Below are 144,179 nucleotides of genomic sequence, written 5' to 3' on the forward strand. Positions count from 1 at the left end.
CAACTTAATTAATTGTGTTGTTTTGGATTATTTTTATGCATTAGGAAATATAAAGAGTAAATGGAAACGATTAATGGTCAATTTATAATTTCCCCATTTTTTCAGCAGTTTTTAACTGAAACCACTAAGTGGGCATTCTTCCCAATGTTGATATGTCAGTATTTTCAGATGTTAAAAGAAATGCAAAAAAGATTCCTAAACCATAGGTTTGGAACTGTGTTGTATAAGTATACAAATCTATTTGTTTATTTTTTAAATTATCAAGGTGCATGTGCATGCTTTCATGTCACATGGACAAGGCACTGTAATTTATCCGGATAGCCTACAGCAATTAAAAAAAAACAAGACAATTTCAACCAAGAAAAAGTTAAAATTACAATTTATTTTATTTTTATTTTATTTTATTTTATTTGCCACCCAGCTTGTTTCAAAGCGGCTTTGGGTGGCTTATAGCATAAAAACATCAACATTATCAAAAATAAATAAAATGACCTAATAAAATGACAATAAAACCAAGTAAAATCATGATCACAAGATATATTTCAAATTTCTAGACCACTCAATCCAATGACTCTGGAGGTTTAGAAATATAGGACTAGATGACTTCCAAGGTCCCTTCCAACTCAGTTACTGTTTACTGTTTTCATATTATTGACATCCATTAAATAAACAATAAAAGGTTTGATAGAAATACACCCTCAATTCTCATACATAAATATAAACAAGGTGACACATCTCAAGTGCCCCTCAAAAGTATACACACAGCCCCATGGAGTCACCCAACTAGCATTAACTTCTCATCCCAGACCATTTCTTTTAATCCCAGAAGGAAAATGATGCAATCTGTGCATCATTTTGCATTTTCCAATGAAGCAACAAAGGCTTCATTGGGTAACATCTTTTACAGTTATAATCCTTCAAAGAGTAAGCTAGCAGCAGCTGTTATCTTTACACCTCCTTTTCCCAAATGTGCGGGTGTGGTTTGGCACAGGATACATTTGTTTTACACCCAGGGAGATGGTGACGCAATGTCTATATACTGTACAGAAATTGCACCCAGGCATGTTTTAGGCTGTCTTGATGTTGCAAAGACAGCTGATTCTGGAGGCAACTACTACCTTTGCAACTGTTCTCCCAATGTCTGCTGATGTGATTTGGGGTGAACAAAGCATTCTCGTGCTTATTTTAACTAGGGCTGTACTGAACTGAGAAGAAAGATTTTTCATCTTTTTCACTCTCCTGAAAAGTATTGCAAAAACATTTTTAAAGAGAAAATTGGAGAAGCTGCACTATGTCTTTCCCCTATAGCAGCGATGGCGAACCTTTTTTGGCTCGCGTGCCACAAGTGGGGAGAGAGCAGGGGGGTCGTGTGCGGGCATGCCGCACCCATAATGCAATGCGCGATCCCCCAGTGCGCATGCACGCACAACAGGCGCGACCCCCTTTTTTTACATGCTTTTTTCGCCCTCCCCTGGCTCCAGAGGTTTTATTGGAGCCTGGGGAGCGCGAAAAGAGCCTCCCCTGTCCCCCCGGAGGCCCTCCGGAGGCTTCAGGGATCGTCCAGAGGCTTCCCTGAAGCCTTCGGAATGCTTAAAACGACCCTCCGAGCAAACCGGAAGTCATTTGGTATCTTAATATCAGAAATACTAAGGAATTATTTTTATTAGAATCAGGTTTCTTTGCCCAAACGCAAAAATTTGTTTAAAAGCACTCTAATCATTCAAAAAGAGCTGCTTGCCACAAGAGGGAATAAAACATTAACCAGCATTTGGGGTTAAACATGAAAGATATTGAGAGCATCAATTAACAGGTTGACAAAACCTCTCAAAGAGTTGAGAATGTTTCAGGTAGGACAGAAATAGGACAGTATGGCTGATATAGCAACAGGAATATAAGGAATATTTATTGAATCCTTCAATGCTCAACAACCTTAATTATCTTACATTGGAAACATATTGCAGGAATTTGAAGTGTATAGGTTTGAAATCAAAGACGGAAGTTGCCTCATTTAAATCTCTGAAATGACCTCATATTAAACTTGCTATGTGATCAAATGAGATTATTGATCTCCGTGCATCTGGATTTGAAATTAAGGTGCCCTCAAGTGTAGTCAGATGTCATAACCGCCACCTTATCTAATTCTTATAACTTCTCTTTATAGAGATTACAAGAGTAGAATTTGTGAAGACAAAATTATCCAGGGGTTTATTCCTAAATCAGATAGCAGGTAAATTTCCCTTGCATGGACAGTCTTCGGATTGCTCCTGGTTGAAAATGATAATATATTTTTGATTCTTTTCCTGTACTGTATGGAATACATAATAATGGTTAGGGGGATTTTAGGCCTTTTATTTGTCCTTGTATTCCCCCTCTCTGTATTTTTGTCAGATCTTCACATTTTGCTATTTCCAGTTAGACAAATATTTTGAATCAGTTCTGTGGAATGAAACAGACTTACTACTTATCAGGTATGAGTAAACATTTATTGTTTTGTTCTCATTGAGCTAAAATGTTTCTTTTTTCTGGCCTATTCTGATTATAAATTTACCTTATTCATTTTAACTCTAACTTTCCAGTAACTGCTGCTGTCATCATTTTTAATAAAATGATTTAACAAACAGTAATATAATATGAATATAATTACTAATTAGTTAATCACTAAATAGTTACGCATAATTGAGTATTTCGTTCTTGTTACATTTTCTGATATGTGAAGTTAGAAATTAAATTAAGTGAGTCAGAGAATTATTCTCACTAGCTTAGACTGATTTTTATACCAAGTGTTCAGATGTACTTAATTTCCAATTTTGAACCTTTCTAGAAAAGGGCTGTGTTACTTCAGTAAACAAAGATACATGTGCCATTCCTACATTTTGTTACATACCGACAGCCAAATGGTAGTACTCCAAGACGATTGGCCGAGTGGTCTGACAGCTCCTTATAAAAGGATTAGCTGTCAGACAGGCTGTGCTGGATTTGTAAAAAGTTGACTAATGAAGAGCTGTTATTTGTCACTGAAGCTTGAGTCTGTCTCATCCAGTCACCCGATCTAACACATTTATTTAACAAATCAACAGAAAATAACTTTATAAGACACATATTGACTTTATTTTGAAGTGGGAGACAGTTGTTCATGTGCAGAATTAAAGTCAATGAGAGGTCGTAAAATGGTTTCAAAACTCTTCAATAATTAGGTTTACACAAGTGTAGAATTCCAATCTGTTTAATTCATAATGATTGGAACAAGATCAAAAAAGGGATTAATTCTGCCCAGACCCTGTTGCAGATAAAAATATCTTGTTTATATATTAACAAAATGTAATAATTAATTAATAATCCTTAAATTAATAATTTACTTTGAAATAATTAAATATTTAATTTAATAATTATCTTAATATTTATGAAAGTACAGTTTTAATTAACAACCAACAATGAAATGAAAATATTAAATACATTCATGTGTATTATTATTTTACTATTCATTTTATTTTTATTATTTTATTATGTTAGTGTTTTATTATTAGTGTTTTATTATTTACATGATTACTCCAACCGATCAGAGCATCTGTCTTCTAGTCATTGATCAGAATAGCATACAGTTTTGTAATATGGTTTATAGAACTCAGATGGCAATGCAAAAAGAAATTATTAAATTGGGAAAAATAAAGCAGTAATAAAGTACAAGTGCTAGATTGCTGCAACATGAAATGCCTAAGATTGAATCATTAGGCTATAAAATTACATTGCCAAGATATAAGAGGAAAACATACTCAGTAGAAAAATATAAAATAACTTTAGTATAAAATAATATCAAAATTTGGCTATAATTACATCATTTGTTTCTAGCCAGTCTGTTTCATTATCTGTGAATGTGAAAACATCTGTGAAATAAAATCTAGCAGTTTAAAGATCACATAATGATTGTCTGAGAGAAGAAATAAACTGCAAATGTAGGATTTATCTCTCCAACCGGGAACTTACTTAGAAATGGAGTTGGAATACTGTAGGTGAAGAATTTCGTTATAAAATTGGTAGTGGGCTGACATTAGATCCACAGTTTCAACAAAGCCTCTCTGTGAAATGAAATAAATATAGGCCTCTTCCTTCCAATAAGGATGAAGATAGTGTGCTAAAATATGTTAGGATAAAAGCCCAGTGAGAAAATAAAATAGTAATAATAAATCCTTTGTAGCAATAGCAATAGCACTTAGACTTATATACCAATTTACAGTGATTCACAGTCTTCTCTAAGCACTTTTCACAGTCAGCATATTGCCTCCAACAATCTGGAAGGATGGAAGGCTGAGTCAACTTTGAGCCGGTGAGATTTGAACTGTCAAATTGCAGATAGCTGGCAGGCAGCAGAAGTAGCCTGCAGTATTGCACTTGTAGGAAGTTAGCACCAACCCCTCATTAGAAAAATGATATATTCTAGGAAATATTAAAAAGGCAAAATATTATACCTCCCTGGATGAGAAAGGAGAAACATGCCTTGGAAAGCAGCTCCCAATAGCTCTAGAAAGACTGGTGCCAACGTCTCTACAAAACAAAAGACTGGGCTATCTTACCTACAAAAGACCTTCAGCTCCAGGGTGATAGGATTAGCTCTCACTCAAGATCCAAACCAGGACAAAGCCATTAAGCCATAATAGGAATTGCCCAAAGCCCTTTCATTACATCACCCAGCAAGATTCAACCAAGCCTGGGACTCAAGACAACCTTCAAAGTTACCCATGCATGGCCCCATGGGAGTCTGACAACCAATCAGACTACATTTCTTACACAAGAACAGGAAGCTCCAAGGCGGGGTCCAAGAGAGGGTATAAATCTCCCTCTCTCTCTCTCTCCCCCTCCCTCTCTCTCTCCCTCCCTCCCGCACCTATGTGTTCAATTGCCCAGGACCTCAAATCATGTGATCCTGTCCACCATTAAACCATCTTTCCAAACAGCCTCCATGTTTCCAGTGTCTTTCTCTCCACTTGGAACTGAACCCAGATGGACATTTCTTCCAACACACTCTAACCACTGCTCCACCCTGGCTCTATAATTATTCTATTTATAATTGTCACTCTCACAGATACATACCACCACCAATAACAATACATACAATATTTTGTCACTAGTTTTCCATGAAACATCAGTACTGTGCAAAACACCCAACATTTGGGTCACTTCGAACATATGGATTCTTTCTCTCATCAAGGCATCATATTCCCTGGGAAGTTTTGGTCACCACGATGTAGAAAAGATGTGGAGACTGGAGAGAGTGCAGAGAAGAGCAACAAAGATGATTAGGGGACTGGAGACTAAAACATATGAAGAACGGTTGCAGGAACTGGGTATGTTTAGCTTAAGAGAAAGAAGGACTAGGGGAGACATGATAGCAGTGTTCCAATATCTCAGGAGTTGCCACAAAGAAGAGGGACTCAAACTATTCTCCAAGGCACCTGAGGGTAGAACAAGAAGCAATGGGTGGAAACTAATCAAAGAGAAAAACAACTTAGAACTGAGGAGAAATTTCCTGACAGTTAGAACAATTAATCAGTGGAACAGCTTGCCACCAGAAGTTGTGAATGCCCCAACACTGGAAGTCTTTAAGAAGATGTTGGATAGCCATTTGTCTGGAACGGTATAGGGTTTCCTGCCTAGGCAGGGGGTTGGACTAGAAGACCTCCAAGGTCCCTTCCAACTCTGCTATTGTATTGTATTAAGTTGAGGCTGTTATGGGAAACAACAATGACTTAAGGCAATGTGTCTCAACCTGGACAGCTTGAAAATGCATGGATCTTAACCAGGGGTAGGATGGGGGAGGTTCTTACCTTCCCCAGGTTTTCGCCTCTGGGAGGGCGAAAACTGCTTCCCCCAGGCTCCACGGGCCCTCCGGAGGCCAGAAATGGCCTTGTTTCTGGCATTCCGGAACTTCCAGAAGGCCCATTTTTCCTCCTCTGTGAGGGCCCTGCACTTACCTCACATCCAAAATGGGCTGCATGAAGACTCTTTGGAGGGGAGGGAGGGGTAGGTGGGGAGGGGCAGGCCAGGCAGGGGCAACCAGGGCTGGGATTTGGAGCTTCTCTGAACCGGCCATAACGTTAGCTATAGATTCTCCCAAACCTGGGCAAACCCGTAGCAGCCCACCCTTGATCTTAACTACTAGAATTCCATAGCCAGCATGCTGGTAGGGAAAGTCCACACATCTTCAAGTAGCCAAGATTTAGAAATAAATTCTATGTGATCTTAAGTTTTTGATATTCCAGTGCAACATGGAAGCCTTATTGAGATAACTCATTTTTCAATTATACTCTGGATATGGATCTATTGCATTAACATAAAGTTGTCATTCTCACACATGGAAAGTAACAGTAGCCTGTGAGAGCAACTTGGGGATATCTGACTAAAAAGTCTGAGCTTTAATGCTAAATGTTTATGCAGTCATTTATCTTGACATGAAAGAAAGACAAACAAGGCCTTGCCGGATTCCTAGAATATTTCTTCCTGGGTTTCTATCCATTTCAGCTTCTAATTAACCTCCTGATCATAAACATGAATCAAGGATTGAAAGCCATTAGCAGGTTCTTATTTTAAGATAATAGCTTACTTATAAAGCCTTGATGGATGCAATTTGTAGGAAAAAGGGCTAAAAACTACATTTGCTTTGATGAATGTCTTTATTAAAAAGCCATGTAACACACAACATCTTTGGGCTACCATTCCCTCCTAGATCAGGGGTGTGTCAAATCTTTCTTGTCTACATTTTTCACTTCGGCTAATTTAAATGGAACAAAATGACTGTTGTTAATTCAAATTTTGGCATGTATACATTACTACTATTTGCAAGGCAATGGGTCAGTATTCTGCAATGTAGACATTGCAACACAAGGTTGATAACATATTTTAAAATTTGTTAATTTGGTTAGGGGGGAAGAATCTGAGCAGCTCAACATTTGATCTTGGCCTTGTGATGATTACAAGCATTTTATACTTGATTTTGCAGGAATTTTTTTTCCAAAGCAAAAAAAAAAAGTGATTCCATAAAAGAAATCAATAAAACATTGTCTTTCATTCTGAAAAACAATTATCACTATTTCTCTCTATCCAAACTAAGTGTTGTATCACACCCAGAGTTAAAATAGAAATAGAACATTAAAAATGGAATACAATTAATGAAAATCACCAATAAAAAGATAGAACACCACAGGGATCCCAAGTTAAACTAATTTAAAGCAGTCCACACCACTAGGAGAACAGTGTTCCATTATATGTGGTCAGTGATATCACGGGTGTCAAACTTGTGATGTCATGTCATCACATGATGTATTGTGACTTTCCCATCCTTTTCCAAACTGGGGGTAGGTGTGGCCAGCACGTGACACACCTGGCCCATGGGCCGTGAGTTTGACAACCCTGTGTTATATAAAGTTTGCAGTAGCAATCACATCCAGAAAGCACACACAGGTAACTGATTCACCAGGATTCATTAACTTCTCTTTATATATAATACAACACATGAAGTAAGTATACAATACCAAAAGCAGGTTTTTCAATGTGGTAGTAAATGCAAGCAAACACAGGCAGAGGAGAGAACAGTTTCAGTTTTAGTTCAGAGCAGTAGACCAATTTAGCGCTCAGCACAGATGCAGAACTAAGCCACGCCCAAGCTCCTTGCTGTCTCCTTGTTGCTCACATAGCAAATACTGTTTCAGTTTCCAAATAGTCCCCTTGGCTGATCTATTGCCCATTCCACTTTTTGAATATTCATACTCTGACAATCCGTGCTCCATGAATCTTGGGAGAAGGATGGACTAATAAGTGTCTTTTAAATGACTCGTGTACCTTTCTAATGTACAAGCAGATTTAATGCATTGTTTTAAAAAGAATAGCCAGCATATTGAACCAGAAGCCTTTTAGCAATTAAGAAACAACTTCAAAATAACTGTGATGATCATCTGCTAGGGATGGTCCATCAGAAGTCCAGCTATTGTATTTCATACTGCCTGTAATTTCTAAGTTGCCTAAGGCTGCCCCACATAAATTTATTGCAGTAGTTCAGATGTTCAAGGCATCTTTGTCCAAATGGCATTGGAATTGTTAATATCAGTGAAACCTGGACAAAAGTTCCTCTGGCCTTGGCTTCCACCAAATGCTTAAGCAGGAGCCACAAATTCAAGTGAACATGAAAGTTATAAACCTTTTGTGGAGCACAACCTTACCCAGAATAACTATCAGAGCAGATGTCACCAAATGCCTGTTGCCTACCAATGACAAAGTGCTGTGTCTTGATGGTATTAATCATTTTTGCAAGGAAAGTCATCAAAAACAACTTGATCCAGGAAGACCTCTTCAGAAGTTGATGCACTACTGTGTCTTTTAAGTGAGTGTCATTAAGCCTTCCTTCAAATAAATATTGACTACCTTGTGTAGCCAGCTACTCACAAATTGAATCCAAACCAGAGTGAATATGAGCAGCCGCCAAGGGTAACATTCATGGTATTACCATCAAGCTCTGGTGGTTAGAATGCAGTATTGCATGCTAACTCTGCCCACAGCCTGGAGTTCAATCTTGGCCGGCTCCATCCTTCCAAGGCCAGTAAAATGAGGACTCAGATTGTTAGGGGAAATATGCTGACATTGTAAACTGCCCAGTGAGTACTGTAAAGCACTATGGGGCAGTATATAAATGTAATTGCTATTACTAATGCTATCACTATTCTGCCCAACTTTCCCTAGGAAGCTGTGGGCCATTCTGTACAGGCAATTGGCTACTACACTTCCTTTTCCAAACATGATCCTCCCACTTTTTTGCCATAATTGCATTTAAACATTTGTAAAACAGATGTACAACTATATAAAAGCTCATTTCAAATTGATGTTCTATAGCTTAAATAATTGATAGAATATAATATTATTGGCAGGACCCTTGTCCTTCTGCTAATAATAAAAAAGCAGTTGGAAGACTAATTCATAAGCAACATTTTAATGTCTGAGCTCAAGCAGTCCAACGGTGGCAATTTCAAAATATTAAAATAAATGTTTTTTTTATTTTTTTAAAATAAACTTTGCTGTAAACAAAAAAGAAAAGTAAAAAAAAACAGAAAAAGGCAGAAAAAAGAACTACCCTCTTAACAGGGAGTGGGGGGAGGAAACAAGAGAAAAAAGAAAAGTATTCTGTTACATCCAAAGAATATAATTCTGCCTAATTTGGAAACGCTTCATGAAACACTGATTGCACTGAATAATATTGACCTGCCTTTCCATTTCACTGATAGGAAATGAGCTTATAAAAATAAAAAATGCACACGCAGTTGATCTTCCAGGATTGTGTATCCGGAGTTACACTGCCTTTCCAACAATGAATAGCTGAGGATTCTCGGGGATAACCCATTGTTTGATCCCACACTCCCACCTCCCAAATTTACTGCTGATTTTCTTTTAACAGTGGAGTGTGGAGGGGAAATTATTTTGTTGTTGCTTATTACTAGTAACAATCTGGTAATCAGAAAACCTTGCTTGTCTGCTGCAAATTAACCAGAGATGTTTCAAGAGATTCAATTTACTCTCTTCCTCCCTCACACAACATCCCTCTGCTCATCCCTCTTCGATATTATGCGGAGTACTAGCCTCTGTAGCTAGTGTAGATCAGTAGCTTTTCGTAAACTGATCACAGAACTGAAATCTGACTGATCCTAGTGTACGATTTTATTCTGACACAGAGCTAAGATTAATAAATGGTTCCACATCCAGCATTCCTTTTTCTCTCCAAACCACAAAGCAGAGAAGATTTCTACCATGTAAGAACAAAGGTTTGTCATCAACTGTAGAGATGAGCAGAAAGTGTTTTGACAGCTGTAGGATTAATTTCCATTGACACCTTAACATAGGGGGAGGGGCAGACCTAGGAAAAAATAGGTACTTGGTGAAGGGAGGCAGTTTTTAATTCAAGCATTTGTGCACTGGGGGAAAAAATAGCTTCCATGGCTTTGAATCTAACGCAAACTTGCTGTCAGGATTTTAAAAAGGCAACTGAATGAACTCTTAATAACCATATATCTCTCCCAGAAAACATTTTATTATAGTACCATCGATGTCTTCTTACTGGTGAGCTATTTAAAATAAAATGAACAGAAAATGTGTTGTGTGTTTAAAACATAATGTCATGTAATTTTTTCCAGTATATATTCTACAAGACAATTCACATGTTTAAAAATCAGAAAATGCTACATAATCTGTGACTTGTTGGGTCATCATTTTAGATATAGTTCCTTACCTAAACAGGGAATCAGAATTATGATGATGGGCAAAAAAGTAGTAGGAACAGGAGCGATGTGTGACTTCCTGTTGGTTTCCACATTGAGTTTCCTTGTAGAAAACTGGCAGGAAGAATCAGAAATCCTCCCTCCCTCCTTTCTTCTCTCCCACTCTTCCTGAACTGCTGCCAGCTTCCCCATTTACTTTGCTTGTAGGAAGCTTGAGGTGAAAGTCAATGGTGAAGCCAGCAGGAAATTGCAAGTTCAAGACCAGTAGGCAAGTAAATGGCTTTGGCTGTGTGAGGGAGGGAGGGAGCAAGGGATTGAGAGACTGGCTGGGAAACTGTTACAGAATATTGAAAATTAAGATCATATGACCTCAGCAGTAGCACAGCAGCAGCCCAGAGCCTGAAGCAGCCACAACACCCCCCCCCCCCCCCAAATTCATTCCCTCTGGATCCTAGACCCGTACTAGAGGTCATGGGTCTTAGATTTTGGACATATTCTGTAAGATAATATATTAAGGTACTTTGGTTCAAAAATTACTGCTCTATGATGGACCATTTTGTCCAGTTAAATATCCTGAGGATGAGACTTTAGTAGTATATACTGTAGATATTAGATTAGAAAGGTGAAAAATGTCCTGGAATAATTTAGGGTCTTGAGTACCAGGCTACACTTGCTGTAGCAAAATCTAATACCACCACTTAGCCTATCTGCAAACTTGTCATATTCTTAAAAGGGGCCCGGAGGAGGAGTATCACAGGGCACATACTGTACCTTCTTAAGTAAGTAGCTGACTTTCTTGGTATCATAGGATGCAAAATCATTTCAACAGTCTCTACTTTCATTTTCTCTTTATATCAGAAAAGCATTAGAAAATAAAGGAACTCAAGTGTCCTAAGATGTTTCCATTATTTTGCCATTAGACATGTCTGTAATTTATATTATATAGTAATAACAGTATAAAAGTACAAATATGTCCTTCTCACCTCCATTGGATAGTCTGAGTCTCCCTTGATTTGTGTCTTCCTCAATCTCAGGTCTTCTACCAGTTTGGATATCAGGCCTGCAGCCATCTTTTCTACTGAATCTTTGGCCTGCCACACTTTCTATTATTCTACTATGCATTTTCTATTGTGGGAAAATGGGAGGGGGGATTGTACAGAGTTAGACGCTATGTAGCCATAACAAAATTCTTTCTAGAAAGCCAAGGTCATCCTTTGTCTTTTCACCTTGCACCTGACCGGAATTGGATGGGTGGAACTGCCAGCATGGCAGTGGAAAATTGAACCATGTGATTGACTTGTGGGTGTTTTCAACTAGGTGGGGAAAACTGGGAAGCTTTTGGATTCAGATTTTCCAAAATGTGCCAACATGGCTCTCTTAATAAATTGGAACCTTGAGCAATACTTTGCCTTGGACTCTGGTTTACTTTTGGATGCTATTTGGAAGCCTGAAATTGGTAGTTTGAGGATTCTGCCCAGGATCTAAACTGTTCATTGTCCTGCATTTCTCTGGACCCAGAACTGTGATGTCATTCCTGGGATCTGCTGAAGCCCGTCGCCCAGCTTATGAGTCACAGCCCTGAATGCTCTACCACTACTGGGACCACTTTGGCCTTTACTTACTCCTTCTTCCTGACGTAACTGTCACTTGGCCTCGCTGCATCTATCGCCGTTCCTATCTCCTTTGTCTATGTCTCTGAGGCTGAAAGCAGAAATTCACTGTTACCAGATCACTCCTAGCATTTGAGGAAAAAGAAGCAATGGTTGTGCATGTTTTTGTGCCTTCAAATCAGTCTTGATTCCTGGCAAGTGCACGGACCAATCATCTTATTCCGTTTTCTTGGCCTAAAACAGGTCTAAGATTCAAAGTGTTTCAGTTTCTAGCTTGGTGCCTTGGTGCCTTTAATCACTATACTAAACTGAATCTCAAGTAATGATCGCATCCTACCACACACGTCCCTACGACCAATCCGCTCACACAGGGAGGGACTCCTCCTGGTGCCGTCCGCTAGGCAATGCCAGAGGGCGACACCTAGGAGTAGGTCCTTCTCTGTGATGGGTCCAACCCTCTGGAATGACCTCCCCCCTGACATCAGAACCACCACCGACCTCCGCTCCTTCCGTCAAAAATTAAAGACTCACCTGTTTCAATTAGCTGGCCTGGCACTCTCTTAGTTTTGCCTCCCGGGGATATATTTTAACTGGGTTTGGGTATTTTAATTGGGGATGTTTTTTAGGGTTTCCATAGCATATTTATTTCTTGTACAGTCTCATCTCCTCCACCTAAATGTTTAGCATTCAATTGTTTTATATTATTTATATTGTTATTCTTGTATTTTATCTGCATTTTATCTGACTGTACACCCCCCCGAGTCCCTTTTTGGGAGAGGGGGCGGTTTAGAAATCTAAAGAAATAAATAATAAATAAATAATAATGATTCATTTTAGATTTTTGGGGGGAATTAAAACTCAGATTATAACTCATTAGAAAATGGTTAAGACACCAGGCTAGAAACCCCACACCAATTCCAACATGATTCAAATGAACAACACAGCTCTTATTCTGTTGCAGAAAATAACGGGACTTGGACGTTTCAGGATTAAGGAGAAGTAGTTTTATTTGGTAGCCAAAGGTTCAGAATAATTTAGCCAAGATAACCATTTGAAAATCTGAACAGTGTTCTGAAGGAAACACGCATTCTTATACTTTGTCAAAAGCAGCACAATACGGAAATACTTAACCCATTTCTGATTGGTTATCTTGAGGAAAGAAGCCTTATAAGCAGATACTGTCTTGCTTCCCCTTTTGCCTGGGCCACAGGTCATAATGGCTACGTGGCTTTGTAAGAACTTTAGCTGAACTCTACGGTTTTGGCATTCACACTTCCTGTTCTTCCGCAAGCTTCAAACTCCATCTTTTACTTTATAATAACAAGATGAAAGGGGCCCCGAGAGGCTATCCAGCCTGACCCCATATGTTCACTCTTAATTTCCAAATTTCACTTTACGTACTACTTTATTCCCCCCCTTCTAGACTCTATTTTCAGCTACAATTGAGTCTAGCCTATTACAGAGCTTTAAATCAACAATGCAAGCATATAATCTTTGGCATAACATACTTAATGCAAAATAATTATATATAGCAGCGAGAAAGGAAAAAGACAAGTAATACATATGAAATAACTCTCAGGGCTTATCCTCTAAAGGCACTCTCTCTAGTCCCCAGGGCGCAAGTTGTACATATGTGCCTGGGTCTGAAATCTCATCCTTATCATAGGGATGTGGGGCAATCTTACGGTCAATAAGGGTTTCCATCAAACTAATTCCTTTTCAACCCATATTTCCTTTACTGACCCCATAACTCAGTGGTTCTCAACCTGTGGGTCGGGACCCCTTTCACAGGGGTCGCCTAAGACCACAGGAAAACACATATTTTCAAAAAGCATATAATAATTTTATGGTTGGGGGTCACCACAACATGAGGAACTGTATTAAAGGGTTGTGGCATTAAGAAGGTTGAGACCCACTGCCATAACTAGTTGTCTGAGTAGGGGTATTATGCAAGAAAGAAAGGCTAGGCTTGCAATCCTGCATAACAGTAGAAATAGCATTTGTTTAATCCCACCAGTCCCAGGTAACCAAGAGAACCATGCGTCTGCCCCTTGCAGCATCTGTTCAATCTTGGATGTCTGGTCCCACAAATCTTTGGCTATTTCTCAGACCACACCTGATTTATTTATATAGAAACAGCAGTCTTCTCCCAGGAATACACACAGCCCACCTTTCTCAGCAGTTAAGAGATATATGGCATGCTGGTTTTGTAAAACCACTGCTGCCAAGGAGTCTATTTGATCTTGGACTCAACGAAGGCACCAGCAATTTGGTTTAGGCTTTCTTGGAATTCCTCAGACAGCTGCCTAAACTGTATGATGGAGTGTGTTATTCCACCCACACCTGTTCCAACTGCTGTCCCTATTCCCAGGATTACTAACAGTGGGATTAAGAGCGGCAGCCTTTTCTGAACATGTCTCATGAGGGGGACATGGATAGTGTGTTCCCCACTGACCACACCCATTTTGGGAAAAAGGTGTACCAAGGTGCATATTCCAGTCCAATTGCTAGGCAAGCATAGATACACATCTTTCCCACATAAGAAGAAGACTCCATGTTCTCTCTCTCTCTCTCTCTCTCTCACACACACACACACACACACACACCTATGTTCATGGAGAAGACATGTGCTCGGCGGTTCTTTTCATTAGTCCAGGCCTGTAAGGTTCCTGCCAGGAACATACCAGTTAGTGGTTGTAATGGAGCTTCTTGGTTAGGGTCCTCTTGCTTATCCCTGAGGATTGGACCTTCAAAAAGATAGCGGGAACTGTTGTTTCCAGGGGGAAAATGAACACAAAATCCTGTGGTGGATTGAATCGAGAGCCAAATTGGGAATTGGGGTGGCTGAAATAGCCTTGGGCATCTTCCAGTAGTCAAGTTCCTCTCCCAGTGGTTAAAAATGAGGGTGGAAGCGAGAAGGTGACCTTCTGTTGGAAGAGGTTGTGGGTAGATGGAGACATACTGCGGGTTAATTTTACATCCACAAGTGTCTTTCTAGGGGCAAGGTACATTTCGGATGGACATTGTTCTTCTGACAGTGACCCCTCTGGAATGCCAGGTTCCTGATAACGTTTAATGATGAAGGGCCAGCATATAAACACAACCAGAATTTTTGACCTAGGGCAGGGTCAGACTGATTAATTAGGCTTTGACCCAACTCCAGTATTCTTAACGTATAGTTCCATTTTCTCAATTGTTGCAGGGGCCTGTTCTCCCTTTGTTCTACCCCACTTCTTACCAGGATTATCAGATGGTTGACCTTAGGTCTTGGGGTTGGCCTACGATTCTGTCCCCATGCACAGATAATGTGCCATTGGCGGGAGCGGACCTGTTCCAAAGTGTCCACACTCTGTGACCTGATTCTGCCCTGTTTTTTGGCGTTCTCAACGTCCCCGGATCCTCCCTCAAGGGCAAGGGGAGGGGTCACTCAGGCATTCTCACAACATTGGGAACTACTGTTCAGGATGTTATCACTCAGTAGGCCCTTTGCCAATAACAGCCAAAGCCACAAAAAGCTCATAATTGTACCTTACACAGAACCTTTCCAAACACAATTCTTTTAACCTACAGAATCACCACGTCAGGGAGAAGGCGGGGGTTATATATGATTTGAGGAAGGGCAATATCAGTCTTAGGTGTCCCACAGAACCAACCCTTATTTGTTAAATACAATGTCCACAGTCCCAGGATGAGTACTGCGCTACAGAGAGCCTACTCCCAGGTTTCCTCAAACATAAGTGTCCCCAGAAGATTCACACTGACCATTGTCTCAGTCAATGTTTTTAGGCACAGCACCTGTCTTCCTGGGATGGGGGTGATTCCAGAAGAATAAATATCCAATACAGCAAATCACAATGAGGGTGAGCAACCTCACTAAGGCAACACAAAGTGCAGTTATGGCTATGTATGCTCGACTTTCCATCCCCTGAGAGGTGCCCAGCTTTACACCTAACAAATGTCTTCCTCCTTCAAATCTTCAGCCATACGTAGAGGAGTCAGCTTCCAGGGGTGACTCCCAGTAAGGCCTCTTCTGCCCCATATGTAGATTACCCATTGCCATTAAGACAGTTATAGGGGGCGCTTCTTCAAGCGTACCACTAAAGGACGGGCTTCATCCTGGTCTGCCTCCCAATACTCATCAGTAGCTGGCTTAACTCGAGTTCAGTGAATCCAAAACTTGGATTCCAACACTCTTACTGCAGGTGGAGAACACATGACCACAGTATATGGGCTCTTCCACCTGGGTTTCAAGTTCTTTCCTTTCCAGTATTTTACCCATACTCCCCCACCTGAATATTATGACTAGAGATGTTCACAAATGATGGACTGAGGGACACACAGTATTTTTGGATTTCTTGTATTTGCTTATTTAATTCTCCCACCATTTGATTCACCCATGAGGTCCCCAGCTATCCTAGGTCCCCTATGTGATTTTTCAAGTTAGTGCTTATAACCGGTTTGCACGTTCAGCATGACCCCCACTTTGGGGGTGCAGGGAACAATGAAGTCTCCAGTGGGTCCCTAAGGATTTTGCTAGCCTTTGAATTACTTGGTGCACAAACTCAGGCCCATTGTCTGATGATATGAATGAGGGAACTCCATATCGGGGCACAATGTCTTTAAGTAGGATTCTAGATACTTCACATGCCTGCTTTGTCTTGGTGGGAAAACATTCAGGCCATCCAGTATAATTACACACTATGACTAGCATTGCCTTATAGAGTCCACACTTGGGCATGTCTGTGAAATCAACAACTAGTGAATCCATAGAATAATATCCTTTGGGCTGATTCCTGGAGGGCGTCTAGGTCCTTGCCTTGAGTTAACTTGAGCACATGTGTTACATCTCTCACTTGCGTGGGCACATAGTGAGTGGAGGCGGTCGATGTAAGATATGTGCTGAAGTGCTTCGGCTAAAGCAGTCTTACCCATATGTATTGTTGAATGAGAGTCTTTTACTACTGGCCAGGCTAAGTTGGCTGGTACAAAAATTCTTCTGTCTGGGAGTACATACAACTCTCCTTGTTGATGTCCCTTCAAATCTGCAGTTGCCTGGAGTTCCTCTGCTTTGGAATATCTGGAACTCAGTCCCTTTGGCATCTCCAATGCCACATAAGTGGAAAGTGGCTGGATTTAGGGCCACTGGATTTGTTTGTTTCAAGGTCACTTGTGGATTCTGAGTGAGGAGAGCCTGATATTTGTAAATTCTGGGATTTGTTAACCATAAACGGCCCTTTGTCTCTGAGACTCCTTGAATTGCGTGGCTGGTGTATATGGTGGTTCGCTGCTCGAAGGTTAATTTATTAGCTTCCTCCATCAAAAGAGCAGTTGCTGCCAGGATTTTAAGGCAATGTGGGCAGCCCTTTGCCACACCATCCAGCTGTTGGGAGAGATAAGCCACGGGCTGCTGCCAACTTCCCTTTTCTTGTGTCAAGGTTGGGAAGTCCCTTAACATGAGCTTGCGACAATACTTACTTTAAAATCTCAAATGCCTGTTTTGTGCATAGCAGAAACAGGCTGGAGCAACCTGATTAACAATGGCATATGTGCCTTTTGCCAGCATGTATCGAGTGACCAAATCAGTGAATATTTTCTTTCCAAATAGCCCCATGAACATGTAAAACTCTAACCCTATTTTTAAAGATCAAGGTGTATAGAGTAACATGTATTGAAGAGGCGTTCGAGGAACACTTCCTTCACCACCCATGTTCTATTTCTAAGACACTTGCCACTGACCTGCGATCCCGGAGACTCACGGTCACTGACAGGAACTGCAGTGGCTTAACCACCCACACAATTCTAGAGCCTCATTAGGATATGCCGGTTCCGTTAGGAAGGGCTCAGGGGGGTGATCAGGCCCCCTCTTCCACTCTCAACCGAGTGGGTCTACAATTCCCACAATACTTGCCTGCAGGCGTCTTCTTCTTCTCAGCCGGCGTAATTTATTGACTTGTTCTGATCCCAGTCTGGTTCTTGGATCGGTGGTGTCCACCGGATACCCGATAGGGGCTGTCTGCCTCCTCCCAGAGAAACTCTCTGTTGGCGCCTGAAGGTTAGGCGAGACTGCCTCGATTGGGCACCGGTCGCTCCGTACCATCCTCAACGAAATATCGCTCCAAGTCCACCTGGGATGCCACAAATGTTGCAGAAAATAACGGGACTTGGACGTTTCAGGATCAAGGAGAAGTAGTTTTATTTGGCAGCCAAAGGTTCAGAATAATTTAGCCAAGATAGGCATTTGAAAATCTGAACAGTGTTCTGAAGGAAACATGCATTCTTATACTTTGTCAAAAGCAGCACAATACGGAAATACTTAACCCATTTCTGATTGGTTACCTTGAGGAAAGAAGCCTTATAAGCAGATACTGTCTTGCTTCCCCTTTTGCCTGGGCCACAGGTCATAATGGCTACGTGGCTTTGTAAGAACTTTAGCTGAACTCTACGGTTTTGGCATTCACACTTCCTGTTCTTCCGCAAGCTTCAAACTCCATCTTTTACTTTATAATAACAAGATGAAAGGGGTCCCGAGAGGCTATCCAGCCTGACCCCGTATGTTCACTCTTAATTTCCAAATTTCACTTTACGCCCTACTTTAATTCCTACCTGTTCTTCCCCCCTTGGCACTTCCTGGAGTACTCCCTGAAGCCTTCCAGCATCTGCCCCCACCCATGATTCACATCTCCTCCCACAACACGTACTGAATAGAAAGGGGGGTGCCAACCTCTCCCCTCCCCATTTTCTCACTGAGGAGGGATAATCTCTTTTACAATTCACTGGCTCAGTGTTTGCGCAGACCTGATGCTTTTAATGCCTCCATATTTGGGCAGCCCCAGTATTTTGGTTAATGTAATGCATTGTTTGAGTTGATTCTGATAGTGAAAGCCAGCCTGTAAGCTGGTCTGGACAGTTTTCAGTGACCTCTTTTTGCTCAGTAAACTTATGGAAGGACAAAAATGATATTCTGGTCGACCAGTTCTGGTCACCACGATGTAAAAAAGATGTGGAGACTCTAGAAAGAGTGCAGAGAAGAGCAACAAAGATGATTAGGGGACTGAAGACTAAAACATATGAAGAACGGTTGCAGGAACTGGGTATGTCTAGTTTAATGAAAAGAAGGACTTAGGGGAGACATGATAGCAGTGTTCCAATATCTCAGGGGTTGCCACAAAGAAGAGGGAGTCACACTATTCTCCAAAGCACCTGAGGGTAGAACAAGAAGCAATGGGTGGAAACTAATCAAGGAGAGAAGCAACTTAGAATTGAGGAGCAATTTCTTGACAGTTAGAACAATTAATCAGTGGAACAGCTTGCCTCCAGAAGTTGTGAATGCCCCAACACTGGAAGTCTTTAAGAAGATGTTGGATAGCCATCTGTCTGAAATGGTATAGGGTTTCCTGCGTAGGCAGGGGGTTGGACTAGAAGGCCTCCAAGGTCCCTTCCAACTCTACTATTGTATTGATATTGAAAGGAACCTAACTCTACCCTTTTCAAACCCAGTGGTCTTTTTGCGAAATCATTTTTAGGGAATGACAGAAAGGAGTTTTGACAATTCTATTAAACTCTATCCATTTATTTGCTAGTCTTTATTCCAACAGAAAAGCCATTATACAAACCAGACACTGACCTTTTATTGTTAATAATCTTCATTGTTTCAGTGTTATAGTAATCTTTCCCTAACCTTTCCTCTTTTTCTGTTTTTAAAACCATTTCTTTTTTTACACAACAGAGACTTATGCGTTAAGAATTAGGAGTTGAAACACCATTAATTGAACCAGTGTGATCAGATTACTAATTAATAATATTTTAGGGAAATAGAAATTCTTACCCAGTCCTTTTTATGAAAAAATACTTGTTGGCTGGAGCTTCACAGCTTAGCTTTTTATATTATATTTGGCCCTTTTTGTTGTAATATTGGGAGGGCAAGGGAATTAGGAGGTGGTGTTGGATGCAATTATGTGTTGCCTATGGAAAGAAAATCTCCAACTTGGTAAAGGCATAGGAGGAGCCCTTTTGTATTAAAACCCAGGCATGGTAAGTCCTAGACAACATATTGATCTGCTGGAGATGAACATTGTTAATACTTTCAAACTGCTGTTAGCATTTGTAAAACTAAAGACATAGCTTAAAGGAAGGAATCATAATATGTTCAACATAAGATCTGTCCTAATTGGAATCTATATATGAGCCAGAAAGGAAGGATTAGTCATAATAACGTACACAAAGACATAACTTCTACGCTTACTTTATTTTTTTAATCCAGAATATGAAAGGGTTAATTTTAGAGACAAGAATAATCTGTAATATCATTTATTTATTTATTTATTTATTTATTTCTTAGATTTTTAGACCGCCCCTCTCCCAAAAAGGGACTCGGGGCGGTGTACAGTCAATACAATAAAACCAGTCATAAAATTAAATACATTTAAGCTACATTTAAGATACATTTGGAGGGGAGATAGGCTGTACTAAGAAATAAATAATTCTAATCCTAAAAACATCACAATTAAAACCCCAAACCCTAAAATAGATAAATCCCTGGGAGGTAAAACTAAGAAAGTGCCAGGCCAGCTGATTGAAACAGGTGAGTCTTTAACTTTTGCCGGAAGGAACGGAGGTCGGTGGTAGTTCGAATGTCTGGGGGGAGGTCATTCCAGAGGGTTGGGCCCATCACAGAGAAGGATCTACTCCTAGGTGTCGCCCGCTGGCATTGCCTAGCAGACGGCACCAGGAGGAGCCCCTCCCTGTGTGAGCGGATAGGTCGCAGGGACGTATGTGGAAGGATGCGATCCTGCAGATAACTAGGTCCTCTGCCATGGAGCGCTTTAAAGATGGTGATCAATACCTTGAAACGCACCCGAAAGGCCACAGGTAGCCAGTGCAGCTCGCGCAGGAGAGGTGTTACGTGGGAGTAACGTGTACTTCCCATAATAACCCGCGCGGCTGCGTTCTGAACTAGCTGCAGTCTCCGGATGCGTCCCAAGGGAAGCCCCATGTAGAGGGCATCAATATTCCAAGTTGATCAGGTCCTGCCAAAAGGAAGTGTTGGAAGAAATGTCCTTCTGGGTTCAGTTCCAAGTGGGGAAAAAGACACTAGAAACATGGTGGCTGATTTGAAAGATGGTTTAATAGTGAACAGGACCACATGGCTTGAGAGAGAGAGAGGGAGGGAGGGAGGGAGGGAGGGAGGGAGAGAGAGAGAGAGATACCCTCTGTTGGGATTTGAATTTGAGTTTGTATTCTGATTGAGCCTTGCTGGGTGATGATGTAATGAAAGGGCTTTGGGATTCCTATTATGGCTCTGCCTGAAGGAGGTAGATCTTTGTTATGTAGAATAAACTGACCCAGGCCTTAATGACCCATTGACAAAGTGTGTGTGTGTGTGTGTGTGTGTGTGTGTGTGCTGACTTTCTGATTCCCTTTTAAGGGAAATATTCTGTCCTTTTAATATTTCCTAAAATATTTCATTTTTCTAGGAGAGGCGGTGGGTGCTAACTTCCTACAGAAGCTTTTCAGTGAGGATAATAATTGATAGATCCAGTTTATTGGTTTCCATTTGGTTAAAGAGTAGCCTTATTCTTCCTCATTCCTGACAGGAAAAGTTGTTCCTGAAAGCATGAAGTCAAGACTTGGCGTTGTTTTCTTTTTCTTTATTTTCTTTCTTCTTTTTACTGTATCTCCCTGAGGAGATATAAAAAATGTTCTTCAGTCATTCAGCAAGAGAAGGAGAGGTGCAGATTCACCTGAACAAATCCTCTTCTCCTTGTTTCCCCGCAAAGACGAACAAACATCCTTTCTACTTCCTCCCCCTTCTTTCTCTCATTTGTTTTCATTCAGGAAAAGAAAATGTATTCCTATAATCTTGCCCCCTCTCCCCTCTTTTTCTTTTCATCTAAAGCAGAGTAGAACTCCTGCTCAAATGAGCAATTTTCATTTCTCCTCACTTCTCCCCCCCCTCTTTTTTATCAAAAAGAAGTTAAACCAGCTTCTATCTCTATCTATTTCTACCTCTGTCCAAAGCTAGCAAGCAAGAATAAATAACTCCTGGTTGTTTTTCCTAAACAAATTGATCTAGAAATAAAGTAATTTTTCTCTGAGGAACCTTTGCTTCACTTTTCTCCACCAATTCAACTTCTGCAAAATCTCCTCCCTTTTCTTTTTCTTATGCTAACATTATTTACTTGATTCTCTCCTTTTCTGCAGCCAGTCGTTTCAGCTTAACGTTTCTCTGTTAAACTTTAATATTTAATATTTCTGTGTTATCTGTTAACTGCTCATTCGCTGAATTTCCCTTGCTAATCAGTCAAGGCATCTGTTTTAGCTTTGGGGCTCTTAAATGAATGTTGATGCCACTAGTCTCAAATATTCTTTAATAAATGGTATTGTTTGGTTATCACATTTCAATTTCTGGACCCCTGGAATGCTTAAGCTTATTTAAGAGCCTATGATGTTCATGTCCTGTCAGAATTGGCCTTGTGGGAGATCCAGGTTACTACAATAAAGAAATCAATGAGAAACAAGAAACGAATTCTTATTCTTTCTGAGAAAATAGGAAGATCCCATGTTCAAGTTGGCTTTTTCTGTAGGATAGTCATCTGAACAAACCCCCTGTGCTTGCTTGGTAGCTTTGAGTCAATGTTTCTCAACCTTGGCAACTTTAAGATCAGTGGCTTTCTTGAAATTCCCCATTCTGGCTGGGCGGTTCTGGGAACCAAGGTCCACATGTCATGGAGTTGTCAAAATTGAAAAACATTGCTCTAAATCAGGGATGTCAAACTCAAGGCCTGCGGGCTGTATCCGGCCCACAGGGTACTTGGATCTGGCCTGTGGGATCACTCTAGAAACAGCAAAGGATCAGCCCTTGGTGCTTCTGCCTGCGAAAATAGAAATCTGGAGGGCCACAAGCAGCCCTCCCGGGCTCCATTTTTAGCTGTGACGACCTCCTGCCACCCTCTGCCAATGAAAATGGAGCTTGGAGGGCCACCCCCGAGCTCTATTTTCCCCTGCAGAGGGCGGCAGGAGGCTGTTGCAGCTGAAAATAGAGCTCTGGAGCCTGTTTTCGCTGGCAGAGTACTTTGGCCACCACAGGCACTCCCGACACGAGTGACGTCAAGTTGGCCATGCCACCTTGCCCACGCCCACCCCTGATGTGGCTCTCAGTGAATTCGCGTTTGACACCCCTGCTCTAAATTATAACATGCCAGCAATTCATTTTTTTATTTTTAGAAGATAACATTAGATTCCGCCGAGTATCTCCTCTTCTTTTTCATTAATGTTTTATAGTATTTTTATTTGCTTTTTTGTTAAGTATTCAGAACAGAGCACCAATTAACGTACCTTCTCAGCCTGTAGCTTTTCATTAAATTATTTCTGGGTTCTGTATATATTCCTGGTTATATTAGAGCTTTGACTGAATTATTTCCCCAAAGATGGCTTGCACCTTCTAGATTACTTTATGTTATATTTTTAAAGCTGATTCAAAATAAATCCCACAGGACAAGAGGTAGTGGTTAGAAATGGAGTTAGCATCCCACCCTATAGTTGACCAGTGCCAATTGTTTCCAGTTAAAAGGCCGCATGACAGCACTATGATACAACAACCATGAGCATATCTCTACTCAAATCCCTCATTCAAAAAGAGACATTTAACGTGCTCCCATACTATTATTAATGTTTATGTAATGATGCAAAGCCTTATCAAGAGGTGTTTCATTCCCTGAAGTTGTAAGACAGGCCCTCAGTTGCTCTCCCTTGTGTGGATGACACCTGTGTGCCAGGGGTGGGTTGCTGCTGGCGTTGCATGTGCGCAGTTGACTATAAATTGTTCTACACATATGCAGAACTTGAAAAAATTAGTAAAAAACATGCCAGCAATGCGAGGTGACCAGGGAACCAGTTTGGGGGCATGGTCAGCCTGAGTCACTGCTGGTTCTGCGACCCAGGCCAAAATACCGCTATGAACCAGTGCAAACCAGTAGCAACCCACCTCTGTTCTGTGCTATCTAACTCTAAAGAGACTGAGAAGAGACCTTCCTAGATATGGGTGGCAAAGGATTACCTAATAACAAGTAATAACAATGAGTTAGTCAAGTCCTTTAACCATCTAGAGCAGAAGTGTCAAACTTGCGGCGTCACGGCAGTGTTCATGTGATGCATCGGGACTTTTCCCCCCTTTGCTAAACCAGGCAGGGGCGGGGCCAGCACGTAACACATCTGGCCCGCGGGCCGCAAGTTTGACAGCCCTGGTCTTGAGATTGTCTTGTATAACTAGCATAAACAAGTTAAATGGGCGGCAAAGAATACCCAAATGCATTACAGTCATTCAAAATGTGCCCGACACGCTTGGGTGGGAATTACATACAACTATTCTTCAAGTTTTTAAAATTATGGTCACTTTGCCAAAATATTACACGGGTCACAAATTTCTGTTTGCAAAAATTATTGACCTTTGAGAATTATTTAATCACAGTCATATTTTTTTTAGGCAGCTTGGTGTATTTGTAACTTTTCCATGTGATTGGAAGTCCAGATTATCCCTGTTGAGACTTGTGCATGGATTTATTACCCCAATTACGGGCTGAAATATAATATTTATATTTGGATCCCTCATGGATATGATTATGTTGGACAATATAAATCACCTTGAAAGAAAGAAATAGAAGACCAACTTCATTAATGTAGCGTTTCTACTAAATAGCTGATTTCTCTGTGGCTAGAGGGGATCATGGCTGCAGTGAGAAGTATGTATCAGTGAATTTTGGAAAGAACTGAGTGTGGCAACTCCTGCCTGAGCTTGAGGAGAGCTTGGAAAGGAAATAGTCCATCCAATTATTTGTTTAATAATTTATTGTACAAATTTAGGAAAATATTTCCATTGACATAGTTCAATGTTTTTACTTTACTTACTTTTACTTTCCAAGGTCCCTTCCAGCTCTATTCTGATTGGTTGGTTGGTTGGTTGATTGATTGATTGACTTTTGGTGTCAATCAATTGAAAGAAATTCAGCCTTACTCCTAATTCTGAGTATATTTGTCGGTTCAAAGTTGCAGGGTCCTTCTTGTAAGGATTTTTGAGAAATTTGCATAACATTTGAGATTATGGGTAGGACAGAGGAAAATTATTTTTCTTATCCTTTATTTAATCAATGCACAGATTTACAGAAAATATTAAGTTTGTCCTGCTATTGTGATATAAAACAGTTGTTTCACCTTATTAGGAGCACTGACTGAGAATGAAATATGTGATATAGAGGTGTAAGCCCTTATTTGTATTCTGGTTTCTGACATTGGTGAACTTTATTATAAAATTACCTGACCATCTAATGTTATTTGAAATCAAATACGCCTTATCATACATTACTGCAACCTCCTCTAATTTTTTATATGTGGTGGAACTGTTGCAGCCAGAGTTTTACGCTTATTGGTCAGGCTACCAAAACTTCTAGAAAATGTAAGTCAAACATTCCCATAAAGGTAAGAATAAATGTTCCCCTCGCACATATGTGCTAGTTGTTCCCCACTCTAGGGGACAGTGCTCATCTCTGTTACAAAGCTGAAGAGCCAGCGCTCTCTAAATACGTGTCTGTGGTCATGTGGCTGGCATGACCAAATGCTTAAGGCGCATGGAACGCTGTTAACTTCCCACCAAAGTGGTCCCTATTTTTCTACTTGCATTTTTACATGCTTTCAAACTGTTAGGCTGGCAGAAGCTGGGACAAGTATCGGGAGCTCACTCCGTTACGCGGCGCTAGGGATTCGAACTGCTGAACTGCTGACCTTTCTGATCGACAAGCTCAGTGTCTTAGCCACTGAGCCACCGCGTCCCTTAGCATTCCCATACAATACTGTATTAAAGATAATCCTAGCACTACATTTCTACATTTCTAGCTCTGTAAACAATTTGCCTTTATCAGCTCCATAAATCCCCACACAAAGGTAACATTGGAAATAGAGTAAAAGTTGTCAAAAGCTTGATCCAAGGAGGCATTCTTCAGGAAGGAAATGCCACCACCTCCTTTAAGGCAGGCAGCTTTTTGCCATTCTCTACTCCACCACTATCCCTCCATTTGTGTCTTTAATTGCTCATTATCCCCAGCTGCTTATTAAGCGGGTTGTGCACCAGTTATGTCCTTTCCCAGACCAACAATCCCTACTTATGGTCACTCATGCCCTACTCACCTCCCACCTTGACTATTGCAATGTGCTCTATATGGGCTGCCTTGAGAGGCATCCAGAAGCTCCAGTTGGTCCAGAATTCAGTGGTCCACATGGTTTTGTGCAGACCTCAGTGTGCACATGTGTTACCTCTTCTGTGGGAACTGCATAGATTGATGATTTGCTTCCGGATGCAATTCGTGGTGCAATTCATTGTTACCTTTAAAGCCCTTCATGGCTTTGGACCAGGTTTTCTGAGGGACATCTCTTGCCAGTCTAATGCACCTGACCCACTAGAGCGGGGAGCAGCGGTGGGTTTCAAATTTTTTTTATTACTGGTTCTGTGGGCATGGTGTGGCTTGGTGGGTGTGGCAGGGCAAGGATATTGTAAAATCTTCGTTTCCACCCCACTCCAGGGCAAGAATATTGTAAAATCTCCATTTCCTCCCCACCTCACTAACCTGCTTTCCAGCTCCTTTAGACCCAGCCAATCAGCTGGGACTCGGTAGGCTGTGAATAGATGGGACGGAGCCAGCTGGAGTTTGTATTTTCTGGTTCTCCGAAATATTCAAAATTTCCGCTACTGGTTTGCCAGAACCAGTCAGAACTGGCTGAATACCACCTCTGGCAGGGAAGCAAGGAATGTCCCATCTCTTAAGGTAGTACATCTGTCAGGAGCCAGAAGAAGGGCCTTCTCCATGGTGGCTCCCTCCCTCAGAAAAACATCCCTCAGGAAATTAGACTTGCCCCTAATCTGACACTGTTTTGGAAGGCCCTGAAGACGTGGTTCTGCCAGTGGGCCTGAGGAAACCAGAGCAGGATGAAGCCCATTAAATGGCTGGTATGTTATTGAGGGGGCAGGGCTTATTATTTTATTGTTTATTTCTTTTCTATTGTGTTTTTATTTACTGTAAGCTGCCTTGAGTCACCATGAGCAAGTAGGTGGCAATATACATTTTGCAAATAAACAAAGGAGATATTTGGAATCAGTCTCATCTGAAATTCTGGTTGTTTCCATATTTCAGTGGTCAGCCAGATATGTTACACAAAATGAGGCAGAATTGCTTGCCAAATTGTCTGAACATTCCCCAAATGCCTTCTGGAAAGTCAGTACATCCATTAGATACAGCACATGAATTGACCAATCTAAAAGGTCCACCATCATGACAGAGATTAATGACCACAGGTTCTGCATCTTGACAAACAAAATATACATTAAATTAGGAACAAATGGGGGTAGGTGGGAATTTCTCCTCTTTTTTTTTTTGCAAATTAACATTCTTTTTCAGCTCTATCTGAACTCCTAGGACATGCCCAGATTGATCTCTGTCCTGCTCAAATAGCTAGCAGCAACTGTTCTGCAAAGAGTGGCTAAGTTTAAACCACAGCAATTTAACCACAATTCCTTTTGTCTTGCTCTCTAATTGCTGGCTGCTTCCAGAACTGGCTGATTTGCCTAAATCAGCTATGATTATAATATTCCCATCTGCCAACAACACAGCATCCAAGAATCCAACATCTAGCATCCAAAAATATATAGCTTCATAAATAAGGGTCTGATAAATGAAATTTGAATTAGGAGGAAGAGGGGTGGCAAAAGTCTTAGAAGGAACCCTCCCTAGTCTTTAGGAGTATAAAAGCAAGGAATGGCAGGGGTACTTTCAAACTACAATATTCTTTTAATTCCCCCCTTCTTTTCAATCATTTCTAAGTTGAATCTTTTCTTGATCAGTTTCCATCCATTATTCCTTGACTGGCCTTCAGGTGCCTTACAAAATGGCTTGACCCCTTCTTCTCTGTGGCAGCCTCTCAAATATTAGAACAATGCTATCATGTCTCCCCTGGTCCTTCTCTTCACTAGACTAGCCATGCCTAGTTCATGTAACCGTTCTTATGTTTTAGTCTCCAGTCCCTAATCATCTTGGTTGCTCTTCTCCGTACTCTTTCTAGAGTCTGAACATCTTTTTATAGTATGGTGACCAAAACTGGATGTAGTAATCTAAGTGTGGTCTTACTAAGGATTTACTTACTTACTTTCTTACTTACTTACTTACTTACTTACGTACGTACTTACTTACTTACTTACTTACTTACTTACTTACTTACTTACTTACAACAATTCTTGGAGCCTGTCTGGACAAGTCCTTGCAGTTTTCTTGGTGAGGTTTTCCAGAAGTAGTTTGCCATTGCCTCCTTCCTAGGGTTGAAAGAAAGTGACTGGCTCAAGATCACAGCTGGCTTTCTGCCTAAAACAGAACCCATAGTCTCCCCATTTCTAGCTTGATGTCTTAACCACTATGCTAAACTCATTCTCTCTTCTAATGTAACCTTGAAATAAATATAGAGCTGGTACTCGTAGTTGTTCTTCTAGTTTGTACTCCCTCACAAGGCTGACATGTTGCAAGTCTGAAAGTATTATTCTCATAGTAATAGCACTTAGACTTATATACCGCTTCATAGTGTTTAATGGTACTCTCTAAGCAGTTTATATAGTCAGCATATTTCTTCCAACAATCTGTGTCTTTGGAATGATGGAAGGCTAAGTCAACCTTGAGCTGATCAGGATCATACTCCAGGCTGTGGGCAGAATTTGCCCGCAATACTTCATTCTAACTACTATACCATCTTTTACTAGGAATTGAAAACTAGGGAGGGTTCCTTCTGAGAGTCTTTCACCACTTCCTTCTTTGGACTAATATTTCATTTATGAGGCTCTTGTCCATGCTGTGGTTCTTCCTCGGATCTCCCAAAGTCATTCCCACATTCTCATTATACTTACCTACAGAAACACTTCTATGCCTTTGTTTTTCTTTCTCCATTTCTCTGTTGGTTGGTCCCTAGCAGGAGTGAGCTGCTAAGGGTTTACCCAGGTTCGGGAAAAGCCATAGCTAAGGTTATGGCCAGTTTGGAGAACCTCCAAATCCCAGCCCTGGCTGGCTTCTCCCACCCTCCCCTCCCTCCCACCCTGCCCCCTCCCCTCCCAGGAGTCTCCATGAGGCCCGTTTTGGATGCTAGGTAAGTGCAGAGACTCAGAGAGGGGGGAAAATGGGTCTCCTGGAAGTTCCAGAAGGAGGGCCTCCGGAGCCCAGAGGAGGCAGTTTTTGCCCTCCCAAGGACTCAAGGAAAGCCTCTGAAGCTTGGGAAAGGTGACACACACACACACACACACACACACACACACACACACACACAAACCGTGGTGCAAAAGGCTGACTAGGCCATGCCCATCATGGCCACACCCATCCAGCAACCAGGCTGTTAGATATTTGCATAAACTGCTGTAGTCTCCACTCAGGTCCGCCACCAGGGTGGGAACAAGGGGTTGTTCTGATTGGACGGGAGGTCTGCCAGCTCCCCATAAAAGGGGAGCTGCACGACCCAGTATTCAGCTGGATCACTACTACCTAACTAATAAAGAGCTGTTGTCACAATCGTCTGGAGTCTGTCCTCTCGTTGCCCGAATCTAACACTGGCGACGAAGGTGGGATCGAGAGGCAGATAAGACGAAGATCTACTAGCAAGAATCTACGGAATCGATCTAGCCCCGGGATTCGGCAGAAATCCCGGCAGCCATCTCAGTGCGGCAAATTCAAACGCAGGACAAGATGGCGATGCACGCTCCACCAACCCCGTACGACGACCCAGTAGCCGAACATTGGGAATCCTACATGTTGAGATTCGAATGCTTCCTCGAGGCAAACGATCTCATGGGAGTACCGGACTCCCGGAAAAAGAATATGTTCCTGGGCTACTGTGGTCGAGAGGTCTTCGAGACGGCCAGGGATCTATCGGAGCCAACTCCCATCCAGGCGGTAACATGGACGGCGCTACAACAGATGCTACAGACGCACTACGCGCCAAAACCTTCCCGCCACGTTCGCCACCACGAATTCCACATGCGGAACCAGAAAGCGGACGAATCCATCAACCAATACGTTGCAGCGCTTCGAAAGGCAGCAACGTATTGCGAATTCAGGAATCTGGATGAGCACATCCTAGAATGCCTCATATGCGGAGTGCGGGACATTTCTTTGCAGAAACGGTTGTTGGCCAAACCCAACTTAACTCTGCAAATCGCACTTGATGAGGCAAGAGCATCGGAATCGGCGGACAGATCAACAGAGACGCTGCAACACCAGTACAGCGCACCCCAATCCGGAACCAGACAGACCCGGGTGCATCACAAGGCCACCGACCAGGAGACCGAGGACAGCGAGTGCGAAGACAGCCATCGCATGCGCAGTAGCCACACAAAACCGGCGCAAAAATTCAAATCCCGCTTGCCGCCCTGCGCAAGCTGCGGAGGGAAACATCCCCGATCTACCTGCCGGTTTAGAGACGTTGTTTGCCAACGCTGCGACAAAGTTGGACACATTGCAAAAGTGTGTCGGAGCGAAGTCCCTGCCACAACATGGCAACCGCCATCTTACCGCCAACAGAAGCCCACCCCAGGGGCTTGACGAAAAAACAAAGGGCGCCCAGAGAGAGAACCAAGGGAGTCAGCCGAGAGAGAGTATTCCCAGAGAGAACCACTAAGAACCTATCTCACAACGATAGGACAGGTCCGCACAAAGCGACCTAAAAAGCTGAAACTCACAGTCCTCCTTGAGGACTCCCCATGCGAGCTCGAAGTCGACACGGGATCATCGTTGACGATCATCTCGTGGTCAGCGATGAAGAAGGCAATCCCCAACCTGAAGAAGCACCAACTGCGGAAACCAGACATCCTGCTTCGCGATTACCAGGGGAACAGGGTCCCCATCGTGGGTCAAGGCACGTTCCACGTCCAGTTCAAAGACATCACGGCCCAACTGCCTGTGGCCGTAGCCAGCGCGTCACTGCAAAGCCTCCTGGGATTGGACTGGTTCGAAGCCCTGGGGCTGGAAGTCACAGGCATCAACGCCGTGGGTAACAGCAGCGCCGAAGGAATTTTTAAGGAGTTCGAGGATGTGTTCAGCCCCGGCCTTGGTAAGTATGTGGGGACACCAATCTCATTCAATTTGGATCCAAATGTGGCGCCTATCAGACTCAAACCCAGGCGAGTGCCTTTTGCGCTCCGACCCAAAATTGATAAGGAAATTGATAAGCTGGTCGAGCAAGGAATCCTCGAACCAGTGGACCACGCTCGCTGGGAAACCCCAATTGTGACCCCGGTTAAGCCAGATGGGTCAGTCCGCATCTGCGCGGACTATAAATGCACAATTAATGTCGCTCTCCAACAGAGCGCATATCCTGTGCCCGTAGTACAGCACCTATTGCACTCGTTGGGGCCAGGAAAAATCTTTGCAAAATTAGACATGGCACAAGCTTATCAGCAGCTGCCAGTGGATAGCGCCACGGCGGAGGCCCAAACTATAGTGACGCACAGGGGTGCTTTTAAATGCAACCGTTTACAATTCGGCGTAAGCATTGCTCCGGGATTGTTCCAAAGCGTCATGGAATGGCTGTTGCAGGGCATACCAGGAGTCGTCCCTTATTTCGACAACATCTTAGTATCGGCTGCAAATGAGGAGCAACTATTAAAACGTGTTAGGACTGTTTTGGCCAGAATTCGAGAAAAGGGTCTCCGCCTGAAAAAGGAAAAATGCCAAATTAATGTGCCCAGCGTAGAATTCCTGGGCTACAGGATCGATGGACTGGGAATACACCCGACATCGAAAAAAATTAAGGCCATTCAGGATGCCCCCACACCACGAAATCAGACCGAGTTGCAGGCCTTCCTCGGACTTCTTAACTTCTACAGCATCTTTCTCAGACAGAAAGCTACCGTTGCTGAACCGTTGCACCGACTTCTAGCGAAGAACGCAAAATGGACCTGGGGACGTCCCGAGGCGACCGCTTTCGCCGGAATCAAGCGCTTGCTGACGGCTGACTCTCTGCTAATCCAGTACAGCCAAATCTTACCTCTGGTGTTAACTTGCGATGCCTCACCTTTCGGCGTCGGCGCAGTACTCAGCCACAGAATGCCAAAAGGAAACGAAGCCCCCATCGCGTTCTACTCAAGGACATTGTCATCGGCGGAACACAACTACAGCCAACTGGACAGGGAGGCGTTGGCCGCTGTGGCGGGAGTCAAGCGTTTTCACGAATATCTCTACGGCCGCGATTTCGAACTTGTGACGGACCACAAACCATTGCTGGGTCTACTGGCGGGAAACTGACCCACACGCATGACCTCTCCCCGCGCATGACCAGGTGGACTGTTTTCCTGGCTGCGTACTCCTACAAACTGGTACACCGACCGGGTTCTACGTTGGGACACGCAGACGCGCTCAGCCGCTGCCCGTTACCGGAACTGTTGGCCGACCCCACTCCGGAAATACCGGTCCTTTTGATTGACTGTTTGGACACAGGACCGGTATCTTCTGTGGACGTTGCTAGGTTTTCTGCTAAGGACAACGTAATCAGACAAGTGCAAACTTGGGTATGGAGGGGGTGGCCCAAAGGGATTGTGGGACCCGAATTCAAACTGTTTTGGTCTAAGCGGGATGAACTGTTGGTCTTGAAAGGTTGTTTATTGTGGGGAGATCGAGTTGTTGTACCGCACAAACTGCGGAAGAATGTATTAGAAGCTTTGCATGTGGGGCATCCAGGGATCGTAAGGATGAAAGCATTAGCCTAACATGGACAAGGAGATAGAGGAATGGGTGGCCACTTGCAATCCGTGCCAAGAATCCAGACCAGCTCCCCCTGAAGCGCCGTTATGGAGTGGGACAAACCGCAGGCACCCTGGTCGCGAATACATATAATTTGAATTTGAATTTATTGAATTTATAGACCGCCCCCTCTCCCTGAAGGGACTCAGGGCGGTGTACAGACAGCAGCTAAAAACCATGTACAAAATAAATAATCTTAAATACCCCTAAAAACAGATTAAATGTTAGGCTGTACAATAATAAAAATTAAAAAGCAACCTAAAAAGCCTACCCCTAAAAATTTTAAATACATGCTAGAAAGATTAAATATTAAAGCTACGGTTAGGCCAGTCCAGCTAAGTTGAACAGGTGGTTTCTTGCGGAAGGAGCGGAGATCGATGGTTATTCTGATGTCGGGGGGGGAGGTCATTCCAGAGGGTCGGGCCCATCACAGAGAAGGCCCTACTCCTGGGCGTAGCCCGCTGGCACTGCCTAGTGGATGGCACCCGGAGGAGTCCCTCTCTGTCAGAGCGAATCGGCCGCAGGGATGTATGGGGTAGGATGCGATCCCGCAAATACCTAGGTCCTGTGCCATGGAGCGCTTTAAAGATGATAGTCAACACCTTGAAACGCACCCGAAAAGCCACAGGTAGCCAGTGCAGCCCGCGCAGGAGAGGTGTTACATGGGAGTACCTAGTACCTCCCATGATTGCCCGTGTGGCCGCATTCTGGACCAACTGCAGCCTTCGGGTGCATCTCAAGGGAAGCCCCATGTAGAGAGCATTGCAACAGTCCAGTCGGGACGTCACTAGCGCATGGGTGACTGTGTGAAGGGCGTCCCGGTCCAATAGGGGACGCAATTGGCGCACCAGGCGAACCTGGTGGAACGCCCCCCTTGCCACGGCTGTCTAGACTTCGCAGGACCAGTTCAGGGCCAGACGTTTTTAATAGTTGTGGATGAATACTCCAAATGGTTAGAGGTAGTCCTGATGACCTCGATCACGGCAGAGGCGGTCATCAAGATACTATGGAGACTTTTCTCCACGCACGGCCTGCCCGATGTTCTAGTCTCCGACAACAGGCCCCAGTTCACGGCCATGCAATTTGAATCCTACTTAGCGAGTCAGGGAATTTGGCATGCCCTCGTCGCGCCAGTCCATCTGGCATCAAATGGTCAGGCGGAGAGAATGGTGCGAGCTGCAAAAGAGGCCCTCGCTAGGATGGGCCCGGGTGATTGGCAAACACGGGTTGACCATTATCTCCTAATTCAACACATTACCCCTAGCGCCACGACGGGAAGGAGCCCTGCTGAACTCCTCATGGGTCACCAACTAAGGTCTCACCTAGACCGGCTACACCCAAATTACTCTGCCACATCGCCCCCAGACTCCATGAGCAAAATTCAGAATTTTAGCATAGGGGATTCAGTATACGCCCACAACTATGCAGGGGGGATGCTGTGGATTCCGGCAAAGGTAATAGGCATCACCGGGCCTCGTTCTTACTTGTTAGAATTGGAGGACGGTAGGAACTGGAAAAGACACATCGACCAAGTCCGAGGTCTCCTAACTCATTCCAGTCTGAGGTCACCTAACGAAGAGCTCATACGATCGGAAGGATTGCCAACACAACAACCCTGCACACCCATCACAGATGACTACAGCACGGCGGAGCCAACGGTGGAACCAGAGGCCGGCGTAAGAACGGAGCATGTCCCGAGTGAGCGGAATCAACAATCCCCAACCAGATCGGAGGAACAAAAAGAACACTCCGATCAAGCACCAGTTCAGGCGCAACCCAAATTACGCAGCTCCACCAGAGCAAGGCAGAAACCCGCTTACCTACAGGACTTTGTAACAAACAGGAACACTCCATCTAAGAGGGGAGGGGTGTTAGATATTTGCATAAACTGCTGTAGTCTCCACTCAGGTCCGCCACCAGGGCGGGAACAAGGGGTTGTTCTGATTGGACGGGAGGTCTGCCAGCTCCCCATAAAAGGGGAGCTGCACGACCCCGTATTCAGCTGGATCACTACTACCTAACTAATAAAGAGCTGTTGTCACAATCGTCTGGAGTCTGTCCTCTCGTTGCCCGAATCTAACACAGGCAGACAACCCATTGCTGAAATTTTTGAAGTCTAGCCCTGGTCCCTAGCAATATAAATACTGTAATTCTTCTACTGCAAGTTGCTCCTCAGCTGCCAGTTTTGACAGGGCTGTCATTTTGGTTTTCATTCCTCAACAGCATGGCTGAAGAAGCAAATCAATCTACTATCTTTGTAAATGCATGCCTGTCATCTCTTCCAGCCTCTGAGAACGTAATCCATTTCCTTTCCCACTTACAGATCTATGGCACAGAAGGAGTGCACACTGTCTTAGTGGTGTCAACTGCCAATCCTGCTCAAATGGAATGATATAAAGATACAGATAAGGTTAAATACAATACAATAGCAGAGTTGGAAGGGACCTTGGAGGCCTTCTAGTCCAACCCCCTGCCTAGGCAGGAAACCCTATACCGTTTCAGACAAATGGCTATCCAACATCTTCTTAAAGACTTCCAGTGTTGGGGCATTCACAACTTCTGGAGGCAAGCTGTTCCACTGATTAATTGTTCTAACTGTTAGGAAATTTCTCCTCAGTTCTAAGTTGCTTATCTCCTTGATTAATTTCCACCCATTGCTTCTTGTTCTACCCTTATGTTTTCCCTAGTCCTTCTTTCTATTAAACTAGACATACCCAGTTCCTGCAACCGTTCTTCATAAGTTTTAGTCTCCAGTCGCCTAATCATCTTTGTTGCTCTTCTCTGCATTCTTTCTAGAGTCTCCACATCTTTTCTACATCGTGGCGACCAAAACTGAATGCAGTATTCCAAATGTGGCCTTACCAAGGCATTATAAAGTGGTATTAACACTTCACGTGAACTTGATTCTATCCCTCTATTTATGCAGCCTAGAACTGTGTTGGCTTTTTTGGCAGCTGCTGCACACTGCTGGCTCATATTTAAATGGTTGTCCACTAGGACTCCAAGAACCCTCTCACAGTTACTACTATTGAGTAAGGTACCACCTATACTGTACCTGTGCATTTCGTTTTTGTTGCCTAAATGTAGAACCTTACTCTTTTCATCATTGAATTTCATTTTATTAGATAGTGCCCATTGTTCAAGTTTGTCAAGATCCTTCTGTATCTTAAGCCTGTCTTCTGGAGTGTTGGCTATTCCTGCCAGCTTGGTGTCATCTGCAAATTTGATGAGTTCCCCATTTATTCCCTCATCCAAATCATTGATGAAGATGTTGAAGAGTACTGGGCCTAAAACAGAGCCCTGGGGTACTCCACTGCATACTTCCCTCCATGAAGATGCAGTTCCATTGAGGACTACACGTTGAATGCAGTTGGTTAGCCAGTTACGAATCCATCAGGTGGTGATGCTGTCTAACCCACATTCTTCTACTTTATCTAGTAGTAGGTTATGGTCTACCTTATCAATTGCCTTACTGAAGTCCAAGTAAACTATATCGACAGCATTCCTCTGGTCCACTAATTTTGTCACTTTGTCAAAGAATGCAATAAGATTAGTCTGGCATGATCTGTTTTTGACAAACCCATGTTGGCTTCTGGCTATTACTTTGTTTGCTTCTAGGTGTTTGCTAATCGTTACTTTATCTTTTCCAGAATCTTTCCTGGTATTGAGGTCAGGCTGATAGGTCTGTAGTTTCTTGGATCTGTTTTTTCCCTTTTTTGAAGATGGGAACCACATCAGCTCTTTTCCAGTCCTCTGGTAGTTCCCCGGTGGTCCAGGATCTCTGAAAGATATAGTTCAGTGGTTCTGAGATCTCATCTGCCAGCTCCTTCAGAACCCTGAGGTGTAATCCATCCGGTCCTGGTGATTTGAACTCATCTAGGGTAGACAGGTGCTCACTTACCATTTTCTTCCCTATTTCAACTTGTGTCCCTAATCTGATTTTTGTGGTGCTGTTTTTGATAGGTTGGACTGTTTTATCCCTTTGTGTAAAGACAGATGCAAAAAATGAGTTAAATCGTTCTGCTTTCTCCCTGTTGCTTGTCACCTTCTTTCCACTTTCTCCCAGCAGTGGACCAATTGTTTCCTTAACTTTTCTCTTGTTTTTAACTTGTTGGAAGAAGCTTTTTTGTTATTTTTTACTTTTGTGTTTTTCATTGTGAGCCTTAGCTTTCCCCATTTCATCTTTACATGCTCAGGCTATTTGCTGATATTCTGCCTTAGTTATGTCCTCCCCTTTCCACTTTTTATACTTATCTTTTTTGTCTTTCAATTTGTCAGAGAAATCTTTATGCAGCCATGCTGGTTTCTTTGGGAGCTGTTATTTTTCTTCTTCATTGGTATTGTGCTAGACTGGGCTTTTGTAATCTCATTTTTCAAAATTTCCCAAGCTTCTTGAGTTGTTTTCCCCTTGAGGATTCTCATCCATGGGATTTTTCCCAAGCTCTCTCTAAGTTTATTGAAATTAGCTCTCTTAAAGTCCAAGACTCTAGTTTCACTTTGTTCTACTACTTGTGTTTGCATAATGTTGAATTCCAATATTGCATGGTCACTTGCCCCCCCTCCCCCGGGTTCTTGTGACTTCAACACCTTCTATCATTTCCTCTCTGTTAGTGAGAATTAAGTCCAATATGGCTGATCCCCTTGTTCCCTTCTCTACTTTTTGGGAAACAAAGTTGTCTGCTAGGTTCATTAGGAACCTGTTGGAACTTCCACTTGGTGCAGAGTTTGTTTCCCAGTTGATGTCGGGGTAGTTAAAATCCCCATTACTATCGTGGTGTGCTTCCTACAAACCTTAGTTAGCTGACTAGCAAAAAGTTCATCTACTTTCTCTGCTTGGTTGGGTGGCCTGTAGTATAGACCTATGGCAATGTCATTTCCCCCCCCCCAACCTTTAATATTGACCCAAATGCATTCAAGATAGTTCTCATCATTGGTGTGCTCTATTTCTGTAGAGAGGTAATTATTTCTTATATATAGTGCAACTCCACCTCCTCTTTTATTTGGTCTGTTTCTTCTAAATAATTTTAATCATTCTAGCTGTATGTTCCATTTGTCTGTTTCATCCCACCAAGTTTCTGTAATGGCAACAATATTGTATCTGCCCTCTTTTACTTGAATTTCTAATTCGCCCTGTTTATTCCTCATACTCTGTGCATTGGTGTATTTGAGTCCATTTTGATTGACCCTGTGTTTACTGTCTACATAATCTGTGTTATGCCTGACTGCCCCTATTTTCTTGCCACTTGTATGATTTATGCACATGGTATGGCACTCACTACTAAATGCTTGGTTTTGCTTGACAGCGAGAGTGATAATCTTACCTGCACAAACATCTGTGTTATATGCACTGATAACCCTATGAATTTTAGATTGCTGGGGACAGAAATGTTCTGTATCAATTAATTCTCTGTCCCCTCTGTTCAGTTTAAATGTTTATCTAGAAAATCTGTGAATTTAATGCCAAGTAACTCAGTCCCTTTCTTGGATGGGTGCAAACCATCTCTTTTGTACAGTTTTTCATTGGACCAGCTGCAGACATCATGACTAATAAAACCAAAGCCTTCCCTTTTACACCACTCCTTTAGCCACACATTAAACTCTGCTATACACTGGCCCTTCCCTTTTTGTTCCTTATATACGGGTAAAACCTCTGAAAAGATAAGCCTACAACCTATACTATTAAGTTCATACCCCAAGCTCTGGAAATCATTCTTCACAGAAAGTACATCTTTTTGGGACAGATCATTTGTGCCAAGATGTATAATATTATCAACATCACGGTCCTTACTTACATTCTTGACTATCTTAAGAAGTACTTTTATCTAGTTGTCAGATGTTGAAGGAAACTCAATAGCCAAGAAAACAGATGTTGCTTGTCAACAATTGTTTATGATATTGGCCAAAAAGTGTGCATACAATTAAAATATGGTTTCAGAGGATTATAAAGAGCATGAGGGGGAAGAAGTATGGTTGAATAACAAATGTTTAATTCATTAAAAAGCCACAAATCTTCAAATGTTTCCAAGGAAAAAAGAGATGCAGAGACCTCAGTGAGATTTCCAAACAGAAACATATAAATTTTTGCTATACAGTATTTGGTGTAAAATTTAAGTTACAAACTGTATTTGTATTGCATTGCTTATTGTAAGTGACATTCCCAGCCTTTCCATCTCCCAGCCTTTCTGAAGTCAATTTGACTTCTGACAGTTCCATTTGGGAGCGGAGGCGGCGGGCGCAGTGCGAGATGCCGCAGAGCCCAGGCACTTTTGGGACCTTCACAGGGCCGGGAACCAGCTGGAAAACAAGCCCCCCACCACTTCCAAGTGGCGCATCTTTGCTCTGCAAGCGGCAGAAGCTCCTGTTGCAAGGCCGTCCCATGCTCCAGCCTGGCCGGCGAAGACAGGTGCCCTTCACGCCCATCAAGCCTCCTGAAGACGTGTTGCCTTGGTTGCGCCAGCCAGTGGTCAGGCCAGGGCAACCCTCTGCTTGCCCGCCCTCCCATTGAGCGGTGGCTGGGTGGGTGCCGGGTGAGCCTTGCTGCCCTGGCCAAGTGGCACCTGTGCCTGCTGCTCACCTTGAAGGCAACATCATGGAACTCGCCACTGCTGCTGAGGGAGGGGTGGCTGGGCAGCACCCCCCATTGGATGCCCCCTTCTGGACCATGCCCGCACCCCTGCCCGGCCCACCCACTGAAGAGGAGGAGGCGGCACATTGCTGGGCAGTGGGCAGAGTGGAGGAGGGCGCGCTTGCCCTTGAGGCTCTTCTCGCGGGACATACTGGCTGGTGCTGCTTCAGGGCGCCCCGGCCGCTAGCTCCTCCATGCACAGCCCGGCTCCCAGTGCCACCGGCATCTCGTCCAGTGCCCATACTCGGCAGCACAGTACATTCACACACCTCAAAAAAAGACCGTCCGTCCGTCTCTCCAGATCTTGCGGCTTTTTCGGGGTTTTCTTTGAAAAAATGCCTCTCCAGACAATCTTGAAAACCTGTGAGTTTGCTTTGGGAGGGGGCACCTAGGCAGCATTTCCCCCCTGGGTGCCTGCAGCCTCAGAGCCTGCAGCAACTTGCACAGTAAAGGCAATTAAGAACTTATCACACTCACAAGAAGATTTTCTTTGCTATACAAAGGCTTGCTTTAAGGCTGCAGGTGCCCAGGGATGGGGGGGGAATGCTGCCCATCTGCCCCCTCCCAAAGCAACCTCACAGGTTTTTAAGATCACCTAGAGAGGTGTTTTTTCAAAAGGAAACCCTGAAATAGCAGCAAGATCTGGAGAGACAGTCGGTTGGTCTTTTTTGGGGGGGAATCCCCAGAACCAGGTTGCCCAGCACCCTGAAGAGGTCCACATAGGGCTCCAGTGGCTGCAAAGCATGGCACAAGGAGCAGAAGCCAGAACTCTGCCTTTGCTTAGGCTCTACGCTGGGTTCGGGGGCTTCTGCCCCTCGTGCCATACTTTGCAAGCATGGTGTGGACAGGAGGGGTGAGAGAGATCGAGATCGAGTGGTGACCGGGTGGGTGGGTGGGGGCGGGGTGGGGTGGGGCAGGGCAGGGCAGGGAGCGTTCTGGTATGGAGCCTCCAGAACAATGGATACGGGAAGGCACACTAAATTTTACCATCCGGTATGGCCGTACCAGTCTGGCTGAAATTGACCCCTGGCCCCAACCCTCCCAAATGGCTCTGCCAGTTGGCTTTGGGCCCCAGCAGGGGAACAGCACAATGGAAAGGGCTGTGAGTAATAACATATCCCTCCGCCCCCCTTCTGCACCTGCCTTCCTCATCTGTCCTTGGTTTTAATGACTGATTTTAACTTTTTTATGATTAAACTGTATATGTAACTGAAAAACGTCCAGAGTTACCCTACAGTAAGGTGGCAGCAGGGGTGAAATTCAGCAGATTCCGACACGTTCTGGAAAACCGGTAGCGGAAATTTTGAGTAGTTTGGAGAACCAGCCAATACCACCTCTGGCTGGCCCCAGAGTGGGGAGGGAATGGAAATTTTGCAGTATCCTTCCCCTGCCAAGTCCACCAAGCCATGCCCACATCAACCGGTAATAAAAAAAATTGAACTTCACCACTGGGTGGTGGCCAATAAATTTTATAAACAAACAATCATAAAATGCCTCTCACAATAAGATGATGCTTAAAACCTATGAGATGTGCCCATTTCTGAAGTAGTATTTGCTGATTTGAAACAGCATTTGAAATAGCGTTTCCTCATTCCCAAGTATACTGGGGTATGGGTATAGTAGAACTATTCATAGCTGCTGGCCCTCTGTATAATGGCATGTCTTCAGAAGAACACTCAGTACATCTGATTATCAGGTGTGAAGCTTCATCTGGAAGACCAAAGCATTAAGATCTGCATACTAATTTATAGGAAAGACACCTTCCCTCTCTTGTGGAAGACTCACTTTCTTTGCACCCTTTCATTTCTATGCTATGTTGAAATCCAACCATTTTGAGAAATGTTCACATTGAGTCTTTTTGCTTACACTGACAGTATCAGTCTTTCAGGCCCTGAAAACAAGGATCCCAGGAATGCTCTTTATGAGTAAGATAGAATTACACAATCTTGAAAACTGTCCAAGTTTACCTCAGTGTGGGATTATTTTGAATGTCTTTCTCAGGCATCCTTTTTTCTTAAGTAATATTTTCAGCAAGTCCTCCATCGACAGCTTGCTCACTCCTTCCCAAAAGTCAGTTCTGCATTCCTTTACCCACACTTTAACAAGAAAGTTGATGATTACCTAAGTTTAAAATTCATCTTCAACAGTCAAGTCAGTGGCGGTTCTTGGGCAAGTTATGCTCTCTCAAACCTCAACTCCCATTCTGAAAACATAAATCATACAGGTCTTCTATCTTTTGGGAGTAGATATGAGAAACAGTGAACCTTGATAGATTGGCAATTCCCAATCTTAGGAATTGTTCCTAGGATCACTCGCTTCAGAAAGATGAACAGCCAGCCTGACAGCTCAAAAGCTGTGCCTTAATTAGTGAATCATCTTGATTCAGCTCTAAGAATATTTTGATGCCTTGGATCACCACTTCTCAGTTGTCAGGGTAATGAGAGAAATATGTCCAAATCATGTAAATGAAGCACAAATGACAACAAACAGTTCAGCAGCCAATACTTTCTCTCCTCCAGTTCTGAGATGTCCTAAAAATAAAACCGGGGAGTGATAAGTAAAGGCAAAGGTTCCTCTTGCACATATGTGCTAGTCTTTCCCGACTCTAGGGGGCAATGCTCATCTCCGTTTCAAAGCCGAAGAGCCAGTGCTGTCCAAAGACGTCTCCATAGTCATGTGGCACACGGAATGCTGTTATCTTCCCACCAAAGGTGGTTCTTATTTTTTTACTTGCATTTTTACATGCTTTCGAACTGTTAGGTTGGTAGAAACTGGGACAAGTAATGGGAGCTCACTCCGTTATGCGGTGCTAGGGATTTGAACTGATAAACTGCCAACCTTTCTGATCAATCAGCTGAGCATTTTAGCCATATATATTTGTTTTCGTAGATTTTCACGGGTGTAGGTATGCTGGTTTTGTTGTATTCGGGTCTTTTCCCGTGTAAGATTGAGATTGTCTTGGCAACGTTTCGGCAAGATCTCACTTGCCATCTTCAGGCTGCTGTCGGCTAGGCTTAAAATGCGAACAGAGCAATACAAAACAACAATGCACACACAGCCAGCACCAATCAGCACCAATCTACCAATCATGATACAACCACACAACCAATCATTCCACTTACTGAAACAAAGCCAGCACCCCATCCCCTCCCACCAAGATTTATAGAAAGACGGCAGCTCCGTTCGCATTTTAAGCCTAGCCAACAGCAGCCTGAAGATGGCAAGTGAGATCTTGCCGAAACATTGCCAAGACAATCTCAATCTTACACGGGAAAAGACCCGAATACAACAAAACCAGCATGTATGTATGTATGTATGTATGTATCAGTGGTGGGTTCCAACCGGTTCGCACCGGATCGCGCGAACCGGTTCCAGACCGAACCCGGAAGTAACCAAACCCGGAAGTAACCGGCACCGGCCCCGTCGCTCGCCGTTAAGGCTAGCTCGCTCCCCCGCCCATCGCAGCTCGCTCGCTCCCCCGCCCGTCGCAACTCGCTCGCTCCCCCGCCCGTCCGCACTAGTCTAGCCCAGCCCACCGATCACTGATTGGCTGGAGACTCCAGCCTGGAGTCCAGCCAATCAGCGCTCGAGGCGACCTGTTTAAAAACGTGGCGCCAACGGCCAAAAGTCCTCTTTTGAAAAGAGTCTTTCTCTTTTGGAGACTTCTCTTTTCAAAAGAGTCTTTGCAAGTTGCGATAGAGCAAACGGTTATCTGGAGTTTCGTTTCTTCTTCCCTTCGCCTTCCAGGAGCTGCTTCCCTCAGGTAAGCAACTAAGGCGGGGCGGCGGGAGGCGGGCGGGCGGCGGCGGGCGAGTTTTGCAATGAAAGGCCTTTTTCAGGCCCGATAGAAGCCGCGGCCTCGTGCAGGCGCACGAGGCGGCGGGAGGGGGGCAGCTGCACTCGGGAGGCAGGCGGGCGGCGGGGGGGGCGAGCGGCGGCGTGGCAACCTAGTTTTGCTCGGGAGGCAGGCGGGCGGCGGGGGGGGCGAGTGGCGGGGGGGCACACGGCGGAAGGCGGGCGGCGGCGGCGGCGGCCTAGTTGTGCACGGGAAGGCCTTTGGCCTTCCCTCGCAAAAGCTGGGACCTCGCGTGGCCGATCTGGCCGAAGGCGGGCGGGCGGCGGCGGCCGCGGCCTTTCCTCACGAAAGCCGCGGCCTCGCATAGGCCACGCGGCCGCAGGGGGGCGGGGCGGCCTAACTTGCGCGAGCCATGGGCTCGCGTAGGCAATCTGGCCGAAGGCGGCGGCCTAGTTTTGCGCGGGAAGGCCTTTGGCCTTCCCTCGCAAAAGCCGGGACCTCGCGTGGCCGATCTGGCCGAAGGCAGGTGAGTGGCGGTGGCAGCGGCCTTTCTTCATGAAAGCCGCGGCCTCGCGTAGGCCACGCGGCCGCAGGCGGGCGGGGCGGCCTAACTTGCGCGAGCCATGGGCTCGCGTAGGCAATCTGGCCGAAGGCGGGCGGCGGTGGCCTAGTTTTGTGCGGGAAGGCCTTTGGCCTTCCCTCGCAAAAGCCGGGACCTCACGTGGCCGATCTGGCCGAAGGCGGGCGAGCGGCGGTGGCGGCGGCCGCGGCCTTTCTTCACGAAAGCCGCGGCCTTGCGTAGGCCACGCGGCCGCAGGCGGGCGGGGTGGCCTAACTTGCGCGAGCCATGGGCTCGCGTAGGCAATCTGGCCGAAGGCGGGCGGCGGCGGCCTAGTTTTGCGCAGGAAGGCCTTTGGCCTTCCCTCGCAAAAGCCGGGACCTCGCGTGGCCGATCTGGCCGAAGGCGGGCGAGCGGCGGCGGTAGCGGCGGCCGCGGCCTTTCCTCAGGAAAGCCGCGGCCTCGCGTGGCCGATCTGGCCGAAGGCGGGCGAGCAGCGGCGGCGGCGGCGGCGGCCTTTCCTCAGGAAAGCCGCGGCCTCGCGTGGCCGATCTGGCCGAAGGCGGGCGGGCGGCAGCGGTGGCGGCGGCCGCGGCCTTTCCTCAGGAAAGCCGCGGCCTCGCGTGGCCGATCTGGCCGAAGCCGGGCGAGCGGCGGCGGTAGCGGCGGCCGCGGCCTTTCCTCAGGAAAGCCGCGGCCTCGCGTGGCCGATCTGGCCGAAGGCGGGCGAGCGGCGGCGGCGGCAGCGGCCTCGCATACGCCCCGCGGCCAAAAGCCCCCCCCCCCGTTCTCCAGCCTCGCCTGGCTAGCTAGCTAAGCCTGCCAGGCTATGTCTTTACTAAACTTTACTCTATTTCTTCTCCAGGTGTCTTACCTTTCCTGCTGCCAGCCAGTCTCGCCATCCATCCGGAGTCTGATCCATCGCATCGGAGTGCTGCTGATTCTGCCTGCTGGTAAGTGACCTGGTTTTTTTTCTTTTTTTTTAAATGTATTTTAAAATATATTTTATTTAAGAATTGTTTTAAAATAGTTTTACTTAAAAGTATTTAGCATAGAATATTTTAAAATGGTCTACTTCAATTTATTGTGTCTGGATCTTTTTTTAAATTGTCTTAGACTATTTAAAAAAAGAATCTTTCCCCAATAAATTAAAGTAAACAATTTAAAAATATTATATACTCAATGCTTTAAAATGTATTGTGCATAGATTTTTTAAAAATAGTTTTATTGCAATTTTTGGTGTATGGAATATTTTTAAAATGGTTCCCTTTTAATTTTATGTGGCAGATCCTTTTTTTAAATTGTCTTAGACTATTTAAAAAAAGAATCTTTCCCCAATAAATTAAAGTAAACAATTTAAAAATATTATATACTCAATGCTTTAAAATGTATTGTGCATAGATTTTTTAAAAATAGTTTTATTGCAATTTTTGGTGTATGGAATATTTTTTAAATGGTTCCCTTTTAATTTTATGTGGCAGATCCTTTTTTTAAATTGTCTTAGACTATTTAAAAAAAGAATCTTTCCCCAATAAATTAAAGTAAACAATTTAAAAATATTATATACTCAATGCTTTAAAATGTATTGTGCATAGATTTTTTAAAAATAGTTTTATTGGCAATTTTTGGTGTATGGAATATTTTTTAAATGGTTCCCTTTTAATTGTATGTGGCAGATCCTTTTTTTAAATTGTCTTAGACTATTTAAAAAAAGAATCTTTCCCCAATAAATTAAAGTAAACAATTTAAAAATATTATATACTCAATGCTTTAAAATGTATTGTGCATAGATTTTTTAAAAATAGTTTTATTGGCAATTTTTGGTGTATGGAATATTTTTTAAATGGTTCCCTTTTAATTGTATGTGGCAGATCCTTTTTTTAAATTGTCTTAGACTATTTAAAAAAAGAATCTTTCCCCAATAAATTAAAGTAAACAATTTAAAAATATTATATACTCAATGCTTTAAAATGTATTGTGCATAGATTTTTTAAAAATAGTTTTATTGGCAATTTTTGGTGTATGGAATATTTTTTAAATGGTTCCCTTTTAATTGTATGTGGCAGATCCTTTTTTTAAATTGTCTTAGACTATTTAAAAAAAGAATCTTTCCCCAATAAATTAAAGTAAACAATTTAAAAATATTATATACTCAATGCTTTAAAATGTATTGTGCATAGATTTTTTAAAAATAGTTTTATTGCAATTTTTGGTGTATGGAATATTTTTTAAATGGTTCCCTTTTAATTGTATGTGGCAGATCCTTTTTTTAAATTGTCTTAGACTATTTAAAAAAAGAATCTTTCCCCAATAAATTAAAGTAAACAATTTAAAAATATTATATACTCAATGCTTTAAAATGTATTGTGCATAGATTTTTTAAAAATAGTTTTATTGCAATTTTTGGTGTATGGAATATTTTTTAAATGGTTCCCTTTTAATTGTATGTGGAATAGTTTGAAATGGTTAAAATCTAAAACATTGCTCGTGAAATAACAGTAACAGTATAACTTAAAATAGTTACAGTATAAGTTATTGCTGGTGGAATTATGGTAACAGTATACCTTGGCTGATACACTATCTTGCAGTATAAATTTTTGCTGGTGGAATACTTAACAAAAGATTTTTTTTATTTATAGATTTTTTTTTCTAATTATTTTTTGGGAATTTTTATTTTTTATTGTTTATAAGTTGAAATTACTGTAATAATTTATTTATTTGTTTGGAGTTTTTCCAAATGTTTTCTTTGTGATGCACTATGTTGGAGTTTTTCCAAATGTTTTCTTTGTGATGCACTATGTTGCTTAAAAGTGTTCAGACCAGGTTTATGTGCCTCAAAGTGGCTGCTTTTCTATGGGCAGGCCAGGTGCAAGGCAGATTTAGTGTGTTTCACCCTCCTTGTTAGGTAATTCTGAGGTGGTTGATGGCTCTGTGAGCTTCATGGCACTGTCCTTTATAATTTCCCACAATGTCTTGATAATATTTATTCCAGTGGCTTTGTCTTTCCTGTCCTTAGGGTTAGGGAAAAAATAGCTGGTTTCATTTGCAGTCTTTTTTTGGGGGGGGGATATTATTTTTTGGATTTTCCTGGCACTGTCATAGTTTGTATGGGTGTGGGTGTGTAATGCTGCGAGAGTAGGCTTAATTATTGTTTTCTTTCATACTTTTTTCTGTTTCCGTTAATTAGCAATTGCTAAAACAAATCCCATGTGACAAAGTATTCAAAGCCTTCTTGATTTTAATTGTCAATTTATTTATTCCTGCACATTGTAATATTTATTCATTTTCATAACTCTGTTTTTCCACTGTTGTGCAAACACAATTCCAGCAACTGCTAACATGTGTAAAATTAAATATATATTGTACTCCCTTTCAAATAGCCAACAAAATATTTCTGGTTTTAATTCCATATCTTGCTTTACCATTGCTTCTAACCACTAACTTCTGAATAGCTACTTGCATATATTCTTGTTTTTTGGAACTGAGAACTAAATCTACCTATGACATTCATTCTTGAACTGAAGACTATATCTTTCCTGTTTCTCATCCTTCCTGAAAAGACTATACATTGTTGGTTGAATGCAGAGGTCCCTTCTGTTACCTGTAGTCCTCAGCTTACAACCCTCAGTCCAATATTGTTTTATTTCTTTGGCAGGCAGTTAGTATTACTTATCATAATGAAGAGGCAACAGAGTTTGACTGCTTTCTTCTCCAAAAAACCAAGAGTTGAGGAATCAGCTGATCCAAAACAGGCACCACCAGCAGCGCCAGCACCACCAGCAGCGCCAGCGCCACCAGCAGCACCAGCGCCACCAGCACCAGCGCCACCAGCAGCGCCAGCAGCGCCAGCGCCAGCGCCAGCACCACCAGCAGCGCCAGCGCCACCAGCAGCACCAGCGCCAGCAGCAGCACCAGCACCAGCACCAGCGCCAGCAGCACCAGCACGACCACTACCACCAGTTGAGGTCGGCGAAAGCAGCAAGTCCATCGACTCCACTGTAGTTCTACAACTTCCTGATTGCTGGAATTTGCAGCAATACAGTAACTTCAAGGACAAGTATGATGGACTGGCAGTATCCGACAAGAAGCTGGGTTGTGAGTACTGTGCAAAACCCATGTTCTCGTTAGAGCAAGGTATTCATGTTTCCAAAGAGTGGAAACATTTCCAGGTGGCACCAGCAGGGAAAAGCAAGGATGTTCAACAAGCATCACTCCGAAAAAAATTAAAGGAACATTTTCAATCAAAAGCCCACCTTATTTGCGTGGAGACCAGTAAGCAACGGGAGCAGGAGGCTTTGACCAAATCCGTGGATAAGTCAACTGAGAAACATTTATCCACTACTTGCACAATATTTACCACCGTTTACGATCTGGCGCAAAGATGTAATCCCTTCTCAGACATCGAAGCGCAAGTAAATTTGCTCAATACAGTTGGAGTGGATGTGGGAGTTGGCTTGCATTCACGGAGATCTGCAGTGAAAATCGTTGAATTCATTGCAAACCAAATCAAGACCACCGTGTTTTCAAGGATTATTGCAAATAATCGAAAGGTGTGTCTAATTATTATTTTTTTATTAAAAGAGTTTTGTAATGTAATTGTGATGTAATTTAACATCTATAACTCTTAATATAAATTTCTCCTAGCATAACAATGTTTCATTAATCCCATCTTATAATTTATTCATACATATATATTGCCCCACCCTCCACCCTAAAAAGGTAGCATCTAGACACCCGCATCTCCAACATTTTGGTTGAACATTTGGGTACATGCATGATAATTTTTTAGGATCTAAATACCATCTGTAAAACATTTTATAAAAATTCTCCCTTAAATTCTGTGACTGTGTAAATTTAACATTCTGAACCCATATTTTTTCCCACGTTTCCAACATAACCACTTCACCAAAATTCTGAGCCCATTTAATCATACAATCCTTAACCAATTCACTTTCTGAGTCTCTTTCTAACAGTACATTATATATTCTTTTAACTTGTTTTGGGCCAGTCTCTTTTATCTGCTTAATCAGTTCCACTTCTTTATCCATAAAACCGACCCTGCGATCTTCTTCCCATCTCTTCTGTAGATGTGTCTAATTATTGATGAAGCCTCAACACTTTCAATGAGAGCAGTGCTGATAGTTTTCGTTAAAGTTGAGGATCCAGAGTGCCCAGCAACCATCTTCGTTGAGCTTCTGGAATTACAGAGACAAGATGCAGAGACCATATTTTCTGCAGCAATGGAAAGCTTGCATAGAGTTGGATTTACCACCGGATATCTACGCAAGAATTTAATCGCTTTCTGCTCCGATGGTGCCAACGTTATGCTTGGAAGAAAATCTGGAGTCAGCGCCAGAATAGCTCAAGAGTTCCCAAACATCATCATCTGGCACTGCCTGAACCACCGCCTGCAACTTGTGCTGGATGATGCAATAAGAGAAGTGAAGCAGATCAACCATTTCAAGATCTTCCTGGACAAAGTACACACCACCTTCCACAAATCCTGCAAGAGCCAGAATGAGCTCTTCCAAATCTCTGAACAATTGGGCATAGAAATTGTGAAGATTGGCAGAGTTTTGGGACCAAGATGGGCTGCCTGTAGTTTAAGGGCAACCATGGCTGTGTGGCGTGCTTATCCAGCGCTACATCAGTTTTTTCAGGGAAATGAAAGGTTCCCGGGCATGGCTTCCCGTTTTGAAAATTTAAACTTTTTGCAGGATTTGGCCCTGATGATCGACATCCTAAATGAGATTTCTTGGCTGTCAAATGCTCTACAGGGGAGAGAGACAAATATCGTCATGGCCCAAAAGTTAGTATTGCGGTCAATCGATTCTTTGGAAATCCTTAGACGGGGTAAGGGCAAATGTGAAAACGAACTTGTGGAATTGCTAAAAACAGAAGCCTTCCAAAACATCAAGTTAGCTCCAAATCACCGATTTGTTGCCCTTCCTCGTGGAATACTTGTGGAAAGCATCATCACCAATTTAAAGAAAAGGCTGATGGATTGCGACCATCTAAGAACAGGTAGCCTATTGCCAACACCAAACAAATTGCACTTTATCACTTATCTGGAGCCAGATTACTGGCACATTGAAGATGTAGTCGTTCCATGGGCTGAGGCAGAGCAAGCATTGGATGCATTTGGCAATGTTTTTAATCACAACATTAACATTAACGACTACAGAGATTTTTTGGAAAATGTAAAGAAAAATCCACAGAAGTACAAAATTCCTGGCAATATCCGGAAAGCTAGAGATATTGTCAGAACAATTGCTGTTAGTTCAGCAGAGGCGGAAAGGGGGTTCTCAAAAATGAACCTCATATGTTCGGAACAAAGAACACGCCTAACTGTACAAAACATAAGTAATCTGATGGTGATAAGTGTTGTTGGCATACCTGTTGAGAGATGGGACCCAATTCCTACAGTGAAAGCTTGGCTCAGAGCGCACCACCACACAGCTGATGATCCACGGGTGAAGACGAAGAAAGCTGCAACAGAAGAATCTGGAAGCCTAAGGACACTATGGAGATATCAACAACCAGAAAAGCAATAAAACAAGTAAGTACTTGAGTGTATCTCTTTCATTGTGCTATTCTTATGTAAGGTGCAAGTGCAAGCAATTAAGGTCTTGCTTCCTGTGTCTTTCTTTATGCAGGTATTTCAATACGCTTCCGTTGAAAAGGTGGTGTGCAGAAGACGGGCAAGCTGGTCATCTCTCCTCTGTAAGTAGCTGAGTTTAATGCTGGCTGAGTGATGTGGTCTGTGCTGTGTTCATGCTTGAGATGGTGAAGTGCAAGCAATTAAGGTCTTGCTTCCTGTGTCTTTCTTTATGCAGGTATTTCAATACGCTTCCGTTGAAAAGGTGGTGTGCAGAAGACGGGCAAGCTGGTCATCTCTCCTCTGTAAGTAGCTGAGTTTAATGCTGGCTGAGTGATGTGGTCTGTGCTGTGTTCATGCTTGAGATGGTGAAGTGCAAGCAATTAAGGTCTTGCTTCCTGTGTCTTTCTTTATGCAGGTATTTCAATACGCTTCCGTTGAAAAGGTGGTGTGCAGAAGACGGGCAAGCTGGTCATCTCTCCTCTGTAAGTAGCTGAGTTTAATGCTGGCTGAGTGATGTGGTCTGTGCTGTGTTCATGCTTGAGATGGTGAAGTGCAAGCAATTAAGGTCTTGCTTCCTGTGTCTTTCTTTATGCAGGTATTTCAATACGCTTCCGTTGAAAAGGTGGTGTGCAGAAGACGGGCAAGCTGGTCATCTCTCCTCTGTAAGTAGCTGAGTTTAATGCTGGCTGAGTGATGTGGTCTGTGCTGTGTTCATGCTTGAGATGGTGAAGTGCAAGCAATTAAGGTCTTGCTTCCTGTGTCTTTCTTTATGCAGGTATTTCAATACGCTTCCGTTGAAAAGGTGGTGTGCAGAAGACGGGCAAGCTGGTCATCTCTCCTCTGTAAGTAGCTGAGTTTAATGCTGGCTGAGTGATGTGGTCTGTGCTGTGTTCATGCTTGAGATGGTGAAGTGCAAGCAATTAAGGTCTTGCTTCCTGTGTCTTTCTTTATGCAGGTATTTCAATACGCTTCCGTTGAAAAGGTGGTGTGCAGAAGACGGGCAAGCTGGTCATCTCTCCTCTGTAAGTAGCTGAGTTTAATGCTGGCTGAGTGATGTGGTCTGTGCTGTGTTCATGCTTGAGATGGTGAAGTGCAAGCAATTAAGGTCTTGCTTCCTGTGTCTTTCTTTATGCAGGTATTTCAATACGCTTCCGTTGAAAAGGTGGTGTGCAGAAGACGGGCAAGCTGGTCATCTCTCCTCTGTAAGTAGCTGAGTTTAATGCTGGCTGAGTGATGTGGTCTGTGCTGTGTTCATGCTTGAGATGGTGAAGTGCAAGCAATTAAGGTCTTGCTTCCTGTGTCTTTCTTTATGCAGGTATTTCAATACGCTTCCGTTGAAAAGGTGGTGTGCAGAAGACGGGCAAGCTGGTCATCTCTCCTCTGTAAGTAGCTGAGTTTAATGCTGGCTGAGTGATGTGGTCTGTGCTGTGTTCATGCTTGAGATGGTGAAGTGCAAGCAATTAAGGTCTTGCTTCCTGTGTCTTTCTTTATGCAGGTATTTCAATACGCTTCCGTTGAAAAGGTGGTGTGCAGAAGACGGGCAAGCTGGTCATCTCTCCTCTGTAAGTAGCTGAGTTTATTGCTGGCTGAGTGATGTGGTCTGTGCTGTGTTCATGCTTGAGATGGTGAAGTGCAAGCAATTAAGGTCTTGCTTCCTGTGTCTTTCTTTATGCAGGTATTTCAATACGCTTCCGTTGAAAAGGTGGTGTGCAGAAGACGGGCAAGCTGGTCATCTCTCCTCTGTAAGTAGCTGAGTTTAATGCTGGCTGAGTGGTGTGGTCTGTGCTGTGTTCATGCTTGAGATGGTGAAGTGCAAGCCCTTCATGCTTCCTGTGTCTGTCTTTATGCAGGTTGTTGGAGCAAGGTGGTGCAGAAGACGCAAAAAAGGACAGTAATTTTCCTTTTCTATTATTTTGTGTGCTTGTTTCATCCTAATGCAGTGCATGCAATTAAGGTCTTGCTTTCTCTGTCTGTCTTTATGCAGGTTGTTGGAGCAAGGTGGTGCAGGAGACGCAAAAAAGGACAGTAATTTTCCTGTTCTATTCTTTTGTGTGCTTGTTTCATCCTAATGCAGTGCATGCAATTAAGGTCTTGCTTTCTCTGTCTGTCTTTATGCAGGTTGTTGGAGCAAGGTGGTGCAGGAGACGCAAAAAAGGACAGTAATTTTCCTGTTCTATTCTTTTGTGTGCTTGTTTCATCCTAATGCAGTGCATGCAATTAAGGTCTTGCTTTCTCTGTCTGTCTTTATGCAGGTTGTTGGAGCAAGGTGGTGCAGAAGACGCAAAAAAGGACAGTAATTTTCCTTTTCTATTCTTTTGTATACTTGTTTCATCCTAATGCAGTGCATGCAATTAAGGTCTTGCTTTCTGTGTCTGTCTTTATGCAGGTTGTTGGAGCAAGGTGGTGCAGAAGACGCAAAAAAGGACAGTAATTTTCCTGTTCTATTCTTTTGTGTGCTTGTTTCATCCCAAACTGGCAATGAAAGAGTTCATTTCTGTGTGTTTTCTTTGTGCAGCCCATTCACTGGAGTCCGTGATACTGAACACTGGCAAGAACAGTCATCCTCCTTCTGTAAGTAGCTCTTTTATTGTTTTTGTACTTATTTTAGTCTTATTGTAGTTCACCCATTGTGGCAAAGAATTCAGTGACATCATCTTGACCACTCCCACCAGGTCACATGGTCGGCAAGCCACTCCCACCAGGTCACATGGTCGGCAAGCCACTCCCACCAGGTCACATGGTCGGCAAGCCACTCCCACCAGGTCACATGGTCGACAAGCCACTCCCACCAGGTCACATGGTCAGCAAGCCACTCCCACCAGGTCACATGGTCAGCAAGCCACTCCCACAAAGGAGGCCACACCCACAGAGTAGGTTCCAAAAAAATTTGAAACCCACCACTGGTATGTATGTATGTATGTATGTATGTATGTATGTATTTGTGTTACAACCCCTGGTATACAAATACAACACACACACACACACACACACATCCTAAACATATATCATTGAAAACGATGAAAAGTATAAAATGTACAGGATTCAGACATAGAAACCTCTTTCTAATTCCAGAATTCAGTGTAAGAGGAAGAGAAACTTCGAGAGACAGAAAAGAAGGACAGAACAGCTATCTGCAGTTTAACAAGCAGAGACTGAAGGAATTGAGCTTCATTTATTTATTTAATTAAATAATTTATATGGGTGACAAGTGGAAAACAATACAAAAAGCATAACAACACCAACGAACAATAATGCAGTGCAACTGAGATTCCTATTTTTTTTTTACAACCCTTTAATCCCTTTATTCAGAGTACAGTTGGGGCAACTGAATGGAACTGAGCGTTTACTGACCGGATGCCCTTCCTAATGCCTACGTCAGGGGTGTCCAAACTTGGCAACTTTAAGACTTGTGGACTTCAACTCCCAGAATTCCCCAGCCAGCAGCTGGCTGGGGAATTCTGGGAGTTGAAGTCCGCAAGTCTTAAAGTTGCCAAGTTTGGACACCCCTGGCCTACGTCCATGGAGTTCCTAGCAGATATTTTCTCTTTGCACCCTGATAAACATCTGCTGCTATCTAGGATTGAGCTCTCTCAACCTTCTGGGTGGGAGATGAGCATCTTCATCTCTAGACCACCAATTCAGACTCCTAATAAACCATCTCAAATCTTACCACAATACATATCTAATTCCATTAATATCCTGGCCACAGAGCCTGGGAGTAAAGCCATCTTTGGGAAGGCTAACAGGTCCATCTGAATCTCAGGGGGATGCTTCCGCTGCTACATCTGATGAGATTATCATCAATATCATGGGCTAGGAGCAATTGCATAAAAATGATTTCAAAACAAGAACAGCTGATTGATTATGTCATCACACAAACACCACATTCATGCATCATTATGTTTCATATTTAATGCATGGATGGTGACATCATCACACATGTGTCATCGTATGCCTCTTGGCAGTAACTAATGCCTGGGAGAGAGAGAGTAATGAATTCACAGGAAATACAAGTCACCAAAGCAGACTCAGTAAAATTCTCTAGCATTCCCCCCCCCCGCCCCCTCATTCTGGTCCACTGAAAGAAAGCATAATCTTACTATTCTAGCCTTTGTTCTTTCTAATTTAAATGACCGGCCTTTCATTTCCAGTACTTAAAAGTTTAGACTTCCTGTTTAGTTTAGAGCTTTACATCTGAGTGAAACTTAGTAACTTTTGCAATCATTGCTGCTCCAATTGCAGATTAATTGTCAGATTGACTTTACTCAGAGAAGAACTTGGACTAAATTTTGATCAGCAAAAGCAAGAGTTGAGGAACAGGGACCAATCAGAGGTGGGTTGCTGCCGGTTCGGCCCGGTTCAGCCGAACCAGTAGTGGAAGTCAGGCCTGGGACGCAGAACCAGCATCGAACCAGGCCTGCCATGCCCCCAAACCGGTTCCCTCGCCGCCGCTGGGCTGCCACCATTTTGAATTTAGTGACTGCAAGTGTGCAGTTCACTGTAAATTGTTCTGCGCATGCGCGAAGAACAATTTACATTGAACAGCACATGTGTGTTGCGTGTACATTGTGAGCTGGTAGTAAAACCGGCAGCATCCCACCCCTGAAATTGACAGTATTTACCCAGATTCTGTTGTCTTTGAGCAAGAAGTCTCTAGGGGACTAAGTATGGCATTCTGTTATGTTTGAATCTATTTACAAATAGATGCGAATACTACCGGTTTGGGGATTGCAAACCGGTAGTAAAACCGGCAGCAACCCACTCCTGGTACCAATAATTTTTAAACAATAATAACATCCAGAGAGAGGAAATACAGCTCCCTCAGCGGTCTCTTGACACAGAAGATCAGCTGCTTTGTAGTAAGGAATATGCAAGCTCAATGCTTAGTCATAATGGTTTTTTTAAAAAATCCTTAACAGGATGGCCCTTCTCTCCAGCAGTTGCAATTCACCTCTGAGACTTGATAACAGGTTTTTGCTTTCGTTTTTACAAAAGAGAAGTATGTACCTTACTTCTTAAGTGTAGTTAAAAACAGATAAAAGATGGCTCTTGAAATGGAGATGGATTGAAATATAATGTGTTTGTCTATTAGTTAAAGTTGTTCCCTTCTCTTCACTTCCCCAAATGGCTCTTTGAAATGTCCAATTCTGATTTGCTACACTTTTCTGGCTACAGTTGTAGTAGCAGATTTACTACTGATTTTTTTAAAAAAAACAAGAAGAATAAGATTCTGCGGGTAGCATAGTCCTGTTTTTCCAGGATGAAAACATTTACAGACTCTTGCAAATGATTGCTCTTGGACATAGTTTCCAGTTTAACAAAAGGTTTACTGCACTTGGGAGTGAGAAGATTACTTGGTTTTGTTGACTGCAAGACTTTCTCTGGTATTGTCTTTGTGGGTGTCATTTACAAGCTGATGTATACAACCTCAATGACACCCAAGCTCCAAAGGGCTTTTCTCTTATTTTCATCCTATTCATTAGCTTGCAAAGGAGCACCGTGCAGTTGCAAATAGATATTAAATGAGGTTTGCGCATGAATTCATCTTTGCAAATAGACATCTCATTACAAAAGCAAATAATCAGAAATCAAACAAAAGACAACTAGAACCTTGTGAGGGCACAGCAAGAGTTACTGTCAAGTACTTTTCCTGTTTTGTATATGCTATTCAGGGGTTTACAAAGGAGAGCTCCCCAATTAAATTGCCCCCCTCTACCTACCCTTCAATTTATTCTTTATCTTGCAAAATACCTCTTTTTTTTTGCATCCATTACATATTTTTCACTGTCGACATGAAACCTTATCATTTTATGAATAAATAATTCTAGGTTTCTGCATTTTAGTGTGTGTGTGTGTGTGTGTGTGTGTGTGTGTGTGTGTAAAATGTTGCAGAAATGTTCCATATAGTCAAGACCTCTCTAGCAACAACTGATTTGATCACTAAGAGGTCCTGAAGAAATTTGCTTCACCTTCAAGCACTAAAAAGAATTGTAATATTAGAGGCTGAAACAGTTCAGATAATCTAATAGTAGCATCTAGCTCTTATGAACAACTTTTGCTAAAATTATTTTTGTGTTGTTTTCTTGTTGTGTGAGTCCAAAGGGCACTTTGTAGGTCTGAAACTTTGTTGGAAATTTTGAAAAATAAGATTACAAAAGCTCAGTCTAGCACAGTGATGGTGAACCTATGGTACGCATGCCACAGGTGGCACATGGAGCCATTTGTCATGTTCACCATTTTAAAAGCCATTTTCACCCTCCCCAAGCTCCAGAGGCTTTATAGGAGCCTGGGGAGGGTGAAAAGAGCCCCCCGCCCCCCGGAGGCCCCCCAGAGGCTTCATGAGCTTCCCTGACGCCTTCGGAGCGCTCAAAACGATCCTCTGAGCAAACTCCTGTTTGCTCAGAGGATCGTTTTGAGCATTCTGAAGGCTTCAGGGACTGTCCGGAGGCTTCCCTGAAGCCTTTGGAACGCTTAAAACGACCCTCAGAGCAAACCAGAAGTCACTTCCGGTTTGCTCGGAGGGTCGTTTTGAGCGCTCCGAAGGCTTTAGGGAAGCCTCCGGACAGTCCCTGAACCATCAGAGCGCTCAAAATGATCATCTGAGCAAACCGGAAATGACTTACGGTTTGCTCGAAGGGTCGTTTTGAGTACTCCAAAGGCTTCAGGGACTGTCTGGAGGCTTCCCTGACACCTCCGGAGGGCATCCGGGGGGCGGGGGAGGCTGTTTTCGCCCTCCCCAGGCTCATATAAAGCCTCTGGAGCCTGGGGAGGGCGAAAAAAGCATGTAAAAATGGGTGGTCATTCACTTATAAATGAAATTTGCCTTTTGAAACTATATTTGAAGAAATTCCTGGCTTTATATTGCTACTCCCCCCTGAAGGACTCCTGGAGCTCCTCCTGTTATGTGGTCTTTCTGGATTTGGATTATTTGATTTTCTTTTCTTTTCTTTTTTTTGGGGGGGAACTGTGATTTTGGACTTGCCTGTCTTCTCGGACTCACCCAGCTGCACACTGCACAGATGCCATTTCTTTTGCAAAAGATTTACACTCATCTCTGAACTCAGACAAATGGGGCCCAGAAAACCACCTTCAGGCAAGGCAGCCTCGGCACCTACCTCCTCTACATCCAGCCCAACGACTCAACAGACAAAAATTCCATCATTTTTACAACAAGAAGGGACTGGAGAGAGCTCAAAAGATTTATCTGTTATCCAAATGTTCCAGGCTCTTATGAAGGGACAAAATGAGTTGAAAAAAGAGGTGGCAGATTTTAAAGAACAGCTCAGAGGTGTACAGCAGCAAACAACAGAAAATAAACAAAGAATCGGTGTTCTGGAGGAGGGTGCAGTCGGGCTGGGGGAGGAGGTTAAGGCAGTCCAGAAGGGGAATAGAGAATTGGAAAATTTTATGGTAAAGATAGAACTTGAAAGAATGTCCTTTTTTCTCAGATTTCAGAACCTACCGGAGACAGAAGATGAAGATCTTAAGGATATTATGAGTACAATCTTAGCAGAATATATTAAGAGAGATAAAAAACAATTGTGGTGGGATATGGATCTGATTTACAGGATCAACTCAGCATATGCCAGAACACATAAGGTTCCAAGGGAAGTACATGTTAAATTTCTTAGGAAGACCATGAGGGATGAGGTGCTAGGGGCCCAAAGGGGGGGACCACTAAAATATAAAGACAAAGAAATTACCATTCTTAAGCAAATTCCGAAAAAAATAAAATAAAATAAAATAAAATAAAAGATAAGAGGAGGAAGTATTCCTCCTTATCAAAGAAATTATATAATAAGGGAGTTTGGTTTAGATGGTTATTGCCAGAAGGAATGTTGATCTTCTGGGAGGGAAAAAGAATTAGAATCAACACAGTTGTGGAGGCAGAGGCCTTCATTAAAAAACATAGTGCCCTCCTAGAAGACGAAAATATAAGAGGTAGTGAAAAAGGTGACAATACACAAGATATGAAGGAGGGAGGGGCTGCGGCTCCACCTGAGGACAGGGGGGAGGGAACAATAATGGAAAGACTCAGGTCACAAAAATAAATGTATTTGAAATATCATTGTAATTGTTGATATATTAGAAAGTGGCAAAAGAGATGATTGAACACATGGTTGATACAATGTATAACAAGACGCTGTTTCTGCTTATCTTTTATCTTTTGTTTTTTCTTTTCTGTAAAAGTTGTGAGATTTGGAGAGATTTCTACCTCTAGCATGATGGAGCTGCCAAAATTTTTGTATATCCACTTACCCTTTCCCATAAATGTTTAAAAATGAATAAAATTCTTTTTAAAAAAAGAAGAAGATGTTGGATTGTATAGGGTTTCCTGCTTGGGCAGGAGGTTGGACTAGAAGACCTCCAAGGTCCCTTCCAACTCTGCTATTGTATTGTATTGTATTGAATCAACTGAGTAGTCTTAAAAGGAACCAGTAAGTAGCACTGTTGTCAATATGTTTTACTTTGAGGATTCTGTTCACTGAATTTACTAATGTTATGTTCAAATCATCATCAAGAACATGCAAATTAGCAAGAATTTCCATGCTGCCTAAGCATATTCTATACAGATAGAGATTTCAATTAAAATTGATTGCTTCTTTAAAAAGGTGGGGGGACTATGGTAATTTGTTCATACATAGGAGGAAGGGAATATTATGCAGCTTGCCGATATTAAGAGCCAAGCCAGTCTAAATGTGTCATTTTAATCACAGTAACAGTGAAGTAGGAGGTCTGTTTTATTTGTTTGTAATAATCAGCTCTGAGTGAATAATTGATTTGAAGATGCTATAAATATATTTTTGTATTAAGAATGGTTCATTTTGCATATGGTTTCTTGATTAATGTCTCGGCCTCAGTTTAATTATAGCTATGTTGTTCTAAAAAAAATGAACATTTAAAAAAAAAGAAATTGGCTTGGAAGATTGGTAGCAAAGTCAATCAATGATACCGTTTTGGCAATAACTTGGTTATTTATGCTACTTTTTACTAGTTGTGCTGTGATGATTTAGTACACAATTTCGTACATTATGTTAGGGTGTAACCAACAAGTTGGGTAGACAATATATTGCACAAGGTATGTTATGTATCTTTAAGAGAGGAGCTCTGCTAATTAGTAGATTACAGCATTTAAATTGCAGCTGATGTTGTTGCTCTCTCTCTCTCTCTCTCTTGATTGATGTATGATAACTGCTGTCTAACTGTTACTACTGTTGCTACTACTTACTGTGTGTAAGTTATTTGCTACTTGTATCCAAGTTATCTTGGTAGTATTGGACTGTTTTTTCTGTGTATGACTTTTTGGCTGTGTTTATGGATTTTGCTATATTCTTCAAAAAGTAAAGTTTATTTTGTTACTTTACTATCCATTATTCAGTGTGGTTGCTTTATCTATCGCACGCTGCGTATACTTTACAGGGTTGCTCTGTTATAACCTCGACCTGGGGTTCATTGCTAGTGCTTAATCGCACCAGTTCCTAACATTGGTTATGGGCCCAGACGCCCTGCCTTAACCATAATTTTTTTTTTTAAGCACCACTTTTTGGATAGTTTATTTTAGTGAATATGGCACAAGAACAGTCTGCTGCACTCTCCATGATTACCCGGTTTGATGGAACCAACTATGTTTCCTGGTCCTTGAAGTGTTCCCTACTTCTGCGTAGAGAAGGACTGTGGTTTGTGGTTCAGAACCCACCAGATGTTACAGATTGGGATCCTGCTGATAATGAGGATGCGAAGAAGATTGCGCAGTTTAACAGGGACAATGAGAGAGCTCTCTGCATTATTGGACTAACACTGAATGACCAGCAACTGGTCCATATTCGTGGCGAAGAGTCTGCTGCTAGGTGTTGGAACACATTGCGGAGAATTTATGTTTGGGACAGTGTGGGTGCTCATATTCATCTCACACGGAAACTGTTTAGAGCCCGTTTGCAAAAAGGTGGTGATATGTTGGCTCATTTAGACTTCATGAAGAAAACTTTGCAGGATTTGCAAGAAAAAGAGTTAATTTTTTCTGAGCTTCAACAGGTGTATATTATTCTATCATCGCTTGATGAAAGCTACGACTCTTTTGTTTCCTCATTGGAAGTTCTTTCACGAGATGAACTGACATTATCTGAGGTTACCGGGAGATTGCTTGAAGAGTCCAGACGAAGAGAGGATAGAGTTCAGTTCAGAGACAATCAATCACAAGAAGAAACACAGTTTTCAACTGTAAATTTTGTTAAGAAATGTTATTCTTGTGGTGGTAAGGGGCATATTGCTAAGAACTGTAAAAATAGCAAGAAAAGGAGTGTTGCTAATAGTAAAAGAAAAAGCAACAATGTTACTGTAACTGTAGCTAAGGTAGATAAGGCTGTAAACCATAGTTTCTGGGTGGTTGACAGTGGCGCATCCCATTCTATAACTAAGGTTAAAGAAAGGTTTGTTACTATGAAGGCTAGCAAACAGCACATTTCCTTAGCAAATGGTTGGAAAATTAAGGCTTCAGGTGAAGGTACAGCTTATTGTCCATGTATTAATGAAAAATTGGAAATGTTATATGTACCTAAAATGAAATTTAACCTATTATCTGTAAAAGACCTTGTGAAATGTGGGTTTACAGTAACATTTAAGAATGATAGATGCATTATTGAAAAGGAAGGTAATAGTGTTATTGCCAATTTGGAGAATAATTTATTTATTCTACATGAGAACTCTTTAAATATTGCGAGTTCTGAACCTGATTATAAGAATAAACAGCCCCATGATAACTGTATACATCTACTTCATAGACGTTTAGGCCATGTAAATTATAAAATGGTACGTCAAACTGTTATTCTATCTAATGGAATCAATTTGAAACCTTGTTCAAAATATCTTAACTGTAATGCCTGTAACCAGGCTAAAAGTAAGGTTACTCCTGCAAACCGGTTTCAAGGATTCAAGACATCTAAACCACTGGATGTAGTGTTTGCAGACCTAATTGGCCCTAAGAAACCTAGCTTAGGAGGTGCCTGCTATATACTCAGCATTATGGACCATTATTCTAGGTATGGTTTCTGTTATGTAATGAAATCAAAGGCAGAAACTTTCCAACATTTTACTAAATGGTTAAAGTTTGTTGAACGTAAGATGGATAAAAAAGTACTTTGCCTAGTCACTGATAATGGGTCTGAATTCACTAATCATAGGTTTACATCAATGTTGGAGAATGCTGGTATAGAACATAGGCGTTCTGCCCCCTACAGGCCAGAACATAATTCATTTATTGAAAGACGTGGTCAATCATTGCAGGCAATGACCAGAACTATGCTGGTTGATTCTGGTTTGTCAGAAAAGCTTTGGGGTGAGGCTATAATGTGTGCAAACCATATTCTGAACATAGTAGTTAACTCAACTACTGGTAAGATTCCTTATACTCTTTGGCATGGTAGGAAGCCTGATTTGAGTTATTTACACACATTTGGTGTCCCTGCTTGGGTGCATATTCCCTCACAGACTAGACGGAAGGATCAAAGCAGAGCTAGGAAGATGGTTTTTGTTGGGTACAATTCCAATCATAGATCGTTTAGGTTCTGGGAACCTGGAACTCGGAGAATTATGCACAGTGCTAGTGCTAAATTTTCAGAACATGTTGGTTGGGAGAAGCTAGAACAAGAGTTTCACAAGGTTTGTGATGATATAGATGTTGATCGTTTGGTTAATCATGATACACCAAATGAGCAGTTAGAGAATCAGGATGGTCCATCTATTACTCTGAAAAGGGAGGAAGATGTAGATGTAGAATCTACTCGTGAGGTGGAACAGGATGATTCTGCAAGTCCTGTATTGCCTAGGAGGTCTACTAGGGACAGGCATCCACCCGACAGATACCAAGCCAGTGTAGTATTGCAAGTTAGCATAGAACCTTCTAGTTTTGCAGAGTTAAGGCTGTATCCTGAAAAGGAAAAGAAATTGTGGAAGACAGCTATGGAGAAGGAGTTGAAATCCTTACAGGAATTGAAGGTTTATGAAGAAGCTAGGCTCCCTTCAGGGGAGAGTGCAATTGGCTGTAGATGGGTGTTTAAAATTAAAAACGATGCTGCTGGTAATGCCATTTATAAGGCTCGTTTAGTTGCTCAAGGGTTTTCCCAAACTGAGAGGGATTACGATGAGGTTTTTGCTCCGAGCTTGAAAGCCTCTACGTTGAGGGCAGCATTGGTGTGGGCTGCTAAGTATCGGTGTAATGTTACCCATATTGATGTTGAAACAGCGTATCTGCATGCTCCATTGCAGCATACCATTTATATGAAGATGCCACCAGGTGTGGATTCTAATGGCCAGACTGGTTGTTGGAGACTTAAAAAGAGCCTTTATGGTTTAAAACAGTCCGGTTTTGAGTGGAACAGATGCATAGTAAATGAACTAAAAGCTATGGGATTTATTCCAGGTTTGGCTGATCCTTGTATATTTAGACGGGTGAAAAATGGTTTGATCTCGTTGTTGCTTTTGTTCACGGACGATATAGCTATTATTACTAGGTCTGAGCAGGAAGCTATTGACATTGTTTCACAATTAGAGAGTAAATTTAAAATCCGGAATTTGGGTGAAATTAAGCATTATCTGGGCTTAGACGTGGTTAGAACCAGTAAAGGTTTTAAGCTGTCACAGGCTGGTAAAATTAATCATTTGCTTAAGAAATATAGCATGGAGCTATGTAAGACTGCAAAGACACCAATGGCATTGGAGTTTAAACCTGAGGTTACTGAGGGTACTGGTTTTGATAAGGGAATCTATCAATCTTTGATAGGTAGCCTAATGTACCTAAGTAATTGGTCTAGACCAGATATATCATTTAGTGTGAACCAACTGGCTAGATTCAATGATAGTCCTTCAGAGAGGCATTGGCAAGCAGCAAAGCATGTGCTGCGTTATTTGAAGAAAACTATCCACTATGCATTATATTTAGAACCGAATAGGGATTTAGTTTTGACTGTTTATGCTGATGCGAATTTTGCAGCTGCTATAGATAATAGGAAGTCAACTTCCGGCATAGCCTTTATGCTAGGTGGTGTACTGATTGGATGGAAGTCGATACGACAGAAACACATAAGCTTATCCACAATGGAAGCTGAGTTTTCATGTTTGTCGTTGACATGTACTGAGCTGATATATTATAAGCAGTTGCTTATAGATATGGGATTAAGTATCAATGAACCTTTTACTGTTTATGAAGATAATCAGGCAGCAATAAAAATAGCGACTAGTTTAGCTATTAAGACGAGATCGAAGTATACTGATTTGAGGTATCTTAATGTTCGACAAAGCATTAAGGATGGCCTGATAAAGTTGGAATATTGTTCAACTGAAGACAATTTAGCAGACAACTTCACTAAGGCACAAAGTTCAGTGAAACATACCTCATCATGTGAAGGTTATCATCTTACATTGTGAGTGGATATATTGATCTACCCAAAGGGGAGAATGTTAGGGTGTAACCAACAAGTTGGGTAGACAATATATTGCACAAGGCATGTTATGTATCTTTAAGAGAGGAGCTCTGCTAATTAGTAGATTACAGCATTTAAATTGCAGCTGATGTTGTTGCTCTCTCTCTCTCTCTTGATTGATTGATGTATGATAACTGCTGTCTAACTGTTACTACTGTTGCTACTACTTACTGTGTGTAAGTTATTTGCTACTTGTATCCAAGTTATCTTGGTAGTATTGGACTGTTTTTTCTGTGTATGACTTTTTGGCTGTGTTTATGGATTTTGCTATATTCTTCAAAAAGTAAAGTTTATTTTGTTACTTTACTATCCATTATTCAGTGTGGTTGCTTTATCTATCGCACGCTGCGTATACTTTACAGGGTTGCTCTGTTATAACCTCGACCTGGGGTTCATTGCTAGTGCTTAATCACACCAGTTCCTAACACATTATTTCCTATTCAACTAAAAAAACTGAATAATAAAACAGAGTCATAGTAATCATAGCTGGAGCCCTGGTGGCACAGTGGTTAAAATTCAGACAAACTCTGCCTACAGCCTGGAGTTCGATCTTGACCAGGCTCAAGGTTGACTCAGCCTTCCATCCTTCCAAAGTTGGTAAAATGCGGAGCCAGATTGTTTGGGGCAATATGCAAATAATGCTTCTATATTGTACGCTAAGTGATGGCTCAATGGCTAAGATACTGGGTTTGTCAATCAGAGAGGTCAACAATTCGGTGGTTTGAATCCTTAGCACCGCGTAATGGAGTGAGCTCCCGTTACTTGTCTCACTTTCTGCCAACCTAACAGTTCGAAAGCATTTAAAAATGCAAGTAGAAAAATAGGGACCATTTTGGTGGGAATGTAACAGCGTTCCGTGCACCTTCAGCCTTTAGTCATGCTGGCCACATGACCATGGAGATGTCTTTGGACAGTGCTGGCTGTTCGGCTTTGAAACAGAGATGAGCACCGCCACTTAGAATCGGGAGCGACTAGCACATATGTGCAAGGGGAACCTTTATCTTTATTGTACACCACCTTTTGGAGAGCTCTGATATCAGAGCTTCCTGGGAGTTTAATGTTCTACCAGTTTGAGGCTAGCAGGGTATCAGAAAGAAGGATTTGCCTCCCAGAGTTTTAGAGTAAATGGGTCCCTCTCCTTGTTTCCAGCACGTAGGCATTTACTTTTCCAGTGTGGCCTTTTCTGACATTTGAAAGTGTACAGGGAAAATGTATCTGTATTCTTGCCATCCCTTGCCATTAATAAACCAAGCTGAAACCAGAAATTGCGAAGTTGCAAGTCAGGAAACAATGCCATAAGAGAGAGCGCTTAAAGGTCTTTTCAGCTGAAACTGATAAAACTGCTTCTCTCTCTTGGAATAGCAAACAGGCAATTTAATTTAAAAAAACCCAAAAAACTAAAGTCCTTTAGGATACAGAGTTTTCTGAAGTGGCCTATTGTTGAGGAAGGTCTATATGGTGTCATCATCTTTAGGCGTGCATCTATAACATCAGTGACAATGATGGGTCGAGAAAGATCTCCAAATTGTAAATACCTTCAGGAAAGGCCCCACCTACAGTAGTTGACAGTAATTAATTTGGTCATTGTAATTAATTCAAATATACCTTATTCATAAAATTTCCATCTTGTCCAACATGAATTTTGGGTTTATGGCCCTCATTCTTGTCCTGCTGCTTAAGGGATACTTATTTAATACCATGACCTACACCGTAACTTGATTAAGCCAGAGAGAGAAAGAGAGAGAGGAATAGATGTTACAGTTTCATCAAATTCTATCGGAAGCCTCTGGATATCTCGTTGTGTGGTTTAATGGAGTCCTTCAAGAGGAAACAAAAACAGATATTGCAGATTGACATGATGGCAGATAACATTCCACTAACCCACCCAGCCCCACTATATGATTTAAAAAAACATGTCGGTATGATATTTAGTCAGTTGTAGCTAATATAGTTAGTAGTTGGAAATAATGGGAATTATTGGCCAAAGTATCAAAATAAGAACAATAAACCAGTGGAACAGTTTCCTTTCGGAAGTTGTGGTTGCTCCATCATTGGAGGCTTTTAAAGGGCGTGGACAGCTATTTGTCTAAAATAGTATGGGGCCATGATGGCAAACCTATGGTGCGTGTGCCACAGGTGGCACTCAGAGCCTTCTCTGCGGGCATGCCAGCCGTTGCCCCAGCCCAGCTTCACCACACATGTGCAAGTGCCTCCCACCAACCAACTGGTCTCCGGGTCTCTGCCGCATATGCCCAGGGGTGGGTCCTATGCAGGGGACACATGTGCACAAGCATGGGAAGGCAGGGTGCATGTGCGGGGGAACTTGCATTGCATTTTGGGGTTTAACATGCGTGCGTGCCCCCCCCCGGAAGGTCTCCTGCACCAACCTGGGCAGGGGATGAGGCACATGGATGGGGGACATGTATGCATGTGCAGTGTGTGTGTGCACGGGGAAAGCTTGCACTGCATTTTGGATGCGTGAGCATGCACTTTGGGGACTCGGCACCAAAAAGGTTCACCATCACTAGTATAGGGTGTCCTGCTTGAGCAGGGGGCTGGACTAGAAGACCTTCAAAGTCCCTTCCAACTCTTAAAGACCTTCCAAAGTCCCTTACACTTCTTAAGAATAGCTGCTTACATTATATTAACACATTACTTGTTCAAGTGTTGTTCAATCCATGCCAGAATGCCACTGTAATAACTTAGTATAGCTTTGAATCTCTATATTGCCATATGCATAATACCTATTTGTATATATATTATTTCCTCACTCAATTTCAGGGTGAAAGACAATAGTTTTTTTCATAATAAAATCTCTATTAGGTACACATTGCAGTTCATTTCAGTCACTTTTTGACCTGATGATTTTATTTTAGCGGTGTGGTGTCCTAGTGGGGAAGATGCTTGCCTCCCATTAGGAAGATTGAGAGTTCAATGCTAAGTAGAGGCAGATGGTTCTCTGCTAGGGTGCAAAGAAAAAAAATATCTGCTGCAAACTCTGCGTAAGAATCAGGAAGGGCTTCTGGCCAGTAAACACTGAGCTCCATCCTGACTCTACTCCAAATTAAAGGATTGCAGGCTTGTAAAAAGGGAGTCAGTCAGTAATCACTTCAAGTTCTTGTAAGCTAATGCTTCTGTCATCAGTGATAGAATCTAGCCACATTGTCTTCTGTCAGACTTATTTTTTATAGCTCTCAATTTTTTCCAAGCTTTGGGGTCTTCTTCAATTACTCTTTCCTTCATGCTATATTTCCAAAGTATTTAAGCTTTATTTTCATTCTTAAGCATCCAGTGAACAGTCTGGTTTCACTTCAACTACTACTGAATGGCATGCAGTTCCAGATAGGTTTTTTAAATATTTTTCTCCTGTAGCACAATACCAAGGCAATAGTTTTTTCTTCATTCAGCTTTTCCAACGGTCTGGCTTTCACAGCCATGTGTTTCAAGGGGGAAAAACAATGGCTTTGATAATATGAACCTTGATATATTGCTGTACTTTAATATCTCTTTTTTATACCAGTCTTTCTCCCAAACAGCAGATATCATTTTGCTTTGTGGCTTCCTGCAGTCACCACATCTATTACATTTTGAAATTAGGAAGATAAACTCTGTTCCTACTTCAACTTCAATTTGCACTGACTGTTGACACAGCGTTAGCTTTACATACTGAGCATTCCCACTTATTATTTTCACTTTCAGCAACGTTTTAGACCAGGGGTGTCCAAACTTGGGAACTTTAAGACTTGTGGACTTCAACTCCCAGAATTCCTCAGCCAGCATAGCTGGCTGGAGAATTCTGGGAGTTGAAGTCCACAAGTCTTAAAGTTCCCAAGTTTGGACACCCCTGTTTTAGACTGATACCAGTGTTTCTGACTTCCAACACTGTCAGCGCATTGGAGATGCTTGTTAATTTCCCAGCCATTTTAATTCCAATGTTTTTTTATCTTCTGGTGCAGCTTTCCGCATGATGTATTCTGCATATGGTTGACATGTGCACATGACGCCCTAGCAATTCTTTTCTTTCTCGTGGCGCTGATCTCCTGCTCCAGTAGTTTACCAACATTTAGGTAGCAGTCATTGCTTGCTCTGACTGTGAGTCCTCTGGTGCATCCTGATTTGGTTCTACTCTGATCTGATAGCAACTTGCTCTGCAGCCTGTCCCCAATAAGTCAGTGTAATTCAAATTATAGTTCCTCACCTGCCTCTGTCTAAAAGAACAGTAATTAGGCACAGTGCTTATTACTGCTGTTGCAAATATCCAAGCCAGGATTAGTGACTGTGTTAGCATTCCAGATGCAGGCGTTCTTCCCTGCCCTCACCTCTTCTGCCTTTTGACCTACATCAGGGGTGTCCAAACTTGGGAACTTAAGACTTGTGGACTTCAACTCCCAGAATTCCCCAGCCAGCATGGCTGGCTGGGGAATTCTGGGAGTTGAAGTCCACAAGTCTTAAAGTTCCCAAGTTTGGACACCCCTGACCTACATTGAAAGAGGCTTCATAGTGGTGAAATGGCAATAGGCTCCCTCTCTTGGTGGCTCCATGCACTCGACTGTATCCCATGTTGTTGCAGAAACCGGAAAGGACAAACAATGAAACTTGCACTAAATATCACCTATAACATCCTCAGAACAAAATCCTCCCACAGATGCAGTAGGATATGAAACAGATAGCATTTGCTTGGCTCCATTACCTTATACTCGATGGCAGTCTTTCTTTCCATTTTAAAGGTGATTTTTTTGGTGTTTGTGTGTGTGTGAAATTAAGCCACTTTCTCAGTTCTCAAGTTACTATACAGTGTTTCCCCGAAAATAAGATAGGGTCTTATTTTCATTTGACCCGTGAAATAAATACTTGGCCTTATTTTCAGGGAGGTCATTATTTTTGAGGTGCAGGAGGCAGAGAGCATGGCCATCATGGCTGCTGCTATGTTGCAATATTTTCAGGGAAGGCTTATTTTGGGGGAAGGGCTTATTTTAGCGCATGCGCTAAAAAGTCCGATTGGGCTTATTATCCAGGGAGGTCTTATTTTCAGGGAAACAGGGTAGCGTATCATAAACTAAATGGGTGAGGAGTATGGCTTATGATTCAGTGCATTCATTAAAGGGATAAAATGGCACAAGTCAATAACCAGATTAAATGAATCGTATGAATTCAGGTTATGGGCCCCATGTTACCATAATTTGAAATTCATTATTTATAGTTTTTTTAGCGATTTTAACAAGGAAGTTTGGGAGAGATAGCAGTATTCATTTCTCTTATTATCATTCTCTGTGGAGAAGCACAGATCCCTTTTTGGGAGCTTATCCTAGTGACAGAAAATCTGGCTCAAAAAATATATAGAGGTTTTTTTAAAAAGAAAAACCTCTTGATTTTCACGCTTGAAAAGGAAAATAATGTTATATCATCTTTAAAACTTCCTACAAGGCATGCAATCTCATTTTACTGACCCATCGTGTGTAGGTAACACGAGGTATCAATAATCAAAGTTCAGAATTCATTTGCTTATGTTGCTACAGAATTAATTGAAGAAGACATTTGATTCTTAGGAACTCTTCAACTGTAGATCTTTTCTATTTAGAAATGTGAGATGGGTAGCTTTTGAAATGCTCGCAATAGTCACTCTTCTCACAACTGTGTCAAGCCATCAATGCTTACCTAGGTGGAGCTCTGAGAAATTAATTACCACTTGCTGCACTGATAATATTACAGGAAGAACTTGAAAATGAAAGGAAAGAAACAGAAGCAACCCTTTTGAAATGGCCTTTGAATGTTTTCCATTGAAGGTATTCTCAAAAGCGGAAGACACACCCACTCAACCCAGATGAAAGCAGCTTATAGAATAACATTGATTGCCTCTCAACCATAGTGCCTAGAATTCCCACAGCTAAATGGCAAGCTAGGATTCCAGGAGTTTCGATCCTAATATATGTAGAAGGCACTAGGATCGGAGCAGGTTGGATTAGACTTTGTAAGTACTTTGGGAGAGCCTCTAATATTTGCCTAAAATTACTAGTACCTTTATGTGTTTTTAGGCTTTGCTATTTCTGGTACAAACACAAGTAGTCCTCAATTTACAACAGTTCACTTAGTGACCGCTCAAAGTTACAATGACACTGGAAAAAAGTGACTTATGACCATTTTTCACATTTACGACCGCTTCAGCATCCATGTGATCACATGATCACATTTCAGACGCTTGGCAACTGACTCATATTTACGATGGTTGCAGTGTCCCGGGGTCATGTGATCCTCTTTTGCGACCTTTTGACAAGCAAATTCAACGGGGAAAGCCAGATTCACTTAACAACCGTGTTACTAACTTAACAATTGCAGTGATTCACTTAGCAATTTTTTTTGGGGGGGGGAGTTGTAAAATAGGGCAAAGTTCACAAGAAACATTTTTCATTTAGCAGCAGAAATCCTGGGCTCAGTTGTGGTCGTACGTCAAGGATTATCCGTAATACATTTACAGAAATATATTTTCACATCAGGAAAAGACTGAAACGGGTCACTTATGTCTGAGTTTCTTACAGAAACTGATTCTATTCCTACCTCCCGATTTCAATTGACATAGTGAACTACCTTGTACAGTACATATTCTTTGGTCATTGATGCAAATGGAAAATACAAACTCTAAAAAGTCATAAAGGAGCAAAGAAACAGCTTACACGAGTGGCAAGCTGTACAGTGAACAACCTATGTCACCAAATGGTGGAAGCAGTAATGTAAGAAAACTGAAAACTCATTGTTATGAAGAAGTCTATTTGCATATTGGAAGACATGCTAAATTTGCTTTAGATGTGCCTTAAAAACTTTAAGGAACAAACAGGTGCTTATTAGAGCCATAATCAAGTAAAAGTCTGGATGCTGAATTGCTGTTCTGACCTCATGAAAATGTAAATTTGAAATCTGGAATGTGCATTAACATCAATTTTTCTTGAATTCCAAAATAAGCATATTGTTTACAGTAAGTAAATATGAAAGCTTTCATCTTATTCAAATACTGGAAATGCAGATGAAGTCCTGCATTGAAATGGAGATGAGATGACCAAATAATGGGTAGAATGAAGAACTAAAAAAGAGTTGTAGCTTACTTGGCACAGACAGCTGTTCAATCTGTGATCACATCTTAAGTATAAGTGTAATCTTTATTGTCATTGTACTTAAATACGAAATTGGTTTTAACCTCACTGGTGCAAAATTATAGCAGAAACGACAAAAGAAAGAAAAAGGAAAAAAAAACTAGTGTGTGCATGGAGTGATTGTGGTTGTATTTAAAGGTCTGACAGCCCAAGGATAGAAACTAACTTTAAACCTATTTGTTCGGCTGCTATACTTTAATGACTTCTGCCCGATGGTAGAAGTGCAAAGAGACAATGACCAGGGTGTGAATCATCTCTGAGTATCTTCCTTATTCTGCTAAAGCAGCGAGATCTGGCGATGTCATCCAGTGGGGTCAGAGGGCAACCAATGGTTTCTTGTGCCGAATTGATCACTCTCTGTAGTGCCTTCCTGTCCACAGCTGTTAAACCAGTATACCATACTATAATGCAATATGTGAGGACACTTTCTATGGTGGACCGATAGAAAGAGGTCATTAGCCGTTGTTCCACCTGATTTTTTTGCAGGACTCTAAGGAAATGGCGTCTTTGTTGGGCCTTTCCAATCACCAGAGAAGTGTTGTTTTTCCAGGTGAGATCTTGACTAATAAGCACTCCCAAGAATTTAAAAGAGGAAACTCTCTCCACACAGCCCTCCTCGATATACAGTGGGGCAGGTTCCTCTCTGTGCTTCCGGAAATCTAGCACCATCTCCTTTGTCTTATTAGTATTTAGATGTAAGTTGTTTCTTGAGCACCATGCAGATACCTTCTGGATTTCTTCCCTGTATGCTGATTCGTCCCCTCCAGTTATGAGACCCAGCACTGACCCAAACTTTATTATGATGTTGGATGGATCAGAGGATATGCAGTCATATGTATACAGCATGAGTACAGGTAGGGACTGAGCACACAGCCCTGAGGGGAGCCTGTGCTGAGCTTTAGCGTGGAAGATGTAAAGGACCCAACCCTTACTGTTTGTGGACGATCCGTCAGGAAGTCTTTGATCCAAATGTAGGATCTAAGGCTGTCTGGTACAAGCACTGGTTTCTGGGATCTCTTTGGATCAGATTGCTTCTAAGCTTGTCTAGATGGCAGAAGACTTTAGAATTTAAGTAGCTGTGGTAATATTTGCTCACAGCTGTCATGTACATAGGACAATTGATACTAAATAGGGTAGTGTAGGAAGTTAGCACCTACCCCTCTCCTAGAAAAATGAAATATTATGAATATTATGTTTCCCTGGATGAGAAAATGACAAACATGTTTTAAAGACAAAGCCTGGGTCCCTGCAGCTCCCTGACCCCACTTCAGCTCCAGGGTGCTGGGATTAAGACATGGCCCTCAGGACATGATAGGATTAGCTCTCTACCCATCTCACTACATGGCACCTGGGAAGATTACATCATCCAGCAAGGCTCAGTCAAGCCTGGGACTCAGGACATCCTACAGAGCATGGCCCCATCAGAGTCTGACAACCAATCAGAATACAAGCTCAAATTCAAAGCCCAGAGAGGGTATAAAACTCTGGCACTCTCAGCATCTCTTCCCTTTTTTATTTCTTCGTCCAACATCTTTAAGGCATGTGATCCTGTCCACCATTAAAACCTTCTTTCCAAGCAGCTTCCATGAATCCAGCGTCTTTTCCCCCACTTGGAACTGAACCCAGAAGGACATTTCTTCCAACAGTAGATTAAAGATGTTTGAGAGTAAGAAAGAGTGGGCTATGAGGCAATGGGGAGACAGAAGAATTGCTTTAAACACAAGTAACAAAAACAAAGCAGAAATGCAGTAATTGCAAACTAAATTTACCCTTAAGGAATGAAGTTTAGACATGATGATGACGACAACAACAACAAGACCTATGTGTGTGGGAGTGGCTATGGATGTAGGGGGTGTACATGCGTAGAAACCCATATTTGACAAATCCCAGGCAGCAGGCCTTCACTGCTGTGGTACCTGCCTAATGTTCTAGACATCCCTCAAAACTTGGTTATGCTGTTAGGCCTGGGGTCCCAGAGAACTGGAAACTTGTTTAGATGGCTCTATTATTGAGGTGGATGTACTAATTTTCTCTCTGTTTGGAGTTTGTTTTATGTTTAGTTTTAATCCTCTTCCTTTTTAATGCTGAATTTTCTGTTTTTAATATCTGTTTGTGTGTGTGTGTGTGTGTGTGTGTGTTCTTTTTAATTAACTATTGTATGCCACCCAGAGTCACCTCTCATGAGATGGGTAGCTATATAAATTTGATTAATAAATAAATTAATATTTTTCTGCATAAGCTTGCAATAGAGTAGGAATGGGTGTTAGAATAGAATAGATAGAATATAATTCGTTATTGGCCAAGTGTGATTAGACATACAAGGATTTTGTCTCTGTTGGTAACAGTGGCATCCCCAGTTGGCCTCCATGAGACCCAAGTTAATATATATTTCTAAATTTGGTGAGGTTGCTAACATCTCATAGGTTTTCATGCTTTTGCAAGATTGTAGGTGTTTAGAAAAAAAAAAACCAGGGCCTGAATGATCACTTGATCCTTGTAAACTCCTGCCATAGAAATTCTATGTAGTAATTTTGGCTGAAATCGTAAGTAAATTGTATATTTATTTTATGTTTGAAACTGCTACTACAATAGGAAGCAATTTGTATGTGAATTACCAGTTCCCCATTGGCTTTGAGCTGCAGAGGCCAAAAAGAACTGCATAAACGTTTCCATTGCTACCTGCTGGCTGGAATCCATAGATAGTCATATTTCTTCCTGGGCTCAAGTGTATATATGGTATGTAGAACTGTTAAGTTTACAACTAAGGCAATGGGTCCCATAAACCTGATACATTGAACAAATTGGGGTACCCTATAAGGGAAATTCATTTATCCGATTGCTGTCTCTTTGTATTAACACATTGGTATTTTATTACTTTATTTCCTCCTATCTCATTCAGAATTTAGACTGTGTTCTATACTGTATTTTAGTTTATTGATAAAGTCACAAGGCTAATCTATCAATAAACTACTACTACTACTACTACTACTACTACTACTACTACTACTATTACTACATTTCAGTGGAGTTAAATTTCTCATATCTCTATATCAAGCAAAATCATACAGAAATTAGGGTTACATTATAATAACTAAAATTGTACATTTTACATTTGTTTTCATAAGATGTATCCTGTCACCTTTCCGTTTCTTCCAGAATGGACATGTTCACCCTACCAAACTTTCCATGCAAAGCTCTCAGCAGTCTTAAACAAATTTTATGTAAATAATTTCCAGATGGAATATCTGGGAAACTTTGAAGTACAGTATATGGGGTCCATCTATGCTGGGGGTTCCATAGGCCAGTATTACTGCATTGTGTTAAGAAAAGTTACCTGCCTATATTTAGTGCAAGTTTATTGGTTACAAGAAATGTCTTTACTCTCAGAAGCCTTTTAGGTCAATGCAACCTAGCTCCATGTTCTGCCTTGTAGTAGTGGTTTTGTTGGTACTACTGCCAATCTTTTAGATTAAGTTGCTAACAAGTAAGCTTCACCTAACCACGATATGTGACAGAGATAGGGCCCCATAGCCTGTGAATCTTAAAGGCAAGTGAAATAAAACAATGTGATAAAAATGGAATAAATTCTGCAGACACCTCTGTTCACTTTCATCTTTTTTTCCCCAATCATTTGAGATAAAAGGGTTTTATCCTTTCTCTTTGGAGATAAAAGCCTTTTTACGTTAAATGATCGGAAAACCAATAGAATGGTATACTGCTGGAGTTGGAGCTATTGCAAATAAAATAAAAACCCGAAAACCAATAGAATGGTATACTGCTGGAGTTGGAGCTATTGCAAATAAAATAAAGACCCAGAGAGCTCAAGGGAGAAAAAATAGTGATTTTTTAAAAAAAAAGATTGGTTGAGTTTTGAGCCAGAAATTTTCTATTTTTATAAGGCAAGTGTAATAACCATTGTGCTGTGGTAGCACTGCTTATAAAGGTCATCCTAGAACAGGGATGTCAAACTTGTGGCGTGACAGCGGTGTCACGTGACGTATTGCAATTTTCCCCCCTTTGCTAAACCAGGCATGGGTGTGGCCAGCAGGTGATGCATCAGGCCCGTGAGCCAGGAGTTTGACACCTCTGTCCTAGAAGGTATTAGAAATCATAAACCTGTAAGAATTGTTTATTATTTTAAAGCTGGTTGTTATACTGGTTTCTATGTACATGTGCAAATTGATACTTTAATTTTGTATATATAATTTTTATGTAAATTATGTGTATAATCTTATAAGTACATACATAAAACGATATCTCTCCTATATGTGTGTGTGTGTGTATATAATTTTAGTGCATTTCTTTGTGTATGTTTCTTTGCGTATAAAATTACAGTCCACGTCAATTAAATTCAAACCCCCTAAATTTAACCGCGGTGTCTATCAATATTGCATTCATATCTTCCTCCAGTCATTACAAACAATGCAACTTGTTTTGTTACATGTTAGGCTACATCAGTCAAATATGTTTTTTCCTGTGTTGAACTGAATTAGTTGGGTTAACAAAGGCATAATAAATCTTGTTTGGGTTCCTAATATAATTTGCAATGTAAAAAATTCTTCCACCCGTGAATTCTCACAAAAGCCTAAACAGTGGGCAATTCATAATCTTGTATATGTTCTATCCAAATAGGCTGTTTGCATTGTCTGAAAATGAACTTCTGTGCAAGCTTGTATCAAGGAATGGGATGTAAGAGACCCTAAGACAACAAAATGCTTTCTACATTTTGATCGCTTGTCTGTGGAGACAATGTGATGATAGTAAGTGTAAGAACTGGTTGTAAGTCACTTATTTCAAGGCCGTTGTAACTTCAAACAGTTGCTAAATGAACAATTGTAAGTCGAGGACTATCTGTAGCTTCACCTGTGAAACCACTTCACTTTTCCACCGTTGCTCATCCATAGGACACTTAAGCTTGCTGCTCTGTTTAGTCCCACCATTATCACTTCTCTTTCTCCAGGTTCCATATGTTGCTGTACCCTTTAGCTGGATCCTGTCAAACATTCATCCAGCACTTCCATTAGGCAGAAGAAATTCTGTGCTGTAGCAGAAGCAATAGCAATAGTCTTTAGATTTATATATTGCTTTATAGCGCTTTTACAGCATTCTCTGGACTGTTTACAACTTCAGCATATTGCCCCCAACAATCTGGGTCCTCGTTTTACTGACCTTGGAAAGATGGAAGACTGAGTCAAGACTTGAGCCAGTCAGGATTGAACTGCTGGCAGTGGGCAGACTTAGCCTGCAACACTGCATTCTAACCACTGCGCCACCACAGCTCCTTCGCACTAATGGGACTGCCACAGAAGGCCTCAGGAATGACGTGAAACAAAAGTAGTGTGTGACCTACTTTGTATCCTTTCACTCTTAGAAGTGGAATGGGCTGTACTGCTTTGTAACACAATGCACTGGATACCTCACAAAAACCTTTGCCCCAAAGCAAAGCTCCTGTAGAAACTTGGCAGCAGCCTAAAATTAATATCCTGCCCCAATCTTAATGGTTTGAGGCAAGGATCAAAGAAAATACATTAAATAGGAAGAAAAAGTCATCTGAATCAATAACATTCCCTTTTCTTGTAGAAACAATGCTTTAGGCATTAGAAATGATGCTTAAATTTGGCAGCTGCGAATAAAACCAGAGAAATGGTATTGGATTAATCTCAGTATTTATTTTGTGTAGGAGGGAAAGTTCAGATAAATCCTAAATAAACCTCAAATAATTCTTAAGTAAACTTAAGATGAGGGGAGGATAGTTTTCCTATATTTAATGTTGTGCAGAGTTGAAGTCTCAGTTCCCTAGTTGCTTGAGATGGTTACATAGCTTAATCCCAATGCAACTGGAGAATCTCATACTGAGTAAAGATAATCTCTGGTTTTGTGGTTCCTATGTTTTCAGTAACTTAACACATCATGTGAACTAGCCATGTGGTTTATAAATATGCCTGTCTCTCATTGCATTGCATTAACCTTACCTGTTATATTGTATTAATTCAATAAACCATGGCTAAATATAATTATGGCTTAGTATTGGATGGAAAGCAGTTTAGGAATCAGTAAGGGGTCATGTGTGTGTAGATGACACTGTTTGTACATCGCTCAGTTGTATGCGGAACTTGAGGATGCACACAAATCAGAATACAGGTAATCCTTGATCTATAACCATAATTGAGCTTAAAGTTTCTGCTGCTAAGCAAGACAGTTAAGTGAAATGGCCCCATTTTATAGTCTTTCATGCCACTGCTGCAGAAAATGACAGGCTTTAGACTTCTCAGGACGCAGGAAAAGTTTATTTGGCTGTCAGGTTCAGAAAGCTAGCACATGGCTAACATTGCAAATTCTGAACAACCTTCATTATTGAAGCACACGTTCTTATACATTCTCAAAAGCAGCGCAACACGGAAATACTTAACTCATTTCTGGTTGGTTATTTTAGGGGAATAAGTAGATGGGGGTCTTCTCCTTTTGTTACAGGTATGGATTACGTGTCATTAACGAACTTTATTTGAACCTTGTGGTTTGGACTTTTGACATAGGGACATTGGCTAGAACATCTTGTGGTTAGAGGCTGATGACATTTCCCTGTCCCTTTAAGCAAGATTTTAACTGTCCCTTTTATGCCACGTCTTCATTCTTATATTTTAATCCATATTTTATTCTACTTTACCACGCTTGTTAAGTGAATCCAGTTTCCCCATTTCTTTGCTTGTCAGCAGGTCACAAGAGGCCAGAATTTATGTTGCTAAGTGAGAAATTTGTTATGTCAGCTTTGTCCCCATTTTACGACTTTTTTTGCCATGGCTGTTAAGTGAATCACTGCAGTTGTTAAGTTAGTAACACACTTATTAAAATGAATCTGGATTCCCCATTGACAAGGTCACAAAAGATGATCACATGACCCCGGGACACTGCAACTGTCATAAATATGAAGCAGTTGCCAAGCATCTGGATTTTGAGCACGTGACCATGGGATGTTGCCACGTATGAAAAACGATCATGTCACTTTTTTCAGTGTCGTCGTAACTTTGAACAGTCACTAAATGAACTGTTGAGGACTACCTGTATTTAGCATAAGGGCTGATTTTGTGATTAGAAGCACAAGATGAGAATGTTGTCTTTCGTTCTTATCCCCCCTTTTTTTTTGACGAAATGGCTGAATTGTGTTGTTTGCTGAAGTTTCATCTGTGTAATTGCAGCTGATCCTACTAATTTGGGGGAAAGAGCATTGATTAATGTGGTCCGTTAATACTGATATCAGCCTTTTATATTTTTGTTTATCTGCAGTTGGTTTAAGCTTAGCTGACTCCAGGCAGACCCAGATATTTATGTTTGTGATACTCATAAATAGACTTATTCTTCACGTATTTGGCTAAAATTCAAATCACACTTGGTTCAAAGTGTTTCTACTACAGCTGCGAGAAAAAAATATCTCCAAAGACAATCAGTGTGCCTATTTATTTGTATATCCAGTTATTTAAAGCTCTATATAGGGCTTCTGTGTGCCATGACAAGATAAGCTGAAGTGTTGTTCCTCATTCCAGAAATCTGACAGAGACAGATCTGTGATTGAGAGGCTTTGTGTCAAGAGAAGGAGAAGAAAACCAAATATCTCTACTGTAAGCAATTTTCTCCTCCCACAGACTGGTAACTTGCCTCTTGCAATTTTTTTAAAATAGCCAGTTACGGGATTTGTTTCTATAATTTTCCTTAGTCTAGTATCCAGAAATATTGAACTACCCTCTTCCTCTTTCTTCTCTTTCATCTCGTTCAAAAATGCTATCCCTGTTATAACCTGCCTTTTCTCTGACTTATACAGAGATGGGTATTGGTGGGTACAACAACAATCCGCTCTGTCCTTTAAGGTGAACAGTCGGAATGGCACAACTTGCTGCAGAACAAGTCCTCACAGGACAAATCAACAATTCAATTTCATTATTTAAAATAATTAAAAATATATTTTAATTTTTTGACATTCACATTTCATTCTGTCCCTCCTTTTGCATCCTCTCTTTAATGATTCTAATCCACCATTCCTTCCATATTAGTGTAACTCTTGTCCCATGGTGAGTTGACCCTGGCAAATTGCCCCTGGTGAGTTGGCTGCGAATCATAAGTCACAAATGACAAAAGGTTTGAGGCTGTTTTGAATAGCCTGAATTAAAAGCAAATGTTGCAGTTGTTTCTAAACTAATTCAGTGACAAGCTAAGGCAGCTTAGTAATCAGATGATGTTCTATACAATATATTTATTTATATCCCATCTTTATTATTTTTTTATGAGTAACTCAAGGTGGCGCAACAACAACTGTGTGAGGTGGGTTGGGTTGAGAAAGAGTGACTGGCCCAAGTCAACCTCACTGGTTTCCATGGCTATGGCGGGATTTGAACTCACCATCTCTTGGTTTCTAGCCTGGTGCCTTAGCCACTAGGCCAAACTGCTGTCTAGCTTGCTGCATTGCAACGTTTCTGTACTGTGTATCAATTACAATGAGCCTGCCATTATATCTAGTAAAAAAATCTATTGAGAGTAAAGCAAAAAAGGCATACTGTACTAGATTTTATCTCAGTAGATCACATCAAACAAGAGAGTTGTAGTGTCTTTCAGCTGACGGTGGTGATTGTCAGCTACAAAATATGTGAAATATAAGAAATCCAATTAGAGTAGACTTCTTTGGAATTTATTTTTTCCTTTATATAGGTTGCTATCCCTCTTTTTTTTCTGCTAGTGCTGTGTATAATTTCCCTAGTTTTTTGTTTTCCAATAAGTTCTTATGCTCCCTTTTAATATGCACTTCCTGTATGCAGATTATATCTACCTTCAGTTTCTTAAGTTTGTTAAACATCTGCGCTCTTTTTTTGGGTGCGTTCAGTCCATTCAAGTTTGTTGAGGTAATTGTTATTTCCTGGTCCATCTTTAGATGGTGTTTTTTTTTTTGTTGCTTCTAGTTTGTATCTGACTTTTCCCTCTCGCGCCCTCCTTTTCTGCTCTCTCTCTCTTTCTTGCCTCTGTTCTTCTTTCCTGTTTCTTTCTTTGTCTTCTGGTGTTTCTTCCTCTTGGCCTCGACTTCCCCTTTCTAGGTCCTCTTTACTTCCTTGTTCTTCTTCCCCTGTGCAGTATTTCTCATAGAATTCCTGCACTTCAGTTCAGAGCGTTTCTTTGTAGCGCACAAATCTTATCTACAAATCATCTTGGCTGTTACAAAGAGTAGGTTTTGACTTGCCATTTACATTTGAATATTCATTTTAAAAAAATATAACTACCTGGGTTTGGGAGTATTGGTAGGGTAAGTGCCAAATACAACTTTGGGAAAGCTACACTTCACAAGACGTTGCACAGAATCACAAATCTATCACTGTAAGCAATCTACGATACCAACATGTATTAGTGATTGTATCAGGCAAGGTGAATTGGCTCTGCTGACATCTTTAGCATTCTTGATTAAAACATTTCAGTGCCCATTATTTACAGGGCGATTCAAGGGCTGGATAGCAATAACGCTGTAAACACACCCACGTAGCTATGGAAAAGACTCATGAAAAACTCCATTGTAAACAAACCATTAAGTGGAAAGCCAAACAGAAACGACAGCACCTTGAGCACTGAATAACTGGATTTATGCATTCGTGTAGATAACCATCAGAAAGACACATACTTGTGCACTGCAAAATCAGAATAAATATGTATTTTTAGTCCACGAAAAAAAGTATTCTTTAAAAAATGGATTCCCTTGTAATTAAATTCAAATTCATATGAATCAATAAACCTGGAAGAGTTGATGGCTCATTCGTTATAGACTGATAACTGAATTAAGGTTCAATATTCATTTTCAGTGCAGTGTAAAGATTCACCTTGATTTGCTAAATAATAATGGATCTAGAGTATTAATGGATGTAGAGTAAATTAGCCAGGGCTCCACTAAAGTATTTAAAAATGTTTTCATAAAAAGTTTGTATACACTTTCTTATCTGTGTATACTATTAAAACTCTCCTGTCTGCTTGTAACCTTCAATTAGACAAAATGTTGCATCATAGGACAACCGTTTTTGAATAGATAGCACTTAGCACTTTAGACTTATATACTGCTTTGCAATGCTTTGCAGTCCTCTCTAAGCAGTTTACAGAATTAACATATTGCCCCCAACAATCTGGGTCCTTGTTTTATTAACTTTGCAAGGATGGAAGGCTGAGTCAACCTTGAGTTGGTGAGACTCAAACTGCTGGCAGTCGGTAGTCAGCAAAATTAACCTGCAATACTGCATTCTAACCACTGCGTCACCAGGCTCTTCAAGGTACTTCAAATCCTCTAACTTAAAGAATGCCTAGAAAATCCAGGACCCATTACTCTTTTGCAACTGGACATTTTAAGGATCTTCATACCAATTGTATTCACAAACTTGTGCCATTTCAGTGCTGCTGTGGTCAGTGGGAGGTCATGTGATAGTGATTTCTAACGCTCCCTGTGTCAACCCTAAACTGGCCTGACTGAGGCTTTTCTGAGACTTCAGCACTGACATTGGAAAAGAGGGTTAGGGAGAGGGGAATAGAGATAGTTGGGGTGTTGTAAACAAAATACTTTCTCTTGGGAACCAAGGACATTCCTGCAGGAGCAGAGCTATGCAGAGAGGCAGAACCATAGCACAATGTGTGATACTTTTGTCTGGGACCAAATCTTAAATTATAGTAATTTTATTACGATTACAGACCAGTGTTATAAATAAGAAGCATGATAAAACAAAATAAAAAAGGCAATATAATATTTAACAATTGGTGGTGGTGGTGGTGCTCGGAAGGAGGGGACTGGAATCACCTAGCAACTGGACAGTATCCTGACTGGACTATGTGGCTGATTGTTTTGAGAAAGTGAAAAACTTTTACTTTTAATTAGGTGAAAATCGCTGGAATAGTCAGAGTCGGTTTTCACCAGCCAATATGACACATCCAATAAACTTATTCTTTGTGGAATCTACCTGCCTCAGAGTTTATTTGCTATGGGTATGTTACTTGGAACCCTGACACCCTGCCGGTTTCCCACAAGCAAAGTCAATGGGGAAGCCAGCGGAAATCAGAAGTCACTTCCACTCTCATTGCTGTTTTGCCTACCCATGACCATCCTTTTTATCATTTGGGTAAATAAACATTGACAAAGGAAAACCCAATGGGTTCTAGGTTGTCTTTATTAAAGTTATATTTCTTTGTAGCTTAGAAGCTGATGTCAAGTGCAGCTTCTTCTCTGGAAAAAGTCTTTCTCAATTGCTCTGGATTCTTCCTACCCAGACATACTTAATCCAATCAGCTACAACATAGGCATATTTCACATTTCCAGCAATTCTACAACATACCAGCACATTAACAGAGTCAAGAGTTGGCATTTGGAATAATATGGAATCCCTGCCTTCAGTCCTCTCTGGTATCCTATCAAACTTTGTGCCAGGAATGTACTGGCAAGGTTTCAGTATAACACTGATCCTGTCCCTATTGGCCAAATAGACAGTAGCAGGCATATCTTAAGCACTGTTGCCAATCATTGTTTGAGGAATATAATCTCTGCCACCAAGGTTTGGCAGCTAGTTCCATAATTATGTTTTGTCTGTTTCTTCCAGTCACTCTATATTTCCAACACTTTTTCTTGGAGGATTGATTGGGCAGGATTTGGAAGTGGCCTCGCAGTCAAGGCTTTGTTCCTTGCACAACACAATTGACAGGGGAAAGTATTTTAATTTAGCAGATGAAATTAAATGGGGCTGTAAATACCTGGCTGTGAAAGTACAGGCAGCATTTTTCAGATTTTATAAGTCTGATTTAACCTGTACCTTGTAGTTTTGCTGGTTTCAAACTAATTCTGTCAGTCCCTCTGCTGATTGGGTTTGGAATTCACATCTCACACCAATTGTATTCTAGATCTAGTTCAAAGTGCTGGATATAAACCATCTAGAACAGGGGTGTCAAACTGGAGGCCTGTGGGCCAGATGCATCACGCACAGGCCATGCCCCCCACAGCTCTGTGAAGGGGAAAAAATGTGAAATGTCACATGACAGCAACATGATGCGGTGAGTTTGACACCTGTGATCTAGAATTTTAAATTCTGTTTTTTAAACTATTTGTATGCCATTAGTCAAGATGATAACCTCTTTTTGTATGCTTATATTTAATTTACAAATAGAATTAAGACAAAAAGTAATGTGTATAGAAATATATATGTTGATATGTCTAGAGCAGTTCCCAACCTTTTTTTGGCCATGCCTCACCTAAGCATCTGTAAAATCCTGATGCCCCCCCCCCCCGTCCCCATCCCCCCGTGACATATAATTCTTATTTTACTCAAAAAGTGAACTCTCCTCATGCAGAGGAAGCCTAAAAGGCCATTAACTTAATTTAAACAAGGTTCAAATTAAAAATCTAATTGCCCTCCTGTGGGGCATGGGCCCCACGTTGGGAACCGCTGGTCTAGAGTCTCACATGATAGTTGGTGGCAAAATGGGATATTAGATAGTCTAGGAAAGCCAGTTCCTATTTGTCTCTTTTTTAAAAAAAACACAGAGAGATTCATCTATATAGTACAGCAGGAAGAAGAGGCTTACACTAATGCAAATTACATCAACCTCTCCTATTCCTGTACGTAAACTAAGTGCCTCCAGGCCAGAATATCACAATTTTCAGCTGTACCTCTTGAGACCTGAAAAAAAATCTGGTACTGGTTTTTGAAAATTGATTTTAAAAGGTCAATTTAAAGAACATCAGGTTTGAGGACAATTTGGAGTGGCAAAATAGCACGTAGGGCTTTTCCCAGCTGCTGCCATCCTTCCTTTTCGCCAAAATCGGAGCCGCTTAATGGAGTAGCCAATTGTTCTGTTTTAAAAAGTTCAGCTGGATATTTTGAAAGCTATTCTTATTTGCCCTCAGTTCATGATAATCCACTCAGTACATTGTGAAGTTTTATAGGCTGCATTGACACAGGGCCTGTTCCATTTGCTGGTATGTCAGCTACTACCAGAAACATATACTAATAATGACATTTTTTTGGTCAACAATAAAGCCAAGAATTTTGATCTAGACACTGAACAAAAAAAAAAAAAGGATGTCCCTTACTTTACAAGAGTATTCAAAATTCCAAATTATTGTGGTCCTTTGACTTCTATTTCCTGCCTGGAAGATAAAAGGCTCACACGTGAGAGTGATTTGCAACACAATAATGCAATCTTGCTAAGTGGTTGAGACTAGCTGTCCCTTTCAGTAAGCATTATCTGTTCAGTCAGGTAGCAGTTCTTCAAAACTTCACCCAGGAATCATTTTGATCATCTTCTTCTTGATCTTTTAAATTGAAAAATACGAGGGATGAAACCTGGTAAATGAAAAAGAAAAAAAAAACAGAAAATAGATGGTGACACAGCGTGAATTCGAAGCATGGCAACTGCTGGAATGTTCTAACGCTTGCAACTTCAGCTTTAGAATAGAAGACATGCAGAATTCCCTGAGTTCCATGTGGGAATAACAGTGGGGAGATACAGAAGGGTCCTTTTGTAACTTGCACTTCTTGTTTCTACCCTAATTGTCCAGTAATAAGCAGATAATTACTATTAACTGTAATTAATTCAGTTAATAAAATGTATTAACTTCAAAAGCATTACAAGCTCATAAGTGTTCTAATTACCAATAGTCATGGTATAAAGGGAAAGAGGAAGGTTTTTCCTGTCCAATCATGTCTGACTCCAATGGTGGTGCTCATCTCTGTTTCTTAGCCAAGGGAGCCAGCATTGTCCAAAGATACTTCCATGGTCATGTGGCGAGCATGACTACACGTAGCAGCCAGGGCTGGGCTGCTATGGGTTCTTTCGGGTTCGGGAGAACCTGAAGCTAACATTATGGCTAGTTTGAAGAACCTCCAAATCCCACCCCAGGCTGGCCCCGCCCTGCTCCTCCCACCCCACTCCTCCCAGGAGTCTCTACGCAGCCCATTTGGATGCAAGGTAAGTGCAGAGCACATGCAGAGGCTCAGGGAGGGGGAAAATGGGCCTCCCGGAAGTTTCAGAAGGGCCTCCAGAGGTCCTCGGGAGCCTGGGGGATGCAGTTTCCACCCTCCCAGAGGCTCGAGGAAAGCCTTTGGAGCCTGGGGAAGGCGAAAAAGTCCCGTCCCCCCGCTGTGGTGCAGGAGGCCAACTAGGCCATGCCCATCATGGCCACATCCACCCCGCAACTGAGCAGAGAATCCGTTGCTGAAATTTTTGAAGCCCCCCCTGGTGAGGCACATGGAACACTGTTACCTTCCCACCAAAGTGGTACCTATTTATCTACTCATATTTATGTGTTTTTGAACTGCTAGGTGGCCAGAAGCTGGGATGGGTAACAGGAACTCACCCCATCATATGGCCCTCAGGTCTCAAACCTGGGCTGTTGGCTTTCCAGCTGACGATCTCAGTATCTTTAACTACTGAACAATTGAGCCTCTTAGTCATGGTATAGTCTGCCCCAAATTGATCTGTTTAATTTATTAATATGAAAAAAAAAACACAATATGTCTGTCTTGTCTACATTCATAGTGTGGAGTTGTGCTTTTCTTCTCACAGTTGATGAATGCACCCACCCCAGTGGTGGGTTCCGGATCCTGGTGCAACTGGTACGATGCAATGGGGCCCGGCGTCCACCACATGAATGCGCACAGTGCTTGTGCATACACGCGCAGCACGCACATGCATACTTACCATCTGTGATGCTCCTGGCAGGCACTGGTCGTAATCCACCATTGACCCAGCCCTATATAGAGAAATACAGATATAGACAGTAGATTAGAATAGTAGGCATGAATATATGTATGCATAACTCTTCATAAATACCTAGATATACCTGCTGCAATAAAATCCCCAGGGTGGTAGATGGTTATTAATGCATTCAAAACAGGTTCTTTTCCTGAAGAGTTTACCGTATAAATAACTACAAATTTAATGTTGCCTATGCCTCAGTTTATCATCATGGCAGATCTCTGGGTGATTCATGATGCATCTAGGCAAAACAATTCACTTGGCATTCTGAAAAACTCACTTGAAAATGATTACTATGACAATGAACCTCTTGAGGATATTGCTCAATGGCAATTGGCCTCAAAACAGTGCAAAACGAGAAAGAGTGGGACAATAGAAAGGTGTATTAGATACGTCCGCCATCCTCAATTATCCTAAAATAATAAAGGTGGGATGGAAATAAAGTCAATTTTTTAAAACCATGATTCTGAACTAACAAATATAATGTCCCATAGTTCATAAGAGGAATGGAGAATTGACATTGTGTGCAGCAAAAATCCTAATGTTTAGGGAGCAGGGTTGTCAATAAGAGGAAATTTGCAGGTGAGTGAGGAAGATGAGTTGCCCCTCAATGAATAATATTGCACAATTTCACCTTTAAAACCAGTACCTATTTTTTTCCCCAAATGATCCATTTGGACATAATTACTAATCTTCCTGTCATAAGAAAATGCTTTTTCAGTATTAGTAATGAACAGGACTGGAAATGAAAGACATACACACTGTCTGGAGGTGGAAGAGTTTTGAGGGTTGTTTTTTTTAAAAAGTAACTTCTGGTGGAAAGTGATTGCTGCAATGGTGCAGAATTTAGTCAGCATTCTAATTGTGTATTTAGGTTCATGTTCTAACTGTGATCTTTGGGCCTCACAATCCTCAGGGCCTCATAACATTTTAAGGTTTGAGGTTTTGTTTGGATTTTGTTTGCTTTCAGAATTTACATTTAAGTATTGTTGCCAGGGTGTGTTACATTGTAATCTATGAGAGAGATCATGGATTAGCCAAATGATAAATATGTAATCAGTAAATGCATTCATTTGAAAATAATATTGTATTTTCCCCTTTAAATACTTTGCTGTTAAATAATTAAAAGGCATATATATGCTTTCAGTTTTGTTGTGGATACTTTTATTGTGGATATTATTTTAGTGTACACCCTTGTGAGAGCTCCTGGTGTAACTTTAACAAGGGACTCCACACTTCATATAAGGCCTCGCCTAAATCTGATATTGGCTGCCACATTAAAAACATGAAAGAAATCCAGGGTTTTTATGAAGTACTTTTTCTGCTAAAAAAATCAAAGGGTTAGGAGTTGAAGAGTTTGAAATATTTCTAATACAGGCCTTACTTTAAACAATTCTTTAAAAAAAAACAATTAGTCCCTAATTGTTTAAACAATACAATGAAATGCTTGCATCTACCTCTGTTCGTCTTTTGGCTGTATTGTTTAAATTCTTCTTTTTTTGTTTTTTTTGAGTTTTTAAACTTTATTTTTAAAATTATCATGCTGATAAAAGTTGATAAAGACATTGCAAAAAACGAAAGTGGAGGTAGGGTGTCAGAGTTTGTTGCATAAATTCAAATCCAGAAGCACACACAGGTAACTGATGCAGCAGGATTCATTAATTTCTTTATACACATAAGAATAGATGAATAAATGTACAATATCAACAGGTGGTTCTTCCAAGTAAACACAAGGCAGGAGAGTTACAGGCAAACACAAGCAATTAGTTTCATATTAGCAGACAAGCCCAGACAGAGTGCTTGTCTACTTCTCAGGGCAGCAGACTGCTTTCTTCTTATGTTTCTGCTTCAATTCTCTGCACAGATTCATATCTGTTTAAGCTCCCATTGGCTGAGTTAGTTGCTATGCCTATTCATTGGCTGACCTTGTGCCCATGTCTCTCCCAGTCATGAATATTTTAACATAGAGGACTCAATTGCCATTTTTGCCAATAGTGCCAGAATTGCTATGCCTCAGATCAGGAAGAGTAGCAAATGACAACTCTGCACAGAAGTTGACATTCTTATCCAACATTCCAATGGATTGATTATAGTAATATATTAAGGACTTGAAGGATTTATGATGCATTTAAATACAGTATGGTGTTAAGGTCTGTAGAGCACATCTCAGTGTTGAGTGTTTCTCAAGGATAAGAATTATGCTGTGAAGATAACAGACTCTCTTTTGTGTTACCTAGACAGCCAGGCATTGGCTCAAACTGGATTCTGTAGCCTTACAGAGCATTTTTGACTTTTAAAAAAACAACAACAATTATTTAGTAGTTGTGATTGTTTTTGTGCATTTTTAAAAATTAAATGTTGTATATTGCTCAGAGTTACTCTCATGAGAGATGGGTGGTTATACAATTATGACAAATAATAATTACGTAATAATTACTACATGCGCGCACACACACACACACACACACACACACAACACACACTGTAGGCAGCCTTTGAATTTGGAGAGCATATGGCAAACAAGTGTACTCATAAAATGGCTGCCAAGGGTGATTTGCCTAATTCATAAAGGTCTGGTCTCCAAACTCCTGTTTACCAGAAAGTGAGCAAGACTTTCAAGTTGCTCCCTTATATTCTAGTAACAATTTCATGAACCCTAAAAAAATAAGTCTGATAATAGAAGCTGGTGGGATACATCGCTGCATGCTTGTTTTTAAATAACTTCTGAAAAATTAATGTGGGTCAGGGAATCAGGGGGGGGGGTGTCACACTGGTTGCGCATGGAAGTCACACTGTCAATGCAGCGCTTCCCCTCCCCCTTTTGTTTAAAACAGCATTTAAATAACTATCAAAAACCTCCAAGATGATCCTATAACGCAGTTGAAGAATTTCAATGTTTTTATTATCTAAACCACCCTGAAAATATTAGGAGGTGTGCTGAATTTGAAGGATGCATATCAGTTGTGTCTGCTGGGAGATTTGTGCACTCAGTATGCCTCATTCACCTGCAATAGCAGCAGGTGAAAATAATGAGTTTGTGTACTAAGCTGCAATGTTACAGAAACAGTTGTTTTTCCCTGACAATCTGAGCCAAAAGACCAACAGTTATCTACTCCCTTGCTAAACAAGCTGGCTTCATTGAGAGATACCACAAAAATAGCATTGATATAGCCTTTTGTGAAGCAGTCGACTTCACTTTCCAGAATGCCTTTGCTGAATAGCACATGAACAATACCCTACTATACAGGTTTTCCACTTTTAAGCAGCTAGCTAACAGCTGACTCCAGTGCATGACAGGATGCTATCAGCTGATGCCTGTTTCATGAAAAGTGGCTTGCATGAATCACAGGGAACTTTTTCCAGAGTCTAAATAACTCAGTTGGGTAGAAAAGTCTCTTGACAGCCGAATATGGAAATGGAAATACTGTATATCAGATCTGCAGCTAAGTTGTTGTGCTCTTACACAACAGATACTTCAAAGATGCAAGCAAATAAGATCATAAGGGGCCTAGAAGGAAAAACACATGATGAATGGGTGTATGCAGCCCAGAAAAGACTACATGGGAATGGGGTAGCTCTGCTCAAGGATCAGAAATGCTTTGAGAATGGACAAGGAGGCAGAATTGTTTAGCGTTATTCCAGAATAAACAAAAGTGGGTTTAAATTGCAAGAACCATCAGGAAACATTTCTTAACTGTAATCAATGTTCAACAAATTCCACCGTCTGCTATGTGAGGAGGTGGATACTTGGAGTCTGGAGGGAAATGTCAGCATCTACAACATGGTGGATGCAGCATTGCAATAGAAACCTTGTTTCTTTAGTACATACATGTTATCAACCCGGAAGCAAACCTGGTTGCGGCCATCTTTGAGGCTTCAGGGTTGCCACAAGGCAGAAGAAGAGAGAGGGAGAGAGTGGGGGGGAAGTAGGTAGCCAGGGTTTGTAGTCAAAGAAAAAGCTTTCCTGTGGGAACCAAGGACATTCCAACAGGTGCTGGGGAGCAGGGACTTGTGGTCAGGGGAGGCAGGGGAGGCAGAGCCTCACCTCTCATCATGAAATAATAATATATAAAATAATAATATCCACGAGGGTCCACGAGGGAGTTTCATATATATAAGAGGAAGAGGAGGGAGGAGGAGGAGCGCGCGCGGGGCGGTGCCAGCTGGGCAACCGGTGGAGGCAGGAGGGTTCTCGGAAGTGCCAATAACCTTCCTTCCTCTGCTGTACTTTGCGCGCTCCTCACGACTGCAATTGACGTCCAGAAGTGGCAGGGGCTTGATGACGTCACCGCAGCTGCCATGCGCGGACGGATGGAGGTAGCCAGAGTGGCGCCAAGGCAGTCCGGCGGACGAGCAACCGAGGATCAGGCTGCCTGATCCTCCATCGCTCGCTCGCTCACTCACTCTTTTGTCCCCCCGGACCCCTCGGCGCCACTCTGGTTACCTCCGTCCGGCCGCGCCCAGCAGCGACGTCGGCGATGTCATCAAGACGAAGTGGCTTGGAGGCGAAGTGCTTTTCAGTGCTTTTCTGTGCGTCTGGCGTTTAGGTAGATAGCCGGATGTCCTAAACGCCAGACACACAGAAAAGCACTGAAAAGTAGCTGCTGTTGGGGATTGCGTAGCGTGAGCCGGCGGAGCGCGCTCAGGAAGGCGGGGAATGGGATCACCTTCCTGAGCGCGCTCCACCGGCTCGCGCTCCACGATCCCCAACAGCAGCTGCTTTTCAGTGCTTTTCTGTGCGTCTGGCGTTTAGGTAGATGTCCTAAACTCCAGACGCACAGAAAAGCACTGAAAAGCAGCTGCTGTTGGAGATCGCGGAGCGTGAGCCAGCGGAGCGCACTCAGGAAGGTGGGGAATGGGATCACGTGTGCTGGAGGCTGAGGCAGCCTCAGCCTCCAGCACATGTGGTCCCATTCCCCGCCTTCCTGATGACGTCACCAGCCTCACCAGCCATAAACCTCACCGCACGTCACTGCTGGGGAGAGGAGGAGTGGAGTAACCAAGCAACCAGTAAGCACCTCTATTGGACAATGTGACTGATGACTTGGGGGAAGGGGAAATGTTCACTTTCTAATTAGATGAAAACCACAGGAACTTTCAGTCGATTTTCACCAGTTGTGGCAATATGATATATCCAATAAATTGTTCTTTGAGGAATCTACCTGCCTCGGAGTTCTGCTTTCTATGGGTGCATTACTTGGAACGCTGACACATATGAGTTCATTAGAGAAGAAAAAGATGCAATTGTGATTTGCAGATTTTGATATGCATGCCCCATGGATACTACCATGGTGAATTCTCCTTTGTGGGACATGTTATAGAGAAGCTTTGGGCCAGGGTTAGAGTAGAGAGCACCCAAAACAGTTCTTTCTAAGTTAGGTTTTCCCATGATGGCTGGTGAATTCTGAGACTTAAAGTCCACCTGTCTTAAAGTTGCCAAGTTGAGAAACTGTGTTCTAAGTTTTACGTTTTGCAGTATGTGTTATTTTTTCTGCTCCCATTCTAATACAGAGTACCATATTTTTCGGAGTATAAGACACCAAGATTTTGAAGAGGCAAATTTTTAAAAAAAGTTTTTGCACTCTGCAGACCTCCCAAAAATGGCTCGTTTTTCGCAAAAATGGGCCCATTTTATGTCAAAAAAAGGGCATGCATAGCCTTTAGGAGGTTTATAGAGTGCTCCTCGGGGCTGGGGGAACAAAATCGAGCAAAAAACGACCCATTTTTCTCTCATTTTTGCTCTCCCCAGCCCCCAGGAGCACTCTGGAAGCCTTCTAAAGGCTATGCAGGGCCATTTTGGTGAAGAGGGCAGGGTTTCAGGAGGCAAAAAATCATGTATTCAGTGTATAAGACACACCCAGATTTTCACCCTCTTTTTTGAGGGAAAAAGGTGCGTCTTTTCCCCCTGAAAAATATGGTAATTTAAGTTTATCTCAGGAACAACATCACTTGCTAAGATTCTGTAAACACAATTAAAATTATAAAAAGAAGCTGCAACTCTGGAAATTCCTTATTCCCTCAGCATTTCATTGTTATTATTCATGCAACTTGCTGCAACTGAATTTGTTCTCATTATTTTATACTTCTGTCATGATTAGGGAAGATGGGAGTCATGTCTACCGAAAAACTAAAAAGAAGGCTTAGCTAGTATACTTGTTTGTTTATATTCATTTCATTGATACTTTTCCTCCCAACTGAAAAGCTAGTTGACATTAACAAACAATAACAATTAGCATTAAAAAGTAAAGGTAACACTACAAACATACAGCTATAATAAACCAGTTTAAAATTAAAACCAAAGATCCCAAATGGCACCATCCAATTTCCCCAATTTAAGAAACAGGAACTTTTAAAAAATGTATATGGCATCAAGTGATTATATCAGGCAGCATGTGGGCATGAAAGCTATGGGGGGAAATGAAAAAAATTAAATTACGTTTTAAGGTTTTTGCTCACGTGTAGTAAGGAAGAGGCCAGCTGAACAGATGGGAGAAAGAAATTCGAGCATCTTGCCTACATATAAGTAAGGACTACAGATATTTGCTAAAAACATTAAGCAACAGAAAAAAGTCCATTTAAATCAGTGGTGGGTTACAACCCGTATGCCCTGGTACGGGCGTACCGATGCCTGCTGGGAGCACCAGGTACCGTTCTGGTATGGTGCTCCAGAGGGCCCACCCGCCTACCCACTCTCCTTACCTCTATGAGCCGACCGGGGCATTTGTGCATATGCACGGAGCATACGGCGCCTGGGCAACGCTCCACCGAGCAGCTGGAGTGTCGCGGGCAGTGGGTATGCATGTGTGTGCTGTGTGTGTGCATGTGGTGGACGCCTGGCCCCGTCGCAGCGTACCGGTTGCAATGGGATACGGAACCCGCCACTGATTTAAATCACTGGTGTCCAAATCTTGATAACTTTAAGACCTGTGGACTTCAACTCCCAGAATTCTGGCTAGGAAATTCTGGCAGTTGAAGTTATCAAGGTTCAAAGTTGCCGGAATTGGATACCTCTGATTTCAGTTGAAGAGATGGAAGAGGAGAGCCACTGTGTTAATATTGGGAAGAATCAGTTTGAAATCCCTGCTGGGATTTGAATCATTGGCTTTGAATCGTTTTCTCTCAACCAGTCTATTTACTCAAGGTTTTTGTGAGGAAAATATAATAGTGATGGAGAGCCTTTTGTTCCTCTATGCAACAAATAACGAAATGAAGAACCCAACCTGGGAGGGTTGAAAAAGTGAGTAATCAAGGGTTATGTAGTATCACAAAGGCGCTTCATCTTTTTCATACTTTATTTCAAATAGTAAACACAAGACAATTACATTATTTAATGGATATTGTGGTTGTTCCTTAAGTATTCAATACATTTTCTTTACTGCCTCTTTAAGCATTGCATGTAGTGTCATTTTATTTAGAGTGGTACTTTGGATCAAATCTAACTATTTTGGAAATGTCCTGCCACTCTGGAGATTTCAACTTGGGCATTTCTGCAGTGCAGTCAGAGGGGGTATTCAGCTGGTTCAGACCAGTTCAAACAAACCTGTAGCGGAAATTTTGAGTAGTTCGAGAACTAGCAAATACCACCTCTGGTTGGCCCCACCCTCCCGCCTCTGTCATTTCCTGTTCTATATTCCCTTGTTTTTTTAGCTCAGCTAATTCGCATGGCAGAGCAGATTTTTTAAATTAATTAACCAGTGTGATGGGTTGACTAAAACATTAAGGAAGCAATCCAATGTGCCTTCTGACTAAATAACCAGTAACCTAGAGTTAGTGTCTTTTCATGCACCCAGCTGTTGTGATTCTAACTGGAGCTTGACACATAAACAATGTGGAAGGCTAAGCTTTTCCTGGCCAGGAAATAAAGCAATGGGAAAAGATTCACTTGCTTAATTTCTGCATGTCAGCCTACAGATAGAGTCATAGGAATGCCAAGGGTTCCCCCCACACCACCACATATTTTGGCAGTTCTAAATGAGTATGATGACAAAAGCTTCTGGCTCTCTGGGGATCTGTCACTGTTTAGGCTGAGTTGAAGGACTGGATCAGTTCCAGGTTTTGAAGGCAGGAAGGGAGCCCAGCTCATCTTAAAATTGACTTTTTAGTGTTTACTGTGTGAAATAAAGTATAAAGAAGAATGAAGGACCTTTGTGATACTTACAGCCCAGGATTACTCACTTTTCCATCCTAAAATTAGAGCATTGTTTCCAATTTATTCTTCAGATGAAAATGCAGTGGGATACTTTCCTGAGAAAGTGGATATGTTTAAGTTCCATGAAAATCAATTTGCATGAGTCAGCATTAAGCAGCTAAAACTTTTCACATACTTTTTAACTCGCTGCGTTTTAAACACAAACCTGGGTGTGTGAGACTCCTCTAAGAGTTATCAGGTTTTTTCCAACCATCATGAGTAGACAATCTTTTTGATTACACAGACTCTAGATCAGCGGTTCTCAACCTGTGGGTCGCGACCCCTTTGGGGACCAAATGACCCTTTCACAGGGGTCGTCTAAGACCATCAGAGAAGACATATTTTTGGTGGTCTTAGGAACCGAGACACCTGCGTGCCAGTGTTTGGAGCCAGGGCATCAGCGGCAGTAGCGGGCGCTGCCTTGCAAAAGGGAGGAGCTACCTGACAGGAGTGGCAGTGCGAGGACAGCCGGCGCTCAGCCATTTGCGACACGAGAGCCACTGGTGGATCGGACGGCTGTGCTTGACTTGGGGAGGGGAGGGGAAGAATGGAGCGTGTGAGCGCTAGCAAGGTGGCGCCCTGAGAGGTGGCCGGGCTGGGCTCGGTTTCCCAGTGGCGAGGGGAGGGGAGGAGAAGCGGGGAAGAAGGTGTCAAGAACTGAGGTGGGAAGGATGACAACGATGTCCCTTCAGTCCACAGCCACCGCCTCCTCGGAGACTCAGAAGTTCACGTGGGCGCTCTGTAGCAGCTGGCTCCAGATGTTCGGGTTTTCCCTTTTCTGTAAAAACTTCCATCCATTCACAAGGAGACCCGCCTTCGTTTCCTTCCCACGATATCTATGAATGAATGAGTGGTTGGAAAACTTGGGAGTGAGAGGATTCCAGGAGTTATGGAGCGGAGGGGGGAAAAGATAGCCATCACAAAACATCTTCAACAGTTGCTTTGAAAAAAAATACAGCACTACATCTTTTTAGCTTTAAGTTTTAAGCTTCCATGCTTAGAATAGAATGGAATGGAATGGAATAGGAAAATGGAATGGAATGAAATGAAATGAAATGGGAATGGGAATAGGAATAGGAATGAAATAAGAATAGGATGGAATAGAATAAGAATAGAATGAAACAGAAATAGAAATGTTTATTGGTGAAGCGTGATAAGACACACAAGGAATGTCTCCAGTGCACCAACTCACAGTGTACATATAAACTGCAAGTAGTAGGTCATAGATCATAATAATAGTTACAATTATTAGTTACAAACAACAATTAATAAATCATAAAGAACCAATAGGACAAGATGAAAAATAGGAAGGATATCCAACCTAGTACTGTATTTCTCTTTGACCCATTGTTTTTACTGTCTTTCTTCTCTGTTTTATTTTTATTTTGTTACCAACTGAAATGTTTCATGGACTTTTTGTAACAAGGTTAGAGGTTATATTATATTATATATATATTATTTTCATTAGCAAACCATTTCACAATATATAATTACATATTGTTTTTGTGATTAATCACTATGCTTTCATTATGTTCAATTTGTAATAATGAAAATACATCCTGCATATCAGATATTTACATTACGATTCATAACAGTAGCAAAATTACAGCTATGAAGTAGCAACGAAAATAATTTTAGGGTTTGGGGTCACCACAACATGAGGAAGTGTATTAAAGGGTCGCGGCATTGGGAAGATTGAGAACCACTGGTCTAGATATTGTTGAATTGGAATGTTTATGCATGCTCACATCTTATCTTATATATCTCTCCTAGGGCTTTCTTCCCTCTGTTGATCATACTTTTGGCAGGTGAGCAATTGAGTCTCAGTGTAGGGATGGGATTTGAACATTTTAGCAACTGGTTCTCTGCCCGGTTGCTGGGTGGGCGTGGCCTTGGTGGGCATGGCCTACTCAGCCTCTTGCACCACAGTGGGGGGTGTTTTTACCCACTCCAGGCTCTGGAGGCTTTCCTCGAGCCTCTGGGAGGGCGAAAACAGCCTCCCTTGGGCTGCAGAGGCCTTCCAGAGGATGGAAATGGGCTCATTTCTGGACTTCCAGAACTTCCAGAAGGCCCATTTTTCAGTTTTCCAGAACTTCCAGAAGGCCCCTCACAGAGCTTCCACAAGGGCCCTGCACTTATCTGGCATCCAAAATGAGGTGCTTGGAGACTCTGGGGAGGGGAGGGATGGGAGAGGCCAGCCAGTCCTTGTAACTACCAGTTCAATGAACCAGATGTAAAATTAACATCCAGTTCTCCCGAACTAGTCCAAACCAGCTGAATCCCATCCCTGTGTAGGAATCCTGGAATCTGCTGAAGTTTTCTGGGCTATTATTAGCAATTTTCATAAAAATAGCCAGCTCGATATCATCATGTCTTATATTTCTTGTTTGAGTGTTCTTATTTTTCTTTTTTCCCAAGAAATAATGAAGATACTTAGAATTTCTTTTCCCAATTGCATTAACTATTTTTAAAGTACATTGGACAAAGATTTAACTCTGTCCACCGGATTACGGTACGGTTCATCAAATTCTGCATTAACTAATAGCATTGCTTGCTAGAAAAGTAAATCAAAGATGAACAATGATTTAAGACAGAAATAATAAGATTGAACCTGAGTTTCTCTCCCAACAAATCCTTTAGTATAGGGATATAACTCACAAAAGAAACAGTCAGTGACACTTTATACTTGCAAGTAATAAATGACTCCCACATTCTAGCAAGATAGTGTATGTGCGTAGGGCATTTCCACACCGTTGGACTCTGTTTCTTTAATCCCTCAAAAGCAGCTTCAAAAATATTTGTAACCATCTTGAAATCCCCCAAACTGAAACCCCTGAAAACTAGCAATCAAAATTTCTAAGCTGCCACAGGTCCTTCGGTAACAAAAACCCTCTCATTCTCACTCCTGCAAAAAGGAGATATACTAAATTGCCTGAACTACTCCACCCCAATATTTGTAGTTTATTTTGTGTGCAGCTGCCTGGTCGTATGCCAAAAACCCCAGTGGGTCATAGGTGGGGGAGATGAAAAGGTAGCAAGCAGTTTGCTCTGAAAAAGCTGAAGCAAGAGTCACTGTGATGTGGCTCCTGTAAAATGGGGATACAACCCACCCACACATTCACACAGTGTAGCATTTGAAATAACAACAATAAAGAATGGTTTGACCATAGTTTGAAATAGCCAAATCTGGGTCAGAAGTAAATTGGCTCTGTTCTCAAACATGGCTGGTGTGGTGTAATCCCAGAGATTCACATCTCCTTTAGGGGACAAGTCACTCAGGCAAAACTATAAAGGGATTTAGAGCAGTGGTCTCTAACTTTTCCAGTTTGATGGACTGGTAGAGGTGGCTGTTCTGACCTAGGCTTCCCAAAAGTACGATGCCGACTCCTCGGCCCGATAAAACTCCTTTTACTTAGTTTAGAGTGAATTCCTCTCCAGCAGAGTCCCGGCAAACAGTCTTTCAAGAGATTTCACATCTACAGACCTTTATCAGGCTTGGAGAGCTGCCCGGCCAATATCTTCCAAACGCCACTCTGTAGCAGACAATACTTGGCAAGAAGTCAGAAACAGATCTTCATCCTAATGAATTGAACTAATTGTCTCCTGCAAATTCCCCTCCCCTTTCACTCCTCTTTATTCCCTATTGGAGGGGCCATTCACCATCCACCTGTGGCTTTACTCCCAAGTTACATCGGACATATGAGTCCCACGCCCCGAAGCTGACAACTACAAAGATCCCGCTTCTTCTTTACGCTGACGATGCGGTTCTCCTTTCATTGTCAAGGCCAGGACTGAAAAGATTACTTTCTGCATTTGGGTCCTACTGTGCTGAAAACCATTTGGCTATTAACTATGATAAATCAAAAGTACTAGTGTTTACTAGAGCCCGGAAAGTGTACAACTGGGATATCAGTGGCAATGCTGTTAAGCAGGTTTTCCATTTTAAGTATCTAGGTATCCAATTTCAGAACACTGGTGCCTGGACTAGACATCAAACCCAGGTGCTGAACTCGGCCTCCTGTAGTCACCAGCAGATTTTAAGATTCTTTTATACCCAGGGTGGCCAGTTCATTCTCTCTGCCCTACGTATTTACAAAGCCAAAACGCTGGCCCAAACTCTTTATGGCATTCCCATATGGATACGGGGCTTCAAGGACTGCATTGAAAGAACCCAGGCTGCTTTCCTTAGAAAACTTCTGGGTCTTCCCCCTTGTGTTCGTTTTGCCTCGATATACCTGGAACTAGGCATTTGATCGGTGGAATGTATGGCCTGGATAAACACCTTTAAATGGTGGTTTCGGGTGCTCTTTCTGGCAGTTCCTGGCAGCTACCTCTCCCTGGTGTTCACGGACTCCCATATTTCTCGCTGGGAGAAAGAGCTGCTGAAGAAACTTCATCTGCTAGGTTTCACGGAGGATGCCTTGGGAAACTACGACCTCAAGGATGCCCAATTTAGGATAGTCCAACGGCTCGTGGACATTGATTTACAATATCTACGAGCGAGAGCCAATAAAACTTGCTCCCCCCTGACTCTCAACCAAGTTAACAACTATGGATTGAGGATGGCTTCCTATTTTTATACCCTAACCATTCCCAAATATAGAAGAGCTTTTTCCCTAGCTCGCTTCAATGTCTTGCCCTCAGCACTTCTGGATGGTCGTTACAAGAGGCTCCCGATTAATAAGCGGCTGTGCCCTTGTGACAGAGCCGAGGTTGAGACAGCGGAGCATGTCCTTCTATTTTGCCCTATGTATAGCGCGGACAGATCTAGGTTACTGTCTCTTCCTGAAATCGTCCCTCCTGGTCCTGATGGCTGTGATTTGTATGTGCATTGCCTTGGGGATGTCTCCTCGTACATCACCTCTCAGGTTTCCAGGTTTTTCTTGAGAGCTGTGACCATTAGAGGAGAGAGCTGTAACCTCCCTTAGTTGGGCTTTTGGTGACTGGCTGCTGTGTCTCTTTTGTACTGTTCATGTTTGGTCTGTGACTGTAAATAAAGTATTATTATTATACTCCCAAGTCAACCCTTGTTCCTTAGCTGTTCCCTTCTCCTGGAAGCTCTGCGCATGCGCACACTGGGAACAAGTTCCAGCTGTTCTTCTGCCCCATTGATGTCCGACTCTGAAGGCAGCTAATAACTGTCAGACGGCCCTGGCATCATCTCTGCCTTTGACACAGATCACTCATCAGAGCCTTTCCCAGTTTCCAGGACTGGCCCATGTTCCTCCCCAACCTCCCCACTGTCCAAATCTGCTGCCAGATCCACTTGTGGGCCACAACAGCAGCGATTGGGTGGTGGTGGGGAGAGGAGATGGTTTCGTGTGCGCACACATCACTTTCACAAATTCAGCTTTGCACGTACAGGAATGTGTGTGATTGCCCAACACTTCCACGGCCTAGTTCTGAATGGGCTGCAGCCCACCAGTGAGTCGCAGCCTGAGGGTTGGGGACCCCTGGTCTAGAAAATCATCTGTATTCTTTAACGGATCACCCATCAGCTTCCTGGTTTTGAATTTGAAAGCTAGAAGTGGCTTACAAACATGAGTGTTTTAGAGGACACCAATAGCTATTTATAACACGATATATATTTGGACAGAGGAAAAATAACCTGGCTGCTCACCAGTGGTGGGTTTCAAAATTTTTAAGAACCTCTTCTGTAGGTGTGGCCTGCTTTGTGGGAGTGGCTTGCCATCCACGTGACTGGGTGGGAGTTGCTTGCCAGCCATGTGATCGAGTAAGAGTGGCTTGGCAGTCATGTGACTGGGTGGGCGTGGCCAACTTGTAAAATGTGGCGAAACTCACTTAACAATGCTCTTGCTTAGCAACCAAAATGTTGGCTCAGAAACACTGGCATTTGAAGCACACAAGTCTTAAAGCTGTCAAGTTACAAGACCTTTGCACCTCTAACCGTTTAGAAAAAAAACCCAGGGATGTTCAAACTTGACAACTTTAAGACTTTAAGGTTTAGCTAGGACTCTTAGAGGTGGGTGGGGCGATTGGTGAGCCAGCCAATCAGTGAGCGGTGGGCGGGGCAAGCGTGGTGCGGACAGGCGGGGGGGAGGGAGCTGGAACTGATTCTAAACGGCATGGTAGATTTGTGGAACCTCTTCTATAGAAGAGGTTAGAACTGGCAGGAACCCACCCCTGCTGCTCACACTCCAGAGAATAAAGCAGCAGTAACTGGTGATGTGAGCTGCTTTATTCAGCTAAGAATGTCTTTCTTCTCAAATTCCATTTTTAAAAAGTTCCGTTAATACAACATGCTTGCCAAGAAACCTTGATTGAAAGGCACCCGGAAATTTTAGACTTAAGGCCTTTGTCACAGATTGTTCTGAGATTAGATATTCCCCTCAGGCATGGGGTCTAGACCTTGAACCCAACAATGTAGTTTTTCTTAATATGATTTCATTTATTTATTTATTTATTTTATATAATCTGCCTACTTGTTTGCAACAACTCTAGGTGGCTTACAGGCAATAAAACACAGTATAGAAAAAATTGAAAATAAAAAATACCTCGCCCCATTGGCGACAACACACAGTCAAATAAACCATTTGATGGGCTCCATCCTATTCTGGTTTCCCTAGACCTTCTGGCAAAACCAAGTCTTCAGGGCCTTATGAAAGCCTGTGAAAGTGGGGGCCAGACTAATTTTTGAATGGATGATATTCCACAGAGAGGAAGCTACCACAGAGAAGGCTCTTCTTCCGGGTCCCATCATATGTACTTCCTTAGGGGACGTGACCCACAATATTCCTTCCCTCCCCATTCTAGTGGGCCAGGTGGACCCGGCAAGAGACAGTCCCTCAGATAACCTGGTCCCAAGCCTTGAAGGGCTTTAAAGGTGACAATCAGTACCTTGAATTGCATTCAGAAGCAAATATGTTGAATTTGTCAATGGGTGCCATTACGTTATTGTGGCTGTTGTTACTTGCTTTTGCTTTTAGTTTTAATGCTGTGTTTGCCACTCAGAGTTACAATGGCAAGATGTGTGGTTATACAAATTAATGAAATAAATTACTTTATAAAACAAGTTTGGAATTCTTAAAACCTACATGAAACTGGGGCACATTTTATAAAAATTACAATTAGCTTTACTATTTATGTATATATGTTTTTGCTGTCCATTTAAAACAGCAGGAAGTTCTGTAAGAGGCGGTATTGCAACTGTAAATTATATGCAACTAGCTTCATCTTGGTAACTCTTTAGCTTCATTTATGATGGGAGCACCTGGTGTATGAGATACATTTTACATTTTCAAGAATAAAGGGCCTCAGTAGGCAGCCCTTCAGGGTAGTCCAGACCAGCGAACCAAAACCAAGGATACTAATACTACTTTTATTGTAAGGTTACAGTCACAGAATATCACAAGTTTGAAAGCAAATCCTCCCTCCCCTTGCCTTTTCATTCCAGAGAACTAGGATGTCAATTCTGACACATTTTCTCCACCCCATTTCTGCTCTGGACTCATATTTCTCTCACCAGACTGTTACTTAGGTGGCTGGTCTTCCTCCTGTCTCTCAAGGTTACACAACCAATTACATAGCCAGAAGGTAAGGGAAAATGGGAGTTCCAGATCATTTTAGTGGAGATGCTTGTTGTTGTTGTTGTTGTTGTTGTTGTTGTTTTCATATTTTTCTGAATGTAGTAAACTTGTCTACTCCGTTTTCTTAATGGATGAGGTAGTTTATTGTTTGCTATAGAATTTTAATAGGAAACTTTGGCGGAAGTACTGTGAAGCCATTACCATGGCAACTCCACAGCGCTGTACAGTAGAAACCATTTTAAGTCAGTACAGTAGAAGCCATTTTAAGGCACAAAAGGCTGTATCTTAACAGAACACACACACCGAGGGGTGTTAGGGGTGTCTTACCCCCACAGTATTTATTTCCAGAGGGTAAGTAAGTAAGTTTGGTTGAAATTGATTGAGGCGTTCCAGAGTTATACTGGAACACACACACACAGTCATTTAGATAGATAGATAGTGTTAGATATTAACTCTGTCTGCTATAGTTTCCAACAAGGTCCTCTGTTCAGGCAGGAACAGAGATTGAATCCTATTGGCTAAGAGGTCTGACAGCTCCCTATAAAAGGGCTGCTGTCAGACCAAGAAGTTGCTGGATTGTACAGACTTGTTCCACCACAATAAAGAGCTGTTGTTATGTTAAGCCTGTGTCTGCCTTCTCACTACCCGATCTAACACTGGCGACGAAGATGGGATGAGAGGCAGATAGGCAAAGAACGAACAACGAGACATCCAGCAAGTAGATCCAGCCTGGAGTTCAGCGCGGCAATCGAGCTACCATTTTGAGTGGCAAAATTCAAATCGCCTGAACCGAGAATGGCCATGCACGCCCCGCCAACTCCGTATGACTCGGTGGCCAAACACTGAGAATTGTATATGTTATGATTCAAATGCTTCCTCGAGGCAAACGACCTCATGGGCATCCCTGACACCGAAAAAAGAACCTTTTTCTGGGGTACTGCGGCAGAGAGGTCTTTGAAACTGTAAAAGAGTTATTGGAGCCAACTCCGCTCCAAGTGGTTCCTTGGGCGACATTGCAGCAGACCCTGAAGACCCACTATGCCCCCAAACCATCGAGGCACGTTCGCCACCACGAATTCAACACAAGAAATCAGAAGGAAGGTGAATCCATCAATCAATACGTGGCAGCACTGTGAAAGGCAGCGACTTATTGCAAGTTCCGTGACCTGGACGATTTAATATTAGACTGCATAATCTGCGGCATGCAGGACATTAATCTGCAGAGACGTTTGCTTGCCAAATCAAACATGTCTCTGCAGATCACACTTGATGAGGCCAGAGCATCCGAATCTGCAGACAAGTCCGCGGAAGCCTTGCAGCATCAACACAATGTGCCGCAAACCGCGCAGAAGCAAACGTGCATCCATCACGAGGCCGCTGAGCAAGAACCCTCCAACAGCGAAGAAGATGACAGCTACCGCATGCGCAGTAGCCGCACAAAACTGGCATGAAAATTCAACTCGAGAATGCCACCTTGTGCAAGCTGCGGAGAGGACCATGCCCAGTCTACTTGCAAATTCCGAGACGCAGCCTGCAGGCGTTGTGAACGAAAGGGGCACATTGCCAAAGTGTGCCGAAGCGAATTCCCTGCCACCTCATGGCAGCCTAAAGACACTTCTAACCACCAACAGAGGCCCACCCCAGGGGCCTGGCATAAATCACAAGGGTGCCCAGAGAGAGAAACAAAGGTTACCTATCACACTGTGATAGGACAAGTCCGTACTAGGTGGCCAAAAAAGCTGAAGATCACTATCCTCATAGAGGACGCTCCCTGTGAGCTTGAAATAGACACTGGATCGTCCTTAACGATCATGTCTTGGTCAACCCTGAAGCAAGCCATTCCTGGTTTGAAGAAATGGCAACTTCGCATCCCAGACATCAGCCTGCGAGACTATCAGGGGAACCAAGACCCTATCATCAGCCAGGGCACCTTCCGCGTAAGGTTCAAGGAATTCCACACCAATCTTCCTGTAACCATGGCCAGGAACAACCTGCAGAGCCTCCTGGGGCTCGACTGGTTCCAAGCCCTGGGGTTGGAGGTGATCGGAATCAACACCATGAAGGAAGACGGCGCAGAGGCCATCTTTAAGGAGTTCGAGGACATCTTCAGCCCCGGTCTTGGTAAGTATGTGGGGACGCCAATATCTTTAAATTTGGACCCCAACATAACGCCGATCAGGCTGAAGCCCAGGAGAGTGCCTTTTGCTCGCCGCCCGAAAATTGATAGGAAAATTGGCAAGCTCGTGAGCCAGGGAATCCTGGAACCAGTCGACCATGCTTGCTGGGAAACTTCTATTGTGACCCCGGTCAAGCCTGACGGGTCAGTCCGCATCTGCGTGGACTAGAAATGTACAATTAACAACGCGCTACAACAAAGTGCATACCCTGTACCCATTGTACAGCATTTACTACGTTCGCTAGGCCCAGGAAAAATCTTTGCTAAATTGGACATGGCCCAGGCATACCAACAGTTGCCTGTAGATGGCGCTACAGCGGAGGCTCAAATCATTGTGACGTACAGGGATGCATTCAAATGCCACCGCCTGCAATTTGGAGTTAGTATCGCCCCTGGACTGTTCCAAAGCGTCATGGAACGACTTTTGCAGGGGATACCAGGAGTTGTCCCCTATTTCGACGACATCTTGGTATCAGCTGCAAACGAGGTGCAATTTTTAAAAAGAGTTCGAATGGTTTTGGCTAGAATTAGAGAAAAGGGCCTCCGGCTTAAAAAAGAAAAATGCAAAATTAACGTACCAAGGGTTGAGTTCCTGGGGTACATGATCGATGGCTCTGGGATTCACCCGACATCACAAAAAGTAAAACAATCCAGGAAGCCCCCACACCCCGCATGCAAGCCGAGCTGCAGGCGTTCCTCGGGCTCCTTAATTTCTACAGCGTCTTTCTTAAACAGAAAGCCACCGTTGCTGAACCGCTCCACTGTCTCCTGGCCAAGAATGCCAAGTGGTCCTGGGGGTGGCCCAAGGGGCCTGTTGGGGATGATTGTAAATTGTATGTTGCAAAACGAGATGAATTGTCTGTAATTAATGGCTGTCTACTGTGGGGGGACCAAGTGATTATTCCAAACAAACTGCGAAAGGCAGTATTGGAGGCTTTACATGTGGGGCATCCTGGTATTGTAAGGATGAACTCCTTGGCTAGGAGCTACGTCTGGTGGCCTAACCTGGACAGGGAGATAGAAGAATGGGTGGCTACCTGCACACTGGGCCAGGAATCCAGACCAGCTCCCCCAGAGGTGCCCGCTAAGGAGTGGGAGCGTCCTCAAGCACCCTGGTCTAGGGTGCACATAGACTTTGCTGGCCCAGTTCATGGCCAAACTTTCCTTGCAGTTGTGGATGCGTACTCGAAGTGGTTAGGGGTAGTCCTGATGACCTCCACCACGGCAGAGGCGGTCATCAAGGTGCTACGGAGACTTTTCTCCATGCATGGCCTGCCTGACATCTTGGTCTCTGACAATGGGCCCCAATTCACAGCCATTCAATTTGAGATCTACTTAGCAAGTCAGGGAATCCCTGGTCGCTCCATTCCATCCGGCTTCCAATGGTCAGGCGGAGAGAATGGTGCGATCTGGCCTCGCCAGGATGGGCCCGGGGGATTGGCAAACACAGGTTGATCACTATTTGTTAATCCAACACATCACGCCAAGTGCCACCACCGGGAGAAGCCCTTCCGAGCTTCTCATGGGTTGCCGGCTAAGGTCCCACTTAGACCAGCTACAGCCAAACTACTCTGCCGCATCGCCCCCTGACTCCACAAGCAAAATTCTAAACTTTAGCATAGGGGACTCGGTATACGCCCACAACTACGCTGGGAGAACTCTGTGGATCCCTGCTATGGTGATAGGCATCACTGGGCCTCACTCTTATCTGTTAGAGCTAGAGGATGGTAGAAATTGGAGGAGGCATGTTGACCAACTCCGTGGTCGCCTCTCCCACTCCAATCTCAGAACACCAGATGCAACTCCCGAACAAATCAGCCAAGGCCCTACCCAAAAGGAGCAAGCGCTCACTCCCTCTACAGCCAGCTCAAGCCCGAGGGTACCGGGCTTGAAGAGTACCTGAATCTGTTGCAGGCCCACAGCAAGCTCCAAACGAGCAAATCCTAGAAGCTCCAGCCACGGCCTGGGAAAAGTTCCAGGAGGTTCCACCGAGTGGAGCTGGAGAACAGACAGGCCCGTCCGACCTGCCCAAAGAACCAGTTCCAAATGAACTGCACAGGTCTGGTAGGACTAAACAAAAACCCGCCTACCTGTGGGATTACGTGACCAATAGAAACATCCTAACTAAAAGGGGAGGGCTGTTAGATATTAACTCTGTCTGCTCTAGTTTCCAACAAGCTCCTCTGTTCAGGCGGGAACAGAGATTGAATCCTATTGGCTAAGAGGTCTGACAGCTCCCTATAAAAGGGCTGCTGTCAGACCAAGAAGAGCTGTTGTTACATTAAGCCTGTGTCTGCCTTCTCACTACCCGATCTGACAGATAGATGATAGATAGATAGATAGATGATAGATAGATAGATAGATAGATAGATAGATAGATAGATAAGCAGGCAGGCAGGCAGGCAGGCAGGCAGGCAGGCAGATTATAATTGTATTATGCCAGTTTATTCTGACAGCATAGCATTCAGTGGAATTATAAAATAACATACAGATGGAAGATGAAATATAGAAGTTGAGTCAAAAGCCCTGCTTCATATCCCCAGCTGCTTCTTTGTTACAACCATTTGCTCTGTTGCCAGATTGACAAATTTATTGGTTCTTTAAGCTGCTTCTGATGCATTACTTTATAATCCATTGTCTTAATGGATGTAGTAGTTTCATCATTTTCTACTCTTTCTTGATCAAAGTGACATTTTCAAAAAGGAAAGATTTCATTTACTCTTTCCCAGCCTTCTGAGACCTTGCTAGTCCTCCATGTCTCTTCTACATGATAAATATCTGTGGCTCTGAGCAGTGGTGGGTTTCAACAATTTTTGGAACCTCTTCTGTAGGTGTGGCCTGCTTTGTGGGAGTGGCTTGCCAGCCATGTGACCAAGTGGGAGGGCTTGCTGGTCATGTGACTGGGTGGGAGTGGCTTGGCAGTCATGTGACTGAGTGGGAGTGGCTTGGCAGTCATGTGACCGGATGGGAGTGGCCAAGACGATGTCACTGAATTCTTTGCCACAATGGATGATCTACAAAAAGAAGATATAAAAAAGGAAATTTATTATTTTGTGCACTTACTACTTAAATAAGATTAAAATAAGAACACAAAACAATAAAAGAGCTACTTACAGAAGGAAGATGACTATCCTTACCAGTCTTCAGGAGCACTGACTCCAATGAATGGCCTGCACAAAGAAGAGATACGGAAATGAACTCTTCCATTGCATGTACTGCATTAGGATGAAACCCGCACACAAAGCAATAAAACAGCTACTTACAGAGGAAGGATGACTGTCCTAATGGTCATACTCTGTTGCCACTTCATCCTGTTAAATAATACGAACTGCAGAAGAAATAAAACAATATTGGACTCGATTGTGGTTGCAAGCTGAGGACTACACTAAGGGTAACAAAAGGGACCTCTGTTTTCACCCAACAATGTACAGTCTTTTCAGGAAGGATGTTTCCCAACAAATAGGAAAGGTATAGTTTTTCATCTAAGATGTTAGATCAAGAATGAATGTCACAGGTAGATTCACAGGGCAATACAGATTTCTTTTTCTAAAATTTATTCCTCAGTTCAAAAAACAGGAATATATGAATTAGGTTCAGTACTTAGAACAGGCCAAGTAGCTATTCAAGAGTTAGTGGTGTCATGGTTAGAAGCAATGTTAAGCAAGATATGGATTAAAACCAGTAATATTTTGTTGGGTATTTCAAAAGGAATACAATACATATTTAATTTTACACATGTTAACAGCTGCTGGAATTGTGTTTGCACAACAGGGGAAAAACAAAGATATGAAAATGAATAAATTTTAGAATGTGCAGAAATGAATAAATTGACAATTAAAATCAAGAAGTCTTGGAATACTTTTTCAATGGGATTTGTTTTAGCAATTGCTAACTAATAGAAACAGAAATTAGAAATCTAAAAGTATCAAAGAAAACACCAATTATGTAAGGAAAGGTCATTAAAATGCATAAGGAAATATTATTAGTATTTGATCATTATTAATGTGTAGATAACTGTGGGACATTACACACCCACACACACAAACAATGACAGTGCCAGGAAAACACCAAAAAACAACAATTCCCCCCCCAAAAAAGACTGCAGATGAAACCAGTTTTTTCCCCTAACCCTAAGGACAGGAAAGACAAAGCCACTGAAATAAAAACCATCAAGGCATTGTGGGAAATTATAAAGGACAGTGTGAGGAAGCTCACAGAACCAGCAACCACCTCACAATTATCTAAACAACCAGGTATCACACAGAAACACACAAAATCTGGCAAAGCTGTCTTGCACCAACCTAGCCTGCCCATAGAAAAGCAGGCACCTTGAGACACATAAACCATGTACCAACTTGCACACTTAAAGGCAACATATTGCACCACAAATAAAACATTTGCAAAAAGGAATAACATTTCTTGTAATAAACATATTCTATAAACAATAAATAAATAAAACTTCCCTAAAAATAATTTTAAAAAAAGATATTTTATATACAATAAATTAAAATAAAACCATTAAAAATATTCTATAGATAATAAATTAAAATAAAACCATTAAAATATTCTATACACAATAAATTAAAATAAAACCATTAAAAATACTCTATACACAATAAATAAAATTTGTGATTGTGGAGATGTAATTCTGAGGCCGGTCATTGTGGACGGTCCTGATGAGGAGTTCGTGATGACCACGAGGCAGGAGGCATATAAATTTAATAAATGAAGAAATAAATGCCCTGTGGTCTCGACGGTTTGCTTACAGATGTTTTATTGCCATTGGTGTGAGACACCTAGCTGGGTCATGAAATGTCTGCAAGAAAACCACCAAGCTCAGGGAACACCAAGGACCGCACTGTCGTCTACCCCCCCTCCCACTCCTCTTCCTCCTCTCAAGATATCCCACTCTTTCTTGCACTGATGATGATGTTAATACCTAGTTTGGGTAATGAAACATCTGCAAGAAAACAAGCAAGCTCAGAGAGCACCAAGGACCACAGAGTCGTTGCCTTCCTCCTTCTCCTCCTCTCTGTATATCCCATTTTTTCTAGCACTGATGATGACACCTAGTTGGGTAATGAGATGCCTGCAAGAAAACCACCAAGTTCAGCGAGTACCAAAGGACCCCACAGTCCTCTCCCTCCTTATCTTTTTCCTTTCTGTCCTTCTACTTCTCCTCCTCCTCCTTTCCCCACAACCCCATTCCCTTCTAGCACTGATGATGTTACTTAGTTTGGTAATGAAATATCTATAAGAAAACCACCAAGCTCAGAAAGCAGCAAGGATCCCATTTGAAATATTATTGTAATTGTTGGTATACTAGAAAGTGACAAAGAATGAGATGATTGAACACATGATTGATATAATGTAAGAATTCTGTTTATGCTTATCATTTAAATGTTGTTTTCAAAACTGAAAAAATTGTGAGATTTGGAGGGATTTCTACTACTAGCACGGGAGCTGCCAAAAATTTGTATGCACCTTTGTACCCTTTCCCCATAAATATTTTTTAAAACCAATAAAATCTTTTAAAAAAAAAAAGAAAGCAGCAAGGATCCCACTATCCTCCACCTCCTCTTTCTCCTTCTCTTTCTCCTTTTTGTCTTTATATCTTTCTCCTCCTTCCCCCCCAACCCCACCCCCTTCTAGCACTGATGGTGTTACCTAGTTTGGTAATGAAATGTCTGCAAGAAAACCACCAAGCTCAGAGAGCACCTAGGACCCCTCATTTCAACCTGGAGCTACCAAGAGTCTCTTCTGTTGGAGATCCTTGATGCAAGGGAAAACTGAAAGTTTTAATTTTAATTCAGTTTTAGCATTTTAATCATCTTTGCCTCTTTCAAATTCTATATGCTTTTTTTAGGCTTTAATGTTTTATTTGTACACTGCCTGGAGTCCCTTTGTGAGGGAGATGGTTGGTTTCAAAATTTGATCAAATAAATAAATCAAAGCAGGGGCTGAGAGAAAATATGGAGGTGTGGTGCATAAAAACACCATCCCTGCAGTGTTTCATCCTCATGGATTTTTAGCCTTCATTTAATTGTTAATTTTAATGCTTGTCTATTAGCTTTTATGGCATTGTAAGCTGTCCCGAATCAGTTAAACTAGTGAGATGGGAGGTATATAAATTTAATAAATAGACAAACTATGTTATGGACATGCAGAACAAATTGGAAGTCTCTAATTGATGGATTACAATTGGTGATTCTCACACAAGTCATTCCTCTTTCCCTTTCAAGAATATTTATTTTTAAAAAATCTTTGGTGGGGATGTTGTCTTTGCATATAATCTGGCTTTTACTTTACTTGCAAGTACATTTAGGTTGCTTCTGATAAAGACCCTTTTAATATTCTGAATTTGCAAAAGATGCTGATCGTCTCTTGCAGGAGCACAAATCACGCAAGAGCTAAACAATCTTAGCATTATTCCTGGTTTTCATCTGTCCCACTGAACCACAATAGGGTTGATTGGGTTCCGGTTGAGTAAACCCCAATTTGGGGTACCTGAAACACGATTTGCAATCTGCAAAGGCCTTGTGAGGTCCCCGAACTTGCCAAAGATGCCAGCCATGCCGCTTAAGCTCCCGCCGCCGTCCCCATCCACACACCCTTGCTTGCTGGCGGCCCTGCGGCCCTGTGGCCCTGCGCTATAAGCAAGCCCAGGATCCTTGCAAGGCCGCAAAAGGTCACCAGACTCGCTTATGGTGCAGGGCCGCGGCAGGCCACTGTAGCTGGCCTGCCGCTGCCCCCCTCTGCTCCACGCTTAGTTGCAGCTTACTTACCTCCTCGGAGTCGGCAGGCAGCAATAGAGGGCCAAGCAGGAAAAAAGGTAAGTGGGTTTAGATAGGGCTCTTAGAGGCGGGCGGGGCGATTGGTGAGCTAGTCAATCAGTGAGCATTGGGCAGGGCTAGCATAGTGCAGATGGGCGGAGGGAGGGAGCGATGGATTGGCTTCCGGACAGGTGGGGGTGAGTGAGCGAACGAGCAGCCTCTGGACGGGTGGGGGTGAATGAGCGAGGAGGCGGGGCCGGTTCCACCAGTGGAACCAGTTCTAAACGGCTCGCTAATTTCTGGAACCACCTCTAGCAAACCGGTTAGAACCGGCAGGAACCCACCCCTGGCTCTGAGGCTTCCTCTTTGACTTCCTTCAGCACCCTGGGGAGTCATTCTTCAGTTCCTGCTCAGTGAAATTCAACCAAATGTTCTGGGCTCTTTTGTTATTCTCACGTCCGTGAAAATCTTACTGATCTCATCACACTTTGGATTTTGAAGAGAAAGAAGAAAGATAAATAGTAAACAAAGCATACTCTTTGTCTTGTTTGCTCTTTTATTAATTTTTTTCTTCTTATTTGGCATTCTTTTTTTCTTATTATTTGATATTCCTTTTACTTTTCCTATAGTGCTTGTGATAATTTTCCTGCCTCTTTCCCCCCACCGCCCAAATCTACCAGAAGAAACAAACTTCTCTAATAGTCTCTTCTATCTTTTTACCCATCTTTTTTTTTGCCATTTTGAGTTTATTTACAAACATCATCCAGTGTAGTGATAAGTGAGTTTCTATCTGTGTAAAGTAATTCAGGATGCTGATTTTTGTTGTTGTTGTTGCTATGTATTTTAAATTTTACATGTTTTATACCCTGTTTCACTGAAAAGAAGACCTCACCGGATATTAACCCCAATCGGGCTTTTGAACACATGAGCTAAAATTAAGCCCTCCCTTAAAAATAAGCCCTCTCTGAAAATATTGTAACACAACAGCAGCCATGAGGTGACCACGCTCGCCACCTCCTGCACCTAAAAATAAGCCAAGCGCTTATTTTGGAGGTGGTCAAAAGAAAATAAGACCCTGTCTTATTTTGGGGGAAACACAGTATTTATGTTTCTGTATTTTAAATTCTGTCTTTGAGTTGTACTGGTGTGAAACCTTAAATAAACGGTGAACTGAAAATAATGGGTGAGATTTCTCCTTTAACTTAGTTCAGCAAGTTCTCAAGCAAAACAATTTGTTCACAAAGGAAGTGGAAAGTACAGGTAGTCCTTGATTTACAACCAGTTGCTAAATAACCATTGGAAGTTAGGACAGATTTCAAAATAACTATTTATGACACTGCTCAAAGTTAGAACTACTGTCCCCTCCAGTCATGTGTTTGCATTTCAGGTGCTTGGCAATTGACCTGCATTTATGACTGCTTGCAACATCCCACAGTCACATGATTGCGTTTTGTAAAAAATTTTCTGCCAGTTTCTTTGCTGGCAAAAAACCCATCCATTCGGAAGAATGAATTCACTTAATGGCCACGTGATTTGTTTTACGACTGAAGTCACTTGCTTTACAATCAACGTAAAAATGCTTATAAATCTGAATCCATTTTACATTCGTGAGAATTTATAACTAGAATTCTGGGCTCCATCTTGGTCCTAAATTGTAAATTGAGGATTTCCTGTATAGGTAGTCCTCGACTTATGACCACAGTTGAAAATGGTCATAAGTCATTTTTTCCAGTTCCATTGTAACTTGGAACAATCAGTAAATGAACTGTTGTAAGTCAAGGACTGTAAACTGTAATCTGTTCCAGAAGAATCTTAGCTGCCAAATAATCCTAATTTCTCATAGTCTGGCCTAGAGCAAGAAGGACAAAAATGATTATCTTTTTCAATACATATAATTGAAGGATGAGATTCAATGACACAAAATATAATGGATCCTAGCCAGTGGTGTGATTCAACTGGTTGAACAACTGGTTCGCACAGTGCGCGCACAGTGAGTTAGAACAAAGCTAAAAAACTTACCTTCTACTACAGCTGAGGCGTGGCAAAACAGCTGAGGCGCAGCAATCGACTCTGGCGCGTCGATCAGCTGGGCTAAAAAAACAAGGAAATATAGGTGAGTATAGCCCAGGGGCAGGTGGGTGGGCCCACCTAAGTTCAGAGATAACCAATTCGCTCACAGCTGATCTTCAGAGCTACTGATTTGCCCGAACCGGGCCGAACCGGTAGCATCCCATCCCTGACCCTAGCTTAGAAGGCTTTGAAAGAAGTGAAGGCAAAATTAGAGCACCAAATCACCAACAGATACTGTAACTATATATTTTCAGAGGCAGTGAAGCTTGGAGCGTCAGTTTTGGAGAACATGACTGAAGATGGAGTAGAAGATGGATATCCCTGCTCCTAATCCATGTACTTTAACTACTACATCATGCTATCCTTTATGGAGACGGTTATTAAAGGGTGATAGGCAATTGAATTATTACTCCCCACAGCCACTTGACTCCCATCTGTGCAATGCTGACAAAAAAAATAATTCATAAAATTAGAGATACTACCAAATACTTTTTCCCCTCAGAACCATGGATTTGGTTTATAAAAGGAAATCCAGTTCTTTCAGTTGGAGACTAAACAAAATTTTATTACAGAAAGAAGCAATAGAGGTGGATTGTAAAAAGAAATTAAAATAATCTTTCAAAGATAATTTAGATAACAATGCCGATTTAAGAATGGTTTGGGACGCAAATAGAGCTTTTATCAGAGGATGTTTCATACAGTTCTTTCTGAACTGAAAAAGAAGAGAAAACGTGAGAAGAATTAAAGTACCATTCCTGAAATAAGTATTTCTCAACAAATTAAAATTTTACAACAACTGTTATCTTTGCTAATAGTAAGAGAAATGGAAATAAAAATAAACTATGCAAGGCAAAAAAGAAACCCTTTGAGTTTGCAAATAAACCAGGGAAATGGTTGACTATGAAAACTACGAAAAGAAAAAGAAAAGAAAATGGTATTGAAACTACAAAGCAAGATACTGTATTAATAGATAACGTGACTAGCCAAAAAGCATTTTATCAATATTATTCTAACTTGTATAAAGGAGAAGATATTTCTCTGGAAAAAATGGATGAATACTTAAAGAAACAACATTTATTCAGGATTACAGAGGAACAGAAGCAGATTATCAATGGGCCTATAACAATAAGGGAAACCTGTGAAGCTATAAAAAAGATTAAACTAGGAAGGTTCCTGGACTAGATTACCACGTTCTTATTATATATGTTTTGAGTTACAACCTCTATGAAATACAACGAATTCTATTTTACAGGGTGGAAGGATGGTAAAGAGTTGGAAAGAGGCCAATATAGCATTAAAGAGGACAAGATTTGACTTTAACAATAAATTATAGACTGATGTCATTACTGAATAATGACTACAAGTAGTTTACAATGATTTTGTCTGATTAGACTGAAATCATTTTTGCAAGAATTTATTCATGAGGGTCAAGATGTGTTTTTATGTAAAAGACAGATAAAGGGCAACATTAGAAATGTGTTGGATATTTTGGAATATTTGAAGCAACTTAATGAAAAATAAGCCGTATTGATTTTCTTAGATGTAAAGAAGGCCTGTGGCCATTTGAACTGGACTTTCTTGGTCAAAGTTCTGGAAGAGATGAACTTTTAAGAAAATTTTGTAACAAAGGGAAGATCAATTTATACTTCACAGAAAGCACCAATAATTGTTAACGGAGATCTAGCAATGCATTGTGAGATACAAAGATTAAAAAGAAACTTTCAAGTTAAAGGCTTTTGCAGATCTTAGTGTTCATTGTAGAAAATCCTTTAAAGGGAATTGAAACATTAATGGAAAAAACAGAAAGAATTTGGTAGATAAGCAGGTTTTAAGATCAGTAAACTCCAGATGAAAATGTTAACAAAGACATGGAAATAGATGATCAAAAAGAATTAACAAATAAAACAGATTTAAATGGAAGTAAAATATCTGGGTATCATTTATGAAATACATGGATTATATGTTATTTCAAATGTACTCTCTTAAGACCTGGAATTAAATTTTGAAAAATGCGCTGAAGTGGAAGAAACTACAACAGTCATTATAGGGGAGAATTTCTGTATAAAAATGAATGTCTTGCCTAGAATTATGTTTTTGTTTCAATCAATGCCTGCTTTGATTACTGATGCACCAGTGGGAAAAGGGCATATATCTAAGTTTGGGTGGCAGGGGCAAAATTATGGGTTAAATGTATGGGGTTAGAACAGTGCTTCTCAATTATTTTCTGTCATGCCCCCCCTAGGAAGAAGAAAATATTTCGCGCCCCCCGTGCGACTGTAAATAGTATCATTTGTCTATAAAATTGTTATAAGTACACCTCTGCATAACACTGTATCCTTATTAACGTATAAGAGAATTAAAAAAGAAAGAAATGTGGATCAATTTACAACAAAGAATAGCTTTATTAACTGTAGCAGAAAAGATTTAAAGGAGCACAGCTAGAACATATACATACATATATTTATATATAGAGTATCACAGAAGTGAGTACACCCCTTAACATTTTGTAAATATTTAAGTATACTTAAATTTTTACAAAATGTTAAGGGGTGTACTCACTTCTGTGATAACACAGAAGAAATGACACTTGTATGTGCATGTATACACACACAAACACACACATATATATCCTGCATGCAGTGATTTCTAGAAACAACACCTGCTCGTCTCAGTGGGAAAGACCCACGCATCCCAGATGCGAAGACTGTCCAAGTGGTCCTTAAGATGACCGCCGACTTAGGGAGGGAGGGAGCCGCAGAGGCTTTTGATTTTTATGCCAACCAAATGCTCGCCGATTGGCTCCCTCAACGAGCTTCTCTGCAGCGGGGCTCAAAGGGAAGGAGAGCGGGATAAAACACCGGAGCGCTCTAAGCTTTGGAAACTCTCGCCTTTCCTTACCACGGAGCCTTGGAAACTCTCCAGACAGAGATGCATCCTTGAAGCCCAGGTTTCGCTTCTCTCCGCCGGGGCCCCGCCTTACTCCCCACCCATTTAGCCGGCACTAGATCCGGTTCCCGTACGGCTCCAGCGGCCGATAAAGGTTCCGGGTCGGAGGCCTGATAAATGGGCGCCGCCGCTGGCCGCGGGAGGAGCAGTCGCCTTGTTGTGGCTGCCCGAGATGGATAGGCGAGCCCCCCTTTACGGAGCCTCATGCCCCCCCTGGGGGGCGCGCCCCACTATTTGAGAAGCACTGGGTTAGAAGAAGCAACGGAAAGAGGTGGATTGGGTTTACGTGGTTTGAAGTTGCCTTTTTCAACTTGGCTTGAAGGAAAATGAGATACTTTTGAGAAATAGAAGGCTTTTGTAGTTAGAAGGACATGACCTGAGATTACCTTTCTGTCTCTAATTCATACATCTGCATGTCTCTGATGGTAGAATTGAAAGAAATCCAGACAAGAGTTTCCAAGGATGCCCCATTTTTACTAAGACTTTGTTTCTATCTCAGGAGGACAAAGGGGCAGACATCCCCCAGTATTATTCCCAGTAAGCTACTTGAATAATATGGTTTGGCCTGAGGGATCTGTTTTAGCCTTAAACAGCCTCAGAGTGTTCCATGTTCATATACAGTAGCATGCTAATCTTTGCCCATGACCCAGTTAAGAATATTATGCAAATAGGATCACTCTGGAGTAAGCAAAGTCTTATTTCTTTTCCTTAATTTTATATTGCAATCCTTTGTCTTTGTAAAAGATTTCATGTCTATTTTAGTACTATGTGATAAACTTCTTCCTAGTTAATCTCCCACATGTTTAAAAACATTGTAAGTGGGGGCAGAGAACCCTGATCACATGTTCAGGCTCTAATTATTTTCTCTAATTATTTATGCAGTTAGACAGTTTATTTAGACAATTTATTTCTTTTTCTTCTTAATGGCCGATCACTGCAGTGGGGATAAATCTTTCCCAACTGTTGTTCTCCAACTGTATTAGATTGCAAGCTCATAGTACAGTTGTGTGCAAAAATTGCTCATTTAACCGTGAATAAGAATAATTTCTGAACTATTTTGAAGCCAAATCCAATTGCCTATATCTGTTCAATATCCAAATCACCCAAATGTTAACATATCCTGGTGAACACTCACTTATCTAGACTAAATTAGCAAATAAATAACTAAATAAATCCTCTTTCCTAGCTCTTCAAGGAATTTTCATGGGGGAAATAGTGAAATCTCTCCTAACTACCCAGTTTCCCCCAAAATAAGACCTCCCTGGATAATAAGCACAATGGACTTTTGAGCACGTGCGCTAAACTAAGCCCTCCCCTGAAAATAAGCCCTCCTCGAAAATATTTAAATGCATGCGCAGCCACCATTTCCTCTGGTTGCTTGCCACGCAAACAACACGAGGTGAGGAGGTGAGACCAGAGAGGGGGAAGGGAGGAGGGAACATGCCCCAAGCACCCACACACCGTTACCTAACAGCCGCTCCTGCAACCCTAGTCATCACGCCCCTTCTGTCACACTAATGGATGCTGCGAAAAGAGCAGCAGGCCCAGTGATGTGCTTCGCTGCCACAGGAGCGTAACACAGCAGCAGCCATGACGTGACCACACTTGCCGCCTCCTGCACTTCAGAAATAATAAGACCTCCCCAAAAATAAGGCCAAGCACATATTTGGGGGGCTCAAAAGAAACATGGTAATTGAGTGTAACTCAAAATCACAGAAGAAGAAGCTCAGCTAAAACATATATCACAGTTCAGGAAAATTAAAATCACATGAGCGGGGCTGATGATCAAATTCAAAGAAAATATTAGAGAAAAGACAACTCTCGGTGACAGAAAAAGCGCAAGTGAGATAGAAAGAAGAGCAAAAATTATACCAAAAAAGAAATCAATGTACCCCAAAAGCAAAGACACAAACACTCAAGAACAACAATAAAAATCTATGAAACATTTTCTTAGGGAATAAATGAAACTAGCTAGTGATAAAAGTGGTCCCTTCAGGAATATGTATGGTTTTTTAAAAAAATTGGGTCATTAATTATCTGAGGGTAGAGATGACTACAAAGTTGTGAAGAACTCACTAATTGAGTGTTAAAATAGCAAATACAGTTCAAAAGAAGAAAAAGTAAAGTAATAGACTAACATAAAACACACACATGGACGTGCTTGTAATTAATGTAGGTCTACAAGATCTGGCAGAAGTCCAAATGATAGCAAGGACATTTTAAAAAAAGTTCTTGACTTGTACTCATCCTGATGTTTACAGTCTAGATAGGTTCGGTAACATTAATGCAGATAACGTAAACTCAGTTGGTGACCACATTAAAGAGCAGTCGAAAGTAAGATTGTCAAAGCTATAGTATAATGCCTTGAGAAAAATCTGAATGAAACCACATTGTGAGTGACGATTATGCGCAGTTCTGTTTGGTGGGCCACACACAAAGGGTAGAAAAATGGCCTGGAGCAATATTTTAAGAAGATAAATTTAGAACAAAGGCTGGAGCTGTAAATAAGAAATAAAGATTGGTAAAGGGATCTATGGTAGAGGAATGTAAAATTATATGTGCCAGGGAGAAACTTTTTCTTATACTAGAGAAGCTGATTAATTAGACATATGAGAGAAAGGAAATGCCGGTAAGTACCGTATTTTTCGCCCTATAAGAAGCACTTTTTTACTCCAAAAAAGAGGGTGAAAATCTGGGTGCATCTTATACACCGAATGTAGCCACCTGGGTCATCTAACAATGGGGCAGGCAAAGCGGGCGTTGCAGAGATCGTGATGGCTGGAAAGGAGAGAGATTTCGCTTTCAGAGCTCCCGCTCGGCTGGGCTCCCGGGAGGGCTTAGGCGGTGGCGGCGGTGGCGGTGGCAGTGGCTCCTCACATTGCTGGGGAGTGAAGTTGTTGTGGCCATTGTCTCCCCTGAGCTGCCTCCTGAATCTCTGAGGCACCTTTCGCTTGCAGGAGGAGGAGGGTGAGGGCCGAGTATACCAAAGCCTCTGAGTAACTGGGAAAGAAAGCCGTGCTTGGAACCTGCTGAAAACTGCTGCCCGAAAAGCATGCCTTTCTTTCCCAGTTACTCAGAGGCTTTGGTTTAAGGAGGCGCTGCTTTAAGGCTCTTGAGAATCCGGAGAGATTGGGGGGGGGGGAGGAAGAGAAGGGAAGAGGAACAATCTCCTTTTTACAAAAGCTTTTCTCAGAACGCTAGATTGGGAAGTTAAAAACCTAGAAAGGGACACAATCAAGCTTGATTCAAAGGCTTTGGCTCCTGAGAATCCGGAGAGATTGGGGGGGGGGGGGTGGAGGAAGGGAAGGGAAGAGGAACAATCTCCTTTTTACAATCTCCTTTCCAGCAGCATTCACTCAAACCAGATGCATATGAGGGGGTTACGAGACCACCAGATGAAATATGGGGGTTAGAGAGCACCAGATGAGATATGAGGGGGTATGAGACCACTAGATGAAATATGGCTGGATAAGAGAGCACCAGATGAAATATAAGGGGGGAGGGGAAATGAAGAACATATTGGTAATATTGACAGTTCTTTCATTTCTGGATTTCTTGCAGAAAATTACCGTTACCTCCTTTTCAAGATGTCTAAGCAGAAGAGACTGGCATATAAAGTTGCTTTCAAGCTGGAAGTAATCAAATTTGCTAAGGAGCATGGAAACAGAGCAGCGGAGAGACACTTTGGGCCACCTCCAACTGAGAAAATGATAAGAGAGTGGAGGAAACAGGAGGATCAGCTCCAAAAGTTGGATAAAAGCAAGCACACCTTACGTAGACCAACTGTAAAGTGGCCAGAGTTAGAGATAGAAATGAAGGAGTGGATCACACGTCACCAGCAAAATGGAATTTCTGTCTCAACAAAAATGATAATCTATGAGGCCAAACGCATTGTTGTGGAGAAAGGCATTCAGGATTTCACCGGATCACCACTTTCTATGCGCACCAAAACCAGAATTGCAAAAAAAAAATTCCAAAGGAATACGAATCAAAGATTCTGTCTTTTCATACGTTTGTTATTGATGCGAGGAAGAAGAATAACTTTGAAATTAGCCAGATTGGGAACATGGATGAAGTCCCGCTAACGTTTGATGTGCCATCTAACAGAACTGTAGATAACAAAGGAGCCAAAACCATAACCAGGGCATGAAAAAACCCACTACACGGTTGTGCTGTCCTGCTGTGCAGATGGTACCAAACTGCCTCCGATGTTGATTTTTAAAAGGAAAACATTCCCAAAAGAAACAATTCCACGGGGAGTTGTCGTGCACGTTCATGATAAAGGGTGGATGGACGAAAATGGCATGAGACTGTGGATTGACAAAGTGTGGTCCAAACGTCCTGGCGGGCTTCTGAAGAAATCTCCCTTGTTGGTGCTTGACCAGTTCAGAGCGCACATTACGGAAACTACTAAAAAGAACTTTAAGGAAGTTAAGACCCAAATAGCTGGGATTCCTGGTGGTCTTACCAGCCAGCTGCAACCTCTGGACGTTTCCATTAACAAACCGTTCAAAGTTCTGATGCGAGAGGAGTGGAACACCTGGATGGCAGCTGGGAACCATGATCTGACTTCTACTGGGCGGATGAAGAGGCCCACTATCACACAAGTGTGTGAATGAGTTAAAAGGTCATGGGACTCCGTGAAGGAGGACATTGTTGTAAAATCCTTCAAGAAGTGTGGCATTAGTAATGCCTTGGATGGAATAGAAGACGACGTCTTATTTGACACCAGTGAGGAAGAAAGTGATGACAATGACTGCATGGATCTGTCCTTCCTCATTTCTGATAGCAGCGAAGAAGAGGAATTCTTGGGGTTCGAATAAAAACATTACAGCCTTATTTTTGTTACTTTCACTGTTTACTGACTTTACTGACTGTTAATGAGAGTAAAGATAGTTCTTAATATGTTACATGGTTGACATAAAATTGTTCTTAAACTGCTGTTAACTTTATACAGTTGATATAAAATATTTTACTACAGTATTTGGTTCAGAATCTTTTTTTTCTAGATTTTCCTCCTTTAAAATTGGGTGCGTCTTATATTCCGGAGCGTCTTATAGGGCGAAAAATACGGTATTTCATACATTTCAGTGGAATTTCCAACCATTATAGTTGTGGAATGATAGACTTCATATTGTCTTCTTTTGCACCCCCTTGTTAGGTTCTCAGTGGCTCTGTTATATCAGTTTGGGGAAGAAGATGCTAAGCTAGGAGCACTGTTACTTGTTTTTACCTTGCCTTTGAAAGTATATTTACCTCCCGGGGTCCGTATTTAATATAGTAGCATAACCTTTATTGTCATTGTACAAAATAAATAGAATGAAATTGTTTTTCGCCTCACTGGCACAATCACATGACAACAAATACAAACAACATGAATAGTATAAAGAATAATAGTATAAAATAGTATAAATAGTATAAAGAATCATCCCAACGCAATTAATTAGGGGAAAAGAAAAGAAAAAAAAGAGCAAGAGCTCTTACATCAAGAGCAAATCACAGCTGTGACCAGTGGTGGGATGCTGCCGATTTAACAACCAATTTGGTAAGGGTGCACTTCGTGCGCACACATGCAGAGCCAAAAATGGAGCATTTAGAAGCTCAGCTGCTTACCTTCCAAGTCAGTAATGCTAAATAAAGCAGCAAAGGTGGTGGGGGGAATCAGCTGTGCCGCGCGATTGAGATGAGCTAAAAAGCAGAAAATAAAAGACAGGATAGAGCAAGGGCGGGTGGGTGGGGCCAGCGGGTGGTTGGAGCTACCGGTTTGCCCAAACTGGTCTGAGCCAGCTGAATACCACCACTGGCTGTGACATAGAAAACAATATTTCTGGCACCTATGGGAGACACAGTTTTCTTCATTGGTCTTGCTTCAAGCCTAGATGGACTATTTGGTCCAGCACGTTCCTTTTCATTTACTTCTGGGCATTTGGTCTATCATATCCCAATCACCCGGCTCTCATATCATTTTAGTAAGAATTTTAAAGGGGAAGGAGATTAAAATAAGTTTTTAAGCTCTTGCTTGATTTTAAGAGGCTGGATGCCTCTGTCAGGGTGGAATTTCAGCCCTGTTCCCCTCCTGGGGAAATTGTATTTAATGTGGGATGAACTGTGGTTTTTCCTTGAAGTATACTGGCAAAGTATACTGGCACAGCTGGCAAACAAAAAAATGCAGTGACAGCCTCCCCCCCCTTTTTTTTTTTGCCATACAGCTCTTTTATACTATTCACATTTCTCCCCCTTTTCATGCATAAGATTGCAAATCTATTCAACATAGCAACCTGAGTGCTATTATAAATTCATCTCCATTTGCCATTTCTTGCTTTCACGTAAGACTGCTTGAATGAGTATATTATTGAAAATTGTATTTGTATTTGCCTTAAACTTTCTACCATCTGTGCTAGTTTTTTTTTAAGCACAACTGAGACATTTTCTTTAAAAGGCTGTTTTACTTTCAAGTAATAGGTATATTTCCTGTACGGCTTTGAATATGAATTATCGTATTATTTTGTTTCATCTTGCAAAAGAACAGCGCATACTATTTAATGAAATGGTGCCGGCAGCCATTATAAACAGCATTAACACTTGGCATCTATTTCCAGGACAGGAGCAAGAAATTGTTCTTATCTCTTTCAGAATTGTCTCGAGAGAGTCAAGTGGCATTTTTCCAAAGCTTATTTCCCTTTTTACACCCACTTTTTATAAGGGCAAGTAGTACATTGTGTTTCTTTGTGTTTCTGTTTATCACAGTTTTGCTGCCACTGTGGAATTAAAGTGAGCTTATAAGAGCAGCTATTGCCTATCACTCTACATTAGGTTAGTTCCCAGCTGCAGTTCTGCAGGAGTATGCTCCCCCTCCTTCCCTTCATATATTTGGCTTACTTACCATATTTTTGGAGTATAAGATGCTCCCGAGTATAAGACACGCCTTAGTTTTTGGGGAGGAAAATAAGAAGAAAAAAATTCTGCCTCTGCCTTTAAGCATCCATGGTATTTAGCTGACACATGGTAACAAGGTCAGTCAATGAATAGGCATAGCAACTAAGTCAGCCAATGAGGGCTACTTGGACTCTGAAATTTGCTGTGTGAGCAACAAGGAAACAGGAAGGAGCCTGGCTTAGCCAATAACTGAAAGTGAAACTGCTTGTGCTTTGCTTGTATTTACTGCTACCTTGAAAAATTTGCTTTTGGTATTGTATTGTATATTATTATTATTTTGAATCCTGCTTACTTGCGTGTGCTTTCTGAATGTGATTGCTGCTGCAAACTCTGACCAGCCAGGTCAGCTTCAGCACTTATTGCAGCCTGATTTAGCATGGCTGATTGGCGGGTGGATCGGACTGCCGAAATACCCACAATCAGCTGTTCCAGGTGTAGGGATTGCCACAGACAATTGCTGCCTTCATATCTCGCACTTTTGGCCTTTTGGTGTGGGTGGGTGAGGCTATATTTGGTGTATAAGATGCACCAAAATTTTCACTCTCTTTTTTTGGGGGGGAAAGTGAGTCATACTCCGAAAAATATGGTATGTATGTATGTATGTATGTATGTATGTATGTATGTATGTATGTATGTATGTACGTGTGTGTGTGTGTGTATGAATTTATGTATGTATATGTATGTATGTATGTATGTGTATGTATGTATGTATGTATGTATGTATGTATGTGTGTGTGTGTGTGTTACAACCTCTGGTATGCCCAAATATGGGAGGGAACTCACTACTCCCCCTTTCTGTCTATCGGCTCACTGCAGGAGACCATCCAGGCAGAAAACCATATTTTTAATGTTGCCTTTTTATATTTGTGTTGTATTTGTGCTGATAAATAAATAAAGGGAGACTAGTATAGATCTATTTCAAGCTATTTAGCTCTCATCAGCTAGCCCTACCCTTACTGGTATTCGAACCTGGGCTGTATTACATATTAGGCAGATGTATTAGCCACTAAGCCACAGGCTCTCCTCCTTATCAGCTGAGCCAGAGAAATAGGTATGCATTTGTGTTACAACCCCTGGTATGCCCAAATATGGAAGGGAACTCACTACTCCCCCTTTCTGTCTATCGGCTCACTGCAGGAGACCATCCAGGCAGAAAACCATATTTTTAATGTTGCCTTTTTAGGCAACATTATGTGGCTTAGTGGCTAATACATCTGCCCAATATGTAATACAGCCCAGGTTCGAATCCCAGTAAGGGTATGGCTAGCTGATGAGAGCTAAATAGCTTGAAACAGATCTATACTAGTCTACCTTTATGTATTTATCAGCACAAATACAACACAAATATAAAAAAGCAACATTAAAAATATGGTTTTCTGCCTGGTCTCACTTGCCATCTTCAGGCTGGTGTTTTCGGCTTAAAGCGTGGTCGGAGCTGCCGTCTTTCTATAAATCTTGGTGTGTGTGTGTGGAGTGCTGGTTTTGTTTCAGTAAGTGGATTGATTGGCTGTGTGGTTGTATCATGATTGGTAGATTGGTGCTGATTGGTGCTGGCTGTGTGTCCGTTGTTGTTTTGTGTTGTAACGGCCTGGGTGGTGGGTGGGGCTCGTTTGTTGACTAGGGCTGGTTTTCAGATGTCTGGTAGGCAGGAGGTATTATCACGTTTATTCATGCTGTGGGGGTGTTTCTCTATTTCGATAGCTCCCATAATTATTCTCTTGTTGAAGTGTTCAGTTTTGGAGATTAACCTGGTTCCTTCCTTTAATTTAATGCTCTGTAGCTTTAACGTGATGGAAAAGGGAGGAAGTTTTTTCTTTTTTTCTTACTGCATTCTTGTGTTCTGCGATGCGTGCATTTATTCTCCTGTTCGTTTGTCCTATGTATGTTGCAGGGCAGATTTTGCATGGTATTTCGTAGACTCCTTGCTTTTCTAGCTGGATTTTGTCTTTGGGGTTTCTTAAGATGTTGGCTATTTTTTGGTCAGTGTTGAAGGCTGTCTTGATATTGTGTTTGTGGAGAATTTTGCTGATTTTATCTGTGGTGCCTTTGATGTAAGGGAGGAGGGCGATGCCATTGTCCTGTTCTGTGTTTCGGTTCTTGGAGGAAGTCTCCCTTTGGATTAGGTTGGTAATTGTTTTTCTTTGGAATCAGTTAGAGATTAAAACATTTGCGAGAGTGTGTAATTCAGTTTTCAGGTGTTCTTTGTCAGCTAGGCGTTTGGTTCGGGAGATGAGGGTCTTGGCTACAGAGTTGATCTGTGCAGGGTGGTGATGGGATTGTGCGTTTAAGTAGCAGTTGGTGGGGGTTTTTTTCCGGTAGATGGTGTGTCCTAGGGAGCCATTGGGTTTTTTGTAGATTAGGATGTCCAGAAAGGGAAGTTTTTAACAACTGTCCATTTATGTACCTGCAAGAAATACTGGTTTACAGGGCAAGCTTAAGCTGTAGTTGATGTGAGTGGATGTTGCCCAGCTGATTTTCATGGCTAAGGTGGCATTTGAACTCTCTGTCTCCCACTTTCTAGTCTGGTGCCTTAACCACTAAACCAGACTGGCTCTATATAAAAGTTTTGCAGCAAACCAGGAAATGGAAGACTGAGACAGAACTGCACCCCTATTGGCTCTGTCTCTGGTCTCACAAGCTTTTTGCAAGCAGTGGCATAAATAAGATCCTTGGCTAGCAGAAACTTGAACTTGTATGTCTTCTTCCTCGTGTATAAAATTCCTGCCCTCTGAATATTGGGTGAACTTCTCGTATAACTCTTATTTTAAAAATTCTACAATATACAAATCAAACATTTGCTTGCATTTTCACTCTAGGAAACGTTTGTATCTCTTAAATATTAATCTTATTCTCATTCTAAACTAGCAGAAAGTCTTGGCCTCCCCCTCTCCCAATTTCCTTCTCATGTCATTTTTTAGATTGTGAGCCCCGCAGGCAATTACTTCTTTTTTATTTCTCCCCCCCCCCCCCAATCTTACAGTTCATATTAGGAGCTTTTATAAATAGTAATATATTCGACATGAGCCAGCAAGCAGCTGATGGTGGAGAGAGCTTCTATTCCAGATTCCAGATACTTTGACCCAGAATTCCCATTGATAGCATTCGATTCTCATTGAACTTGTTCAGTCCTTACTGTGTTACAGATAGTCCTCAATTTATGTGCACAAGTGAGCTCAAAATGTGTGTTGCTAAACAAGACACTTGTTAAGTGAGTTTTGCCCCATTTTATTTTATTTTTTTTAATAATTTTTTTTAAATTTTCAAATAAACACAACACATCCTTCTTTACATACTGTAGAAAGTGTATCAGTTGGTTACAAAAAGGCTTTTGTGCATCTCTTCCACAGTCAACAAACATAATTCAGATTAAGTATTTAATTTAAGTATTAGAGTATTTTAACTCAGATATTTATAAATGTTACCATCATCATACCTCCATTTTCATTTGACTATAATTGTTTAAACGTCCTTCATCATAAAATATACCAAGATTTAATAAATAACAACATACTGGCATTTCATTTACTGTTTCTAAAATCCTCCAATAACACTGAATCCTTATGTCCTATTCTAGCTAAACATACATACTATTTAATAACAAAGTTTTATAATCCTCCTTTCCAAATCACTGTTTACAATTTACATCCGGTTTCCTTATGTTGTACCCATACCTGTATATACGTTGTTATCATTATCCCTCCTTTAACTATATCCTGCATCATAACATTTTCCCCTAATAATCAAGACTTAACTGTATCTAACTTAGTTTTTTAATTAACCTTTATATATAATCCAAAAGGATTTCTAAACTTCCTTTCATGAGTACCATTCAATATTCATATCCAATTATTACTTATCATAACACTACACATTGTATACATTATTATCATTATCAATTATTTATTTAACTATATCTATTGTCACTAAATTTCACTAAGTTTAACTAGTTTTAAATTATATTCCATCTATCAACCTGTATCTTTCCAGTAGCAAAACAGTCTCATATCTTCTGCCATTTGTGGTGTCAGTCCTCTAATCAGATGATTAGTTTTGCCCAATTTTATGACTTTCCTTGCCACAGTTAAGTGAATCACTGCAGGTGAGTTTGGATTTTAGTGACTTCATGTGCTCAGTTCACTGTAAATTGTTCTGCTCATGCGCGAAGAACAATTTACATTGAACAGCATGTGCACACGTTGTGTGCACATTGTGAACTGGTAGTAAAACCGGCATCAACCCACCCCTGAAATTGACAGTATTTACCCAGATTCTGTTGTCTTTGAGCAAGAAGTCTCTAGGGGACTAAATATGGCATTCTGTTATGTTTGAATGTGTTTACAAATATACATGTACTATGGTGGAGACACACAGTTTTATACATCAACAAAGCAGATCCATTAGTTCTGCATCGGTTCCCCAGAGATGTTGCTCTAGATGTTTTGAGCTTTCCAAAGTGTATAGCTCGTTTTTTGTAGGCTGCTTCCAGGCAGCTCCTAGTGCTGCGAGGTCAAAACTCATTACTCTGTCTCTTGTCAACAACTTCGTCCGGGGAAAAATTATGGGAACAAAGTGGAGGATGCTGTCCTCTGGATTCTCTGTGAAATCTTGTGAATGAGGCAGAGCAAGAGCACAATGCAAGCCTTGCCTGGCAATGCCTTGGAATACGTCCCCATCACCACTCTTTTCACTCTCCAATCCTTTAAAGGCAATTTGGAGCTAAGTTGCATTGTTTTTACTGCTGCTGATCTTAAACCACTGAGAACGTCCTTCCAGATGACAAGGAAAGAAAAGCATTCGGTCTGCATCCCAGCTCAACAAAATGCACAGGTACAGTATATGTGGTAGCTTGCTCAGTAGTAGTAACTGTGAAAGGGATCTCGGAGTCCTAGTGGACAACCATTTAAATATGAGCCAGCAGTGTGCAGCAGCTGCCAAAAAAGCCAACACAGTTCTGGGCTACATAAACAGAGGGATCAAATCAAGGTCACGTGAAGTGTTAATACCACTTTATAACGCCTTGGTAAGGCCACACTTGGAATACTGCATTCAGTTTTGGTCCCCACGATGTAGAAAAGATATGGAGACTCTAGAAAGAGTGCAGAGAAGAGCAACAAAGATGATTAGGGGACTGGAGGCTAAAACACATGAAGAATGGCTGTAGGAACTGGGTATGTCTGGTTTAATGAAAAGAAGGACTAGGAGAGACATGATAGCAGTGTTCCAATATTGCAGAGGTTGCCACAAAGAAGAGGGAGTCAAGCTATTCTCCAAGGCACCTGAGGGCAGGACAAGAAGAAATGGGTGGAAACTAATCAAGGAGAGAAGCAACCTACAACTAAGGAGAAATTTCCTGACAGAACAATTAATCAGCGGAACAACTTGCCTCCAGAAGGTCTAAATGCTCCAACACTAGAAGTTTTAAAGAAATTGGATAACCATTTGTCTGAAGTGGTTTCCTGCCTAAGCAGGGGGTTGGACTAGAAGACCTCTAAGGTCCCTTCCAACCCTATTATTCTATTCTATTCTATTCTATTCTATTCTATTCTATTCTTCTGTGCTTTTGTGTTGTGTTGGGGTCATATTAGGTGCATTTGTTACATATTTTACAAATCTAAAAAATATTGATTGATTTGAGGCAGGATTAAAAGCCATCAAGGTCCTATCTCTGTGCTACATTTTTTTTAAAAATGCCTGTTGCTAAATTTCTGTGGGATACAAGTAAAAGCTTCCTTGGGCCCAGGAGCAGGAACAGTGTGAGGGATATTCCTGCTCCTGGGGAAATAATGGCTTGCTTACAATCTTTGCAAAGTTTCCGTGCTGTTTCAAATGCATCCTATCTAAGTCAGAAATGAGTTAATTTGGACGCCAAACATAGATAATGTTTGGCCAATATTACTCAGCTTCAGAGCTGATTTTGGAATAGGGCAAAGATCCCATGTGAAAGCATTCATTGTCTCCATATTTATCATGTATATAAAACACCAAGATTGTACTTATATTGATCCTTGCCAAAAGGGAAGGAAGGAAGGAAGGAAGGAAGGAAGGAAGGAAGGAAGGAAGGAAGGAAGGAAGGAAGGAAGGAAGGATTTCCCGTTGCCAAAATAGCTTTCACTTTCTACAGCTAATAAACATAGTTCTGGGCCATTTTCACAACCAAAAACACAACCTGCAACTTGGCCAGCTAACAGTCCAGAAACTTGAGTAGTAGTTCTGAAATCATTAACTCTTTCTGACCCAACCCTCCTATTATTTTACTATTTGTCGTAGAGTATATTTTTTTTGCTTGGGTTTCACTGTTGCGAACTTTACTAAAATGTGTTTTAAAAAATCTGAGTCTTTTACAACCTGAAAATAATTTGAAAGTATTTTTGCAGTTTGGGAGATTAGTTCTTCTTCACCCGAAAAAAAAGTTTTTCTTCCATATTCACCAAGGATTAGATTTATTTCAGATTTCTCTTTGACATTAATGAGCTAAGGAGGAGACAAAACCTATAAATGCACACACCTCTTATGTTCTAAACCAGAGGTCCTCAAACTATGGCCCGGAGGGGGGGCGTGGATACGGCCCACCAAAGTCATTAATCCGGCTCATGAGGGACCACAAGGCTTCCCCATCCACATCGCCCCACCTAGCCTCTGGCCCCCACCCACCTTCTGGAGGCCCCAGGAGGCCAAAAATGGACCTGTTTTTGGTCTCCCCAGCCTCCAGAGAGAGGGAGGGAAGGAGAGAGAAAGAAAAAGAGAGAGATGCGCACACATCCCTAGGCAGCTGCATCCCTTCACTAACCTGCTTTCCACCCCCAGGAGCATAACAAATTAAAGTTTGATTTGTGTGTATTGTTTAATGGACTGCTAAATTGGCCAGACCCACCCAGTCACATGACCAGCTAACCACATCCAGTCAGCCAGTCCGCTGCCCCTCCCCCCCCCCGGTCTGAGGGACCTTGAATTGGCTCCCTATTTAAAAAGTTTGAGGAGCCCTGTTTCTAAACAAACCACTAAACAAACAGTAAACCAATTCTCACATATAATAGCATGTCATTGTGATAAGTTATTAAGTTTAAAATGTTACTTCATAGAGAAATGAGAAAGTAAGCATGTGAAGTCCAAATAACAGTTCTCTGAACCAGGGACTTGCAATAAAATGCTTTTTTTCAAATGTACAAAGAGATTGAATTTTTCAGAATACAGTATTATAGAATTGACGGCAAATGACTATCCTTTCAGCTTTGTAATGTCAACTTTTTGTAATAATAAAACACATGCAGTATCTATTTCTGCTGCTCTCCTATGAGTTTTCAAATGGCTGCTATATAATTCAAAAAGACATATGCGTCTCCAAAAACAATGTGTCTCCCAGAACAAAATTAAGATTTGAAATAGCGTCTGTCCAAAAGGGAACTGCTGTGGCAGACAACAATATCATACAATGGACGGTTGCATTTTTAGCATTACATCTTCAACTTGTAACTGAACCCATTGATTTTATCTTTCTTATAAGGATAGTACATGAAAGAAAAAGAGAGAAAAAACCCCTTTATTTTAATTAACCAGTATATAGCAAAATAAAATAATAAAATCCAATAATCAATATGGTAAATTATACACAACATAAAGTTATACATGTTAAATCTACAACATCAGTAAAAATAATCTAAATAATAACAATGGTCAGACATTTTTGTTGTTGAAATCAACAACATGTGAAAATATAGAAAATATCAAATATAGTGTCAAAGCATGAAAGACCAGATCCAGACATGAAGGTCCAATTAAATGGATTTATTGTGAAACAGCCTATGTGAAGGAACCTTCTCAACTAATGGTTAGCACATGCTTGGAATTAGATGAGGTCCATGGAATTCAGGGGGGGGGCAGGTTTAAATTTAGTCTGTTTATGGCTATGTAGGGAAACTAGACTGATCTCTCTTTTAACTCCACTCCCAGGTTATGCCTCTCCTTCTCCTACATATGAAAATAAGACAGGGTCTTATTTTCTTTTGATCCCCGAAATAAGCACTTGGCCTTATTTTGGGGGAGGTCTTATTATTTTTGAAGTGCAGGAGGTGGCGAGTGTGATCACCTCATGGCTGCTGTTGTGTTGCAATATTTTCGGGGAGGTCTTATTTTAGTGCCTGCGCTCAAAAGCCCAGTTGGGTTTATTATCCGGGGAGGTCTTATTTTCAGGGAAACAGGGTAAGTGCCAAAATAATCTTCCTTTTGCCTTAATTCATTGGACATTCTGATTCCTTATTCAAGGAATAATATATGATAACCATAATAGCTTATGTTATATCTGTAATATAATGTTGGGAGTAGTTTAAACATCAAAACGTCTGTTAACTGAAGATATTGCCACTGTACACTTTTTCTTATTTAACAGAATTTACTTTATCCTTTGAAGTAATAATTGGAGCTGTTATTGTCCTTGTTGTTCATCATTTCTTCATTCAGTGGCCACTCTGGCTGCCCATCTATTTCAGTCTGCAGAAACCCAATGGAAAGACTCCCTTCTTCAAACTGAAGTGTTGGAAATGAAGAAGGATACAGGATTATATCAAAAAATACAGGATATTTATATACAGGTTGTCACAAAGAAGAGGGAGTCAAACTATTCTCCAAAGCACCTGAGGGTAGAACAAGAAGCAATGGGTGGAAACTAATCAAGGAGAGAAGCAACTTAGAACTGAGGAGAAATTTCCTGACAGTGAGAACAATTAATCAGTGGAACAGATTGCCTCCAGAAGTTGTGAATGCCCCAACACTGGAAGTCTTTAAGAAGATGTTGGATAGCTATTTGTCTGAAACGGTATAGGGTTTCCTGCCTAGGCAGGGGGTTGGACTAGAAGACCTCCAAGGTCCCTTCCAACTCTACTATTGTATTGTATTGTATTATATATAAAACATCATTGCTTCTAACTAAAAACGTCAGCATATACTTTTGAGAACACTGAAATTTTCCTTTGAAAGAACATTAAAAGCAAATAAGTTTTCATCAAATTAAATGACAAGAAATAAAATTAAAAAGTAAGGTTTTTTTCCCTGCATGGCACCAACCTTGGTCTTTGCCGTTTGAGGGATGGTGGAGATGGCCAATGAATACACCATTTGATCTCTATGGACATTAAAGTTTTTGTTCTGGTTTTATATAATATTTGAACATGACTTCTAAAGAAGCAATCCAACATTGCCCAACTGCTTTAATGATTTTACACTGTATATCTATTCAGAAGCAACACTACTGAAGTCAATATGGCTGTCTAGCATACCCACCTATGCCTGAGAGCATTTGTCTTTGTAGACTTGCAATTCAATATTATCTGTGTTCTTGTTCTGTATTTTAAAGATTTAAAAGAAAAGGATTTAAATGTTTTTCTTCTTTACTTTTATCCTTGCCTGTGAAACTAATCTCTACCAGTAGCTTCATTAGCTACACAAGCAATATTCCTGAATTTTGTACAACTATCATAACTGTTTTTGGTTGCCAACCATTAAAGTAATTTAATTCCTTCAATGTAGCAATATCTAGAAAGACTTCTTAATTCTGAATTGTCTCCAGTTCTCTGCTGTACTGCTGGAGGCTTTTCGACGTGATGGATTTTTTAAAGTCATTTCATATATTGTTATGAAAATATTATTACTAATACTCATCATCCAGATTTCTTTTCATTCAAGTACGTTTCTTTAAAATGGTAAAGGATCTGCAGCATTCACCTAGTTTTGCTGAAAGGCTACACAATATTCATTTTAGCAAAATTCTCCAGCTCCAAGCTGGAATAAACTGAAAGAGAATTATGACTGTGTGTACACAGTGATAGTATAAGCACCTAGAAAGAGAAATCTTATAATGACCATGGCTTCTCACATCTAAGTGCTAGATAATCCTGGTTTAATATCAAAGACAAGAGCAGCTCTGTTGTTCCTGGAAAACAAAACATAAGTGGCAGAGCCAGTGGTGGGATTCAAATAATTTAACAACCGGTTTGCCCAGGGTTAGGTTGGCTGTCATGGAAGGCGTGACCCATCCATCCCTGTCCTCCAGCTGTGCCGCACATGAGAGACAAGCCTTCTGCGATGGCCAACCTGACTTTGGGTGAACCAGTTGTTAAATTACCTCCCCAATCAAAGTGGATCTTGGGGGCTGCACTGCAATGGAGAAACAGGCAATGGAGCAACCGGCACAAGGGAAGGAGGAGAGAAAGCTGGCCTCTGCTTGCCTTGCGCAGTCGCTCTGTTGCCTGTTTCTCCATTGCAGTTCAGAGTGGTGCCCAGGATCCACTTTGATAGCAGGGGGTGGGTAATTTAACAACTGGTTCGCTTGAATCCCTACAAACCAGCTGAATCCCATCACTGAGTGGAGCTACCTGGGAAGACCGATTGTTGGTAGAAAGCCATTCCTGTAGTGCTCCACAAAGGGAAAAGTAACAAGTGTGAATGTCCAAACCACATGGGTTTCATTTATTAACTGTCCTTGGGAAGGTGTTTGACAGAATTCTAATCCAAAGGGTACAAGGAAGAGAGGGTGACAATGGGCATGGCTAAGTCTCCAAGGTAAACATTTGGATGTTTCAAATCTCCTGACCCATAGGTTCTCTGGGCTTGTACACCCTAGCCTCATGATGGCAAACCTATGGCACGCATGCCACAGGTGGCACACAAAGCCATTTGTTAGGGCACGCGAGGCATTGCCCTGTCAGATCCAGCCTGATTTCGGCCTTCTTTTAAGGCCATTTTTCGCTCTCTGGAGGCTTTCTTGAAGTCTGTTCCTGAACTTCCGGTTTGCCCATAGGACCGGTTTTTCGCGCTCGAGCTGGATGGGTGGGGGAGGCTGTTTTCGCCCTCCCCAGGCTCCTAGAAAGCCTGAGGAGCCTGAGGAGGGCGAAAAATGGGTCCACCACGCACCAAAAGCGGGTGGGAAGGGGGGGATCGCACACGCAAGCGCACTGAGGGGTCACACGTATAACATTATGGGTGTGGGCATGCCCGCACATGACCTCTCTGCACTCCCCCTGCTTTTGTCATGCAATGGGAAAAAGGTTAGCCATCACTGCCCTAGGCCATCTTCCTGCCTTGTAATAATTGCTGCAACCACATATCATGACATCTCCTCCTCAACTCTTGGGCAAGTGAAAGGTATGAACCTCCCAATCTAGGCATTTTACTGGTCAATAAAACTAAAATCAGAAGATAAAAATTGAGTAAGTTTTATGCTGCCATTATCTCACCTTGTAATTTGATGCATGTAATTAAGGGAGATCATGCTCTCTCCTCCCCCATTTAAGAGCTAGCTTAATCAATATCACAAGGCATAATGTAAAGCTGTCTTGAGAAAAGGAAAAAAGGGAATGTAAACATTTATTTCTAATTTTAGGTAGTCAAGTATAAATATAATCTGTAGTGGATGAATTGAAAATGGTACTACTAAAATCACAATTAACTTAAAAGAATTTGCCCTAAAAAGCTGTACAGCAAAATGTAAGTATGAGACCATAAATTATGATACTCAGAAACCCCAAGAGGCTTCAAACATAAAATAATTTAGTTGCATAGATATCATAAAAATCAGAAACAATGAAGCGGTTAGTACCATACGGAAAATGAAATGTAAATTAATTTCGTACCATAAAGTTTAGCTTGAGGTTTTTTTTTACATATCCTTCTTGAAGTAATTGTTGCCTGAAACAAATCTCTCTCCATTTCAATTATCTTTGTATCATTCCTCCAGATGGCTTATGAGGATTCCCGTCAGATAATTTCTCACCAGCCACAATTCCCAACTTCTTTTGCAAAAGTTTTTTTTTTCCTATTTAACAGAAAGCGAAAGGGTGGAAATAATCTACTCCTGTATATGAGCCAGAACATGAATTTCTCTCTCTTTCTCAAATTTATTCAAATCCAGGCAAGTAAATATGGATCCTGAAAGCTTTCAATTTGCTTGGCTTTTTACTGACATTCTGAAATACTGTAAAGGGAAGCTAACTTTACAATGGAGCAAAATTTGGGAAGTGCAGTATAGTTTTAGGCCATTGAAGGCAGACTTTTCTTTTTCAGCAGGGTAGCTGAATGTACAACAACAACAACAAAAAGAACAAAACATGTTGTATGTTGTATGATGTCGAGAAAGTATGTTTTAAAAGTGAATAGTGTTGAATAATGTATTGTTCTGCTTGAATGTGGAGTTGACGGATGGAATTGACAGTTGTTGAAGGCAACAGTGTATGATGGAAGTAAATGTCTGAGAATAAATGGAATTTCTCTTGATGACTTAATATATTTATGGATCAATCTGTAAGGAGTCCTTGCGATACAGGAGGTTTGCTTGTGATGCTAAAGTTTTGCTGATTGGGAATATGTGTGTTTTTGTGTGCAAAAGATACCTGTGTCGCCTGAGAACCCCAAAGATGATTTGTAGCAACTATTAGATTGTATGAGGCAATGAGAAACATGGATCTAAAAACTGATACTCAAGGATCAAAAGTAGTTAGACTTGATAGAGAAGAGCGAGTAAGCAATTGCATGTTATATAAAATGATCAAAGTAGATGAATTTGTGCAGCGTTGTGAAATGTTTTCTAAAGTCAGAAAAATGGATGGAGAAATGTGAAGATGTGGAATAACTGGTAGAAAAGTATTGAGTAGTGCTTTATGTAATCTACTGTGGGAGTTAATGTTTTTTTATGAAGTAAATGAAAATAGAGGAAATGAGTACACATTTCTTCTGTCAAGCCCTTTGCTTTAAAAAAAGCAGCGGGGAATGTCTAAAGCATTACAAAAATCATTCTTTAGAATCTGAGACTGATCACTATGGGAAGTAGTAGCTCAGCAAGAGATTTTGAAAAGAGAAAATTCTGTGGAAATGGAATGATAATACAAGTCGTTTGATATCCCAGAGCATGGATACTCTTACTGCATCAATATATTACTTATACACCGATACGAATGCGAAGGCATTGCCTGATTTCAAGATGGCATGGTATCACCTCCACAAGGGATTAGATTCCCAGAGCAATACAGATTTCCTTTTTCTGAAATTTAGTTCTCAGTTCCAAAAAACAGGAATGTATGAATTAGGTTCAGTACTTAGGTCGGTCTAAGTAGCTATTCAGAAGTTAGTGGTTAGAAGCAATGGTAAAGCAAAATATGAAATTAAAACCAGAAATATTTTGTTGGCTATTTGAAAGGGAGTACAATCTATATTTAATTTTACACATGTTAGCAGCTACTGGAATTGTGTTTGCACAACAGTGGAAAAACAGATATGAAAATGAATAAATATTACAATGTGCAGGAATAAATAAATTGACAGTTAAAATCAAGAAGTCTTTGAATACTTTTTCACATGGGATTTGTTTTAGCAATTGCTAACTAACAGAAACAAATTTCACCAACCGGTTCTCCCCAAGCCGGTGCGAACCAACAGAAACCCACCACTGGATTAGAATATTGGTATTCTGCAAAACAGCAGAAAGAGGGATCTCCAGTTTTAATGTTACATTATTTTTGGCAGTTCTTTCAGGCTGAACAGCTCTCGTGGCCATTAGATGAAGGAAAGCTGCAGAGGAAACAGAAGGATGCCAAACTGTTTCTGCAGCTGTTAGGAGTGCAAGAGGATTTTGAAGAAAGTTGGCATCAATAGCCATCGAGAAGGGAAAAAATGAAAATAGAGAAATGGAATCCATTTAGAAAAGGAAACTGTTATCAAAATGAGGGGTCTTTGATCCTCTCTGAGGTTGGTTGTTTTCTTGCAGAAGTTTTCATGACCCAAACCAGGCAACATCATCCATGCTGTCAGGACAAAACCATTTTGTATGGATCTAAAAAAAGATATTTCAAAAAGTTAAATGTTTTGATCCCCCAAATGCAGAGAGTCAGAGTATCCCAAACATAATTCCTGGAATTTTACAAATATGAATCAGACAGGCCACATTCCTATCACACATTTGGGCTGATAAATAAATAAATAAATAACTAAATAAATACAGTAAGCTTAGTGGCTAATACAACTGCCTAACATGTAAAAACAGCCCAGGTTCAAATCCCAGCAAGGGTATGGCTAGCTGATGAGAGCTAAATAGCTTGAAATAGATCTATACTAGTCTCCCTTTATTTATTTATCAGCACAAATGCAACATATATATGTGTGCGTGTATGTGTGTGTGTGTGTGTGTGTGTGTGTGTATTCATCAAAGCTGACTGAACTCATTAAAAAAGGAGGTAATTGAACAATTGAAAATGATGTGTGAATAAATTATTTTAAATTTTAAACATCAGCTTCAAGCAACCATCCCAGGCTATTGAGAATCTTTTCCGTTGCTTTGCCAAATCCTGCTCTTACTTCAGCTGCCACTTTAAGACAAAACTGTAATAATCCTAGAGCAAGTTCATGGCAATGATATTTTTGGGAAAAGCAATATTGTGCTTAATAAAGCACAGTTGGGTATGATGGAAGGTGATCATGAAAGAATAAAACTAGGACATGGGGCTCCCCTGCTTACGTAGGTCAACTAACAGCAACAGCCAGGGGCTGATGACTGGTTTCCTCTTATCCATCATCCATTAATCACTCTCACTCTAATGTGGTGGAGACAGAATTGCTTCCAGATGGATGTTGTTTTGTACTACCAAGCAAAAGATGTTGGGTGGCTGTTTCATCCTTCTTTCCTTAATGGATTTTCTATGTCAAGAAACAAGGTGGAAGAAACAGCAGGAAAAACACTGCAGGGGTTATAAGTCGACCACTGTAGACTTTTGTCAGTTTTTGTGAATGGGGCTGAATAATGATGCAGTTAAAAGCTTTATCTTTAATCACCATGGCTGAGCTCTGCGGGAGGAAGGTCAGAGAAAGAGAGTGGCTGTGTGTCCTAGTTTATACAAGGCTGTCCTCTATTTGATTTAAAAACAAAAGGTATGAAAAGAGCACGTAAAGAGCAGTTGGCATCCAGACAGCAGTTAGAACCAGATTGAAGGTTATCTCGCCACACTGCTCCCATACTATTTCTAAATTCCTTATTGATGCAAAAAAATGCAGATCTTTTCAAGCAAGTAACCTTCCTAATTGGCTAACTGTAGACAATACTTTAGGGAAAAGTTATTGTATGACATTGGAAGAATGAATCTACATTTGATTTCAGGGAATGAAATGGTATTTGTTATCTTTCAACAACTGAATCAGTTTTTTTTAAAGTGATAAAGAAGGTAACTGAAATGTTCTGTCACAATTTTTAGTGATAAAAAATTGATTTTAAAAAAGTTTCCAGGCCTTTAAAATATTTTATTTTGACATCATATTATAAACATTATTGCATGCACGTATTTTATTCTATTAAATAGAATAATAAAGACTTTTTAAACAAATACAAGTGATCAGAGTGATAGTTTTAAAATCAGATTAATAATTTTTAAATTTGGTTCTGTACTTTATACATACATTAATAGATAAAACTTCTTCCTTTTCTGCAGTTCCAAAAATTATCCTTCCCTCCAAGAAAAATCAATTTGACATATCTCAAATTTCAATTAGGGAAAGTTAAACTGCGAGCAAAGGATACAAAATCTTCTCAGTTGGGCTAACTTTTGTCTCCATTATATCTTGTATCCATTATTCTTCTGTAGATATAAAACTCCAATCAGAGGTGGTATTGAGCAGGTTCTGACCAGTTCTGGAGAATCAGTAGCAAAAATTTTGAGTAGTTCAGAGAATGGGTAAATACCACCTCTGACTGGCCCCGCCCCCATCTATTCTCTGCTTCACGAGTCCCAGCTGATCGGGAGGAAATGGGGATTTTTGCAGTAACCTTCCCCTGGAGTGGAGAGGGAATGGAGATTTTACAGTATCGTTCTCCTGCCACACCCACAAAACCACGCCCACAAAACCGGTAGTAATTTTTTTTGAATCCCATCACTGACTCCAATGGCAGCAATTGGCTAGGAATGGCACTTGTTCAAAAAGACTTTTTACAAGTTTATGACAATCAGATTGTCACACCAGAGATTCATATTCCAAACAATTTTTTTTAAAATCCTCGAGTCGTATTATTTCCTTTGGATCAAATATTCAATGTAAAAAGTCCAAGGTACCTGAATATAGAAGGAGCAACACATTTCTGTTATATCCGTTACTAGAAGTCCTCCAAGGTCCCTTGCAACCTTATTATTCTATGTTCTATGATCTTCCCATCAATCCCAACTTCTGTCCAATGAACTCTATAGTCAATATGAATGAATAATCTAGCAATTTGACCATCCCTGTTCTTCTAATTTCTCTTTGGGCATTATCTAAGAGTCAGATATATGTCATTGAATTTTTCAAACAAGACCATGAGATGATGCTAGACGATGCCCATTTCAACATGCCATGTCCTTTCCACGAGACATGCAAATAAAATCTACATTAGTAGGTTGTATTTATAGACAGGCATTAAACAGAGTGGAGCTGAATAATGGATGTTGAGAATGAAATATTGCATTTGCAGCTGTTCATTTTGTATTTCTTTTGTCATGTTTGTTTCTATTAAGCGAGGTTGCCCTGTGTCCACAAAGCTCAAAGGATACCAATTATTCAGACAAAATAGTATTAAGTCTAAGAAGGAAAATTATTTCTAACGTCGTTGCAATAAAAATTAAGATTTCTAATTGTTCAGACTTCTGTGCAATTTTAGACTTTATGTGAGAAGTTATAACATGTAACCAGGCTGTAGCCAGCCTAACACTTTCATAGGAAGAGGCAAAATAAGGAGGAGGAATCTTATCTGATCTTGCAAGGATAATTTACAAGCTTAGAGTCATGAGAGATTAGTGGAGTGACATCTTGCAACGTGGGACCCGGGGAAGTAGATAAATGTACTCTGAATATGAGCTTTATCACCTCTAGATTAGATTCATACCTAATTTAGGGTTTGGGGGGGGGCTGATTTGAATTATATGTATGCAGCTGCATTCAGGAGATTGTATACTCCCTTGTTACAGAAAGTGAGATGCTCCCTGTATTAAGAGGGGATATCCCTCAATGCAATCATTCTGAACCATTTCTGCCCAGGTTCTAACTTCCCCTTTGGGGGAAGGTTGCTAAGAAACTGGGCAGCAGAGGCATGTGACAGAGTATCCTTCCAAGAACAGATTATGTAGATCCCTTCTGATCAGGATACAGTCCCTGGATACAGTTTTAGCATTTTTATCATTGGCATCCAACCTTTTTGCTTGCCTGGTGCGTTGGGTGAAAAGGAGTTGTCTTGGGTTCCATATAAAATATATAATTCAGTTAATGTGTCTAAATCTTTATAATGCCTCGGTAAGGCCACACTTGGAATACTGCATTCAGTTCTGGTCGCCACAATGTAAAAAAGATGTGGAGATTCTAGAAAGAGTGCAGAGAAGAGCCACAAAGATGATTAGGGGACTGGAGGCTAAAACATATGATGAACGGTTGCAGGAACTGGATATGTCTAGTTGAATGAAAAGAAGGACTAGGGGAGACATGATAGCAGTGTCCCAATATCTCAGGGGCTGCCACAAAGAAGAGGGAGTCAAACTATTCTCCAAGGCACCTGAAGGTAGAACAAGAAGCAATGGGAATGACTCAAAGGGAAGAGGTGCTTGTTGAAATATCGATTTTATGTACCAAAATAACTGACTGTTTTTGAGTGTTATGATTCCCGGGCAGCTGATGGGACATCATTTTCTATCCTGCCTCAGGCACAAAATGTCTTTGACAGCCCTAGCCTTGCCCATTCCTAATTAAGGCACTATTTTTGGCTTCAGAGTGAATTTTGGAGCAAGGGAATTCTTTTTTAAAACCTGTTTTGGCATCAAGCCATTGGTTCGATTCCCCCTCCTTCCCCCACCCCCAACCAGCCTTAGCAAACATGTAATCTAGCACAGATACTGTACTTCTAAACAATCTCAAAATAGCTTGAAAGATCAATCACGGTGGAGTCAAAATTTAGCTGCAAAAAAAAAAAAAAAAAAAGAACACATCACACCATTCTGTACCTGGCCAGCCGGTTTGGAAAGACAACATGAGATTAGAAAAGCTACTCCCAAAGAGAAGCTGCCACTGATGAATTGTCACTTTAATTTATGGCTGCAATAACACAGCTTGCATGGATTCTCTGTGATTCAATAATAATAATCTCTTATTTCTGCAAGCTGCTCGGTGAAGCTGCATCTGTGTCCCAGAATGAAATGCATCTCAATGTGGCCATCATTCCTTTCCTTCTGAAAGAAATGATGATTTCCAATGCCATCTCTTTTGATTCCACTTGATGATATTCTTGTCATCACTGCCAGAGTAAGCCATAATTATTGATTTGGGTTTAAATGACATTTAAAAGCAGATAACCTTGAAGCTGAGATATAAAACATGTTTACTGGCTGCCTTCAGACTTCCTGGACATCGATCATATAGCTTGATCACTTGCTTCACGTTTAGGTTAGTTCAGCAGAAAAATTGCTATTGAAAACAATAGTCAAGTCTAGACAGGCACCCTGGCACATTAAATCACATCATTAATTAGTTGCCTGCTGGTGGACACAATGGGATTCTTCCTGTTTCTGGTTTCCAATTTGGCATGGATCCTTGAGTCAGATATTCAAACCTAGGATTGCTAGTTTGTGTTTATGGTATGCCTTTCTCTGACCACTCCCAGGATCTTGTCTTTCACTCTCTTCTTTTTAAGTGTAATTATTCTGTAAATGTCAGTGTACATATTTTGGTAGAACAACCTTTTAGATGAAGCATCATAATTTGCTGTTCCAGTTGTGAAAGCCTTATGAAAGTCTGGTGTCAAACAAGGAAGTTGATGTTTGTCAATTTTGTGCGTGCAATGTAAATCATAAATCTTATAAATGATGTAGAGTCATAAGAATGAAAACAGTTTACTTTTGGTCTCCTCCAGTCCCTGGATTAATTAATTGAAGATTGCCTCATTCTTTCAAGGACATACCTGATAGCAAGACAAATGCTGGGAATTAGGATCTGAAAACGAATCTGAACATATGGTTGACTATTCACTCTGGGTCCCTTTTGTCATCACAGTAATGGTGCTACCCTTTCTACCTTAAAGGTCATAATTTGGTTGCTTATTGTGCGTCAACTGTGGGTGTTCTTTTCTTTTTTCCCTAGAAATCATGCTGGGAATAAACGTCATCTATTAATCTAGGAAAAGATGTAGGAACACAACTTCCTTTGGGGGGACAAAAAGAATTTCAGATTGATTCAAACAGAGCCTAACTCTGTATCACAATGGAGAACAGATTCCACATATAATTTTAATAAATTCCAGAGAGTGTTCCTTTTGGACTTTGGCAGGTCCAGTAAGACAGTGTCTTGCTTTGCTCAGTTAAATTGCATCCAGTTTGCAGAAACTGTATCTCATGACTAATAAATCTACTAGTGGAACATAAGGTGTCATAGCAAGAGGTCTTATTAGACAATGCAAATTATGTTTCCCACACTAAGAAAAGTTTTCTTGGAGGCTACAGCCTTCTCAGTTCATTCTCACTCAGATACTAAATTTGGCTTTCAGAATCCAGATTTCACCTTTATAGTATCCCCAAGTAGAGAGCATACAACTCTAAAAAAAAAAAGGCTCAAGAGGCTATATGATTGACAGACAATATTTACTGCAAGACAGAGCAAGTGAAGGGCCTTATAGGGCTCCAAGTACCCTTTTCAGTATTTTCCAGATTGTGGTGGGAGAATTTGACCAACAATGCTTAATTTTCAACTGCATAATTTATCTTCAATTGTTAAACTCCAAAAGGGCTCTGTAAGGCTTAACATACACAGGCTTCATGCCTTTATATCTTTACAACTCCCAAACTCTGAGAAATGAACATTTTCAGTCCTATCTATCAAATGACATTATCTTTTCAAGAATATCTCCAACTGGTTTGAAGCTCCTTGTCTTGGTTTCAAAAGCCAGATAGCCAACTACCAAGTCAGATAATTAATAAATAAATGCACTTAATACACAGAAATAGTATATTCTTACTATTTCTGTGTATTAAGTGCATTTATTTATTAATCAAATTTACATGACTGCCTGTCTCATGAGAAGCTACTCCTGGCAGGATACCATAAGCTGCTTTATTCCTATTGGGTTGCTAAGCTGAATACTTTACTTATAATATAGGTCAGTGATGGTGTCAAGTGTTGAAAAGGGAGCATGTGTGCATGCTTGTCTGGGACGCAACCCAGAAGAGGAGCTGCCAAGGGGGCATGCACGCACCAGAAAATGCACTTCCGGTTTCTGGCGGGCACATGCGCGCCAGACAGCTAGACTTCTTGTTACTAGAACACATGCGTGCATCTGGCCGGCGCACATGCTCATGCTGGAAAATGGAAGACCTGCACTGCCGGACATACAAAGCCAAGCTGATTGTCATGCATGCATGCATGCCAGAAACCCAGAATGCGTGCCAGCCAACATGGCTCTATGTGCCATTTCGGCCACGCATGCCATAGGTTCACCATCATGGATATAAGGGATGGGAGGCCTATTGGCCTAAAGCATATTTGATAAATGAAGAATGTGTTAACTCTTCCATCTATTATCATGATTCTGTTTAAAATCATAATCCAAAGTTATTATTCTTCCTAAGAGAGAATCTAGCCTCGGTATGGTATTATTGTAAAGCCTCTACTAAACAATTCTTATCCCATGCCCACTCAAATGAATGCGAAGAGGAAACAATGTACTATTTGCTTACTCACTGCTAAATATGTAAATGTTTAAATAAGCCCCATGGGGATCATGACAGAAACCTTTTTCAAAGGAGAAAAGTCAAAGAAGAAAGAAAAAGGCAGTTATGAAAATGTAAAGCAGAAAGCGAAAACGAAAGATATTGGACAGGATGTATGCCCAACCGAAGAGGCCTCACTTTTTCTGAACATTGTTCTTTCTTCCTACGATAGTCATGCAAAACTTCAGCAAATTTAACAGGACCAAAGCAATAGTGGAGCGCGATGACACGTGTGGTTAGGACGCTAGGTTGACAAAGCTGTTCAAAGCCCGAGTACCGCTATATGTCAGGGTGAGCTCCCGTTGTTTGCTCCAGCTCCTGCCAACCTGGCAGTTCAAGCATTCAAATGTGAGTAGATAAATAGGTACCACTTTGGAGGGCTCATTAATGGGGATTTGAAAGGAGCCCCCAACTGGTCATCCCCCGGCAATGGTGATGTCAGCAGCTGATCCTTTCACCATGGTAACACTTCGGTGCTTCCAACACAGAGGTAGTAATAGTATCAGTATTGGTTAAGTAGCTGAGCTCAAGCAAAGCAAAATCCCACCTTAAAATACAATAAACCAGCCCAGGTATTTATAATGCTATGGGTATTGCTGGGCTCTTAATCCAGATACAGTTTCTTTTTATTGAGGTAAACAATAGGAATAAACTGGATTCCAGATTTTCTACTTTTCCTGATATTACCCATTTTATGAATTATTACCCACCTTTATTACAGACAACTCTGAAGTGATTTGCAAAATATTAAATCCAAAAAAATATGTCGGATTAAAACTGCACTTAAAATCAAAGTTACAAAAACAGAATAAAATCTCTTTAAGAGTCAAAACCAGAGCAAAAGGAGGAATAAAAGTACTACAATAATTTTATATATTAATGCTTTTCAATGTTTAAGCCAGGGGTGTCCAAACTTGGCAACTTTAAGACTTGTGGACTTTAACTCCCAGAATTCCCCAGCCAGCTGGCTGGGGAATTCTGGGAGTTGAAGTCCACAAGTCTTAAAGTTGCCAAGTTTGGACACCCCTGGCTTAAGCAAACAACTGGACAAAATAACTGGGGATTAAGATTGCTGAATTTCAAAACAAAACAGAAGTACATTATTGGTCTTAAATTTGCAAGATCCCTCACTGACTTTTGATATAATTGATCGTGACATGTTTTCCAGATGGTTTAAATGGCTGAG

The sequence above is a fragment of the Natrix helvetica genome (genome assembly GCF_964273705.1).
Source record: "Natrix helvetica genome assembly, chromosome: 4".
Classification (NCBI taxonomy): Eukaryota; Metazoa; Chordata; class Lepidosauria; order Squamata; family Natricidae; genus Natrix; species Natrix helvetica.